The sequence below is a fragment of the Harpia harpyja genome, chromosome 12 (assembly GCF_026419915.1).
Source record: "Harpia harpyja isolate bHarHar1 chromosome 12, bHarHar1 primary haplotype, whole genome shotgun sequence".
Lineage (NCBI taxonomy): Eukaryota > Metazoa > Chordata > Aves > Accipitriformes > Accipitridae > Harpia > Harpia harpyja.
The window spans coordinates 21778478-21922656 of record NC_068951.1 but is presented as its reverse complement, the minus strand read 5'-3'; the positions used below and the strand labels follow the sequence as shown (position 1 = coordinate 21922656).

The window sequence follows — 144179 nt, the reverse complement described above, 5'->3', positions numbered from 1 at the left end:
GTGATTTAAAACAATAATTGTTTCCAAACTCTCATTTACTCCTTTTTCAGCAGACTGACACCTGTTGCCACGGAAACAGATGGAGACCAGAGTAGCAGGGAAGTTGGATTCCCCCACTTGCTCGCTACAGCTCTGTACAAGAGATAGACCATGAAAGTCCAGCCTCCAATGGTGTATATTCCTTTCCAGCTGGTTCCTTTTGCAATTCCATTCTCTTCAAAAACCAGCCACCCAAGCAATAAGACAAGATATAATTTGACCCAGAGGTTCTAGGATCCTTCCAGTTCCCATCACATTAACAATTTTTAAGAAGTGTCCTCTCTATTTATTGCACCTTTAATAAGAATTAGCAATGTTATTTACTCATGCAGTCATAAAATTGAGCTAAACTGCCTGCTTCATATCTTTTAGCTTCCAGTTCCAATTTGCATTAGTGAATTTCACAGGGCATACAATAACTTAAGCAGTCGAACATCTTCAATACAGCCACCATCTTCTCACAAGGTTGGAAGAGTATCTGCCTCAGCTGGGAACGTCCCCTTGCACAGCTTACTCTGACTCTGCTTGAAACTCTACATGCAATCAGCTGCTGCTTTTCATTATGCCCATTTTGTATCATTAAGATCTGAACAAGTCAGCAACTGAGTTGAGCAAACAGAACCAAGCAGTTTACAGGACAGCAAAAAGGATGAGAGCTGTCATGATCACCAGGGAATGAAACAGATGCAGTTATCCAGAGTGCAAATTAAGAGTCTGGAGTCAGACTGACCTGAAATTCAGATACCAGCCCTAGAATAGTTTCTGCTAAGCACAACCACTTCAATATCAAAGGCTTTAATATATTTAAATATTCATTAAGTAAATCTTAAATATTTTAAATTCTATATGACAGCAATTATTCTGGTCTTTTGATCACAACCTTTTATTTTTGTCACTGTATTTCCATAAAGCCTCAAGAGATTTGTACCTACATTTGCAGTGCTCAGTTACCACAGTGTTGATTTAGAACAGTGATACCAAAGGCAAAATCCACAAGGCTCATGGATGATGGTTATTTTCCTTAATGGCTGTTACTTGTTGGTGAACTAACACTGGGAAGTGATTGGATTGCAAACATACTACAGGCAATTAAAAATACAATACAATGCCTGATAGATTTAAAATTATATTTGAGGCACCAGCTGCAACTTGAACAACAGATTGCCTATACATCAACATCATGCTTGCATTCTGCACTGGTAATAAGGGCAGGCAAGTACTGAAACACAGAGCCCCTGCAGTATGATACCCAAACATGACTCAGTCCTTACTCAGTACTCATTAAGCATGTCAGTGGGAATACAGTAAATGATTCAAAGTCAACAAGTTACTATGACTTAATAGGTTATTATCCATCAGCTTCATGACCGAATGCTTGTTGTTAGCTTCCCCCAGTTATGAAACTGTATGGATTAGCTTATACCACCCTCATAACCGAGAGGACTAAGAGCACACCTGTGGTGAGCATGTCACCATACAGGCTCAGTGGGCAGACAACTAGTTGTTATGCCATGGGAACTCATTTGCTTTTGATTGTACATCCATACCCTATACAGCACATTGACCTCACTGGAACAAACAGGTGGATCACAGAGACACTGCTGTGCGCACTTCGGACAAGACACCAAGAAACTTATTAGTCGGGGAGAGATGTTTGATACCTGGACTATTTCCATTCTGATTTAAATCAGTGAGAGCTGCATTAGGTCTACAGTAAGTACCTGGGAAAGCACACCCTGAGTTTCTTTTTGGGATGCCCAGCAGAGGAGTAGGCTTTTTTTTTTTTAATGTATTTTTTTCCCCTCGATATTCAAGATTTGAAAAGGTATCTATAAAACCTCCCTGTGTTTTCAACATGGATTACATCATACACTTCACAGACTTTTGCTGTGACACTTTCATGCAGCTTGACAAATGCTTTAAAAGGTCTCTGAGTTTGTGAACTCAGGTTCAACTAATTAAAGCAATAGAGAATTCCGAAGTCATGAAAACCATAGGACATCAATAAAACATAAAGCCTAGTAGGTCAGCCCAGAAGACAGCAAGTCCATTTGCCAGCCACTGAATAATGACGAGTATGAGGAATGCCAAATAGCAATGGGAGCTTGTGGCAATAACAAGAAGGCAGGCCCGCTCACCCCCACATTTGTTGCAGGACAGAGAGAGGTATTCGGCTTGTCCTTTGTCACTGAACCATAAAGACTAAGACTGTCCCCTAAATGGGCACTTCTGATATGTCATCTTATTTTCTGTGCCATTCTGCACCTATCAACCAAGGTTTGGCCCAGTAAACGGAGCACTGGGATGGTATACAGGAGACTGGAGTTCTATTCTTTGCTCCAGCCCTTTAGTTGAGTAACACTTGGAAAAGCCACTGTCTTTCTCCAAGACCCTACAAATTATATTGATCTTTGCAGAGTAAGATTAACTGATGGAAACAAAAACTCTAGGTGTTATTTTCTCAGTATGCAACAAAATATATTCATCATCTCAATGATGAGAAAAATTATCCTCTCACAGTTTGTTGTGGTATCCAACTGTCTCCAAATCTAAGCTATTTTAACTGCAAATTTTGAAGGGCAGGAACTTTTCTGAAGCTCACAATCTGAACACAACAAATCATAGAATGGTCGGGGTTGGAAGGTACCTTAAACATCATCCAGTTCCAACCCCCAACTCCAACAAATAACAATTAGAAGCAGAATAGGCTATATTATCACCTAATTCTTCAGCTCAGCTACTGAATAGAAAGAGGAGGGGAACTGTTCTTATTTGCTTTGTAATAAGCGCTCTCCAACTCTGCCTGAACAAACACACAGTCTGCGTGTAGGTGTGCATGTAAGTACATCTGTCTGTCATACGGAGGCACTATAGTCTTACACAGTCTTGCTAGTAAGTATGCTAGTGGATGCTACTAGCACGGACAACTGCACCTGGCTTCCTTTTCTAGTTTTTTATTGGCTATACAAGTTGCTTGCCTTTCTCCTCATATGAGCTTTTCTACACTGTGAAGCATTTTCAATTGCTATTTATATCCTGGTAGTTTCTACAGGTTCTAATAGAGGATGGGTCTTGTACTAGATAGAGTACAGACATAGCAAAGGCAGTCTCTGGCCTTAAGGAGCTCCTGATCAAAACAGACAACACATAAACGGGAAGGAAAAAAAACTTCTTATTTAGAATTGCTACTTAAATTTGCTGTCTTTGCATTCCCAAAATCCCTTGTTCACTCAGGTGTCTAGTTTGTATGACCTTGGGCAGGATTATGTCAAACAAAACCACTTGAGTTAGTGCCAGTACATCCACACAGCAAAACGCAGCACCTGCATGGCGATACCTGCTTAGGACCTGCTGCTGTATAGTTATGCTATAGCGAAGGCTAAGGAACACACGTGGTCTGTCAGCACAGGTCAATGCTTTCCTCTTTCAGCGCTGTCATGTTTAGCAGCAGCTCAGAGCTCTCTGCCTTGTGCATTGGTTTTAGTACGAACATGGCCAAGGGCAGGAGGAATTCACCCACATACCAACCAGTAGCTGCGCTGAATTACCAGTCACCAAAGCAAGTTCAAACTCTGGGTACTGGAAAGATCTAGGAAATAATTGCTTACAGTTAATCTATGAAAGAAAAGAAAAGGAGATGAAGAGAGAGAACAACAATTTAAAAAAATGTTAATTCCTTAAAGCTATCTAGATGAGACTTTGATAAAAATCACAATGTAATTGGATATTACCAGATTAAAAAGAGGCCATGTTTGTCAAGAAAATACTGTGTAGTTAATTCATAAGTTTGGCTTTATTTAGCAGCCTGTGAGGCAGTTATTTGTTCTTTTTTTCTGGTAGGTTATGAGGTAATTTATCAGGACAGATTACTACCTGTTAGGAAAAGGTCATAGATTATGAGGAGGGAGAAATAAAAGGTAATCTACATACACATCATGTTTCTTAAGAATATATCTTCTTGGGGCCAAGACCATGTATGTGCACTTTAGTTAGCACCCATAATGACAGGTATGAGCCGTTTATATGCTGCCATAACATGTCACATTTATTTATTGTAAGGAATTCAGTAGAAATGGATCATTAAAAGAACACATGCAAGGAAACCCAGAGAGATCAAAGCTTGCATGGAAAGCTGACAGAAAACAACACAGACAAAATTATGCAAGGAGCCAGCAAATGGGCAAGAACTCTGATGGAGCAGGGGGAGGCTATTCTGTTCAGCCACACTTCTATGCTTTGCATTGACATTGCACCAAGGTGAAAAATGGCTTTAATCATAGCTTCGGGGTCTATGCTTGGCTCTGCTATCAGCCTGTTCTGTTAATGGTGAGCAAGTCATTTCAGCTTGGTGGGAAATCAACGTGTGGGGTGGAACTGGCAAGATGTGCACCTTGAAACCAGAATTATAGGGACACTGCAGGAGACTCTTGGCCAGTGTAGTCAACAAAGTCTGTATCTCAGTTCTCTCCTATAAAACAATGAACCACTTTGCAAAGCGATAACACCCTGCAACACTACTTTTTGAAAAGTGTTGCAGAAACACCAATGAAAAATGTCTTTAATATCTTAACTAATAAAATCTAGAAACATCAGTGTACATTTGCTAAAAAGGCAGTTAAAACTGATGCTGTTTTATTGGAAACAAATTATGACTTAGCTGTTGCTTTCTCCCACTAATAGGCACAGCAGAGTAATTACCACCTTTTTCCATTAACTTCATCCTGTCAAAATAGAATGCAAAACCACATAAAGCCTTCTTCTGTAAGAGCCATTCCATAATGGGAAATGGGGCATTTCTTGTAAGTTCCCAGATTGCAGGTGGCCTGCTTGTCTGAAGGAACACTTCTCCAAAAAAGCTCTTACACTTAGTAAGCTGGGGGGTTTTCCTCACATCATTAGTTGCTAAAAACGTAATTCTGTTTTGTTGCTTTGCAATGGAAACAAAGCAACACAGTGCCAGATACAGGAGAGCCAGATGACACAGGAGAATGGATAGCCTCAAACCATGGCATCCAGCCAGCCTGCCTGAAGTACCCAGAGCCAGTCTGGCAGCTTGAAGTATCCATCCTGGATTAGGCCGTTATTCTGGCAAGTCTAAATGTTTACCCTTAGTAGCCAGAAGCACCAAATATTTCAGTACGAGATAAATCCTTCCTTCCTCCTTGAAACAGCTAGCAAATTGTCCTTCCTTACATTAAAAATCCCACTCCTGACTTCAGCCCAAGATCACTAGGGCTTGATTTTTGGATTCTTAAATCCTTTCAAAATCCTACTACACTATTTGCTTGAAAGTGAAAAGTTCCACACTGAACACCCACCTCATTTATTCTGGCAACCAAAAAGATACCCATAGCTTGGTACACAGAAGAAAAAGTATCTCCAATTATTCCTTTAATATTGGCCATGTCTCAGATTTCAAGGCCCTAGTGACCATGGAATATAAGTTTCCAGTGAGGTGTCTACAGCTTGTCCTGTAAGGAAATTACTGTACAGAACGGCATCTCCCCATGTGCACAGTGATGATGCAAAGTAAGCACAGGCAATTCACTTCCCCTTTAAAGAAAGCAAAACTATCTGGTACCAGGCATTTCTAGTCCTGCTAAGATTAAGGGAATGTCCAGGCTGGAAGGTGGTATAGGGTAGCTAATGCAGTCCAAATTTACAGCCTATTGTACTGAGCACAACTTTCCAGATGGAGACAAAACTCCAGATGTTATAGTAATTCACATGTATGAGACCACATATAAAATCAAAAGCAAGGAGAATAGTGAGCAATTTTCACCATATCTCCTAGTACAAGAATTAAGGAATATCAATTGGAACAGTTTTAAAACAAAGGAGGTGGTTTTTCAGCCAACATCGTTATATTATGGAACTCCTCGCTGCATGACAGTGTCGATGTCAACAGTTTACATGATTCAAGAAAGATTTAGATAAATTACTGGCAGAAATAACTAAAGATTATTAAACAACACCAGCTGCAAAAGCATACCAGTGAAGAATTACTGTATCTTTGTTGTTACACTTTTTTGCATGGATCCACTGGCTGCATAGTGTTACTCATAGCTTTGACCTGGCTTCATACAGGTTCTTAGGGATATCTACTGTGCCTTACAGAAGTAATTCTTAGGCTATGGTTTGTGAAGCTGTAATATGGGATCCCTGGCTCATTCACAGGTCCTGCATTTAAAGCTATCCTTCCTACTAAGGTATTTCCTCTGTATTTTATGCAGAACTGGGACTTCTCCCTTCATGAGTGACCCAATAAACCAGGTCTGACCCCAGTAAATAAAAAATCCTGCACCAAGCTCTACTGCTATATAGTGATTCACACACAAAAACAAAAAAATACTTGCAAACAGAAGTTTAAGGTGTTGTAACTGTCCTCAACTATTTCACGCTTTTTTTTTTTTTTAGTCACCAGCTAGGTGCATCTCTGATGTCAGCACAGTTGTAATGAAGATTAGTTTTGCTCAAAACCCATACAATCTTTACAAGCAGATGAAACAGCACTAGAACAGCAGCTCACAGTAGTTGAAGAACTATTTTGACAGCAGTTAATTCTTCAAGCTAATGGGAAATATAAGTCAGCATATATCTAACTTGCAAGACCTATTCTCTGTGTCATAGCTGAGAACGAGGACCTGCAAGTTCAGAATTTCCACCAGCCTGTTAAGGTCTGATTTTATCCTGGATAACCCCTAAACAGCTTGTATAAAACAAGATCAATCAGCATTTGAAGTCTAATTCCTCATTTTCAACTAGTGGTGCAATCTTCTAGCTTGGGTGCCTTAAATTCCTCACCAAGGTACTGCCTGGTACTGGATCACCTACAGCGATAAATTATGGTTTATGATTTTCATCTGGTTGTGAAGCCTTTCATTACTATACTGCAACTAGTATGTAAACATCATGAAGGTCTTTCGAAACCCGTCCCAGCCAGTGAGTGACAACCTGGGACTTGAGTTCTTGTCATCATTAAGCAGGATGGTCCCAAAGAACTGAATCTGCAGATTTTGCACGCAGAACGATCACAATTGTTTATACTATATAATGAAACTTGGTGAATCTAATTATATTTACATGTACATGCACACATATACACACACAGGTGCACTGCCATCTCTTCCCGTTATGAAATATTCATATGAAAGTTGAGGTCTTTTTAATTTTTAGGGCACCAGTATCAGATTGTTTTTCAATTAAATTCTGCAAAAACACATATTCCTATTTTAAATTTCCTCTGCCAGGCCAATTTTTTTTCAAGGGTTTTCTTTGTCTTTTTTTGTTTGCTTAACAGCCAGGCTTTTTTTTTCTTCTCCTTTTTTTCCAGTTTGAATCACAGGACAATGAGCTTAAGTCCTCATGACTTTATTGGTTAGAACTTGCAGTCTGCATGCTCAAAAATGTTTGAGACTCTCCCATTGCTTGCCTAGTGTGTATCTAGCTTCAAAAACTAACTGCAGGTGGGAGATGGTCCCAAAATGGAGATTTTTGTCCTTCCAGGCACCAGAGATTTGGCAGCCTTTGCTAGTTCAGAACTAAATGAATGTTGTCAGTAATATGCTCAAGTGCCCTACTTCAAAGCTATAATTTCCTTAGCATATGATGTCCTCTCTTGCATCACCCCATGATGTGATTCCATTTATGTAAACCACTACATGTTTAAAGCAGTTTCTTGAGATGGCACTGCTTACCTTTGTTTCAAATTATGTATCTGCAGCAACTTCTAGTCAGTATTAAAAATAAAAGTGGAAGGAGTACATGTGAAAATAAGCATTATCTTTGTCTTGGCCAGTAGATAATAATTGCTACTAAATATTTTATTCTGTTTTAATGAAAGAGCGAATCCAACAAATTTTAGGCCAACATTCTCAAAATCAAAGTTACTCAGAAGACGTGTTTAAGCCAGTTATAGGTCTCCAAATATAAGAATTAATTTTCAGAAATGCTGGATACTTGTGACTGTTAGTGACAACACTGGCCACTAAAAACATGCAAGAGTATAGAATTCAATTCTAATGAACATTCAACTAAATTTAGATGCCTAATTTTGGCCAACAGGCTTTTTATTACCCTATATCCTGTAAGAATAAGATTAATTTGTGTATTTCTCATGTACTAAGGTTTTCATAGGCTTGTTCTCCACCAGCTCATTTTTAACTATCCATGTCATTCTTTGGTCCTCCTACTATCCCTTGCATTACAAATGCCTAGAGCTCATAAAGCTGCCAAAACACACTTCAAATTTATTGACAGTCAAAGCCAGTTTTCTTCAGGTATTTACAGATATAATCTAGGGTAGCATTGCAGCCAAATCTTTTCGAAATTCTGATTCAACCAAGCAATAAGCTTTCTTAATTAGCCTTCCTCTCTTCTCTCAGATTATAATTTATATCCTTTCTTCTGATAATTTTTCTGTTTTCAAAGCCAAATAAGCTTTTTGTAATGAAGTGTAGAAGGGTTCCCTTTGATAGTGAATTGCCTTAAGCAAATTAGCTGACCTAGCCAAAATTGCTACTGGGCTAGCAGTGCCTTGACTGCAATTTAAACTAGTCAGTGCTACAATATAATCAATATGCTCTCAATTTCTCTCTTCCTGCAAGCAGAAAGCCTAAGCATCAGCTTGCTAAAGCAGTAAAAACACTTGGGAGGGTTAAAAGATTACAGATGTCTTGCCATTCTCCTCTCAGTCTTTTGCCATGTTCCCCACCTGATGGGTCAGCATGCAGTTCTTACAGCTCATTCAAGATGCAGACACACTGAGTGTTTTCACAGGAAATGCAGAGGAAGATCCAGGCTGACCATTTTTCAGTGTAATCTCCTCCTCAGACTCAAGGACAGGCTCAATTAACAAAAATGTTCCTTTCAGTTCCACAAATTCATTGGTTATGTCTGTACTGATTGTCGGGTTGTGGGCCACAAGCAAGCTAAAGCACAAATTGCTACACAACCCATGCCCACATATCCATGTTTTTAAGATGCTGTTGCTTAAGTGTGGTGCGTTCACAGTAGCCTAAGGCCAAACTTGAGTACTGATATCACATCAACCCTTGCTGCATGAGAATTTAGACTCCAGGAGGAAGAATTGTCAGCCTTGTCTGCCTGATATTAGTGATGTTGCTGTTAGTTTTATATGGCACACACAGAACTAGCATAGTCATCTCACCTACACTGTAATTTGGTGTATTGGGTGTGCCCTTGAAAAAGGATGGGACCGACATCAGTTTTCTCCCTTAAAGTGTTCCAGGACTTAGTCATATCCAGGGAGCTATGTGGAGTGCAGTTAAGCAGTCTGGATGCAGGGCAGGCAGAAACTTGTGCATAGAGTTGGAGTTATACTTAAAAGACAGATTAGATCCTACTGAAAACTGTACTTAAATCTTGCTGGCAGGAAGACCAACGGAATATTGATTGTGTTGAATTTTCCAACAGACAAGATTTAGGTTTACTTTAGAAGAGAAGTAATTATGAAAAAAGAATGAGATCAGAGTTCATGAAAAGCACCAAATTAGCTAGCAGTGGAAACTCTCTGATGTTTAGATTTATCCCCATGTTATACACTATGAATCTGTACATATGGCAGTGAAAGACCTGTGCCTGTCAAACAAATTTTTTTTAAATTAAGTACCACCATGTCCGACTTGGGAAAAAAAACCCCACATATTTGACTTTTAGAGAAGACCAATATTTTGATGAAAGAAAAAGCTAAAAAAAATTAAAAAATAAAAAAATTTACCTTTCTGTTAAAGAAGCAAATAAGACAAGCTCAAGGACCCAGTTTGCTAGCCTATGAAACTACTATTCACATTGCATACTAAATTATCTATAATAGCACGCAAGTACTAAAAAAGCTGAAGGCTGCCTTATTATTACTTGAGATGTGACCACAAATAATATTCTGCTGATGTCTAGCCATCTAACTAAATTTTTGTTTATACCAATAAGTGTGACTGAGGGAATGCTTTACAGAATTCACTGATATGACTTCGAATTAAAGCAAGAATTTTCTTCTTCTTCTTCTAAAGATTGTCATTGGAACCAACTGGCACCAAAAAATGTTCATATTTTGTGGAATCATTTCAGTTTCAGGAGGATTCATCACTGAGACAGCTGACAAATTCCTAAGGTTCCTAGAAATGTGCCTTTATTAACAACTTTGCCTTGTTCTTTCTAAGCTACAGGGAAGTAGAATCAGAAATACCTCCATATGGCTTGATTATTTTTAATTAAAGAAAATCTGGAGTTGTGAGGCCTTTGGGGTTTTTTGTTGTTGTTTTTCCATGTACACAAATTTCAAATCATTCAAGGCTGAAGAATTTCTTTGCCAAATTTCAGTAAGAACAGACTATTTTGTGTCCAACTTACAAAACCTCACAAATTCAAACTTATAAATACTGACAGGAAGTGTTATAATAATGGAAATGCAAATGTTAGGACTGTAATAAAATAACACTAGCTATCTTTTCACATCATCAATGGTCATCAAATAAAGAAAAAGCTTCAAATATAACCTTTTACTAGATTTATCAACACATGACAAAGACATGAATTCTCCATTTACACACTGTAATGTTTCAAAGGGGACATAGCTCCTTACCATGCTAAAATGAACTGACAGGAAGGGAAAGTCATGTGTTTACTATACAAAACTGAAATTCAAGAGATCCGAGTACACTGTTCACTGACACAGTGTAATATATAATAAATAACACATTTACTGCCTTAGCTGTCCTTTTTGTTAGAAGCATTTGGTTCCTCCTGCTGGTCAACTTGCCCATTTAATTTCAGTCTGGCATAATAAAGACTTTTCCTAATAGGTGCTCCTATTTTGTAAATCATAACAACAAGCATGAATGGGAAGGAACCACATTTTCCATTCTTCATTTCATTTTGAAGTGCAGATGGAAACAGAGGAAACCCAGATAATCCATCCTACATTCCTCTTAAACTTTTGAGGCTTGAATTTCCTATTGGCCAGGCATCTCTGAAGACTCAGAACAAGACTGTGAGAACAGACATTCATAGGGAGTTAGCTGGAATTTAGGCTGAGAAAAATCTGAGCTCAGATCAACAAAGTGCTGGTAATTAGGACATGATACCCTCAGTCTCCTGTTCAGTACTCATATAGTCAAGGCAAGTTTGGTGAGAACCCCAGCCTGCATGGAAAGCTGTGCAGAGATATTGCTGTGACCATATCATGCAATTCAAGAATCCACACAATGCAGACCAGTGCTAACAAGGAGGCTACCCTTGCTTTGTGTATTAGGTCAAGATATGCCCTAGCTAAACTGTTTAGCGAGATGCTTCTGACATCTGGGCTTTGCCCCAATCTGTCCATTTTCTATCTCCCATGATTTCTCTCCCTTCCACTGCCTTAAACATACAATGTGTTCCCTATTTCCACAAAAAATGCAGCCTTTCTCTCTAAAGCAGACTTCAGCTGTGAAGACCATGAGGTGGGCATACACTATTTTTCATGTGATTTGACATCCCATTGGAGGCAAATTTTTCCAAGCAGGTATCTACAGACACTAGAGAGAAGGACTAATATATAATCAATGTGGCCAAACACAAATGTCATACTTTCGCCCCAAGAACACCACATTCCCATCACAGCAACTCAAATACATGTTTTTTAAAAGACCAATAAAGCTTCATGCTAACTACCAAACAAGATGAGAAGATAAGAAATAGCCTATGAGTATAAACTGGGAGATTTAATGTTGCAGCCAATAGCACTTTGGTAGTTGTTTAATCATTTTAAATGGAGTAGCTTTGGAAATGAAGCAGGTCATCTCTTAGGGTTTTTTTTTTTAATTCGCCATCTTAGGTTCTCCCCACCTAGAATATAACGTCTATGAAATTTAATCTGTCAGGAAAAAATGCTTCAAGTTTGCTGATTTTTAATTCACTTCCATTTCCTTTTAGCCAGTTTAACTACACTTTTGAAGTTGAGATGAAATATTGTTGGAAAAACTACACCAGGCCCACTTTTCAAACTGACTACAATGTATACAGCATACCCACAGTTGCAGCTTTGTAAAATTTTGATAAATGAGAAAATATAGGCAAACGTCCCTGTAACAATACAAGGAACAACATTCCAAAGATCATTTTAAATAATAAAATATACTTGTGACTGTATTTGAAAGGAAAAAGCTAACTAACAGCAAATACAGAGAGGAACTGGATCTAGTGCTGTCCAAACTCTAACAGTGCTCAACCTTGCATTTCATTTAAAAGACATATTCTTGCTGGTTTAGGGATTATTCTTCTTCTACCTAATCCTCTTTTAAGTACCACAAAGCCAGCATTTGAATGTGAAGCCAGCAGTATCCCCTGCAGAGGCTGCAGCTGTCACTTCCAAAATAGCATTTCTTTGGAAATCAGTAAACAGCCTCACCTTTAACAATCTGTTAGAGATCATATTCCCAGGATGCTATCTATCCTGTTTTATGTGTGATCATTGCCCATTTGTTCTTATTATGTTATTAGTGCTGAAAGATGTTTTCCATTAGATGGTGCAAGCTTTCAATTTCTTGCTGGCTAAAAGATGAACTTAAAGGCTTTCAGCTCTTAAGGGAGAGACATATTTGCAAATGTTTAGTTTTTATGGAACAGAATTGTTTCACACAATAGCTTTACTATTTGGATTTTGAGGTGTCATACATGAAATGAAACTCCCAGTCTGTCCAGGATTTTTCTCCAACAGCTCCAATAACATCTTAATACTTAACAAGAAAAAGAAGTCTGATCAATGTATTTGAAATCATAGCTTCAAAAAAATTGCCAGAATACAATATTCAGCAACAGCAGCAACAGGTACAGAAAAAGCATGATGCACAGGAGGAGTGGCTAGTGCCATTTATTTCAGTAAAATAATATCCGTTACCAATTCGAAGGAGGTCTAGGTGGTAGTAACAGATAGCTGTTGACTCCTGTTTGATTGCTACTCAATGGTCAATGTGATTGGAGTTTGTGCAAAGCACAATTCAAAATAGACAGGTGTCCATATTACAAAAGTACTTGTCACAGTTAACACCTGGATTGCCAGGCACATTCAGAAAGTCAGACATTTAATAGCCATGGAAACAATGTCTTTTTATATTTTAGTGCAGCTCTTCTGTTTTGAGATAAAAAAACTAACTGGGTGCTGTCTGCTACCTGTGATATTTTTCACAGAACTGCAAGGGCCTTCAGCTTCTAGACTTAATCTAGCATTTACTGTGGAATTCAAATGAATAAAATAGAGTTAAAATGAATGTGCTTAACTTGCTGAGGAATTCCTTATTCATACATTGAGATGTCATTTTATTTTATTCAATAAGGAAATAAAACCTAGATCACAATGCCAATGCCCTTTAATTTGTCAATAAAAATAGCTTGTACTTTCAAAGCACATATATCTGAAAGTCCTTTACAAAGACGTACAATCTTTCCTATTTTACAGGTGACAGTGAAAGTGAGGTGACTGCCCGGTACCATACTGACACTATAGAAGACACAGAACTAGAACCCAGTTCTCTTAATTCCTTGTTTTTCCTGCTACATTCACGGTGGACAGCCAATTTGGTCTTCCTACAAAAATGCTACATCTCCCACCAATTGTTAGTAACTGTAAAACATAAAATTCTTACTTGTGCAATTTTATGCCTATATTGAGCTATACCTTTGTGAAACAAAACTCAGTAGTTTTTCCATTTCTAGTGACAAGAATTAATTCCCTTTTTAACATTAGGACCTTTGCTCTCAGAAAACTGAGTTCAATAACACTGAACTTGAGCAAAACACAGTGCACAGATGTGGGCACTTCACTACATATGCCCTGCACTTTGTAAGAGAGATGTAGTTTCTCTGTTACCCCAATCAAAAATTGACAACTATGTCAACTTCTACACGACAAACACAAATGTCACCTAGGCATTTCAGATTACACCAAAGCAATTCTATGTGTGAAACCATCCAGTTATGAACCACTATTTCCAAAAGTACAAAGCTGTTCATGTATCCATTAAAGCCCCAGAGTGCCTTCGCACTCCCTCCTGAAAAATATGCTGAATTGAAAGGAGCTATGACAGTAGTAATAGGAACAACCTCATCTAACTCTAGTTCTCAGGCACATGTGCTCCTGTAGTTATATATAGGGAAATTAGATTTTCTTTTTTTTTTTTTTATATTGTTCAAGGGAAACACCTTTTTCTTTCGCTGGCTGATACAGCACATTTTTCCCCAATGTTTGTACAAAAGGATTGTGGTGGATCAAAGTTAATCAGCATAAAGCTATAATTTTGGATTAATAGCTAGAGGGAAAAATGCCAGAGAAATTAATTTTATGCATTGTTTTGAAGTTGCCAATCATATGTATGATTTTGACAGTTCGTAGGTAATGGGCATCATCCTCAGTACAGTTTCAGATGAGTAACTACAAGCTTTATTATATGTGATACACTTATAAAGTAAATTGAGAACACAAATACCTTTTTTTTTTTCTTTTTTTTTTTTCCTAAATTTACTACAAATGTTATTAGTTTTTCCAGGCTTCGTGAGACAAACTTTGTTTATTCTCATGCAGAAGTTCTGGAATGACCCATACTAATAAAAAAATATTCTGTCAGAGTTACATGATTAAACAAGTAGGACACCATTCTCAGGACTTCAATGCAGAAACACAGAAACTTATTTTAAAATCATCTTTACAGTATATACAATACAATGCAGACGTGCAAGTCCATGGTGTCTCCAGTAAATATTTCAAGCTATTTGAGTTGCATGCACCCTCACATTAGCAACTGAAGGGGAGAAGGACTTGAAAAGGTAATGCATTGTTCATAAGGTGAAGCCCTAAACAGACTCCAAAAAGATCCATTTAAAATAAATAAATAGCTCAACTGGCTTAAAACAATGAATATATAATCATGCAAAATTGTATTTTTAACTTTTAAAGATAAAAAGTCACAGTCCACCAATCCTATTCCTGCCTTAAACAACAACAGCTGCTGCCAAAACCTAGGGAAAGAATACTTCATTTTGGTGTCCCTCCCTACTGTATCATTATTTGGCTCTGGTAATTAGATTGGATGGTTCAGAACCTCTACTTCAACACATAAATGATTAACTGACTTGATTAACCCCAGTTATGAAGTCTAACTAAATTTAGGCAACTCACAAGACTGTCCTGGGGACAAATCTGTAACACTTGTTACTGTTGTTAGACGCTATGGGAATGAAACTCTACAAACACATGAGCCAAATACAGTCTCATCCTGCTTCAGCTGTGGTCAGTTGAGGTAAGGCTCTTCTTGCCTTCCATGGCAGTTCCACCAAGTACACGTGTTATGAATATCTGTTGAGATGTGTGTTATCATGTCTTTACAGCACTGTATACAGTGATACAATGAGCCTACTTCGTGGTAGGAGAGTAATGCAAGCACTGTTTCTTCAAGGCTAGCTAGAATGGCCAAGTTATGAATTACATTGACAGCACTAAATTTATCAACTCAATTACAATATTTTTTCATAAAATACATTTATATATAAGCAAAGAGATCCACACTCTGTTGTGTTCCTAAAGGGACTAGTAACTACCAGCAGTTCTGGAATCGGGTAATGTATTTTTCCTTGGCTACATCTGCCTTTCTAAAAAGGGGAAGGTACATAAATATTCCAAGAACAGTGATATTTAAATGTTCTAAAATTTAAAGGATGCTTAAACAATGCCCAATAGTATATGTTCCACCTGAAATAAATTTGGAAAAGGCACTTAAGTCATTGTCCAGTATGACAGCAGATACCTAATCCTAATTTCAATAAAAGGCTCTTATATTTTTAAGTCTGAGGGCACTGGATTGGTCCCCATGGGTAGAGGGATAGGATCTGTGAAAATCAAAATTCATCACTGTAGTGATGATAACTAGAAGGCTATTGTAAATCAAGGAGTTAGTGATCCACTTAGCAGTTTAACCCAAGGAGGCACAGGCTGTGCTGTGCTATGCTGCACGTATAGCTTGACCTTCAGGTTTGTGTTGTGCTGCACATATACCTTGGCTGCAGAATAAACTTAGCCAGCTAATTGTAACCGAGGTGGCTGCAGGCAGCTCCCGCTCAGTACCACTGATTACACTACCTGTGTGCCTTCGCCTTTATCTAAAAGTGCCACAACAAGTTCTCATGTGACCATCCTTTTTGACAGTAGAAATAATTAATAGACTTGTTTTCTTTTAAGAAAATCTCAAAAAAGATCTCAAAAACCCCCAAATTGATGGGCAAATTTTCCACAGATGGGATCTACCTGGTGTGCTACACCCTGGTTGGAAGCCCATCTGATCTCACACAATCTGAGGTTCCCACTATCTGAAGGGAAGCAAGAGTTTATATACTAGTCTGTTTTTCTATATATAGCATTCTAAGCGATACTTTAGAGAGTCCAAGTGCCTTTTTTACTGGGATCATAATAAACCACCACCTCCTGGTGCAAAACAATGACATGGAAAAAAAATAAATCCTTTAAGGTTTTCTTTCAGAATTTCCAATATCAAAGTTTTCACTTTGGCTCTAAGCCTAGCTACATAAAGTGTGCTGACTACTGCTTGAGCAGTTTGAAACAATGGCCACAACCACTAATCATCTTTCCAGAAAGGCATGTTTAAATGCTTTGCATCTTACATAAGTAAAAAAAAGTTAACCATTTCATTGCTGATACTTAAATCTGAAATATTCAGTAAGGAGGTTGAATTTAATTATGCCAAGGGAAATATTCTATTTTCATATTCAGAACTGAAACAAAGATTCCTCTCCAACACTTGTTACTTAATTTAAATACTTAAACATGAGACGTTATTGAGACTGTAGAGTCTGTGAGTGTAACATTCAAAATTCTTGAACCTGAGAGAGGAAGTACTGCATGCTGAGAGCCTGCAAGGATGGCTATATGGTGGATAAACTCAAAGACTGGAGAACAGCTTTAGTTCTATATAAAAATCAGGCTGACATGGTCACTGACTAAAGAGTATGAGGTAGGAGGTATTTACTGGAGGAAAATTGTTAATGCCAAGATTTTAATTTGGCAATACCTGTGATTGTCTCAAAAAAGAGAGCTACCTCAGTAGACCATGCACCTATCTTCACATTCTAAATACAGAGCCTCGTTCCTATGGAATAACGTTTTCACCTTAATAGCATATTAGATTGTATTAGCCACACTCAGAAGATAAGTAGGTTGTATTCATTTTAGCCCCAAACTCTGATCAGATCACTGTATTACTGTTATTTATGATCCAGAAGGAATTAAATAATAAAAGTTAAAGAAAATGAATTGTTATATATACCTAAATGTTCCCATATTTTGACAGATTAATCCAATAACACAGTATTTTTATTTTATCTCCTAGAGAGATACAGAAATAGAATATAGAAACAAAGAAATAAAGGAACACAGAATAATAGGTCAGAAAATAAAAATACAGTAATAGATCTTTCAGACCCAAACTATAAGTGGTTTTAATGTGTGCAACACAACTGGAGATTAAAATCCAATTGATTTTTCTTGGGTATGAATGTTGTGCCACCTAAAATTTTAAGTCCTGTACTCTAAACAAGTTCAGTACTTAGACAGATGAATATTGGGAAAAGGCCCACAAATTTCCCTTGCCAGGCACAAAAAAAAAAAAAATGTTTTGGCACTCACACAAAGATTTTGACAGTCCCTAAAGCCTGAGACTGACTCAGCATCTGCAGCAGGGAATGGGAACTCTAACAAAGCAGGAAGGGGCTTGTTTCTAGTGCCAAGTTTTCTTTGAGGCATCCCTACCTTCAGAAGTCAGTTCCCCTTCTGGCTGGAATATCCCTCAATAGGTTACAGTGCATTTTGTTCCATAACTTAAGAGCTACATTTCAGCTTCTCAAAGCCTCAGAAATTCCTTGGCTGTGGTCTAACACAATTGTTCAAAGCCACCAATATTCCATAATAACTTCTAGAAGGTATCAATACAAAACCCTACTTTCTCTGTTCTTCAGATGAAAGAGATTAAATACAAATCCAAAATGTATTTCACTACTGCATAATTCTGTTATATTTGCTATTAAAATTTGCATTTCTAATCTTAATTAACTAGCCTAGCAATATCAAAATCCTTGTAATTTATGAGCTATACTGTGATCACAATATTGACCCTAATGAGCAGTTTCTCATTGAAATAACTCTGTTCAGGTCAGTGCAATAGCTTGTGTGAATGATTTACCAGACTATAATCTGACTAAGTATCTCAAAAAGCTTTGCAAAACCTTACATTTATTAATAGAATGCATGAAGATGTGACAGATAAAAATTTATGGTGTAGAAATGCAATATACCTATCGAATACCTACTCCTTAATATGTACATTCAGATAATGGTCTAATTTAGAACCTTATAAAAACCTTTTTATAACCAGTTAGCATTTATAGTAGTGCCCAACACAATGCTTACAGCAGTGGTAATGGCCTATATTATACCATTATAGACATTTGAGATAACTTTGTCAGAGATTACTTAGTCCTTTTGATTATCATATTCTGATTTCCAGTGTATTCTGAAAGGTTAAGCATGCAGAGTGAAGTTTTCCATATCTGAATTTTTCTTTAGGTTTTGGGAGGTTTTGCTTTGAAGGACAAATAAAATATGGTCTTGCCATTTGTATGAACATGTTCTGGAAAATTTATGGTATTTTTATTTGCTTGTAATAATTCTTTTGGAGGATCCTGAGCAGTGCTAGTATTTGCAGCACAGAATGAAATTCAGCAAGGCAGCATTTCTGGTACCAAGTCTGAGCCTGTTCCCATCAAAAACTGTGTATACTTGATCAAATTTTTACTTTTAGAAACACCTCAGTTCATATACGCTCAGATTTCACTTAGGTGTGGCATTTTCTAATTCCTTGGTGTTCAACTTTCTAGCTTTATCAGGGCTCTTGGTCATTAATTTTTAATGTTTGGCAGTAAATTTAGAAGTGAGTGAGAATTTTGTGAGGATTATATAGGCAATGGTTTCCTAGCTATATACTGTGTACTGTCAAAATAGTTCAATAGTATATGCTGGTGTTTGTTAGGTAGACCATTTCCTGGCAGACTTCATTGCAATTTGACCTTTTCTAGGCTCAAGCCTTTCTAGAATACAAGTTGGTCAACGTCTGCCTGTGGCATTACTGTAAGCACAAAAACTTCACAATACCAAATACTGAACAATAAACATCAGCAGAAAATTTTTAGTAAGATATAAATAATGGGCTTTTAGACACCTATGAAAATACAGCAGACAGGCAAAAAATCATAGCAATAGCAGTTTTTAAACTATTCCAAGCAGTATTATGAATTTTATGAGCTGAGAAACAACGGATTCATGACTGATTCACCATGTGCTTTTTTTAAAAAAATTCATTCCACATCATTTCAAGTACTCTCAAATCAATGGATTTCATACCTTCCATGAGCTATCAGAATTAGGTTAAGTACAAGAGATCATGGGTTCCCGTGTCTTGGGTAAACATGAGTTTCCAGTCATGAAAGTTATCATTCTGGAAGACTGAAAAACCTTATTAAAAAATTAGCAAAGTTGTCATCAATATCTGTATGCTTGGGTCTGCCTCAAAATAACCAGCCTCACATTATTATATCTCCCTCACTCAAATACCATGTTTTAGCATGACTGAAAGGGAATGCGAGATGTATTTGCTAACATTAATTCTTAGCAATATACAGGCTTTTCTAGCAATATAATGTAATCTTCACACTGGCACTTGTTTAGGAAAAATTAACCAGCTACAAATAACACCATGAAATCATTACTGAAAAGAAATTCTACTTTTTAAAAGCAGTCTTCTCTTTAACAGTCTTATGAAATAAGACCTCAAAACTGAACTCCGGATTTAGCTGCATTTTTCCCTAAGGAGTGAAAACAAAGACAGCTCACCTATTGAGGCCAGCAACTATGACAAACCACTGTTGACATGAATCTTCCTCTTTAAAAAAAGCATTAACTTTCATTCCCCAACAAAATCTTCTGTTAACTTCATGACTGTGAGAGTAACCTCTCAGCCACCAACTGGCTCTTAAGTACAAAAAAAAATTGTAGAATCATAGAATCATTTAGGTTGGAAAAGACCTTTAAGATCGAGTCCAGCTGTAAACCTAACACTGCACTACTAAACTGTGCACCACTAAACCATGTCCCTAAGCACCACATCTACATGTCTTTTAAATACCTCCAGGGATGGTGACTCCACCACTTCCCTGGGCAGCCTGTTGCAATGCCTGACAACCCTTTCAGTAAAGAAATTTTTCCTAATATCCAATCTAAACAGCCCCTGCCGCAACTTGAGGCCATTTCCTCTCGTCGTATCTCCAGCCACCTGACAGAAGAGACCAGCACCCACCTCACCACAACCCCCTTTCAGGTAGTTGTAGAGAGCTATAAGGTCTCCCCTCAGCCTCCTTTTCTCCAGACTAAACAACCCCAGTTCCCTCAGCTGCTTCTCACAAGACTTGTGCTCCAGGCCCCTCACCAGCTTTGTTGCCCTTCTTTGGACACGCTCCAGCACCTCAATGTCTTTCCTGTAGTGTGGGGCCCAAAATGGATACATATATCGTAAAAGACCCTAACAACATCAGCCATGGAAAGTTGATGTGATTTATGATGTTACAGTTATTATGAGTCTGAGTAACGCTGCATCTTATTTGTGCTTCCCAATTAGAATGCTCAGAATAAGGTACTCTTTGAACTAACCATCTCCAGTTACAGTCCTGCTAAAGAAAAATTAGATGTAGCCATCGTCCACCAGAGAACAGACTTTTTAGTCAATTTTTTCTTGATAGTCTCTCACCTATGTTGGTGTATAGGATTAGATGGAAGTTCAGTTCATCAATTCTAGACCCCTAGCACCATACATGTAACCACACATATACTCTCATCATCCATCTCCAGCATATCACAACCTATGAAATAGCCAACTTCAAATTATAAGGCTCCATCTCATAGCAAAAGTTATTGTAATTAGTCTCTACGTGTTTGACTTTGTACAATTAAGCTTCATTCCATTTCCATCAGTCAAGTCTACAAGTTCGTATAAAATTTTTGGATGACAAAATGAGAAAGTGTTGTCAGTATTGGAAGAAGACTGGATCATAATTCAGAAATAATTATTCCCTTAAATCCATTTAATTCTTCCTAAATTATGACCCAGTCCTCCTCCAAAATTGGTAACACTTTCTGACTTTGTGTCAGCCACAAATTTTATAATTGCACCCACCTTGTTCTTATAACAAGGTCACTAATTGAAATATTAGACAGGATTGCTCTCCAGACCAAACCTTGAGAAACAGCACTGGTAACTTCTCTTCAGTCTGGTAACTTTCCCTTCAATATAATTCACTGAAGCTTCTACTTCAGCAAGCTTTGTATCCGCCTCACAGTTTTTGAATTAATCCCCATTTTCTCTTTCCTTAATAATAATTTCCCTTGGGGAACTATATCAAATGCTTTGCTTAAATTTAGACAGATTAGGTTCATTGCATTACCCTTGTTTAAGAAGTCAGCTATCTTATCAAGATATTAAATTAGTCTGATAAAACCTGCACTTGATGAAACTATATTGCATGTTATTCCATTTCCATTTACCTTTGAAACCTTGATTACTCTTTCATTCAAAACCTAGAGTCTTCACATATCACTGAGGTCAAACTCGTAAGTTTATGCGTTGCTTAGAAAATTTTTACTTTTGTGAATATATCATGTTTGTTATTCTCCACATTATAATATTGGTATAGGCAGTGGGCCACTGCAGAAGACATTTTAACAAGGAGATAGGGATTTCAGGCAGAATCTAGGCAGAGATTTAACTACAGTCCTTGATTGTACAGATGTGTACATTAACATGAGTGACTGCTATATAACCTAAGCACATACCGTGACATTAGTATGCACTGCCTTTAACAATACCACCGGCATGTACTGCTTGTAAAAACTTGTTCCTATGGAGATGTGTAAGACCCTAATGCTCTCACTGAACCTCAGTGTACCAGAAAGTTCAGTATTGTAAAGGTAAAAGATTGATAGCTTTGTACATTTGGAAGAATTGTCTTAAGATGTGAAGAACAGTGAGGCTGGTGAACCTCACCACAGAGAGTATCCGTGCAGCATGCCATGATCAACGTAAAGGGTCTCGTCCAATGCTGCATACACCAGGGTTTCTAGTATCAGAAGGGGGTGTACAATTGCAATCGCCTTTCCTACTACTTTCATTGCTTACACAGTGAACAAGTTAACCATCCATGAATGACCATGCCTTTCTCACTGAGATGCCGAAAGAATCAGGACCACCCTTACTACAAAACAGTACATTAAGCTTCCCTGTACTTTGAAAACAGTAGTGCTACAGTAGCATAAATCTGGAGTAACTGTATGGTGAATAGACCTTCACACTTTTACAAAAATCATCCTACAGCTTCTATGCACCCTCACAAGATTTGCCTGCAGAGACTCTGGAAACTGTAGAAAGACCAAGGAAATATTTGTAAGATCACTCAAATAAGCTTTGTTGTGATTTATTTTTAGATAATCATACATGTTGCAGTTAAGTTTTACTATCCAAATTCTTTTCTAATGAACAACAGGGCCCCACTTATTTTGAGTTTTTGAATAACATTAAATGTTTTTCCTTCAGTAAATCTTTTTGCCTTTCTTCCAGCATATTTAACTGACACTACACATAGCTAGACATAACAGTTTTCTCAACAATGGAAATATAATTTTGCTGTAGGAAGTGCTCTGTGTTAAACTGACTTGAAAGGAACTACCACCACCTTTCCTCTTCTAAACTTAAAATGCAATCACTTTCTGTAGGCACTATAATATCCAGAGCTACATGGGAAAATCTAACCACTATAAAACATATAATGAGTAGTTTCTATCTGGGAAAAATTCTACAGGCTCAGGCCAGAGCTTCTTTATGAACTACAGATTGTCAAGAACAAGTCACCAAGAATAAAACTGATTTTGTCATAGCCTGCATGAGCTCAAGAGCTCAACAGGTTATTTGGTATTGATTTGGCATTCAAAAGAACACTACCCTCACTCTTTCAAGAGAGCCTAACTCAGCAAGAAACACAGTAGCACCATTTAAGTCAGGGTTGGAACAGTATAATAATGGCAGAGCTCGAGTTATTTCAATTCCTGCTTAATGCTTCAAGCTGACAATGGCATACACATAGATGACTGAGGAGGAAGAGAGATTTTTGAAAGATGAGAAGACTAGAGTTACTTCTTGACTTCAGCCTATTCAATATTAATTGGTCTTTGCTACGCTTAAAAAGGAAAATTGAACCAATGACCAATTCAAAGCCAATGTGTATTGATAATGGTAGTATCCTGGCCCAAAATAATTTGAGAAAAGATTAGAAGACACAAAGTGGGCCAAAGAGAATGAATTAATCCTAATGATGACATGCTTAATTCATCTATATTCCCACATGTAGCAAGGGTAATCAGAGATACCTTAATAAGGCCAAGCTTCCTTTCTATCTATATTTTCTTTTAGTTTTTCATCACTTACATTTTTAAAAGCATGCATCAGAATTGCCCTGACAAAACAAAAACCAACATGCTTTCTGCAAAGTTATTCAGAATGCCTTGCCTCAGTTACTTACATGATTATAATTTATGCATGTACAACAATGACTTTGTGCTCAGAAGATAAGCAATAGCCCACCCTTGACAATTAGAAATGTCTTTTTTTTTCTCCTTTGTCCTTAAATAGATGTTGTAAATAATGTACAAAACCAGGAATAACACAGATCTCCTCCTCTTTCCTGATGCTTGACAAGAGTAGAAAGCAACATGCATACAACACCAACTGTAGAAGACAAAAATATATTTTTTTATATAAAGGAAACTTTAACTTTCAATTATTGTATATTATGAAAATAGAAGAGAATATTCTTTAGGAATAGAATTTACTCACTGTCAGACAGACATCAAAATGCTTAGGGCCACAGGTGGTGATATATGCCATAATGAAGTAAAAGGGAGAACAAAGACATCTGTTACAACAGGAAAAGGCACATATTTCTCTGATTCTTGAGCCTCAAAACAGTGCTATGGGGTCCATGAAGGCCAAAGAAACTTCAATTGAGCAACCAGTGTGCGTGAACTAGCGAAGTCAGCATAGGATCTGTTCACCATAGTATAGCCAGAGCTGCCTAAAGCCCCTGCCATAGGCATGTAGAAAGGAAGGGGTATCAAGTACTATTCCAGTCTCACCCAAAAACATATTCTTTTTTTAATTTTCTTTCAAGTCCATTCAGGCACAAATATCTCCTTTGTCTCCTTGATACACCTTCCAATACCACATCAACCTCAGTACTGTCTAGTTCTCCCCATCTATCCAAATTTATCTCTGCCTAAAAATTTCAAGAGTGACATGATTTGTGTTTGCTGTATAGTATGACTCAAGTCAAAGATGGGCTGAGAGAACAATCATTGAGACATAGCCAAGAGCATGTCACAAATTCGCTTTGAGTATCTGAAGTTTAGAGTACTTTGGGTCTACAAAATAAGGTGGTAAAATCCTCTCAGTAGTCTAGTGACAGTTTTTTATATCCTTGCACAGATATGCAAGATGGACCACTAAGAAACTGCAACGATATTCCTTTCTTTGTGCCTGGTATATCCTTGTCCCTGTACTTCTACCTGAATTTACCCCCAAAAGAGGGAAGGGAGGAGCTATAGATTGACGCAGCAGTACTTTATTATTGCCACAGACAGATGGGTATAGCAATGAAAAACTCTAAGACAGACAGACAGCTAATATAGTATCTGCCCTCCCTCTATCGTATGCCAGTCTGCACAGCGAGCTGAAGGTCTGATAAGGTACGGGACAGTGTCACAGGTCTGATTAATCTTCCTTCTCCTGACCCTGCAAAACATTGATGTTCTGAGGATTACAAGTTAAGAATTCTCAACTGTTAGGTTTACTTGGATTGGATCGACTACAGCATTGGTTCTTTTCTTAGCCTCTCCAACATTTTCTTGGCATGGGCTTTTTACCAGTAACACCTTCACAGCAATAGGGCTTATAGGCTAGTTGGTCAAGGAGCCTACAGGCATTCCCATTCCTGAAGCTTACACTTACCAATGCACACTTGATAAGCATTCTTTACATTCACGCTTTTGAGACACAAAATAGGGGAAACGGACTTTTTTTTTAAAGTCTAGAGCCGATCCCTTCTTCATTAAAGAAAGGCACGCACATGCATGAAAGAAACAACTACATGCATTTCTTAACCTCAGTTTCCTCAATGCTCTTGAGAATTCTTTGGGTTTAGACCTAAAGGCCAAATACGCTTGTGCTCTAGACGTAGAAACTGGGCAACTGCAGCTGCATTATGTGACTGGAAAGGTCTCAGTCATCTAGGTAGAGCAAATACGGGAGCTACAGACTGATTATCACTTCTTCCATTCAAGTCCTATCTTCTAGAAATCTTTTCGCCTACTGCTCTATATACAGATTCTGCCAAAAAAAAGTGTCCCTGTATTTTCTCCATCTCTCTTCGCCAACCATTTTTTCTCCTTTATTTGAATTCAGAGTGAAAGAACCCAAAATCCTACCGCTTCATTTCCTTCGAGACTCCCTCCACTGAAGGCATAATTTCACATTGTGAGCCAATTGCCAAAACAGCTGTCCATTTCCATCCCTGCATCCTTCCATGCACATATTGCCATTGGCAGCTTCCCATTTCCTTCCTTGCAATTCCCATTTATGAGACCAGTCAGGGTTCAGTGAATCACATCATTTCATTGATCTGATGGAAATCACTTCACTTCCCCACCCCACCCCTACTTTTCCTTAGGAGCAACTAAGTGATCAACCTCACCAAGTGATCACACAATCACTAGACCTGAAGGGGAACAGAGCTACACCCTTTCAATAACCACTTTACACATAATGTGAAACTGTACATGGTGACCTTCTCATTTTCAATTCCCTGTATTAACATCCAGTGTTGTTTTGTTCTGCCTCCAAAGAAATTACATTCCTTTGTTGTCTGAAAGGAAGTTAAAAAAATAGATCTATCTAGTTTGCATTTATTCTATTGTTCTCTGCATACAAAAATTTACTTGGATGCTGACAGATTTAACAAACAACCTAGTCTTACACAAACATTTGTGCGACACTCTTCTGTCCCCTTACTGCACATAGTATGAGGCAACACAAAACACCTATACAACACAACACAAAGACAGATAAAAGGCACAAGAATACCAGGTCCTTTTAAATAAACATTCACTTAAAGAGTAAATAGATTCTTTCCTCAAGGAATTAACGTTAAATATGCTGCATCATTTGAAGGATTTAACAGCACTTTTATTTCCACCATCACTTCCACTCATTTTTCATGTGCCTAAATAACAAGACTTAATCTATAATGATAATCTATTCAGGCTGTTGATATTATAACAAAAAGCTTCTTGCATGGCTGTATCTGAACCCAACAGAAGCTATACATCTCATAGGCTCAAAGGCAAGAAACTTTAAAGCAAGGCTTTTAGAGACTTAATTTGTAGTGCAGGTTCTGGTTACTTTTTATTTTATTTCTCTGGAAGTTATAATGTAAGTCTACTAGTAATTTGAGAGCATACATTATAAGACCTGTCATGCTGCTGTGCCATAAAACCCCCAACTTCTACTAAATTAAATAAATAGCAATATTAAAAAAAGCTTTTAAATGTTTTATCAGCATATCTAGCATTTTCCATATTGGTTTGGAAAAGTTGTTCTAGTACCAACTTGGCAAAGATACACGGCAAAATTTGAGATTTGAGAGCACATCCAGATTAAAACTTAATTGATTGCACTTCAGATTGGGGTGGTGGTGAAGCTAGTATTCCTACCAAGAAGCATACCTATACCCATTAGTTGCAAGGAGGACTGCTCCAGAAGCACCTGAAACAAGCAGACCTTTCCAGTAAAATAATGAGTTTTGAACAGTTATCTCCTCTCTAATGAGAACAATTTGACCTTTATGAACACACCAGTCACAGATCCTTTAGTCCTGCCAGACATATTTTGAGTTAGAAAGTCATGCCATATGTGTACCCTGTGAGGTGGTGACTTGATCAAAACAATGAAACATGATTGTGCCAGGGGAAGGCATACAAATCCATGTAGAAAGCACTCTTTTCCTGTAAAGCCTCTGCAGGGTTAAAACAGATTACCTTTTTATTAACTGCTGTCTCAGGTCTCCATGGGAAGTCAACATCTGAAATAAGAAAATTATCCTTTCTGATCAGGTCACTAACATAAACTCATCTAGAACATAAAAAAATAAACATTTTGCTACCTGTTTCGTGCTGTAAATGCTCTGAAACGGACAGAAAATAGAATTTTTAACTCTGTAGTCCTCTGTATGATGTTGAGAGACAGGTTAACTTTGGCTCTACTTGCTGGGCTCCCTCTCCTGGTGTATACAAGGTAGTTTCAACAGTTCAATAAGGAGGGGGTTGGTTGACCTGAACTTCAAGCTGCTTTTCTGATATTCTTTCATTCACTCCCTCGCATGAAATACAAATTCCCTCATTCTGAAACTCCCTTATATAAAAAACTAAACAAATTTAAGCAGTTAGTCATGAAATAAATTCCCTGCTTTTCTAATTAATACACAAAAGGCAGTGTTTGTGGAAGAGTTTCTTCTACACATTTTTATTGTCATGGATGGAGTACTGCATCCAACCCTGGAGCCCTCAGCACAGGAAAGACATGGACCTGTCGGAGCAAGTCCAGAGGACAGACACAAAAATGACCAGAAGGCTGGAAGACTTTCCCTATGACAAAAGGCTGAGAGAGTTGGGGTTGTTCAGCCTGGAGAAGAGAAGGCTCTGGGGACACCTTATTGTGGCCTTTCAGTACTTAAAGGAGGCTTATAAGAAAGATGGGGGCAGATTTTTTAGCAGGGCCTGTTACAATAGGAAAAGGGGTAATGGTTTTAAACTAAAAATGGGTAGATTTAGACTAGATATAAGGAAGAAATTTTTTACAATGAGGGGGGAGAAACACTGGAACAGGTTGCCCAGAGAGGTGGTAAATGCCCCATCCCTGGAAACATTCAAGTTCAGGTTGGACAGAGCTCTGAGCAACCTGATCGAGTTGAAGATGTCCCTGCTCATTGCAGGGCGGTTGGACTAGATGACCCGTGAAGGTCCCTTTCAACCCAAACTGTTCTATGATTCTATGTCTAGCTCTGCCTCATTTGTACCTTTTTTTTTTTTTTTTTTTAGATTTCTTCAAATGGGAAACAAGTGGGGCTTTTCTTGAGGTATGGGGAAAGGCCAGCATGGTGAAAAGAAGATTAAATCCTATACCTTTGGGGGAGAACTCCAAGCCAGGCTAGCATAAGAAGTTGAAATATATACTGCTGGACAGTGGAAGAGACCGCTTAGGATCCTTATAGCCACCCAAGATTTGGGGCCAGACTCATCCTGCTGTATCCCACACTCAGAGAAGAGAGATGACAACAGTAATCAGAACAGTGATTCAAAGTCTCTTACTCAGCCTTATTAAATCCAGCTATATGAAATTCAGTCATCTGTCCTGCCAGCTTTTCATATTATTTTCCTCCACTTTCATATTAAAACAAAACAAAACAATCTAGGGTGCAAACAGATTAATTTTTAAGTGTTATCTAGCAAAGATAGGTATTGTGTCAACTGGAAAACAGTGATTTCACAAACCACCTATTTATGGGTTATCACTATTTAGCTCCTATTGCTGAATTATACTGTGTGATTTGGAGGATGGCATCTATCAGTCCCATCTGGTCTTCAACTTTTTTCTGTCAGAGGAACCAGGAGCTACAGAAATCCTCGACAATTATCAAAAGGAACATGAGGCATGTGTTACTTAGTGATATAAAAATAAAGGCATCTATTTCTGGGTTTGTTATAGCTCCAGAGACTATTTCATGGCTAAGGACCTTCATTTTGATTTCTAACCTGAGTACGTTTTCTGCATCAAACTTTACTTGCATTGTCTCAGAGCATAAGAATTTTTCTGGCCCACTTCTAAAAGAAGGGAAATTTCCATTGTGTTCTGTAGGTGTTTGTGTTCCGGTAGGACTAGCAACAGGGATCCATTTCCCTGCCTTAAAGAATGAGAATTTCATAGTCAGCTCCAATGTAGTCCCTCAGATCTGGTGGGGACTAGGACCCTTACGGATGACTTTAGCCTCTTCAGGCTGTGCAATTTAAGCTCTCAAATACTCCACCATTCTACCCAGACCTAGATTTAGTATATGAGTAGCTGTTAGAGCTCAGCATTCCCATCTCTCTGGTAACACATTTCTTATCATTATGTAAAAGCATTAAATAATGAATAACATTATATAAAAATCAAGTTTTAACGTTATAAATAAAGAAAATCATACTAGTGAAAGACCAGCAGGAATAAGGATTTAAAGGAAAGGCAGAGCGCCATGTAGGATTTCATAGTGAGTGAAACAAGGGATGCAAAAATAATTCCTAACATAACCTAAAAGCAGATCTGAATCCGAGACACCAATCATCCATCACAGCAAAATAAATGTTCTTCCATTCCACCTGCCAGACATCATACAGCTCATATTTCTGCTTGTAGCATGCCCCTCTTCCTCTAGTGTTTAGCTAACCAGAAGGCCTAAGGAAATACCCTATTCCTAGGGACCCATTTCATTCAAAGTATTTTGACACAACACAGTGAAAAGCAGCAAATGAATGCCTGATCTCACATTAAGTGGAACTCTGTTCTCTACCACCAGCCGTTCAGAGAGAAAAATTCTTCCTGGCATAGCACAGGTGGCACATACAAAGTGCAAATAAAAGCCAGGGCTTCTACACAGTAAGGGTGGAAGTCACAGCAGTTGTGCTGGCCTAGTGACCTGTGTCCCTGACCTGTGCCCAAGAAAGTGATGAGATAGGATGGAAGGACAGGCAAGAACAGGGCCACAGAGCAAGTGTGAGCAGCAGGGTGTACTGCAGTGGCTACACAGGCTGTAAACAGCACCCAGGCTCTAATTTGGAAGCGAGTTTCCCTTCTGAACACATAACCTGTTTGAGTGAAATTCAGTTAACCTTTTAAAAACTAAATGCTATAGTTTGATTTAGCAGTATTTTACTACCTGTAAGAGACGTGTACATTAAACTACACAGCTTATTGTTAATATTTATTATTACCCTAAAAAAGCAGAAGCTGTACAGATAGCTCTGTGCAGTCAATACTAATGAAAACCAATAACATCCAAACAAATAACAGCTTCTGGTTTCAGTTGTACCAGGACAACTTCATACAGGTGAGATTACACGAGATTCATTCTGACATCAGAAACATGAAAGATCAGATTTGCTGACATATTCCAATGGCCCGAGCCACTCTGGCAATGCAAATCAGCCATAAACCCCAATTAGCTCAGTGAATAGCAAGGGCACCGGCTCCTCCGTATCAGAGGAGCAAAGCTGCAACAATATACTGGTGCCACTGAGAGAACATGAACTTCCTCCACTGTATTATGGAACTGAAAACAACATGCAGCGAATGTGACATTTGCCACATTTTTTGTTTCATTTTTTGGAGTATAACTGGAACATTTCTTGTATTTTCCAGTGTGGGCTGCTCGCTTTTGTAGGCCATCTCATTATGTATTTGTGAGACTGTCTTGTTTGCTTCTTTATCTCTTCTGTATCAGACGGAATTTAGTCTCAGAGCACAACTCTCAGGGAGACAGAGGTAGGCATACTGATGTGTAAGAGAAATCAAGAAAAATACATATTTTCAAAAATATGAGCATGGCAAATATCTTAACAAAGGTCCCAAAAGACAAGCTGAATCTTAAACTCCTATGTGCAGAAGACAAAAATATTTTACAGATGTGAAGTCCGTCCTCCTTATGTGCAATGAGCAGTAATATTAGTTCCCATGGGTCAGAGTAGACCAAAGAGTATTACTTTCCACTTTAGAGAAAGAACTGGTTCTAATAATACCTACAAAATTTAGAATGGAGAAATGTAACTAAACATGGTAATTTTCTTAGAATTAAAATAGGTAATTTTTACATCTATCTTTGTAGGAATCTATTATCTTTAAATATTCCTGGTATTTTAATTTCACATATATTATTAAAAAGCACAGGCCAGCATATGACAGTCTTTCATACATTTGGGGTCATTTCTCAGGATAATCTGAATGTTTTCAGTGAGAAATAACTTGAACAAAACATTACATTGTGAAGAAATTCTGACTTAAAAATCCTGCAATAGACCTCAAGCATAATTAGACTTTGCCCCTTCATCTCTTGTAGTAGTTATTCTACATAGGTCCTCAGCTGTGTTTATCACAGCTGCTACAGCAGATTGCTGAGGGATGGCCTTTGAAATACCTTGCAAAAGCTTTAAGACTAAAGCACAAGATCTTCAGTTGCATCTAAGATCGGACAAAATGCCAGTACAGCACTAGGAACTCTGCTGTGTGCATTTTCCTTAATTCAGCAGCTGATCCCAGCTTGTTGAGCTAATTGTTTTCATGCAGGTTTCGTAACAGCCAAACATTCAGCAAGATGCAACAGTAAAACACAAATGGTAAAAATGGGGTATTTCCAACTGAAAATGACTGGATGCACAGGAAAGAGGTGGAAACAATTTCCCTAAGTGATGCAGCTTGTTAAAATGTTTTGGATACCTGTATTTGTAAATGTCAGTGAGAATCTGGATGAATAAAGCAGGAAAATGAGCATATTCCAGCTCTCCAGATTCAGAGAGGAAAATTACATTAATCAGCTCAAGAAGGGAAGAGACAACTATATCTACATCCCTTACGGCAGGACTGTGCCACTTATGACAACTCTTTGTTATGGGAACAGGATCTTTTCAGTGTCAACTGTATATGAAGTTGTTAGCAGAATGGTCATGCACATTTATTAGAAGCACAACATATTATTTGTTTGTTGAAATTTATGATATGGGGAGAAGTACATTTGTAACTTGTGCAAGAAAACTGCTGGCGATAGCAGATTGAGGGAGAAATGGTAGAAGACCACACATCAAATAAAAAACACAGTATCTATAAGTATGGTGGTATCTAAAGAGCTTTCTCTATTTTCAGGGCAGATTAAACTTGTCCTCTCACTTTACCACCCTTTTCCATATTGTTACCATTGTATATACAATAAGACCAGCTCTGGCACTTACACTGAACTGCACGAGTATCTATGTGAAATGCAAATCTATGACAAAAAAATGGGATCATTATGTTTGTCCTGCTTGCTCAGGGAACAGTAGTTTTACCTAACTTGAATATCACATAATTCCACATGCAAACACTAGAACTGGATCAAGGAACAGCACATAAATGACCCATATGGGACTTCATTTTGGAGTACCAAAGGGCATCCATAATGGGCAAAGCCCCACAGAAGCTAACACAGCAACCCACAACAGGAAGGTTAGCTGTGTGTTTTTCTATTTTGTGTTGAATTGGAGGCCAAACACCATATACAACAATCACCTCCTTACAAAGTAAATGCATTTTTTCACCTGTGTTTCTCATTAATTCAGTCTTCTCTCTGAAGCAGCTTATTATTGTTCTGTTCTCCAGTGCGTGAAATCTAGCTTTTCCCCACTTCATATTTTCTTTAGTTATGGGCTTTTTGTAACAATTGTATGGATTTATTAGTGGTGCCAATGTTTCATTTAAAATATTGCTAAAGAGAATTCTATTCTAAGTGTATCAAAATCAAACTATACAGTACTTTCCATGCTAATCCAGTAAGTGTATCTGAGGAGCAAATGATCACTCACTAGACCTTCTGTATAAGCTGCACTACTGGCACAATTTCAATGCTAACAAGGATTTTACTGATGCATAATTTTAACAAAGTTAGACATATATTACATTACAGACTCTACAAAGAGGCATTCATAATATTTGATTTTTTTTGGTGGGTTTCCTTTCATTCTCACTTGCAGATACATGAACCAAATTACATTTTTTAGACAATTCAGTCTGGTAGCCAGTATATAAAGTTGCAGAAGGGTACATTTGTAGAAAGTAGCTACCAATAAACTTCGTCTTACAAACATTTAGTACGATTTCCTACTTTTTTTTTTATCAGTTGCTTTAACTTTTCATAGCTTATCTCCTTTTTCAGTATTAATTTTAGGTATTGCACACTGCACAGCTTAGGGATTAATATTAAATGATATAGACCAAGATTTCATTGCCTGTTATTACTGCTAAAAGGAATGACATGACTCGGTTATTCTTTAATGCGTTACATATTTTGCTTCTGTATCTGTTAGTCAAAAACTATTTTAACCATTCCTTTGGCAAGATGGGAGCATGTTTTAAAATAGCAGCATTATATTTTCTTAGATTCCCTCTTGCTTCTAAGCCCATACTGACATAGACTTTTTTACAGATGGGATTAAAAAAAAAAATCTTTCTTCTCGATTACTGTAAGAAATTCTCATTAGGTTGTTCAAAAATATTTATATTGTTTACTAAATAAATACCTCAGAGGAAAGTGTGAAAAAAATATATTTTTTACTGACACTGGTGGCCTCAGAATGTCATCTTCACACAAAGAACTGTTACTCGATAGCTATAGGAGTTCGGCAGGATAAGATAGTCCATTGCCCAGAGAGTTGGCCTGAGACTCAAATTTGGATTTCTATTATTTCACAGATTTCCTATTTTACCTTGGCCAAATCATACAAACCCAAGCCTTCAAAAGTTATCCAGACGCTATAGATTATTTTAGGGTTACCTACCTAGACAGTTTTAAGAATCTGTATCCATTTTTTCCTCTCTAAAACGTAGACCGTAGCCAATACGGATGTTAAGCTAATAAATATTTTAAAGATCATCAGTTCCTCTGTAACAAGTGCCAATGACTGATAGGAGGAAAGGTTACCTAAGCTTTTTGAAGCATCTCTTTTGAAAATTTCTTATTCTAACTTAAGGGCAAATTAATTTCTTGAATAAAGCACTACCACTGTCACTACCCTTACTGAATTGCAAGTCTTGGCAAAAGAAAATACCTTTCCTACTACTGCTTTGATTCAAATTATTCATGTTTAAAGGAAGCCAAATTAGTAGGAAATGCGAATTCAGTTCCATAAAGCAATTTCAGAGATAACAAGCACCTGCATCCTCACTGCAGAAAACTTTACAAGAGGAGCCCTTTATTGCCTAGCTTGCAATTCAGCATTACTATGTATGGACTCAGGAAACTCTGGAGGAGAATAAATGTTAATTATGTTTCCTTTAACCTAACCTTCCTTTAATATACCTCTTTCTAGGAATATCATATCCATAGATGGTTGAACCATTCTTGGGTTAAGCAGCTTTATTTTAGATGTGAAAAGATTTAAATCAGCTATTACATATTCTTTCTTCTTCAATCCTGTTCACCTCACTGTGCCATTTCTAGCAAATTGCAGAGAAATAGAGTATTCTAAATATGGCACTATTGAACTCACTCCATTTCTATGTCGACATATATTAAAGTTTTGGGGTTTCTTTTCCCTCCTCTTTACTGCAGTTTTACTCTGATTTTCTTTCCTTTCTGAAAGAGGCTGGCCATTTCTGTAGTTGTTTGACTGTCTGTATTGTATATATAAACAAAAATCAGAGGTTCAAAACACAAATGTTTCAATGTTTTTGCATATGCAAGTAATATTTCCTCCAAAGAGACACTGCTCCTCTCATGTATAATTGCAATTTTTATTTTTAACTAGTCCTTTATTCAATGCCATGCTTTACCTTGAAGGTTCATAACTTTTATCTTGCAAAGAAATGTCATTGTTTCCACTGGGGTTTGCAGTATTAGATTCCAAAACACTGGTAGTCCTGCAGCTGGCACTGAAGTTGTTCACTTATGCAACTCTAAGGGCTCTGTGCTGATGTCCGCTACCCCACTACTCCACTACCAACAAATACTACTACTGGGAGGAACACAGAGAAACTGAAAATAAGAAGGAATGAAATGCCAAATTTCAGCAGTACCTAAGGGATGCAGACTTACTGTATCTTCAACAAAAATCAAAACCTATTTTTTATACTCATGAGTCTCAAACGAAAATTTGCAGAAGAGTCTGGATAGGACAGAAGACAGAGATGAAGAACTGTTTCAGTACATTCTTTTCTTCTCTTTTTTCTATAACATTAGCAGCATGAAGAAACGACACTACAGTAATGTTACATGACTACATTATGCAATCTTTGACCATGCAGGCACCAGGATCCAGAGAGGCAGACGTGGCCCTCATGTAAAAGGGTTAGTCATGTAGAACCAACAACAGGATTGAAGCTCTGCTAAGGTAAAGATACTGCATCCTGGAAAAGCGTAAGGAATGCTGGGACAAATGGAATTGCTGGTTTGGGTTTTTGTTTATTTGTATTACAAATGCCTAAGGGGGAAAAAAAGCAAGCTAACTAGTCTCCTCTGCACATTATGAGTATTTTCAGCAGAGTTGTTGCTTCCTTTTCCTTCTCTCCTTTTCTAGTTCAAGCAGCACTTAGGAAATACCTTTTAAAATGGGCTGAATTTCCTTCTGCTGCTGAAACAGCTACTAGTTTACACAAGCCTTAGCTTATAATTTTGACAAACTAAGTATGCAAATCCTGATTTTTGTGTCTGTCTTGCTACATTAAAAAACCCACATGTCATTGTGTTTGCATGTTTGGAGGCGTTTTCTTATTATGAACATTTCACAGATTAGCATAAGCAGTTTTTAGAGGAAATAGTAAAATTGCACAGTAGAGCAGGAAGAAAGTGAACCTGAAAAGAACAATACAGGTAATGCAGATAGGTGAAAACATAAAGATAAGTGAAAAGACTTGGGCAAGTTGCAAGCAAAATGAGAGTTGAACTAAGGAGGAGGAATAGTAGCCCCTAGTCATTGGAGCCACTATGTTAGAATATTGCACTGTTTAATCAGGGGACACTGAGATATCTTTTCAGACTCTCTGGGTCTCCTGGAAACAAAGTTTTGTTCAGGGGCAGAACTCAGACAACCACCTTCCCCAAGACCCAAACAGGTAATAAAAAATCAGGCAGATTTCACATTAAGGTGGAGAGTAGTAACTGGTCACATCTTCCTCTCCCCTCTAAATAGAGGTACCAAAGCTAGGGCCAACATGAGGACACGCTGCTCCCAAACATCTGAGCTACCTCAGGACTTCCTCCAGGACTTAATGAATTTGTAAGTGGAACTGCATCTTTTCTTTCACAGGACACAAGAGAATATCCACGAGAAAGATTTTTGAACAATATCTCCCTCCTGAATGGCTTTTAATATAAGAGACAATCATTGCCTGAAGTACAACTAGGCAGATATGGATTTATTCTGAGGTTTATACCTGCAGCTACAAAAATATGAGAAAAAAAATCATTGATGTAAAGGAGCCCTCCTTTATACCAAGACAGTTTCATATTCCAGACAGTTCTCACCATACTCTGATCACATCATTAATCATAAAGGCCCCATAGCTAACAAAATACCCTCTTCTTTGGGAAGAGCAAAACAATACCGAAAGGTCAATAGAAGTAACAGCATGAATCATAATAGCAGGCAATTACATCTGCTGAGGTATCAACAAGGTACTCAAAAAATGGCATCAGAAGTTGCTTGATCAATGACTGGAGCAGAAGGATAAATGAGCTCATCAGTGAAAGCCTAGCTGACTGACAGTTATAGCAAATGCCTTGACTACAGGTGCTTGAAGTTCATTACTATTAATGGTGAGTTCCCACTTGGAGGCCTCAGTTACAGAATCCCCAGTGGAACGAATGGTTAGCAACAAAGATATTTCTTCTCAGAGCTTTGATAGAACATTGATGCGTTTGGGGTTAGGATTTAATGGTGCGTTATATGTTGAGGATTTGGACTGGTAGTTTTAACTACAGTCATTTGCTAAGTTTTTGTTAAAGTCTTTTGTTAAAGTCTATTCCATTTGAGTTAACTTCAAGAAGTTATCACAAGATACCATGCTATTTCAGATAGCTATTTTAAACAGCTAAGCATGACTTAAGTATTTCATATCATGAAGAGAAACATGATACACCAGCTTTTACACACTCATGGCATGTTCTCTTTGTGTGTTTTACTGCAGTAAAAGTTCCCACCTACGTTATCAGCTTGGAGATGCATTTAAACATCTTATGCAGAAATGGAGAAATATTATCCCACCTCTTTCGCAAATTGTCCTTCTGTTCTTACATGTCAAGTAACTCTGCTAAGAATTTTTTGCACATAACCATCTTCAGCGTCTTGCACAAAACAACAATCATGCAGTGAGGGTTAGCATGTTTACAAGAATACCCTAATGAACTACAGATTGCAGAATAAAGAACTAATTTTTGCATTCAAATTCTAGCAGATATTTCTAGAAGAAAAAGTATCTCAGAAAGCAATGTATGGACAGTCTCCACTTCTGAACTTCTGCTTCTAAATTCCTCTACTTTCATACAGATAAATTAACTTGCACTTGTAGTCTCATTAGCCAAGAAATTCTTGCAATATCTTACAGTTACACAGTTTCTGCTTTTTTCTTTTTGCTGGATATACCAACTTATACATATAAAGCCCTCCATCACCCATATTTCCTGTTTAATATACATAAAATGTCAGTAACAACTGAGTATCATCTCACATACTGTCCAGGTCTTTTTGCAAAATAAACTAACAGCAACCTGTTGAATCTCACTAAGGAGAGATTTTGCAATTTTTATTTAGGCATGCAAGTAACTATGATTACTTATGCTGCAAAAAAATGTCAGTAAGAAGTATTTTTGCAAGTCACAGATCAGGAAATATATTTTTTTTATAAACAATGAAAGTATATATAGTAATATGTCAATTAACTATACCCATAATTACATTTAATGCAGCTGAGAATAGTTCTACTAAAACCCACTTGAAGTGATAAAGCCAGCCTGACACACCTCTTTGTTGATTTAAATGGTGCCTTTAAACATAGTGCAATAAATCTGCAGCTTGCCTAATGTTAATCAAAAATATGCACTAGACCAATGACCTAATGCATTAATCACGGTATATAATTGCAGTAAAAAAATAAACAGCCACAGTCTGAATAATGTTTATAGTTCATTGACAATGTCAACTGTCAACAGTCAATTGTCAAAGGCTTTTTTTTTTTCCTAAATAAAATCTTTACTATAGATTTAGGAGAATGAACAATTCTTAAAGCCTCACACAGGTGACATTCATGAGATTTTCCTCATCATTCAGCAATAACTTATTCACTATTTTCTTCATTTTATTCAACTGAATTGCTACAAGAACAGTTACCGGGACATTTACGTTGTAACATTTACCTTCATGTGTAGTTCTCAAAAACATTGTTTTGCCACAAAATGGAACACTGAAAATTGCATAGATTATTTCTTGAGGGCAATGAAAATAATGTTGTTTACTGCTTTTTTTCTAGGTTTGTACATATAATAAGACTCTGAAATTCACTCCTTGGGAGGGTAAATGAAGTAAAGTAAGCCCATTCATTGTACAGCAGAAGCAATAACTCATTTCAATCCCATGTTAATGTAATTTTGCCTGGATTTTTTAGAAATAGACTGGTTCTGTTCTATTCTGGGGCAAATCATGCACATTCTGAGCATGCCTTGATAACCACAGATTCCATTATATGTTTAATAATTGACTATTCAATAGAGCACTGATGCATTTTTGTCTGGAACTAATTCACCTTTGTGTATCAGCATGAATGTACAGTGAATTACAAATATGGTCTTGAAACATAAAGGCCATACAATTTCTTCATCTCAGGTTTTTTAAACTACATATTCATAACAGGCACTGTGTGGAAATTAATAACATAACTTGTATATGCTAGTATATTTACAAAGCTAGTCATTAGAGCAATAATTCTTTGAAAAGCATCTTGAACCTTTACCTGGAAAACAGCACCTTCTGTAACAGCTCTGACCTCAAAAACAGAATTACTCATTGCTATATTCGCAGAGATGTGTGTGACATGGCATATTAACAAATAAAAACAGTGGTTAGAGGATTTAAAACATCAAGTTAAAAAAAAAAAGCCGCAGAGACTATTGCTATTACTCATATATACGAATATCTCTGTGGCAGAAAAGCAAGCAGAAGTCCCCACTGTTCCATGCAGACCTGTTACCCCACCATTGCCAACTCAGAGAGGGAAAAAAAGGAAAAAAAAAAAAGGTTTGTAACAAAGTGCTTATTCACAAACATAGGATGTTCCGTCTCACCAAAAAAAAAAAAAAGGCATCTCCATCACCTCTGTTCTCGCCCAACAATCCTAACCAAGGTCAATCACCCTGGTAGTTTCGAGCACAAACTTACTGATTTAGGCCACACAACCCCACTGAATTCAGTCAGTATTAGCTGAGAATTAAAAATCAGACTGACGAAAACAATCTTTAAAATTTTCAACAAATGACATTTAATCTCAAGGAGAAAGAGCAGTAATTTTTCTCTATTGGGAATAATTATCTTTTAGCTGTACAGTAACCGAACTACTTTTTCATGTTTGGAAGCTGTATGTCTAAAAGTGAAGTTGGTCTATATTATGTCAGTCAAGCCAGCACCTTTAAGAGCAATAAATTCACATAAAAACTATTCATGTCACTTTGCCATAACCGCACTATTAGCCCAGTGGTGCCTTTGAATTTCCTCCAACTATAACCAATGCCTAATGCTTCAGAAGTAAAACAGCAATGCCCTGAAGCAAGGTATCAATTACTTTTATTCTGATTTGTGAAATCACAAATGTTAGATTTATTAGCCAGTTATCCAGTTCTTGTAAGACACCTCCCTTCACCCAAACAGAGCGACAGGTCAGTGATATCCTACTGATGATTAGGGACTATAGGAAGTCTTACTGATTTCACTTACTTATTCCAAATTTGTCTTCATTTGCACCCCGGGTTGCTTCTGGTCACCGGGGTAGAGAAAGATTAAGAAGTAATTAGTAAACACTTCACAGTTTTGATTCCATTAGTAAAATCTGGTGAAAGCTTGCTTCTATCTAATAATTTTATCTCTTACACTATCTTATTACATATACAGGCTGACATAAATCATGTTATAATACACAGTAAACAAATTATAATATTCAATTCAGCATTTTAAGAGATTTCAGTTACAGAATGTGCTATTACTTTATCATTATTATTATTATTAGCAAATGTTTATTTGCAGGTAACTCCATAGTATGCTACCATTTCAAACATCTCATGGCAAGCTTACCTTAATTCTTGCTGTCTTCCCAGCCATCCATCCCAATTCTTTGTTTTTAACCTCTTAATATGTTCACTTCAAACCATAACAAATTTTCTTCCCTTACTTTGTGGCTACTTACTCTTCCTCAGAGGGTTTAAAGAATGCTTTAGACTGCCTTAGTTTGCAAAATGACAAAGGGTACTGCAAACATTTTTATCCACAATACGCAGCCATATCTTGAGAGGCATTTAATTAAACCAGATCACAATTTTGCCAAAGCTATGATAGAAACCACTACGATGATTACTCTCCAAAGTTCCTAAGCAAGTGCACTGTTTCAAAAGCCCCATTCAAAGGGACATACCATCACAGCAATAACTCACACTTACAAGTTCAAGGTATACCCAACCTGCTACACTTGTTAAATTCTATTTTAGCAATACCTACAGGTACCCTGTTTGTTCAGTTGGAGAAACTACCTTTCACTGTTGTTATCAAACCAGCAAAATAGAGCTGCTGGGTTCTGTTAAATAAGTGCTGTTTGTCATCCACCTGTGGCTGCTGATGAGCAAGGTAATTCCTTCACATACATAGAAAGGATTTAAAGTCTTGTCAGCTGCAAGCTATTGGCTCAGCTGTATCAGTGGGGCCACTGCAAGTATCCCATTATCTTTCAGGCCTGGATCCCGTGTAGAGAGAAAAAAAAAAAAATAAGACAAAACACTGAAAAGACCTGACCCAGAATTTTTAGGAATCTACATTCATTGACTTCTAACACATTTGTGATGTCTAAATTTCATTTCCCTGAGGACTGATGGTTTGACTATGCAGCTCTCCAAGTGTAAAACAGCTTCATTCTTGATTGGATGCTTGTCTGTGATTGTGTCTCATCTGTTACTGGTGAACCCCTTAACAGGAAAAGTCAATTTAGCAATTTTCTGAAGCAAACAGTAACTTACAAGATGTGGACTCAATACACAATCCAGTTAAAGTGTCGGGAATATCCTCAATGATTTTTCTAGATGTTTAATGTGGTCCTGTGGTACTTAAGAATATTTCTACTCTTTCACACAAAGGTTGAGAATACCTTTGAGAAGTACCATTGATTCCCAGTGATTTATTTTACTTCCTGTTTATTTAACAAGATATGTTCTTTACCTATTTATATGGTGTTACATTCCTGATACGTTCCACTTTCACACCTGTATTTCTGTTTTTGTTGGGACTGTGATTACAGATGCATGGGCAACAAAGACACTGAACATTAAGGTCTTAACTACATAGTCTGTTTTTCCTTGATTTTTCTTCAGGGCAATTAATATTCATTTATAACACAGAAAACTGGGGGGGGGGTGTTTGCACATAACTCTGTTAAGTTGCTACTGCATTTAGCAAAATGTAACTAGGAAAAACGATAAAAGGGAAAATGCTTTCAAGTGAAGACTTTGGGAGATAATGCAGGTTCTGCATTAGCTGGAAAATTACTGACATTTCATTGCATAAGGGATGCTGTTTTCTAAGTGGATACTTCACCTTTTAAAGGGCTTATTACAATGTTGGCTATGCTCTGTACCGTTACACAGAGATTCTGTCTTTCATCAACAACAGTGGCAAGCAACAACACTGTTCTAAGACCCTAGAGACATTTCAGCTGCTGATGGCTTTTAAGTAGTGAAAATAAACCAGCAGTTTCTCATTCATGAGTTATTTTATGCTCTTCATAGTTGGCTCTCTTGGTTCTCTGCATGCAGTCTAAATAAGTTGTCAAATGCCCCACCCAGGACTAAAATGAAAATGCACTCAAAAATATGTGGGAAATGAAGATAGCTATTAAAACATTCATGTCTTTAATGAAAAATAGACCAAGCTCTACTTATCATAGTTTTCTGTCTCTTTTTAATATGCATATATTGTCAATTGTTAGCTCATCATAGTCAGCTACTCTATTTTGCAGTAATAACTAACAATGACAGTTACACAAGATTTTATGGCTCTCCTGAAGGAAAAAATCTTGACACAGCAGTAATGAAAAGAAAAAAAACCCCTTCGGTCTGCTTTTCACAGAGCGTCATATAAAATATTCTTCTCTGCAAGGGTTTATTTCACCAGTGATCTCTGCAGGAAGAACAGAGCTACAGATGAAGTTAGGCACTGCCGTCAGACTCTGAATTGCCTGTGTACGACAAGCCAATTAGCGACTAGCTATAAGTCATCAGGTGCAATTGAAAGGAATATGCAATCTGGCTTTTCCTTTCTCAAGAGGCACTTATCTTCTCATCTATTGCAGCTATAACTTGAAACTCCTCTGCAGTTGCCATCTGGCATGTTAAGTGTGGATCTGGGCCTAAACGAGAAACAATAAAGATGGATGAAAGCCTCGATGCTTTGCGCTGCACAATACTGCTTTGTAAAAGATCCTTTATATCAAATTATACTGAAATCAAGATTTTGAGCATTGTATTTATGCCTCATCATATAATTTTAAAGTTTATATAAAACAGATTAAATAATCTTCTAGCCAAGTCATTAAAAACTAGACTGGTGAGGGCTGAGAGAGGGAGAGAAATACCCTACCTGACAAAGATAACAGAAACCAAGAAAGAGAACTATGTTTAAAAATGGGTAAAATGTGGTATCTACATCACATTTAATTTTGATGCTTTAAAGTACAATATTGCATGTTTTTTAAAAGTGTACAAATATGAGCAAAAATTTAATTTTCTTTTTTTTTTAATTAAAACCATGTTGTGCATCAATAGCCCTTGAGAAGGTTGGCAATATTAGCTACACAGGAAAGGCAGGCATCTGAGTGACATTAAGGGGCTGCAGCTGACCATCGCCTGAGTAATGCTTTCCACTGCGTGGTGAAATTGTACAGCTTTCTAAGAGCATGAGTACCATCACCACGTGTGCACAGAGGGAATTCTCTTGTGGGAAGAATGACACTGCAATGCCTCCTCAAAACACAAAAACCACACTACTGACCACTTTGTCCACAAAAATCCTGGTGTACTAACCGTTAGATCGGTTATGAGCGAGCACAAACTCCCTCAATTTCCTCCTGACATCAGTGGGAGAGGAGAAGAAAAGGTGGTCACGTGGGGAAAAAACCCTGTAACTGTAGTTTGCTCCCAGACGACAGCAATAAACTTCAGCATTTCAGCAAACCAATGTGGCTATGGCAGCAGGAATCGAAGCCTGGATTACCTCCATTACTTAGAGTGGGGAAATGATGAGCCTTTACAGCAATTCCTCTCAGATAAGCAATAATGAAATCCACGTATTATACCCATTTTTCTGTGTTACACAACTCTGTGTTATGGAGAAGCTATTCTAAAAATTGCAGAGTTCCCCAAAAGATGACAGCTCTGTTTCACAACAAACCTTCAAGGTTTTGAAATTAGTCTTTGTTCTGTGTTCAAAGAACACAAAATCCTCTTGGTATCTTTGTAGAACGGAATTGTGTCAGACACCCAATTTTATGAAAACCCATATGCTTTCCAGTATTAGACTTGTTTTCTTTTCTCTCTGCCCTATCTGTGCAAGAGATCAGCAAGTACTATGCAGTAAAAACTTTATCAGAACAAATATGCCACCATGATACATTTCAATTTTTGCTAGTGCTATACTGTAACTATAAGTAATTTATTAAAATTATTCCAGTCATTAGAGGACTGTTCCCTGCACTTTAAACAGAATCTTAATGGCCAATGCTTTGTTGTTGCTCTCACGTATACCAGTGTAAAGTTAGAAAGGTTCTGTTCAGGCTAAGAAGGCAAAGAAGTAAGTTACTGTCATCTATGAGTATAGAAGCAAAGGTTTCTTTTCAATCCAATTTCATTCTTGGTAAACAGATGCAAAGTTTATACTGTATTCTCACTACAACCATTTTTACTCCTGGAGTTTCTGCTCTAGAGAGTCTGCTGACTTGGCCCTCCCCATGTACTGCTCTGCTCACAGCAGTGCTCCTGCTGCCTCCTTCTCTTGCGAGGCCACTGCCCCACGCAGCACAGAGACGTCTGTCCAGCTGCATCAACACGTGGAGGTCCAGCACGTGCCAATATTGGATCGCGTCACTGAGAGAAGTTTTAGTTCTGCTGGTCTACCCGTGTACCACAGTGGGCACATTACAGCACCTTTGCTGTACAGCAACTTTGCTGCACAGAAACATATTAAAGTACCAGTATTTTTTGTCTCGGTCCTTTCTGAATTAGAGCAGAGCCATACCAGGAAAACAGGAATGGTTTCCTTTTGATAACAGTATTACTCCCACTTTCAGCTCAGCAGAACTATTAAACATCAAACTTCCAATGATGTAGAGGCTTTAGGTATAGGAAAGCCGACATTTGACAGAAATGATGCTGTGGTTTCCAGCACAATTATTAAAAATACCCTCGGGTAAAATTCTGTACGTTACAGAGGAAGAATACAGTAGCATGCTAACATCCATCAACAGATATCCCAAAGAGTTTAAGAATGAAAAGCAAGGTGCCAAATACTTTTCTAAAATCCACTTGAAAAAAACACTGCCAAGTTTCTTATATTAAAAAACTGATTTTTAAATGATCTTACAAAAATTCTCTCAGACTGCATGTATGTTGGTTTTGTTACTTCAAGATACAACCCTGCACAATTTTTTTAAGAGTCATTAAATTACCAAACATAACCCTAATGCTGAGATTTTATCAACCAATAATACCACTCACTATGCTGGAAAGATAATACGGAATGTTATCCAAAACATTATGCAAACAAAACGAGCTATTTTTTCTTCACTAACATTCAAAATACAAGCAAGTAAAATCAGTGACCAAAAGGAAAAGACAAAACAAATGGAAGACAATGCCTACCAAGATACAATTGATATATATTGAAAGAATTTTACAAACAGTGGAGGATTAAGGAGAGAGAGAGGGGAAAAACCTAAAACAATTAAAAATGCATGCGTGACAGACTCTCTAATAAAAGAGAGAAAGAAAGAAATGAACAAAACATTCCATTCTGTTCACTTGTGACAAAAAACTGCTTTGATCATCATGGAGTCTAAAACAAGCGAGAAAATTTTATTTATCTGCCTTTCAGTGTTTGTATTTTACCTTCTAGATAAGTCTTCCTTGCAGCCAAGTTAAAAAGTTTTATGATTGTTATTTGAGCCCTTTTAAGTTGGGGGTTTTTTTCTTAGCTTTCAAATAAAGCTTTGTATTCTGCCCTGTCTCTACCTCTGCTCATTTATCTTCTGCAGCTTCAGAGGAATATAGCACACTGGAGCCTGCTTTGCTTTGTTTCCATACTGCATTTTAGCATTTTGATTTCTACTGCTCACCTCAGTAATAACTGATTTGCTAATGTTTGCCTTTAATTCTAATAGCAATCAAGCAACTGAATGATTTTCGTTTGCAGGAAGTTAACATTTTCTTGTCCACCCATATTTGTAATATTTGATTTAATGTTCAAACTAACCGTAACTGCAGCATTTAAGTAATTTAAAAATAAAAGCTTCTGCATTTGCTTCATAGATTAAGCGGAGTGAATGATCACCTCATTGTCCAAGCCAAGACTTCAAGCTAATGCTTTCCAATTCTGTTATGGAGGGTCAAGGTTAATGAACACTTCTCTCACGTTTCCCTTCTCCATCTCCTCCCAACGGAATTTTTTTCAGATCTTAACTACGCATCAGTAAAGGCCAGATGCCAAGAACTAAAAGATTATGCTGACTTGCCGTGCTGCTGTTTTGGCAGATTTTACAATTACAAGGCCTAAATCTACAGCCTTGATATGCATAACTTATATAAGGCCCTGGGAGCTTTGTGTCTCAAGAACTGCAGCAAATGCCAAATTTCTGTACAACTACCGATCCATAGCATCTGGAACAACTTTGGCTTGGAATTTCATACTCATAGTTTTACAACTTGACATGGGTATTCTAATTTACGTTTTACTTAATAGTAATAGAAGAGTAATAGAATAGTATTGTTGCTCCAAACTCCCGCTGGAACCAGCCCAGAATCGGAACCCATGAAAATAAGACTACTTATGATAAAGAGCAGAAGCTGGTCCAGTGATTGCCATTATCTTTAGGTAATTGTCAGAACGTTACATGATTTTGTAGTGGTAACTTTGTCTAAATTTAATTGCTAGAAGACAGGTTTTAATTAGTTCATCTTTCATAGAATCATAGAATCATTTCGGTTGGAAAAGACCTTCAAGATCGTCAAGTCCAACCATTAACCATGCCCCCTAAACCATGCCCTGGAGTACCCTATCCACTTGCTTTTTTAATACCTCCAGGGATGGTGACTCAACCGCTTCCCTGGGCAGCCCATTCCAATGTTTGACAACCCTCTCAGTAAAAAAATTTTTCCTAATATCTAACCTAAATGTCCCTTGCCTCAACTTGAGGCCATTTCCTCTTGTCCTATCTCCAGCCACCTGACAGAAGAGACCAGCACCCACCTCACTACAACCCCCTTTCAGGGAGTTGTAGAGAGCGATAAGGTCTCCCCTCAGCCTCCTCTTTTCTAGACTGAACAACCCCAGATCCCTCAGCCACTCCTCATAAGACTTGTGCTCAAGGCCCCTCACCAACTTGGTTGCCCTTCTCTGGACACGCTCAAGCAGCTCAATGTCTTTCCTGTAGTGAGGGGCCCAAAACTGAACACAGGACTTGAGGTGCGGCCTCACCAGTGCCGAGTACAGGGGAACAACCACCTCCCTGTTCCTGCTGGCCACACTGTTCCTGATACAGGCTAGGATGCGATTGGCCTTCTTGGCCACCTGGGCACACTGCTGGCTCATATCCAGCCGGCCGTCAACCAGCACGCCCAGGTCTTTCTCTGCCGGGCAGCTTTCCAGCCACTCTTCCCCAAGCCTGTAGCGCTGCATGGGGTTGCCGTGACCGAAGTGCAGGACCCGACACTTGGCCGTGTTAAACTTCATACAATTGGCCTCAGCCCATCGATCCAGCCTGTCCAGATCTCTTTGTAGAGCCTCCCTACCCTCAAGCAGATCGACCCTGCCTCCCAACTTGGTGTCGTCTGCAAACTTGCTGAGGGTGCACTCAATCCCCTCATCCAAATCATCAATAAAGATATTAAACAGAACAGGGCCCAACACCGAGCCCTGGGGAACACCACTCGTGACCCGCCGCCAACTGGATTTCACCCCATTCACCACTACCCTCTGGGCTCGGCCATCCAGCCAGTTTTTCACCCAGTGAATAGTGCACTTATCCAGGCCACAAGACGCCAGCTTCTCAAGGAGTATGCCATGAGAGACAGTGTCAAAGGCCTTGCTGAAGTCTAGGAAAATAACATCGACAGCCTTTCCCTCATCCACTAGGCGGGTCACCTGGTCATAGAAGGAGATCAGGTTGGTCAAGCAGGACCTGCCTTTCGTAAACCCATGCTGACTGGGCCTGATCCCCCTCTTATCCTGGAGCTGCCGTGTGAGTGCTCTCAAGACAAACCGTTCCATAATCTTTCCCGGTACCGAGGTCAGGCTGACAGGCCTGTAGTTCCTCGGATCCTCCCTCCGACCCTTCTTATAAATGGGAGTCACATTGGCAAGCCTCCAGTCCTCTGGGACCTCTCCTGTTGACCAGGAACGCTGATAGATGATAGAGAGTGGCTTGGCAAGGACCTCAGCCAGTTCCCTCAGTACTCTTGGATGGATCCCATCAGGTCCCATAGATTTGTGAGTGTCCAGATGGCGTAACAGGTCCCTAACTAATTCCTCCTGGATTAAGGGGGGTATGTTCTGCTCTTCATCCTTACCTTCCAGCTCATGAGGTGGAGTACCCTGAGGATGACTGGACTCACTATTAAAGACTGAGGCAAAAAAGGCATTAAGTACCTCGGCCTTTTCCTCATCACTGGTTGCTACGTTCCCTTCTGTATCCATTAAAGGATAGATATTCTTCCTGGGATTCTTTTTACTGTTAACATATTTGTAAAAACATTTTTTGTTGTCCCTTACACTAGTGGCCAGATTTAGTTCTAGCTGAGCTTTCACCTTTCTAATTTTCTCTCTGTATGATCTAACAAGATCCCTGTACTCCTCCCAAGTTGCCTGCCCTTTTCTCCAGAGATGATAAACTCTCCTTTTTTTCTTAAGTCCTAGCAAAAGCTCCCCATTCAGCCAGGCCGGTCGTTTTCCTCGGCAGTTTGACTTGCGGCACATGGGAATAGCCTGGTCCTGAGGCTTCATAATCATCTTGGAACTTTCTGTGGTCATTTGTTCTTCCCTTGCAGTGTGGCACCTCAGTGCTTCATCTCTTGCACACTCTCTTGTCTGATACTCACCTCTTCTCATATCATCTCTTTTACATCACTGTACTTCAGGCACAATTTGCAATTTCATCCACTTCAAGCGGGCTCAATGGAGAACACAGTTTAGGATCAGACCTACTGCTCCGTTTGTTTACCATTAGCAAATTATTCTAGATACAACTCAGTTCAAAAACCATTTTATTTATTAAACAGTTTCTTAAAAACTCTAATGTGAAATGGAAAGCTTACGCTTAAAGGCAAGAAGCAAGAAATGCTTATTACTACAACTATGATTCCGTTTACAACAAAAACGGTGAAGAACAGAACCTCAGCTAGCATAGAACAGTTCCCACTGAGATCAGTGGAACCACATTAATTTGTGTCAACTCAGATGCTCACTCTCAGTTTTCAAGCTTGATGCACAAGATTTAATCTTTGGTTTTCTTTTTTGTAAATGAAGCACAATGTTTCCTTTTATAGGGAATCTTATTTATTCCCCAAACACATAACAGTAATTCAAAAGTCTACAAAAAGGAGATTTGAATTCTAGTTAACTCCTTTTCAGAATAAGCTTTATATGTCTAGTAAGCCTGGTCAGCAAAAATAAATGAGCCATTATGCACTAGGATGTCAGCTTCATAAAGTTTTCTAAAACGGACTTCTCTCTTTCAGAGGGGGTTGGGGGAGTCATTGTCCCCTGATAAGAAAGATTATTTATACATACATGTTAGTTAATTTCAAAACTGCCTATCTGGCTTTTCATCATTATATAATCCCATAGGATTTTAAAGCCCGAGCACCTATAGTCTGGGCTGCTTACATGTAAGAAATTGTTTGTGTAGTCTTTTTGTCCAACATTTTTCCTGGATTAAATGTTGAAAACAATCACTCCACCACTAACAATAGTATTTCCCTAACATCTTAAATTCTAAGTTGTATTCTAAAATAAACTTCATGGGAACAGGGTAGGACCAGAGAAGAGCAAGGAAATGTCATGGAGAAATACATAGCCACACGCAGGCAAACAATTTCAGCACTGCCCACACTGTCACTTTATCATTCTGAAGTATCAGCTCCAGGGATCATCTGCTTGTGCGAGAAATTCAGCATTAGGGAGAAAGACCCAAAACCACATTTATATATGCTTAAAAGCAGAAGACGTGATACCTTATATACTTAACTGGATCTTTTTTATTTTTAAGGTTGTGGCTTGTCTTGGAAGTCTAATTTATGATTTCAGACTTTCTAAAGTTATGCCTAAAAAGTATATACCCTGCGCCCAGTCACAAGCCAGACCCAAATGCTGAAACCATCCCTTGGCCAGTCTTTGGCAAGGCCAACCAAAGGTCTGAAGTACAGCTCACAGCCTCCACGCAGCAGTGAAGTTTTTATCGTTTGCATGCGCATTTCACACAATAAGGCTTAAAAATACAATCCATGATCCTATTTATTTTTTACCACAATGTCAGACAAGAATAGTTGTGCTTCCCTTTAACATTACAAAAAATAGGGAGGTTTTGGGTAGATTCTAAAACTAACTGGTGACATTCTGATATCCCAAGAAACTGCCTAAGAATTAAAGAGAATAAGCAAATGACTTAAAACTCTCTGGACTTCACTTTTTGCTAGACTCTATTTAACACACATTTTATGACATTTGTGTATTTTGCAATACAACAGCTGATGGAGAAGAGGGTGACTCTGTGAGGCTATTCATCAAACAGAGAAAGCTGAGCTTCATTACTCCAAGCCTCCGAGAAAGCCACCAGAACACACAAACTCTTTTCGGTTGCAAATCGACCTCGCCAACCTGCAAGCACAACCCTGGAGCCGCAGAGCCCATCCGTAAAAACAGCTACACCAGCAGGAAGCCAAAAGTTTGGAACGTCACCTTCAGGTGAACGGAGGAGTTAAGCCATCACGTTTCCCCGCTCTCTAACAAGAGGAGGACGCCTAAGAGTGCCTGGTAAAGGACAAATCGCGATGTCCCAGGCGCAGCGCTGGCGGGAGCAGGTGGCAGTACGGAGCCAGCCCCGAGGGCGAGCGGCGCTGGGGCGGGGTGGAGGAGGGCGGGGGGAAGGCAGCCGCCGCAACGGCAGCGCCACCCCGGCTTGTCCCGCACGGCCGCAGCGGGCCGGGCAGAGGCTGGCCCGGCCCCGGCGTCCCGCCAGCCGCAGTAAGGAAGGAAGGAAGGGAGGGAGGAGGCGGCGGCGGCTCGGGGGCTGGGGGCGGCGGGAAGGAGCCGGCGGGGTGGCTGCTTGCCCGAGCGGCGCCCGCCGTCCGCGCCGCGGCCCTTCCCTCGGCGTCCAGGCGCGGAGCCGTGCCCCGCGGGGCCGCCCGTCCACGCGGCGAGGCCGGGTGAGGCCCTCGGGCAGCCGCCGCGCCGCTAGCGCTCCGGCCTCGTCCCTCCGAAGGCCGCTGGGGGCTGGCGGGGAGCCCGGAGCCCGGCGGCGCCTCCCCGCAGGGCCCTGAGCCCGGCAGCGCCCTGCAGGGCGAGGGCCCGACCCGGGGCTTCGCGGGCGCGGCCGCCCCGTGTCCCCGGCGGAGGGGGAAGGGGGATCCGAGCGCAGGGCGGGGCGTTTGGTGGAGGAGCGGGGGCGTGCCGCCTCACCGGCGGGAGCGGACGGAAACGAGCGGGGCTGGGGCGGGCAGAGTCCGCTTTGACAGCAGCGCCGGCTTGTCCCTACGGCACTGCGGAAAAACAGCCAGGCCTTTACAGCCAGGGGCTGAAGTCTGCCGTACTCTCCACGCCAAATACACCGTCAGCGTATAGCCAGGACCAGATATACGTCTATTTAAAACAGCAAATTAAAGCTTTTTATTATTTTTTTTCTTTTTTCCCCAGAACACCTACTCTAGTTCCAGTGGGAGTGAAAGAAGGCAAGAGGATATATGGTTTGGGTTTTGCTTTTATTTTTTTAATCTTTCTGGCTTTCACTGTGTAACTTGCTCATCTTTCTCCTCGACTTCACTTGAAGAGGTTGTTTCCTCCCTTGTGCAACAGCTGTTGTTTGGTTTTATGCATGATCCCTGATGTTTGTTTTCTTTAAGCTTTGTAGCAATACAGTATGTGCGGTAGTTCATTTTTCAGGCATTATTATTTGCTACTTAAGTCTAGTTACATTGTGTGATTCTAGCAGTAAATTAGCCTCATGCCTTTAACTTTGGAAATGCAAATTTTAGAATTTAGTGTAGCTATGATAAGCTAATTAGCATGAGGCTGATCCAAATGACCTTCGAGAAGCCCAGAGGAGTCGGGGGGGGAGGGGGCACTGAGGACACAATAGGTGACAGTCCTGTCAAAGGGGAGTTTGAGCTCCTTGAGGTTCTGCCTTTTAAAATAATGTAATGAGACAAGTCAGATTTCATTGCAGTGATGATTTCTAAGGTCTTAATTCATAAAATGTTTAAGTAGCTACTGCTGCACCTGGTGTAGCAGATTAAATCGGCTGGGTGAAGCTGTTAACCCCCAGCTGTTTGCCCTGCCCGTAGCAGAGAGCGGTTGCCCACAAGGAGTGCTGCCTGAACATCAAGAGCCAACTTCACAACTATATTTTTTTCCCCCCATAGTGTTCATTTAGTGCAAAAAATGCTGTAGAAGGCCCTCTGCCCACCAAGCATTGTGTATTTTTCTTAACAATAACAAGAAGAAACTAAGAAATTAGCCATATAGGCTTACAAAGTATAACGAAGATCTTCGTAAACACAAGAAATGCCATACTGTGTCAGACTAACAGCCGAGCGATCTGTCTCGGGCAATAGGAGAGAGGAGATGCAATTTAGGAAAACGAACCTGGCCACTTGCTTCCCCTTGTATTCCCTGCCACCAGCCACAGCTGCTTCATTAGGGACACCGTACATGCGTGTGTCCTCCCTGCGTACACTTTTGCCTGTTGTAAAATGTTTTGTTGCTTTCACTGACTGCCCCCTAGATCTAGTATTGCAGGGAGAAGTTTTGCATTCAGTTTATGTCGTGCCGTCATCATTTTATAAAACTCAGCTGTAGCCTCCCCTAAGCTCCTCCTCTCCAAACCAAACAGTCCCAGACACTTTTTTGCCTCTCTTGAATAGTGGTAGCCTATTCACTTGACCATTTGAACTGTCCTTCCTGAGCTGACACCAGAACCGCTCATAGTAGTCAAAACACAAGCCCATCCAGGTTTTCTGTAGTGCTAAAACAGTACTCTGTGTGATGGTCTCCGTAATTTTCTTCATGATGCCCAGCCAGCATTTTGTTGGCTGCCACCAAAAAACAGAGGAGGTGCAGTCAAAGTTTTGAGGATGGTATAACTGTATGGTTATGAATGTTTATTTCAATTATCATAAGAACTTATAAACGTTTAGGGTGATAGTTGCAATGTGATTGCAGTTGTAATTAGGTACCTAATTTCATTGTAGTTGTTTCAGAATCTCACTTCCTTTTTCTTTGGATAGATAGAAGTCCCTGTACAGGTGAGATATTCTTAAAGAGCAAGCAAAACATCTTGGACAATAGGCAGGGCACGTACATGTTTGTATAATTTCCTTGAATTCTTTGGTTGTACAAGATGAAGCAAGTAGAATTCTAAATTGATCATTTAATTAAAATAGAAAGATAACGAGCAATATGAACTCTTCAGCCCAGGAGCCATTTACTTAAACTGCCTCATTACTATGCAAAATCCTCAGTGTTAGTAGGCAAATTCATATATTAGTGTAAGAAATGCACATAATGCTTTTCATTTTGATGGCTTAAAAATTTAATTGCAAATAGCCTCACTGTCAAGTATGCTACACTTAGGGAAACCTGCATGCTACTGAATTGGTGCAGGAGGACGTGTTGTTTCAAACAGCAGCTTTATATATTCATTGTTAACCTCAGCTGTTGAGTTGGGTTTCTTGCCTCTGGCAGTAACTAAAAGATGAAGTTTCAGAGGAAAATGAGACCTATCATGCAGTTAACAGACTGAGCAGTTCTATATATTGCAGAAGAATTCCTTCCTGGTTCCTGGAGGTGGTCAGGTAAACCTTGACGCATAGAAAGATAGCCTTCTTAGTCAAGTTTTTAATTTTATTTTCTTTACTTTGCTGGAAGACCTCTTCCATGTAACTGTAGAGCCAGTGAGATGTTCTTTCCTAACTACAGAAACAGTGTCAGGAATTAGTTGCTCCTAACACAGTAGACAGCAAATAGTTACCCCTTTTTTGAAACAGAAAAGTAAGCAGTGGGATTATGGATGTTGATGTTTGTCCTGATTAAACCAGGACAATGTTCTAACTTTGGTCTTGCTGGATGTTCTGGAAATCCTGCATTACCCTGTGGTTGCTATATGTGCAATATTTTGTATCTGAGTGTTCTGCAGTAGTACTTTTAGGAGTTTCATTAGTTTGCTACCTTTTAAAGCCAGCTTTGTAAGAACAGATTTCAGTGATTGAAGATGCATTCTTTACCACTTAAATATCTACCATTTGTGCGCAAGCTGTATTTCTATTACGAGATTTGCCTTAGGTTCTGCTAAATGTATTTTGCTAATTGTAAGAAAATTGCAAAGATGTTGATAGACGAAAAATCACTTTGAATGGCTTCTCAAAAGGAACTCTTGAAGTTTTGGTAAGAGTTTGTTTTGACAGACAATTTGGTGCTTTCACTAAATCAGCAGTTTGTTTGCTTAAAAACAGCCACCCTAGGTTGCAGTTCTGCATGTATCCTCTTTTTCTAGAAATCAATATATTGTTTTTTGTGAATGACTGGCTCATACATGCAAATAGAAGGATGACTACTGGTTACTTAGAATAGTTTATACAACTGTAGAAGAAGAAAAAGCTTATTCATTAGTGTGGTAAGGGCATAAGGAATAGGAGTTGAGTGTTAGATGTTGAGAGATCACTAGAGATTATTGGATAAGTAATTATAAAGATCATACTGCAGTGAATACAAGAAGATGCCAGGAGCTGATTGTATTCTCCTGACCTTGTTGAAATGCTACAAAAAGGTGCAGGGACTGCTGTTGTGTAATGCATGCTGAGATCCTGCATTACCCAGCAAACACTGAATGTGTGTAGTTTGCTAAGCTGGTCTTTTTTTACTTATTTTCTGCATAGTTCTGCATTAGTGTGGTATCATTGGCTTTGTAACCACATGAAACTGCTACAGAGCTCTGTGTCTAAGTGTTGCTGTATGTTTTATGGGCAGTTAGAATGAAATGCCTTTTTTACAATATGGGGATTATTCCATGATTTTCCCATGATTTTCCCAGAGAATACAGAGAAAGAACATAAGAGCGTTATGCTGTGGTTTGTCTTTACATTTTTACTGTTTAAGGACAACAGATAAATCTGACAACCTCAAAATATTTAGTAAACACACGTATATGTAGGCATGTTAACAATATGGGAGTTTACTGTTGATGTGCATGAGTGGTGGTTTCTGAATTCCATGTTGCCAAGTTGTTGAGTTCCATATTGCTGTTCAGGCAATAGGCAGCCTGTAAGCATGATTATTTTGCAGGATGAGGGTCCAGATTAAGAATATTAAGAAAAATATATCCTGCAGAATACTATCATGGGAGTATCTCTGTGGACATCTTATCGGCTAGACGCTGGAGACCGGACACTTTTGTGTCCCGCTGTGTAATTCTAGTTATAAACCTGCAACAACTCACAGGCTTAAAAAATTATGTTGTAGTTGACTTGAATTCACTGGCACTGTTTTGTGTGTGTTGAGAATACCATTGTTTTTTAAGGTTGTGCTAAGGAATTACTCTGCTCAAATTTTTTGCACTTGAAAATCAGTTAAGGCAATACCATGTTCATTATTATCTGGAGATTCAATTTTAGCATGTGTTTCAGACTGTATGAGTCCTGTGGCCATTTTATTAAGTAATTTTTCATGCTTTGTCCCTATGAAGTTTTTATGGTGAATTTTCTTGTTTAGTGCCTTTCAGCTGTAGTTTCTTTTTAGCAATGGAGCAGAAATGGTTGGGAATGGAAATTAAAAGCAGAGAACTAGTTTTTATTTGGAAGAAAAAAAATCGTTAAAAGGACAAAACAAGTGTAAATCATGTTTTAAGTTGATTCCAGAGATGTAACTGATGACGAGGTCTTTTTGGCCCTTCTGGGAAAGGGAATCTCCCCACTGATATAGCCTGAAATAAAGAAACTGCAAGAGTGAAGTATCATACTGTGATTTGAAGGATTCTAATCTCAGGAGAGGAAGAAACAATTCTGCTGAGGCTACTTTCTCTGTTAGCTGCCAAGGCACTTGGAATTTGGGCCACAGACATACTGCAGTTTTCTGCGAGGTAACTTTTCTGTGGGTAGCTTTTTGGTCACTACCATTTGCTGGGAAAATTGCTGCCTGGACAAAGCTGGAGGAAAAAATGGTGAGTACCCCAAAATTAAGCCAATCTTCTACCTTAAGCAAAAGAATGCTATGCATTACTAAAGACAGTATTTGTTGTGCTTTGGGCCATTTTCACAGATACCTGTAAAAAAGCCTGGATGATTTTTATAAGGTTGTATAAGCTGCTGCTCTGGTGAAGACTGCAGTGAGCTTGGAGGTGATTAGATTTGGGGGTTTCTTTGAAGCTGATTTAGAAACTGTGATGGGACTTGCATTTTCTGACTGAAAGTCTGGCGTGGGAATTGGAAGGGGCAACTTCATACTTCTGATACGCTGAATCTGATAGAAAATCATGTATCGTATCATACACTTTGTTAATGGCTTTCCAATGAAAGTCAAAGAAATGAAGTGCACCTGAGTCACTGGAATTTAACAATAATATGATCCATCATGTGGCCCTGAAAAAGCTATTTTAGAGGATTAGAGTGTCATATTAGGCTATGTGTAATATTTATGTGCACCTTGTAAAATTCTTCTTGGCTGGGGTGAGTAACTTTTTGATGAACAAATAAAATACCACCCTAGATTATACATTTTTCATTTTTTCTCTCACCCAGATACTTATGTTATGTTCATTATTAAAGTGAAAGGTGGGGTTATACAGTCACTGTTGCGGAGGATTGATTTCAGTGACAGCACATGCTGGGAACTTACTGACTGGAGTAACTTTTGTTATGGCAGTGACTCTCATTAGTAACAGCATGAGAAAATCTGATACCCTGTCATATTTTTAAGGGATATTTGTGTGCTGTGGTTTGCTATGATTTGGGTCAGCTACTAAAATGCACATTTTATTTTCTGACTTTGAAAATGTGTCTTGTAAGCGTAACATCCTTAATGTCACCTGGTATAACTCAGCTGGGCTCAGTGCAGCTACATGAATTTATATGAGGTAATGATGTGGCCCAGTAAAAGAAGGGATGTGGGCAGCTTCGAAATTGTTCATATCTAAATTTTATCTAAATTAGTCTAGATTCACCCTCACAGGAGGAGATAACACTTTTATCCTGTGCTAGGATTCAGTCTACTTCTGCTCTTTGCAGAAATTTTACCTCAAGGGTGTGTCTGCCTCATACCATGCACGTATCAGTGTCTTGTCCTCCAGTTTACTAATTTAACAGCTCATAAATCAGACTACACTGCTCAGCACTCCATTGTGCTTCTGATAATTAATCAGATATGGCTCTAATTACTGACTTTCAGCAGAACTTAACTGTGGTCATCTGTAATGTCATCTGTTATTGATGTATTGTAGGAATATAGGCAACAGAAAAAGAACTTGCAGGAATTTTCTAATGAAAATTATAATGATTTTTCCATCATAAAACCTTTTTTATATAGCTTAAGTGTGGTCTCTTCATTTGACGGTATCTGCCCTTTTATGTATAGCCACTTGATGTACCATATTGTTGAAAGCTTTCTAAACTGCAGACACTCACATAAGGTAACTGACATTTACAAAAAGACACCTGCTTGGCCAAGGCTGTTGATACACATGCCCAGGGCAGAGCACACAGAAGCACTCACCAGAAGGAGCCGTACATAGTTATTGCATGAAATGGGAACATTCTGTAACTTGTCTCCTTCAAACCTTATTCTTTAAGTCATCTCTTTCATCATTAAAAACAATACCTACAATGTTCCAAAGCAGCAAACCTTCACAGTCTCTGGTCAGAGCTGTGCTTTCTCTTGCTTCCATTATTTATGAATTTTGAAGACAGACAACAAAGATGACAAAAGATGTGTTATCTTTTACTGATTAGAAGTACAACAGAAGGCAGTGTCTGTCATGTCAGGAGAAAAGCTGAACTAACGGGAGATGTGTTTACGGAGCTTACTGACTTGTCCTGCAAAAATCAAACATGGTTGTTTCTTTTTAAAACCATAATTACATTTAAAAAAATAAGTCAATTATACTCTTAAAATAAGCATACAAATCTTACTAATACTGCTTGATGATAGTGATGTTAACTGACTTGTTCCTAAGGTTTCTGTTAAATGCTTTTAAACTAGTTGAAAGTAGAAGGTGCAATCTTGCTGTAGAAATATCACAGGCAATTATTAAAAATATTAATCACATCAATCAAAAAATGCTTTCATAGCTCAATCTGCATCTGTGTCTCTTGCTTTACCAAACTTTTTTCACTAACTCACTGTAAGTATTTTCTTTAGAATTCTGAAATACAGTTGTTTTTTTCTTCTAGTGGGATTTCAGATGCTTTGAATTTAATTTGATCCTTTGAGGTGCACACATAGACATGGTACTGATGCAGCAAACACTTGAATAGCAGAGCGGACTCTGCTAAAATCTTGCCGTTTTTAAGCAAGGCAGCAGCAAATCACTTAAGTCATATGAAGATAGTTCAGAGGTACAGTAGTTGGGGGCAGAGGGGGATGGGTAGGAGAGTATAGATGCAACTTTTCAATGATTTTCTGCCCCTTCTCTCAAGAAACTGAGGATTTGAAACTGGTTTGCCAGGTAGTGAATACCTAATCAACATAAAATGTTACCATACAATTTACTATTTCTGCTTCTTGAGTAAGAGTTTCGCAGTTGCAGTAAATGCAGAGTTGTGGGGCTTTGTCTCTTTTAGCACTAACATCTGAAATTACTGATTAGTACTAATGAGAGAGACTGTAAAAAAAAAAAGGTTGGCTTTTTTCCTATAACAAATTTGATTTGTTAACAATACCACTTTATAAACTCAATAAGAGAATGCTGAGAAAATGATGTGAAACAAAGTGCCTGTTCTTGGATGTTTTGGTTGCATTCCTTCTCTGGAACCTGTGCTTAATCAATGTCTAAATACATTGGGAAGGTACACAGTGCTGTTGGGTAGGACAGAAAAGGTCCTAAAATCACACATGCGTAACAATGCATTGTTCCTTGTAATGCCTATAGTAAGTTTATTAAAATAGGGGTGATACCAGTATTGGAATTTCTTCAAAATAAATACTGCCTGTTTATATCTAGCTTTTTCTCTTCCTTTCACTTCCTGGGTAGGTAGAATATTTTGATGCAAGAGTGATCGTAAGTACAAAAGTGATTGCTTTGTAGAATTAATCACCCTCAGAGGATTCTTGAGATGACCATTGAATGATTATGGAGCACTTGCATGTATGTAGCTTATACATAAAAGCAGTAGTTTGTCACAGATGTAATAGGGAGAATTAGGGAGAAGACAACATGAAGAAGGTATCTACAGGTGTGGTCACTTCAATTAAGGTATGTGTGAAGCCAGGTGCAGTCTCTGAAATAGTTGAACATTAGTTGTGATTTCACAGTTGTGGAAGTGGAAATGCAGAGATTCAGGACCTGAATTCTAGAAGTGCTGAATAATTGCTGTTTCTGCTGATTGATAACATCATTACATTGCAACACTCCTAAAAGTTGGGTACTGAGGAAAACCCAGAGAGAAAATTTGCTTTCTTGGTTGCAACCCTCTTTTAGATGTCAAACTCTGGCCTTTCTTCCCATCCCAGTCTATGTGCGTTGTCCATTTTTAATTCTCCTTTCCTGTTGGAGATCAAGATACATGTTTGACTTAATTGGAATTTCTTTTTACAGCCTTGCAACAAGACTGGATTAACAGTTGAATTATCCATGCACAACTTCTTCAAAAGTACTTCATATTTTAGCTAGACTTGGGAGCAGCAATAGGAGGAAACACTTCTGTTTTATGGGGTGCCATTAATGGAATATGCATTGTATAGGGACAATTGCAAGGGGACAAATTAATCACAGATTATTTATTTAACAAAGTACATTATTGATGTTACACTTGTGTGACTTTTTGCAAACATATAGCAACTAATAGGTGCAAATTGGTATTAGCATATTTAAACTGATGCAGAAACTACTGCTTTCTTGGTCTGTAGGCCATTTAGCAAGAAAGACAATTTATTAAGTATTCAGGACTGGCTTATTGGCTTATTTTTATGGAAAACATGAAATAGAAATGTATTCCCCTGGCACAATGTGCACACTCAGTAAATGCCTGATAACAGCATGGTCACCTTCTTGTTTGTAATTTGCATTCAGTTGGTGAAACTAGTTAAGGACAGTCTGCTTCATGTGTGTAGGTAAAATGTGTATGACTTTGAACTGAATGTTTGTAGAAGCCTGTAATTGTAGGAACGCTGGGATGCTGTAGCACTTAAAGGAAGTGTGACTACCACTGCGTCACATAAGATGAACAGGTCAAGAAGCTTTCTCCCCTGTTTAAAGTTCTGTGTTTAAAGTTTTCTCTCTGATTTCTCAAGAGAGCTTAGCTGAAAAAATCAGTCAACTCGTTTTTTTCTGTTATTCTGGGTGGTGTTCTAATGACTTTAAACAGTTACTTAATACCAGCCAAGATAGCAGCTGATCAGAAAGTTTTGTTTAAAATCTTAAAAGTTGTATTATACCCATTGAATAAGTTTAGGATACACTATATCGGGGAAAATAGGAATAAAAATGCTACTGTTTTGATTTTTATTTACATATATAGATATTTCTTATATATGGTGGGGGGTGTATATATGTATAAAAACATCTTTTGAAATGCTTCTTTACTACATGTTTACTATTAGTACATTCTTGGTTTGAATTTTTTTTTCTTTTTGTCTTTTTTGTTGTTGTTGGTTTGGTTTGGTTTTAGAGTTTCCATTAGCAGTACTGTCTGGTTATCATTAAGAACCACAGGTTGAAGTGTTTCCCTAGAATCTCCGAGGTATAAATGAATAAGAGCTGCAATCAAACCATCCAACACATCTGTTTCAGGTGAGAAATAAGAGACATCTATAGAATTAAAAGCTTTTTTAAAAACCAAAAGAAAACATTCAGTTTATAACTTTCAAGATGGCAAAGAAAAGAATAGCAAAGGAAATTTAAACTACACTTCATCAGAACAGAAGAGAGCATATCAGAGCCATCAACTAGCAGATGTAAGAGCTAGAGATGCTATTGATAACATGTAATAGGGAGGAATGAGTATGTGTTTTTCCCCCTGAACACATACTTGTTTTAGTGAGGTGCTGACTGATACTGCTTGGCGGTTGGGTAAGGTTATATGACTGTGTCATTGGGTTTAGGTTGTCATATAAGATTGTATAAGCCTGTTTGCAGGGCTGAATGCTGAGCAACATCATTGTAGTTATGACTGTAAAAAGTTTCTGTTTCTAGAAAATTCTTAGTCTGGAAGTAACTGATTTGTCATTGAGAGTTCAGCATTGACTAATCTGTGGCAACAGAATTTATCTACAAAAAGTTGGGACTATAGGAGAACACTTAGATGGTCTTGCAATGATTTCTTTTTCAGTTAATTACAGGTACTACTGTTTTGCTACCTGTTTCAAGGCAAAAAGACCTCTCCCCATGCAATGAAGATACATTTACAAAATTGCTGATATTGAACAAAAGAACACTTGGAGTTTGATTTCTCTGAATAAAGAACCTGTGAAGTTTGCACACAGTTTTCACATATGAGTTTGTTAGTGTCTGTACAGGGATAGTAAATCAGAGGAGAGAGAGAGAGTGCTGTGAAATGTGCTTTCTACGACTGTGTCGTGGTTTAACCCCAGCCAGCAACTAAACACCACGCAGCCGCTCACTCACTCCCCCCCCACCCAGTGGGATGGGGGAGAAAATCGGGAAAAGAAGCAAAACCCGTGGGTTGAGATAAGAACGGTTTAATAGAACAGAAAAGAAGAAACTAATAATGATAATGATAACACTAATAAAATGACAACAGCAATAATGAAAGGATTGGAATGTACAAATGATGCGCAGTGCAATTGCTCACCACCCGCCGACCGACACCCAGCCAGTCCCCCGAGCGGCGAATCCCTGCCCCCCCACTTCCCCATTCCTATACTAGATGGGACGTCCCATGGTATGGAATACCCCGTTGGCCAGTTTGGATCAGGTGCCCTGGCTGTGTCCTATGCCAACTTCTTGTGCCCCTCCAGCTTTCTCGCTGGCTGGGCATGAGAAGCTGAAAAATCCTTGACATTAGTCTAAACACTACTGAGCAACAACTGAAAACATCAGTGTTATCAACATTCTTTGCATACTGAACTCAAAGCATAGCACTGTACCAGCTACTAGGAAGACAGTTAACTCTATCCCAGCTGAAACCAGGACAGACTGCTATAATTGTAGACCATAAAATTGTCGCTAACTTTCAATGGTTCTACAGCCAGTGAGTCTTTTCTCCCCCAGTATAGCTCCCTTAGTATGGTGGGAGGTACGAGAAATCAGTAAAGTAAAATGAAAACATTATAAAAGAATCTTTATCTGTATATTCAGTACTAGATGGTCAAGGTACAGGTAGCACATATGCTTCAAAGAATTTTCTTTATAAAATATTTGCCAGCTGCCAACGTGTCACAAGTGGAAATATTAAAACTTGTTGCTAGGTGCACTCAATGCTGTTAAATGGTACAGTCGTAACATTATAAATCCTCTGTAAATGAACTGATAAAGTTGGCAGCTATAAAACATCAACTTGACATTGATTTAACTATTATTGTTAAATTTTTCTAAGTAAGAAATGGGAAAAAAAATAAGGGAATATAAGGACTGGAAACAGCAAGAGGTAGGCTCTGAGCTACAGTGCTTTGGTACACTGCAGATGGAGAATAGGATTTGGCTAAACAGAGCACAGAATCCGTACTGGATTTGGTCTGTTAACCCAAGACTGACTTCTGAAGTTTGGGATGCAAGTGTCTTCTGCAGGAAGACTGTTGCACTTGATGGAGAGGGCTGGAGGCCAGGGGAAGGGAAGAGAATGATGTATGTATGATTATATGGGTGTGAGCATTGTAGGGATTTCAAATCCTAGGAAAAGAAGAGAGGCCCATCTAAAAATCAGATTCACAGATAAGTATGTGGGACACAACTGTTTTTATCATGCCCCATATATTCTGGATCACTTGTAAAAAGAGCTATGCAAATAAGTAGCTCCAAGCACAGTGACTAACTTAAACTGATTTCTGCTGCGTTTTTATTGAGATGATTGACATTTTAACTAAATTACGTAAGGGTTGTTTGTAAATGCACCTGCAAGGTTCCTAACAGCATTGCTCCCCACCCATTCACACTATTCATAGCTTTTTAATGTCCCCAGTGTTTTCCTGTAACATCTATAGTTTCTCCTCCCTGCTGTTCCCTGTTGTTGATCCACCATCACTTGCTCTGCCATCCAACAAAAAAACGGTACAGGCAGTTGCTGATAATCTGGCTAGAAGTGTTTGCTGGCTGGCTTCCTCTAAGGAAGTAAGTCAGACTTGTAGGTGTGGGTGTTGCATGTGGGGTTTTGTCATATGTTGTAAAGGTCCATTGTAAGAACTTACCTAAAAAAAAAAAAATCTGCTTTTGTAGCAGGCCTACAGGTAACAAAGTTATTAATAGAGGGTTGACAGACAGAATGAAACCTTGTTTTCTGACAAAAGCGGGTTAAAAATAAAAAACCTGTAAAAAATCTGACAGTTTTTAGTAATAGCAACAATATGAATTTCTAGAAATACTTTTTAGCCCTCTCTGTATGTGGGGAAACAGAATTTGCTGATGCTCTTCTAATTAATATCAAAGAACACGTATGTTTCTGAGCTAGTACTTCCTGTATGCTGTGATGATACAGAGGACTGATCTTCTGATACTTTACTAGCATTCCAGGAACAGACAGTTCTGAAAACAGTGCTCCTTTTAGTTTGAGGAACAAGGGGCAGAATGCTCTTTGTCAAGTTTGTCTTTTCTTTTAATAAATTTTTTTTTTTTTTTAGGGTGGTGTTTTAATATTTTGATGTCAGAATGATGAGCAGGACACCTCTCATTCTTCTAGCTTGTGGCTCCTTTAACCCCATCACAAACATGCATATGCGTTTATTTGAGCTGGCTAGAGATCACCTGCAAAAAACAGGTCAGTAAGGTGTTGTTAGGACCACACACACACGGTGTTTTACTGTGAAAAGGAAGAAAGATTTTTAACACTCACTATAGATATGCTGTCACTTTACATCTGGCTTTATTTTAATATTGTTTATTTATCATTCAATATGAGGCTTTCATGGCATATTCAATATAGAAATTCTAGCATTACCTTTTCCTTTGACTCAGTACGTAAACAAGTATCATAATGAGCATTCATGCAAATAAACGGAAAGTTTTATAAGCAGTTTTAGGATCATATTCATGGAACAGGCTGAGTCTTGTGAAAGAGTATGCTTAACAATTTTGGAACCGAGAGGAAACATTTATGTTCAAATTTCATGCTTTTATGATACATTGTGTTTTAATATGAAGAAGTGTTACAGCTAGCAGTTTTGACAGCAGGGTGAAACTGGAGAAAAGATGAAACGTTAATTATTCATTATCCGTCTTCACTAAGAGGTACAACTTATCTCCCCTAGCAAAATAATTTCCTCATAAAGGAGATCAGAAAAGCTAGATGTCAGCAGGCTAGAAAGTTTTGACAACAAAGGAGAAAGGTGGGTAACATCAGGAACTTAAGCAAGGATCAGAAAAGCTACTTCTCAGTAGCTTGTAAGCATTGAACTTCTCAGCTTGACAGCACTTCTCAGCATTGAATTCTAAGCTTGATCAACTACTTAGTTGCTGAGGCTTTTTCTTTTTTTTTTTTTTTGCATCTGGCAGCTAAAATATACACAAATGTTTCTGGAAGAGGTTGGAAGGGAATCATAGTTTACTGGAACTTGACAGAGAAGTTCCTAGGGATGTGGTTCAGTAGGAACCTGAACAGAAAATAATAGTAAAAGGAATTTGGCTGTCAAATTGGGAGCAAGGGAGGCGGAGAGAATCTGGTAACCCACTGATACCATTGTGCAGTAAAAGAAGCAACTACATACTGAGCATATACTGTGAGAATACTTTGACTTTAATGAGGAAGAATTACACAACCGGCTCTGAGGGCTGTCTCTATTGTAACTGTAAAATTATTTTGTTGCTCCCACAGGACTAGAAATAAAGGGTTAAAAAGGGATTTGAATTGGCTTTTCTCACTGTAATTTTATAACTGCTTCTGCTGCCCAGCTGTGCAAGGAGTAGAAAGGTAATGTGAGATCAATTGGTACTTCTGTTTAAGTCGTATGTTATAGTCCGGTAACTTATTTCTTTACCTTGCAAGAAGGATTGAACTGAGAAATGAATTCTGATACTGTCTGAATCACAATTCATTGTCTGGTCTGTGTAACAAGACTCCACCCCTTACTCAGAGCAGTTTACTTAAGTCTAGTGAAAATCATATTATAAATGACATTTTGAAAGGCTGAAATGAAAGTTGTGCATTACATTGCACCTCTTTAACATCAGTGCTTAGTTCTGAATAGGATGTGACTTGCCTTTTGACTTTAGTTTAATGTGTGGAGTCTTACTAGTGTAAGTACTTCATGCATTAAAGAAGGAGACTTCATTTGTGTCTGGGTTGCCTACAGTGTTGTCATTGTACTTTCTGAACACGTAACCTAGGATGTCTGCAAACCAAGAATCCTCAATTAGCTTGTGGAAGCTTTACCCATCACACCTAGAGGTGGCTTTATTTGAAGTAACTATGAATGCATATATATGTGTTTGTATGGATGGATACTTACAGATCTGGTATATGGTCTTTCTTGCTATGGTGAAGACAGTTTCTCAAACAGAAGGGGTTGGCAACATGCTATAAAAATGATTGACTCTGGATGCCTGTTTTATGGCAGAACCATTCCTACCCAGGAAATTAATTGGTCATTCTCTCATGTTTTTAGTTCTGCTTCTGCAGTTACCCAGGGAAGGAGAGGAGAAATTGGAGCTTATTTGCTGAGAAGCACTAGTTGCAGACTGGGAGCTGATAGTGGGGCTGGAGAACAATTGTTATACATGACTAAAGCTTGTTTGAAGTGAGGTAGTGGTCTGCCATATTCACATTGATTCCCTTCTCAGTGAGAGCAACGCACTTCTGAGCTAATATACACACTGAATGCCTGAAAAAGTAACTAGCATGAGAGAACAATTAACTAGCACGAAGGACTATGTTTCCTAGGCTGTGAGAATGACTTCTGGTGCTGCTTCAGTATTTCTGCTCAATCACAAACCGGGCAGAAACAATGAGTTGTGCAACAGCTTGGCTGGAGTTGACTTCACAGTCAGGTTTTACTGTTACGAATGACATAACTATCCCTCATGTGCATCCTGACTGACATCTCCAGTAATTCTGTCTGCTAGCTTTTTGCACATCACTTCAGTTTCAAATGCTGTCTAATCTTATTTTTCATACATCCCTATTTTAAGTAGGGAATTTTATTGACTTTCTGATACTTTAAGCAGTATCTGCAGTTTCATTACCACATGTCAAGTAATTCATCCTTTTTTTGTTAATGTCAACAAATCTTGTCATGCCGCTTTTTAAATACAACAGACGTAGTTACATGTGACTGAATAACTCTAATGATTCTCTTTATCTGGATTTTTGTCTCTACTCATGTGAATTTGACTCTTTACACATCCTCAGACATAGCTAGAATCCTCTCAGATTCAATCTCTGTTTTAAAATTATTTCTTGAAACTTGCACTGACTGTGGCAAATGCCTTTCAGTCTGTTAGTATCTAATGCCAAATGCTTTTATTTCTCTTTGACTGTATTTTTCATTTGACCATAAAGTCCAAAGAAATAGTACTAGAATCAACCTATGTAAGATGTTTAAAATGTTTCCTAAGTATTGCCAGTGGAGGATACTTACATCACCAAGTTTCCAGAGAAGACCAAAACGGATAGAGGGCAAAGTAGGGGGGTGTGAAAGGCAAGATGTTTCTATCTGTGACAAGACACATGCAAGGGGAGGTGAAGGAAAATGAGTTACTGTCTTATGAAAACTTGGGAAAATGTGACACAATCAATGGGTTGTGTCAGATGCAGCACTGGGCAGCAGAGCTGAGAAGTCCAATGAGTAATTAGTCACTAACCAGCCTTGGGAATTTAGAAGTTTATGTTGTTCAAGGGCTGCATGTGATTAAAATGGACTGGTATTTTCAAGAAAGGGATAGGAGCAGATTGTAACAGCAGCAAGTCAAGTCAAGCAGGTCCTGCTTGACTAACCTGATCTCCTTTTAGTACAAGGCGACCTGCTTAGTGAATGAGGGAAAGGCTGTGGACGTTGTCTACCTAGACTTTAGTAAGGCCTTTGACACTGTTTCCCACAGCATTCTCCTGCAGAAACTGGCTGCTCATGGCTTGGATGGGTGTATTCTTTGCTGGGTAAAAAATTGGCTGGATGACCAGGCCTGAAGAGTTCTGGTGAATGGAGTTAAATCCAGTTGATGGCCGGTCACAAGTGGTGTTCCCCAGGGCTCAGTACTGGGGCCAGTTCTCTTTAATATCTTTATCAGTGATGTGGACAAGGGGATCGAGTGCACCCTCAGTAAGTTTGCAGATGATACCAAGTTGGGAGGGAGGGTTGATCTGCTCGAGGGTAGGAAGGCACTACAGAGGGATCTGGACAGGCTGGATCAATGGGCCGAGGCCAATTGTATGAGGTTCAACAAGGCCAAGTGCCGGGTCCTGCACTTGGGTCACAACAACCCCATGCAATGCTCCAGGCTTGGGGAAGAGTGGCTGGGAAGTGCCTGGTGGAAAAGGACCTGTGGGTGTTGGTCAACAGATGGCTGAATATGAGCCAGCAGTGTGCCCAGGTGGCCAAGAAGGCCAACGGCATTCTGACTTGTATCAGTGTGGCCAGCAGGAACAGGGAAGTGATTGCCCCCCGGTGCTTGGCACTGGTCAGGCTGCACCTCAAACACTGTGTTCAGTTTTGGACCCCTCACTACAAGAAAGACATTGAGGTGTCAAGCGTATCCAAAGAAGGGCAGCAAAGCTGGTGAAGGGACTAGAGCACAAGTCTTGTGAGGAGTAGCTGAGGGAACTGGGGTTGTTTAGCCTGGAGAAAACGAGGTTGAGGGGAGACCTTATCTCTCTCTACAACTCCCTGAAAGGAGGTTGTAGTGAGGTGGGTATCAGTCTTTTCTGCCAAGTAACAAGCAACAGGACAAGAGGAGATGGCCTCAAGTTGTGCCAGGGGAGGTTTAGATTGGATATTAGGAAAAATTTCTTCATCGAAAGGGTTGTCAAGCATTGGAACAGGCTGCCCAGGGAAGTGGTTGAGTCACCATCCGTGGAGGTATTTAAAAGAGGTGTAGATGTGGTGCTTAGGGACATGGTTTAGTGGTGGACTTGGCAGCGTTAGGTTTACGGTTGGACTTGATGATCTTAAAGGTCTTTTCCAACCTACACAATTCTATGATTCTAAGTCAGCATAAATGCACAGGCTTCAATTTGTCTTCCTGCAACAATTCTGATAACCAGAATTTGAAAACAACACAAAATAACCCTGGTTTGATCCTACTGTTTTGGTAGTGTGTATAGCAATACAGATATATAATTGGAATAGGATCAGATCAGCAGTAGTTACTCACTACATACACAAAAAATACTGACAGACATTAGTTAAAATTAACTGACTTAAAAAATGAAAAGGAAACAAATCTTGGATTTTTTTTTTATTACAAGATTTACAGCAGTGCTTGCTTAAATAGAGCAGTACCTGGTTAATTGTATTAGGCTCTACCCTTGAAACATGCATGAAGAGGGATGCATGTGTAGCTTAACATTCAGAAAGAGTTAAAGTTACAGAGTGCACTTTGCTGGGGTGCAAATCTAAGCAGCAAAAGCATAAATCTTAAGACATCTCAAGATATGCCACATCCCTAAAGAAGACACTTCTGTTACGTAAAACTCATTTTTCTCGATACTGTTATCAGTGCATACAGTTTAGGTCCTAACCTTTTTCTGAATTTAAGGAATGCTTTTCAAAATGGAAAAATTGTAGGCATCTTTCTGTTCCACAAGTTTTGTTGCCTTACCGTAAAACCCAGCAGAATAAGGGGTGGGTGTCCCCTGCTTGCAGTGGTATTTGGGTTATGCCCTGTATTTGTCTTTGGAATCCTAGTCATCTGTTTTGTAGCATCTCTGAAAGGAACCATTGCTTCCCAGTCATGTTAATGGCAAAAGTCAGCTTGGATTAGAGCATTTCAGAATAAGGTGTCCTGTGAGTAAAGCTATGATACTTTATTATTCATATTGTTACTCTCAAGATGGTGGGTTTAGCCTTCTTTCTGAAGGAAATAATCATTTTCATAGCTGTCAAGAAACTCCCTTTCCTTCTTTTTGTCCAAATCCAATGAACTCTATAGAAGTGAAGTTGTATTTTGAGGTCTTGATATGAAATGTTTATTATAGATGTTATGTGTGGAGATCATTCAGCATTTATTTGAGGACTGATTATTGTGCATGCTTAGTTACTCAGCTGTTGGAGGAGGGTTCCTGAAGTCTCAATGTATTTGCGTGGCTGTCTGACTACAGAGGTAAGTCTACATCTTCAGGCCCTGTAGTTCACTCAACAAGGTGGATATGATTTATGTTTGTCTAGGTACTCATATGGCATCTGTCACTACAATTTTTGCACACCTCATCTAATTCAGTGAATGCATCTTTCAGGCACTCTGAAGTGGTGAAGGTAAAGTCATTCATCCTGTGGAGAGCTATCCTATAAGATTGTCCATTACTGCTCTAATGTATTTGTTCGTTATGTTGACTTTCACTGCAATGATTGCTGAATTTTTTGCCCCTTTGATTTTCCTTCTGTTGAATTACCCTCACAAAAGGTGACCAAACATGAAGTAAAAACAGTCTTGCCTATTTTCTTTTCCTTTTTTCATGCTTAGCAATCTCTACATACATGTCATGGGAAGGTAAGTATAGGAAGGTATCTTTTTGATATTTAGGCTGTAAATCATTTTGAACAACTCAAATATTTGGGATTACTTGTATCTAGTCATTACATGGTGGTTTTATTTTAATTTTCTCCCCTACATGGCATCTGAACAAAGATGTTAGCTGTCCCTCCCTCCACCCCAGTTAATTATAACCTATAAAAAAATTAACGTTTTGTTTTAAATGGAACAATGAAAAATCCTTGTATTTGTTTTCCTAGCATTAGTAGGTTGAGAGTTCTGCAAGGGTAACTGTTGATTTCTTGTGGGTTCAAGGGAAAACATTACTGTTACTTCAATACACAATTTTATTGTGTGATTTTAATGTATGTGTAGTCACACATAGAAGTTTGATAAAAGAAATTAAATAATCCAGTTAATTAAACATATTTGTAAAATCAAGTGTGCTAGTGGTTGTTTCAGTGAAGAAATGAAAACTTACATTAATGTAAGCTCTTGTTGCATCTTAGCTGGTTAGAACATGAGATTGTATTGTAACTATTTTCCAACATTGTTCACTTCTGATAACAAGTTTTACATTATTTTATGTTTTGAAATAGCTATTACTTTCATCACGAGAAAGGACTGACTCCTCGGCAGTCAAAGTGATTTTTGTTATTTATGTATTTGATGTTGTATACATACTATGCAGTAAAACTTAAGCTGTTCATCAGCCTCATTTTGTTAAATCTTAGATGTGTAGATAACTTTATGCCCTTAGAACAGGCTTAATGACACAGAGAAAATGCTTATTCCTGGACAAACCTTCCACAACTCAAACCAAAAATTTGTAGTCTTGAGTCCTGCAATTGTTCACATTAATACACTAATATATAGAAGTTAGTCTCTTGCCCAGTGCTGAAAAGGAAATTGGGGCAGTCTCCAGAAAAAAAAAAACAAAAAAACAAAAAAAACCACCAGGGAATTTTCTTTCGCTTGTGCTTTCAGACTTTGGATACATAGGACAGAAACCTTAGATAGGCGATGAGTTAAAAACTGTCATCTTGATTAAGGTATGTGGGGTTTGCAGGGAGGGTTCTTGGTGTTTGGTTTTCAGTGGAGGGGGGGGTGTTTGGGTTGGTGGGGTTTTTTTGGTGTTTGGGCTTTGGGCTAGTTTTGGGGTTGGCTTTTTTGGTGTTTCAAGTTTTTTGGTTTGGTGATTTTAGAGGGTTTTTTGGTGTTTGGGTGTGGTTTTGGGAGGGGGTGTTGTTTTTTTGTTTGTTTCTTTTTCCCTGTGGATGAGAGCTATATGGTCTTTAAACTAATGTCCATAACTGCAGGAAGGGAAAATTTGCATATATGAGTTGGTGTCACATTTAATTGATGTCATAGAAGCTACCAGTGAGTCTAACTCTGTTTTTTTTCTATTATAAAGTATAAGTTGGGAGAGCTGAATACTGAATGATAAGGAGTTTCATTGTAACGTAGAGATAAGACTAGCATTCGTCTGTAGTATTTTTATGTAAGCCTACATCAGTGAAACTTTTAAAGCTTTGGAGTTTTAACAGGAAGGTACCAAACTACATTAAAATAAGTGTGTTGGCTCATCAGCTGTTTTCAGTCATATGAAACCATAAAATCTTCCACATAGTAAACTTAGCATGAAACATGCATCTTTTGATACTGTCATTGCTTATGACTAATGTACGTTAGTACTGCCTGTTATTAGTGATGTGCTGTAAATCTAAACTTTTATCTAGAAGATCCTACTTGGGGTAGTTACTTTGGTATAAAGAATCAGGCTGGATAAATGCATGTGTCTGTTTCTCAGTTGTCATAGAAATGCAAAAGAGGCTAACATTTTGTAGGCACTGTTCAGCAGGGAGTGAAGTTTCTAGAAACTTTTGTCAACTCACAGTGACCTTTTGTTGTGGCTTAACCCCAGCCAGCAACTAAGCACCACTCAGCCGCTCATTCACTCCTTCCCCCTCCCAGTGGGATGGGGAGGAGAATCGGAAGAAAAAAGTAAAACTCGTGGGTTGAGGTAAGAACAGTTTAATAACTAAAATAAAATAAAATATAATAATAACAGTAATAATAATAAAAAATAATAATTGTAATGAAAAGGAATATAACAAAAAGAGAGAGAAATAAAACCCATGAAAAGACAAGTGATGCACAATGCAATTGCTTACTACCTGCTGACTGATGCCCAAGCAGTGACCTGCCCCTCCTGGCCAACCACCCCCCCCCAGTTTATATACTGGGCGTGACATCACATAGTATGGAATACCCCTTTGGCCAGTTTGGGTCAGCTGCCCTGGCTGTGTCCCCTCCCAACTTCTTGTGCCCCTCCAGCCTTCTTGCTGGCTGGGCATGAGAAGCTGAAAAATCCTTGACTTAGTCTAAACACTACTTAGCAACAACTGAACACATCAGTGTGTTATCAACATTATTCTCATACTAAATCCAGAACATAGCACTATGCCAGCTACTAGAAAGAAAATTAACTCTATCCCAGCCAAAACCAGGACACCTTTATAACGAAATACTAAATACCAGTTTTCCTTAATAATAGTACTTTAACTTGTTTGAGGGACATTTTTTGTTTCACTACTTTTGTTATATTTAGTTTTCTAACCAGTTATCCTAAGTAGTTCTTAGAGAATATAAGTTCATAGCAAGAGGAAGTTTTTTGCTGCTTTTGATAGGTACGTTTTGAAAAACAAAGCCACTTAAGGGCCTGGAGGATTTTTACACATACTTAGGACAAGCAATAATAACATATTTCATGACGAAAACAAACAGCATTCCAAAGAAATACAATTTGAAGATAATTGTGGACCAAGGAAGGCTTGAAACTACCTGTAATAATTTATGGGATAGAGAAGAGAATTGCAGTGGAAATTAAAAAAAAATCAAGATGGCAGAATTTAATTATTTTCTCTTTGCATGCCTGCCAAAATTGAGGGACATATTTGAATAGGTGAACTTTTAAATTACTGTAGAGGACACAAGTTATTTAGAGCCAGTAATAAAATATTCTCCTATATTTTGAGTGGTAAAGCTTGTATTTTTAGGTGGAAGGTTCTCATGTGCATCATGATTGCATAGTGCTGGGTTACTCAGTTGTTGTGAATCATCTTAAATAGTTACTGTATTTGACTTTTGGTACCTTAAGTATTAGCAACCTTGATTTTTCTCTTCCATTTGGTTTCATTTCTGCTTTGGAACAAGCTGACAATGGCATCAGAAGCTCTTATCTTATCCAATTTGTGCAGTTATAGGCCAGACTAGAGACTGAAATCTTAACAGCTTACAAGGATATGGCAGAGTTGCAGTCATTCTTGGCTAGCATGATCTCACACAATTTTCATTTTTACATTTAATATATTCATTTAAAATATAAGGGAACAATTTATATCTGTAGAAACTGAAAAGAAAGGAACCAAAATGTGGAAAATTATTGTGTAAGAAAAACCTTTTAATAAGGGTAACATTAATGAATTCAAACTGTAATTTCTTTCCCTTTAAATGAGAATTTGTTACAGCATTGTATATTATCAAAGTATCAGAGAATAATTGTTGTCCATACGTCAAGTGAAAATATTCCCAATTTCAGATCAAGAGATAGACTTAATTATATACACATCTTTGCATGTTTCTGGAGAATTTTATCTTGCTCTATTGACCATTTTGCCTATAATGAGAATGTTTTAAAACAGAGGATAGTTTGGACGAATATTTTAACAGGAGACATTGCCTGTAAATCTCATTGAATTTTAATGCTGTTTTTTAAGTCCAACTTGCTCAAGTTCTTTTGAAAATTTTACCCTATTACATCAAAATAATTGTGGAGTTACTAAATTGTCATTTTAGAATATTGAATTGTCACGTGCCAGTACGAGAAATTATGAGTCCAGGGGTACCATTTTCATTACAAAGCAATAGAGGGAACTTGCTGCATTCTTTAAGTTTCTTTGTTGAAACAACTGAATTAGACAAAAGGAAGGGGATTTTTTTCACCCTTCAGTATCATATTTACCATAGTTATTTAAAATGCATGTGTTATGTTAGAAATCATTTTGTTGTATTTCTGTTTGTTTGAAACACCCTTTCTCTCCTCTCTGTTTCTTGAGGGGTGCAGCTCGTATCAGAGCTTTATTTCCCTGTTGATTTATTAAAATGAGAGCTACATTAACTGGGTTTGTTTAGTCTGGAGAAAAGGAGGCTGGGGGGAGACCTTATCACTCTCTACAACTACCTGAAAGGAGGTTGTAGTGAGGTGGGGGTCGGTCTCTTCTATCAGGTGGCTGGAGATAGGACGAGAGGAGATGGCCTCAAGTTGTGCCAGGGGAGGTTTAGATTGGATATTAGGAAGAATTTCTTTACTGAAAGGGTTGTCAGGCATTGGAACAGGCTGCCCAGGGAAGTGGTTGAGTCACCATCCCTGGAGGTATTCAAAAAGCGCATAGACAAGGCACTTCAGGAGATGGTTTAGTGGGCATGATTGACGGTTGGACTTGATGATCTTGAAGGTCTTTTCCAACCTAAATGATTCTATGATTCTATGATTTTTGTTTCCTGATTTGAGGCCGGAACTGCAAAGTCTACCAAAAACAGCTTGTTGTGTTAATGATGACATTATGTTACAGGAGTAGAAAAATATGGGCATATTTTCAAATTTAATTAGCATGATCAGCCAGATAGAAAGGTTCTTTAATGGCTGCTAAGCTGATGTTTGGAGCATAGTACTATAAGTCTCATTTTAGACTCCATTAGCCCCATCTTTGTTCTTGAATCTTCTGATTTGTCTGAATCGCATTAATCATAGCTGCAGTAATATGCTATAATTCTTGTTTTAACACAATGAAAAGGCACAATGATTTTGATAAATAACAAGCATCAGATGCTTAAGAACAAAGCAGTGGTCAGTTAAGTCGTCCATTGCTCTGGCTTTATAAAAGCTGTACTTACTGGAATATAAAACTTAATTATATCTAGCAATTTTGATAGTTTGCATCATAAATTGTAAACATCTACGTGCTTGAAAATTGTATGTTCATCCAGCTTTCCTTTTTGAATCATCTCATAGGATTAACATATTGATAGTAATTGTTAGCAGTTCACAGAGGAACAAGAAGGCTGCTTTTTAATTTTTTAAATTGCTGTTTCTGTATTAAAAATAATACCTAGATCAGGTTGTTCATAGCCTCTCAGAACTTTGAAGTTAACCATGCTTTGAAGAGGTTGGACTAGATGAGCTCCCAAGGTCCTGACCACCCTAAATTTTCAAGATTCTGTGACAATGACTTATTTTTCTTTTTTTCTTTTCTTTGTTTTTCAAAAGGAAGGTATCAGGTGATTGAAGGCATAATGTCTCCTGTTAACGATGACTACAGAAAGAAAGGCTTGGTTTCAGCAAGGCACCGGATAGCAATGGCTAAACTAGCACTGGAGACATCTGACTGGATTCGAGTTGATCCATGGGAGAGTGAGCAGGAGACATGGACAGAGACAGTAAAAGTATTAAGGTAATTACTTTTTTTTCTCCTTTCTTTATGAAGTTACTGATTGCCAAAAATCTGTCAGGCTACCAGATCGATGCACAGAACTCACTCATGTAAAACACCCAAGCAAAGCAGAACATGTCTGTTTATGGCATTATCTGCTATGAGATAAAGTATTAGATCTGCAAGCAATGAAAATTCACATCACTTTCCTTCAGAAAGGCCGCATAGTAAGTATTCCCCATCTGGAGTCTTTCCTAGTGCAAAGCAGATAGGCTTTCCCCAGACCTGTGCAATACAACACAGTACTGCACTTATGCCATTTAGAGTAGTTAGATGCATGTGGAAAGCCTCTGCCCAGAAAAGGTCTTGCAAAATTGTAGTCACTGGAAGAGTTCTGCAGCAAAGGTCTTGGCTCTCATGTTATTTCTCTTGGTTTTAGGTCTCTAAGCAGGTAATACAGAGATCTTAATCAGAAAGTAAGAGAGTTTACAAATAAACCTATTCTTGAGGAGCATCCCTATTCCAGATTAGCTATGTTGGCATTATTATGCCTGCAGGTTTATGCTATTCACACATCCTTGAAAAGTTTTCTTGAAAAGTTATCGTATTAACTCTAATGGCAAGTTAAGCCCAAGCCCATAACTGCTGATGTTTTCTTCAAAATCACTGAGTTTTCCGTGGTTTTGTGCTGGAAGGAAAAACAAAACAATTTGTCCAAAACCAGTTAACTTGATGTAAGGATCTTGAAACGTGCCTTTTTCCCATATGGTTGGTCTTGGTGTTCTGATTTCGGCTGGGATAGAGTTAATTTTCTTCCTAGTAGCTGGTATAGTGTGTTTGGGATTTAGTGTGAGAATAATGTTGATAACACACTGATGTTTTTGTTGTTGCTAAGTAGTATTTATCCCAAGTTAAGGATTTTTCAGTTTCCCATGCTCTGCCAGCAAGCAGGTGCACAAGAAGCTGGGAGGGAGCATAGCCAGGACAGCTGACATGAACTAGCCAAAGGGATATTCCATACCATAGGATGTCATGCTCAGTATATAAACTGGGGGGACTTGGCCAGGAGGGGCAGGTCACTGCTTGGGCATTGTTCAGTGGGTGGTGAGCAATTGTATTGTGTACCACTTGTCTTTTCTTGGGTCTCATTTCTCTCTTTTTGTTATATTCTTTTTCATTACTATTATTATTATTGTTATTATATTTGTATTATTATTATATTTTATTTTATTTTAGTTATTAAACTGTTCTTATCTCAACCCACGAGTTTTACTTTTTTTCCCGATTCTCGTCCCCATCCCACTGGGAGCGGGGAGGAGTGAGTGAGCAGCTGCATGGTGCTTAGTTGCTGGCTGGGATTAAACCACGACACTTGGTAATAAATGCATTATGGGGCAAGGTATGAAAACACAAACTTCTTGTGCTAGCCACTTTTGGGAAACACAGATGCTACAGAAGTCAACAGAAATTGTTAAAGTGAAAGACTTCATGGGTGTCTTTCAAGAAAGCAAGTGTGCTGTAAGAACTATCAATGATTTCTATCCACTTTTTCTAGCTTACTTTCTGACTGGAAACAGTTGGTTGTATAGCTTAAGGCTCTAAAATGTGCCTTCCAATGACTGCTGAGAAAGCTCTTACGGCTCTATGTGAAAGCAATTAAAAAACAGACCTGTTACTTTACAAAAGCATATGTAAGAATACCCTATGTACTTACAAAAAAACCTGGTAGAGCCTTTTAGTTCTGCTTTTATTTGCTTTACTGAGTGAACATAGACATCCAGTTGCTTCTTTTGACCCTTGCCTCCAGTCAGCAGAATAGGATCGGGGTGGGAGGAAGACTAGGCAGTGCTACCCTGTCTTTGCAGAAAATTTCTCTGTTCTTTTCTGTAATCACACTTGTATATTTCAGTGTGAGAAATCACCAAAAGGTCTGTCCTGCAGTATTGGTTGGGTATGGGATTTTTCTCCTAAACTCCAGTTTTGTACAATTGTTTTTCTCCAGAGGAGCAGCCACAAATCTCAGATCAGGTGATCCTACTTATAAAGGCTTTGATCTTGCACAGCTCCAGCTGAAGTGAGTACTACTTGCAAGATTGGGTTTGTAAATTGTAAATCCACTTCAGAGTTCTTTAGTACAAGAGGTACCATAAATAAAACCTGTATGTATAATTTTCTGCTCAGGGAAAGTAGTATTAATATGGTATGAACAGCCCAACTTCTTGCCGCTCTAGAAAGTGAACCTCTATTTTTATAAATAAATTCACAAAATGTTAAAATGGATGCCAGTTAGGGAGAGAAATGAGCTTAAAGCATTTTTTCCCAAATGGTGACCTATATTAATGAGCTGAACCAGTGCCATAATCTAATGCTGAACCCTGTCCCTTTAATGGGGAAGCAGCATCCTGATGAAATAGCACATGTAGGTATCTTGGCTTTATATTGTATTCTAATTGTCACACATGAATATTAAAAAAAGAGGTGGCTCTAGGGCTAGATCCTTACTAAGTATAGATAGGCAGTGGTTTATTGTGGAGTTGTGCTTCTTCACAAATGTTGAAGGTTAATCTATAGATTCTTCCCTTGTCAAAGAACCAATTGCTGCCTTCACTATAAGCTCCTTCAGGTAGGAAACTTTAGGACCAATAGAAAGAGATTTTGCTATTGCAAGGCAAAGGCAAAAAATATTACTGTACCTAAATGTCTCTTCTTATCAGTATTTTGAATTGTACACTTAACTGCAGTAGAACATTGTGTCCTGAGACACATGAATGGCCTTTTCCTACAGTGCTTGTTTTACCTGAGTGCAATGAAATTGTCATATTTCATCAAAATCTGTGGATTTTGCAGAGGCTCCCAAATAGTTATAAAAGAATTTTAAGCAGCAAAGCTCATATCCCACTTTTGGCGGTGCTATTAGTTGCCTGTTAAGTGAGTATGGAAATTTTGGAGACTATCTCAAGGCTTTTTTTAGAGAGGAGAAGGGAACATGACGGAGCTATTTCCCACTTATCTGCTGTTTCTGAATATTCTTCCTAGACAAGAAAACAGTATTGTCAGTAACCAAAGAACTACATTCATTCCTCTTGTGATGTAGATTTGATTGTGGTGCAGATATATTATGAATTAATTTAGAATTGGCAAAGATCTATCTTACCCAACTTTCATTGAATTGTGCTTGAGATTTAATGATACAGTTATTCAAAGCTTCATACACAGTTCAGAAAATGCTTGATAAACTGACAGATTGATTTGTCCTTTTTGGTGTATCTTTAAAATAACATAACCTTCCCTGCCCCAGCACTCAAAACGCCTGCTGAACAGACCTTTTGGCAGTTAAGATTTTGCAGTACTTACAATGTTAGTCCTGCAGTGAGTTCTTTGCCAAGAGTTCTTATTTTTGATCATGGCCCAAGAATGTCAGTCCATGATACGAAGTTAGTGTACTTGACTATACATAGCATCAGCCTGTTTACAACAAGGCAGGATTAAAAATAGAAATGTAGGAAGGCACAGGCCAAGCTACTGCTACCTACTCTCTACTACCATATGTCCCTCACCCCTTGTCTATGCAGTCTCTTTAGCAAATGGCTGAGCATCAAAAATTACTAGAGATTGTTATGCAGGCTGTCTAGGTCTAGGTTCTTGACACTTGTGCAACTTATTCCTGTGGCTAAAAGTATCTGCATGGTTTGAAGAGTGTACATGTAAATCACTAAACTATAAATTCATTCCTTAGGCCAGACATTCAAAGGGTTATCTATGGCTTTGTACACATACTGAATTCAGACTGTACCTTGTAACTCATAATCTTTGCTTTGATACAGTTATATAAGACCTGATGGTCACTTTGGCTATATATGTACTAGACAGAGATGGGACACTGGCTTGAGTCTGTGTCTGCCCGTCCTGTTTAACCATGAGCTTGTTTCCTGAAACGATTTTCACTGGTGCCAATATGAGCAATGCCTAAGCATCGCTCAGGATGGTGCAAGTCAGGGACTATTCTAAACAAGCAAGGCCATGTGGGTTTGGAATGCCTAAAGTGTTTGGATCTAAGATTGGCACTTGCCCTCATGATCAAAGAAAGGGCCACTAACATGAGATAATAGTACCAGTATTGCACTGGGGCACCAGCAATCAGGAGCAGCAAAAGAATAAAGTAATAGAAACCTGGAAAAACTGACAAAAGGATCCTTGCCTGCCTTCATGCATCTGAACTCAGTAAAATTAGAAGCATAGCAGATGTCAAAAGTCTTATAAGAATTGTATATTTTGAGTTTCTCAGGACTGTGATTCTTTTAATTAAAATGAAAGGGAAAACCACAAGGTGAAGACTCAGGGAACATGATTCTGTGGAGAAGAGTATGAGAGAGAACAAGAATGTCTCCTCCTGAAAACTGAGCACACATTACAGAAACATCATCATGAGGGGTTGTATTTAATCAAGAAATTAAATCTAGTGATTGAAGTGTGATTTAATCCTGTTTCAAGCAAAAACCTCCACTGTGTTTTAAATGTAATGTTACTACCAAAATTGCCATAATGGTAGAATTTCAAAAAGGAACTGAAAACCAGAATGCCATTTTGGAGATTGCTTGTGAATTCTGCAAAATGTTAACTACATTGATACTAATCTCGTGGTAGAATGAATATGCTAAATTCTTAACAAATTGTATTCAAATCCAAAGTGCATAAAAGCAGACTGTGTTCTTGAATCTGAAAGTGCCAGGTAATCGCTTTGTGCATCTCTGAGAGGATTACCTCACACAGAAGCCTTTATTTTAAATGCAGGCACCATTACAATGAATCACTCAGATTGCTCCAGTCCAAGAAGGAATTCATGAAAAACAAATGGCCCATAGAAAGATCTACAGAGGATCCCCTTTCTTACCAGCACTCAGGTTGGTTCATAAATGTAAACACGACTCTTTGTTTAGCATTAAAAACAATACAGCTTTACCAGACTAGACTTAATTGATGAAAAAGTTGAACATATTAGCTGGTAGGTTTTGAGGGTTGGAGCTGCCTGCCAAAAACAAGCCATGCCAAATGCCAGCATGACTGCTGGTGCAGTTATTTTGTAGTAATTCCCACGTAGACAGGAGACTTATTTTGGAATTGTATTAATTCTTGGTTTTATGAGCACTTCTTTAGCTATGTCAGAGACGTATGTTGTGGCCCTGCTGGTTTTGCAAAGCATAGAATCTATGAATAAAAAACATCAAAAACTATAGGGATTACTAGACAATGGATTAAGTATATGGATACCACACCAGTGATGCTGATGCATTGGTGTTTACTGCATTTCTGGACAGAAAAGCTTCTGTTGACATTAGAAGTATGGCAAGTTCTGGAAACACTGTCAGTTTTGGGTTTCCTATTTTATCATATTCCCTAGCCCTATGACTTGCTAGGATGCTGCTGGATTTTTGATACATTGCATTTTTGCTGTAGTATTGCAGCACCCCTTGGACATGAATAATACATTTAAGTTGTTCGTGGTTATACAAAAATTTCCAAAAGATGAGTTGTTGTTATCTTTATAGATGGTAGAGGAAAAAAGTCTCAAGGCATTTGGACTGCAGTGGAATCTTGTGTCTGATGGGGTTAATGATTGTTAGCAAGTGACAAGTCAGATTATTCCACATTGCCATACTAAGGAAAACTAGTGTGAAAGTAGTAAGGACTATTTTAATGTCCATGACAAAAAATTCTTTTGGCTATTATTTTCTGTAGTTATTTCAAGCTCTATAGCATTTTATGTACAAATGGTCAAGAAAACAAATGTTAAAGCTAGTCTTTCTTTCCCAATAAAGATTCTCAGTTTAGAATTCATCAGTCATCATCACAGGATTCCTCTACAGTCAACAACAAAGGCATAGCAAAAATCTGGGTGAGAAGGAGGACAGGCAAGAAATCAGTTTCTCTGTCTAGTATGTAGTGGCTGCAGATTTTTTTTTTTTTTTTTTTCACTCAATCAGGGACCTATCCACAAAGAACAATCCGTTAGTTTGAACAGAGAAAGGCTGGCATCCTATTGTACTTTTTCTGCCTTCAATGCTTTGACTGACTGGACAGTGATACAGATTTGGCTATATGAAACGTGGCCCACCAAGAAGGAACAGAATGGTTTCTTCCCACTTCCTTTGGTCACTAGCATGGTATGGCATGGGGCATGGGGAACGATCAAGAGCTACTGAGAACTACAGAGCAGAATAGAGTTCCTCCCCTTTCTCATAAATAAATGCTGGTTAGCACAAACTTTCTAATGGCAGGCAACTGTTACCCAATTCATCCTCCCTTGCCACCCACACCCCACAAAAAAAAACCTTCCCAACAATGAAATCTGTTGAATTGGGGTTTTCTGTGAAGTTTGTAGAAAGGCTCAGTCACCTAATGGAAGCTTTCAGAAAGATCAACTTGATGGCTGAATTTAGCAGTGGCAAAATTCCATAATATACTATTTTTCTACTGTATGTGTGCCTACTAAACTGTAAGACTTCTTTGCATGGTGCTGAACCTCATGATTTTGTTCCACATGAAATAATCAGGTCACTTTAATATATATTGAAAATAAAAAGGTTCACGGAGGACAGGTATAGACAATTATTGCGGTTTTAGTAAACTTAGAATAGCTTATTGGTGCTAGTCATTCAGGATGAAGATGAAAATGACAGGACTATGGAGTTCTTTGTCTCTGTTTTTCAGTATCCAGGGATTTGCCATTCCTCCTTGATTCACCAAACGTAGCTTCACATGCAATATTTCTTTTCCTACTTACAAGAGATGGCTGATTGTCTTCATTTCATTTTTAATTGAATCCCCTGCACTTCAAGTCTCTCAGTTGCCTTACATGAACAACTTTGTTGTCACATCTTGAATGCTTTTCCCTGGCATATTCCAACAGCAGTCTCCCTTAATTAGACCTTAAATCCAGCTGCTTCCTTTGTGTTAATAGTTACAACTCCTTTAGCTTACCCTCTCCTTTTTCCCTGAACAACACTTCAAAGAATTGCAATTCATTTCTGTCCACCATCGACTGAGCTACGCCAATCAAAAATAAGCAAAAATTTCCCAGGTCCATATGTAACATGGCCTGAAATAAAGGCTATTGTACTTACCAAAAAATGGAGCATTGCAGCAGCCATTTGGGTTTTATACCATTATCTGTAGTGGCAGCTGCAGATCATCATTTAGCAAAGTGCCCTTGAAAGACCAAAGACACATTTTTCTCATTGGCACAGAAGATATGGGGATATGCGGAAATGTACGTATAAAATTGACAGCCTTTTTGTAAAGCCTACAGTCTGTTAATTTAGCTTCTAGTAACCTAGAACTGCAATGCATGTACATTCAGAGAAAACCCATCAACACTATAAAAGCTCTGCTGTGATATTAGCTCTAATACAGCTTGGGACAGAGTACTGTTTTATTGTGGAAGTTGCTGTTAAGTAAAAAGCAAGCTGTGACATAAAACCCAAGTAAGGCTCTGGAAAGCAGAGGACTGGAAACAGTCTAAACATGGAACTGAGAACAGGGAACTGTAAGGGAAGAGTAGAATCTGTGAGTGGAAAGACCAGAAGATTGGAACTGGCATGAGGAAATACATGGGCAGAGCACAGCTTGGAAGGGATGAAGCAGAAGAGATCAGCTCTATTATGATAGAGCTTCCAGGGTTGTGTGAATCCTAAGGTTCTTGGTGTCTCATCGTTCATCAGCTGTCAGAAGTACCTGGGACATTGTTTCATACTTCTGTAGCCCTTTTGCAGGTATTTCTGCACTAGCTCAAGTGTCAAGAGATGAGAGCATTGAATCTAAAGGTTCCAACCTTGCAGATGTGGGTATTAAAATAAATTTACTGGGTGATTTGGGGGGGAGGTGGCTGTTACAAAAATTTCACATTCCTCCCAAATACACTAATTATAAACTCTAAAAAAACCAGAATTATATTTTTAAGAATGTGGACAGTGTATGGTGATTCTGTCAGGCATGAATGTTTCAAGATAGCCTTGTCCCATACAGTCCTCCTTTTGTAGTAATGCTGCATTCAGACCACAGGAGGGTGCAGTGCAGTACTCCTGCCACCTTTGTTGTAGGGATCAGAAGGTATGTAGTGGGGGGGTGTAAGAAGAGAAGAAATGCTTGCTGTAGTTAACTCAATGGTATGTACTAAACCTCTGCAAAATTGAGTGTATCTTAAGGCACATGCTTTTCATGCATCATGACTGGTATGTTTCTTATTTTTCAAATTGCTGATTTAAGGTGTTTGTATAAGACTTGCTAACTGTCTATAACCACAAGTAAATGTAAAATGGAGACAATACCTCCATCCTTCCCCTTCATTTCACATGAATGCAAGGCTGTGAAAATACCTAGTCAATGTCTGTAAAATACTCAGATGGTATAATGATGAGTGCTGTAGAACAGACTTTGAGGAAAGAGATGGTCTGTACTGGGGCTTAGGCAGTGGGCAGCAAATAAGAAATTGAAAGAAAACAGAAAAAATTGTACTAGTGAAGTATCATTCTTGGTCATTTTTCAAGGTACAGCAAATTTGACTTTAGATGTCTTCGTACTAGAACAAAAGCGCCATGGCCACATGACACAAAATACTATCTGTACAATATTCTGCTGGTTCAAATTTCTCTAAAAGTAAAACAAAACTTAGTAGGTCAACTAACTAGCTTATTGTACCAGTAAGGGTAGTTAGATTAGATACGGTCCATCACGTTTTAGATGATTTAAGTGCACAAACCCAGGCAAAATTCTAGGTTGCTCTCTGGCTAACGTGACAGTATGCAAACATTGTGTCTGTGTGCCAGAGTGCAGTAAGGAAGGCAGCTGCTTCCTAAGGGATGGGGAGCCATATGGCCACAGTGGCAGGCAAGGGCCTCGCTGGCTGGGGTTGGTCCCACAGTACCTGAGCAAAGTGAGTAGGGCAGGCTGGGGTGTAGTAGCCAGGTTCAACCAAGTCTAGTCTTTGTGCTAAAATAATTCTCTTCTTTATTTGCTTCTTCCCCTTTTTGGCTTGCCTGAGTGGAGGAATAATTCTCCTTTAATATTGTACAGGTAATATTTGATATACTGTGAGTGATGATGAAGTAGGTGATAAAGTAATTGTGACCAGGCACATAAAATCCAAGCTGATTTTTTTCTTGCAACCTTTTGAAAGAAAAACCGGAGTAAAAGTAAACTATTTAAAAACAAAAAAAAGTGATTGGGTTAAAAGCAATTTTAAGTATAAACTTTCTAGAAAACCGAGCAAGTATTGAACTCTGTCATTTCCTTTTGTCTTTCCAGTTCTACCAGAATTAAAGCTGCTCTGTGGGGCTGATTTTCTACAGACGTTTAAGACCCCTAATCTCTGGAAGGAAGAACACATCAAAGAAATAGTGGAAAAGTTTGGTTTGGTCTGTATTAGCCGTGCTGGCTCTGATCCAGCTCAGTATATCAGTGAATCAGACCTTTTAACTCAATTTCAGCACAATATCTTTCTGGTGAAAGAATGGATTCAGAATGAAATCAGTGCGACACAGATACGCTATGCCTTGTGCAGAGGATTAAGTGTAAAATATCTCATACCAGATTCTGTTATATCCTACATTGCACACCATAATATCTACACAGAAGAGAGTGAGCGGAAGAATGAAGGTGACTTGCTTCAGCCTCTTAAGTTGCATAACACAACAGTAAACCCACTAAATGACTGACGTCTGTAGTGTGTGAAGTGGACAGACCTGGCCTTTTTTCATGTAAAGTTCTTGAGAAAATTGTTTCTTGCTAATGAGGGGAAAGTACATCAGTCCAAAATTTCTTGAATTCATGTGGTGTTTTAATTTCATGGTTTTGTGTGTGCTAGTGCACAAGCAAATTGGGATGCTCAGCTGCATAGCTTAAAATACATAAACAGCTTCCTTGTGAAAATAAAAGAAATAAGATCCTAACAATAAATATTAATCTCCAGTAATACTTAAGGGTCAAACATAGTACTTTTCTGAATTGTAATTCTGTAATCCTACAGACAATTTTAGTATGAAGATGCCTTACTCTTCTGAAGCAGCAAAAAAAAATGAACCATAACACTTCTTTTTTTTTTTATATATATATATATATATATTTAAATATGTATTACTGCTAAACTTTGACTTTTTAGGACCCTGAATAACTTTTTGTGTTTTGGCAGTTTGGACAAGAGATGGGAATAAATCTTTCTTTCATGCAAGCACTTAAAAATGCATGCACCATTCACATCACTTTTAAGCCTCCAGATTCACAAATGACAGATAGTCCTCATCCCCAGATTTAAAGTGGGTTTCTTTGCTTCTCTGGTCCAGGGTCTTGTCTAAGAGTAAGTGAGTGCCAAAGCCCTGGAGTAGATAACATAGCCAGGAGGAACTTAAGCTGTACCATTTGAAAATACACAGTGGAAAATAAATGAAAATAGCTAAGACAGTGTGTCAGTATTTGAGCCCTAATGTTAGCCAGAAAAATCCATTCTTTTGTATGTTGGTTGCCTATTCTGCTAATGCAGTCTATCTCATTTTTGACAGAAGACACCTTCAAAAAATATGGGATCTTTATAAAGGGCTACTTCTGTGTTTCAGCATTCCTTAAATTAACTGAAAGCATGCAGTCAGTAGTGAGGTAGCATTTATCAATATACAGAATTAACCATTGCTTCTTAATACAAATTTCCACCTAACTGGCCCTTTTTGAGCCCTCAGTTGGCCAAACAGCTTCCACTGGTAGTTCTTTAGAATTAAGGAGCTTGTGGAACAAGTTAAAGTAATGCCAGACAGAAATTGCTTTCACTGGAAGAGTCTGTATGATCATTTTCTGAAAAGAAGGCATAAAGTAGCTGGAACATATTCAAGGAAGGATTCACCTCAGAAAAACACATATATAAGCACTTGTATAGCTTTGGCTAATATCCTAAACTAAAGCTATTTAAAAGGGTTTTTTCTGAGTGGCATGAAAAATGAAAAGTAATATGGTTAAAATGGATCTCTAGATTATCAGTGCCCTTACAGAAGTTATATGGAAGGTGAATGTTTCATTCTGTTTAAATCAAGTTATCCTGCTGTCATTAGAAATCTCTGAGGTTCAGCCTTGTGGAAGGATTTAAAGGCAACACTTCAACAATAATCGGATTAGAAGGTCTTGCATAGCTACATGGTCTGAAAAAGAGATAAAAGAAACAGGAGTTCAAACTTGCCACAAAGCAAGGCAGTGAGCTGTGTGGTGCAGAATCAACACATTGTTCTGAGACTTTGATTTTGACAGTTACCTGAAGTAGGGATGCCTGCAGATTTCAATGGTTACTGGAAAATGGTCAGCAATGACAATTTTGAAGAGTATCTGAAAGCACTGGGTAAGGTTCCCTTTGTGTTTCTTTAATAAATAATCAATAAATGCAACCTGTCTTAGTCTCTACATGAATCTATTTTTTCTTGTACAGTCACAAATCATTTTTGTGAGAAATAGTTTTTTCAGGAATGCACTTTAAGAATTGCCTTATGCAAAATTGCTTTGTCTTAAGCAGCCTCTACTTTTTACCATCTTGAAGATTACATTAACAGAGATTAAACTACATAGCTTGAAGAGGTTAAGTGGCAGATTTCAAACTTTAAAAAAAGAGTAAAATTTTTATGTATAATAAAGAGACAATAATGTACTTAATGCAATTTTATGTGTTTGCATTTGATGTAAAGTGCTAGTATTTCTATAGAAATATTGAAGGCCTTATTAACTGTCAAATACAAATGGGTTTTTTTAGGGTTCCACATAATCAGAAAATCAAAACATTCACTTATTTAAGTTAAAAGAATTAAGTTATAGACTTTTTCCTGATGAGAAAGCTGGCCTGAAAGATCTGGACATTTATTTATCTTTGTTTGTTTTAGTTCTCCCAAGAGCTACAAGCTCCGTTCTGTGGTAGACTTTTCTGGTTTAAAATAATTCTTTTTCTTTTTCAGATGTAAATGTTGCTGTAAGAAAAATAGCAAACTTGCTAAAACCTGACAAAGAAATCCTTCAGAATGGGGATCATATGATCATTAAAACGCTAAGCACTTTTAGAAACTACATCATGGAATTTGATGTTGGAAAGGAGTTTGAGGAGGATTTAGCTGGGGTGGATGATCGCAAATGCATGGTAAGAATTAGAACTGTAACAATGGACAAAAAAAAAGAATATTAATAATCTGAGGCCTTTCACGGACCACATCTGTTAGCCATTTTATGTGGCTATTCCTAAAATTATTTCTGTACTCAGTTTGCCGAGATGTGCACACAGTTTTTAGCGTGCCTTTACGTTAAAGGAATGCTAATTTTAATCAGGAGCACAAAAGAACTTTATCAATGAATGAATAGTAACGTCAATGAAACGTTACTCAATTATACTGGGACATTTGTTAGTCAAAAAGACATTTAGGTTCAGACTTTCAGAATCGCTTCACTGAGTAATGTTTTACAGTAAAGGAAATCCACTGATTGCCGGGTCAGGCAGTATTCCCCATGTGTAAGAATGGCCAAGTGCTTAGAAATGGCAGCTTTTCTTTCTTGTTCTTCTTCCTGTTGCTGTGCTCCTTCCTTCCTGGGTGCATGTAGTAGAGCAGACGTGTTAATTAGCCTACTGGAACAAATCTTATTGCAATCAATAAGAAAACACTGAGGACTATGCCTTACGAGCTCTTTTTGCTTGCCAGAGAGACAATATTTTCTAACTTAGGACTGATGAATACCAATTAACTGGGGAAAAACTTGAGAATACCAAGTTCTTTCCTGTTAGTTTGAAAGTATGACATCTGCAATATCCTACAGGGAAGAAGTTGATAAGCAAAAGAAAGTTATCTCAGGAGAGACTATAGAGGAGAAATCACATAAAAGAGAATTAATAGGTTTCCATTCTTAGAAAGATAGTGCCATTTAAAACTGGTACTATTCTGTAACACTGGGATATGCAGATTTGCTTTTGCTCTGGTGATGGCAGGAAAGGGAAAGATCGTGAAGATCAGAAAAAAAGAATGGCTAGCTAGCAAGTGCCTCAACTAATCCTTCTGTACTCCTCGTTACAGAGGGTTGAAGCATGATAGAGTGCAGAATATAAAATTCACAGAAGGGAGAAGCAATGTGTAATTTGTGTATAGGAAAGTGCCCCAATGTCATAATGCATTTTTGACTGCTGGAAGGCTCTTAATCAGGTTAATGAGGTCCAGATCCACTGAACAATTATGAGCCCAAAGACAGACTTAGGTGGCTACATTACTATCAAAGATAGCAATGTTCAAAACATATGGTCAAGCGCTAAAAATGTCTGAAGTCCTCAGTGTCTGAGTCAGAACTGTCTCCATCTAAGCATTATCTGTACTTAAATGACCATTAAACTCCATCTAAAGGAGGACTAAAACATCCTCTACATGGCAGAAAGAAGTAATTGTGCTCTGAGCCGTCTAGCATGTACCTGCAATGAGTTCTTAGAAAATGCATCAGATAACCACTGTGCTGAAAAATCAGATTCAGAAGACATGGAAATGTGGCCCTTGCCTAGTCCTGCTTTTGAAATGCTAAATAGATTTAACACACAACTCTTAATTTCCTGACAAATACCCTAAATATTTCATTATTTGTAACAGGCCAAAATTCTTTACCCTATTTTGCTAAATTGAGTGATGGGGAAGAATTCAAAATTTTGAACCAGAAAGAAGGAATTAGAGAAAGATTATTCTAGTCATTACAACAGCTGTTTGATTTGGAGCAGAACCTAGTTCAACCTACATACAAGGGTTGCTTAAACGTTTTATCTATTGGCTGTTTAGTGCAAAATGCTTACCTAGCCTTGGAAACAGAAGGTACCAGCATCTTCTTGCCTTTACCAAAAAAAACCCAAGGGGTAGTCACTAACCCTGACTGTTTTGTTAAGAATGACTTAGGCATGTAACTCCACAAAAACTTTCAGAAATCCTCTATGTCCCTTTGTGGCCTCCAACAACAGATACCAACTGCAGCTGTACAGTTAAGGTCACTGATCACTGGTTCTCTAGCAATGTATCATACTTTATAGTTCAATTTTCTTACTAAAGATTTCTTTTTTATGGTTTTCTCAAAGGCAAAACAGTACAAGAAGCTGTCTTTCTGAAACCACTTCAGCCCAAATCTGATAATCATAATGTCAGGCAAAACAAAAGAGTCTTGTGAGAGAAGGGTCAAGGAGGAGATATAAGAGATACTAGACCACTCCCTTAGTGGTAGTATGAAGAAAACGACCATAAAAGCAAAGGTTGAGTATCATTCTTGGTGTTTCCTTTTCTCATCTATAGCTTATGAAACTGCATGCCATAAATGGCTTAATCATTAATAGTCAACCTGTGTAACGGGAGAGATTGTGAATCAAGTATTGTTATGTATATTGTGGACTGAGCAGACCACTGGGCAAGTTTTATCCAAACAGCTCGATGTATAAGAAGTACAAAGTAGCACAGATAAGATAAATTACACATTAATCTATATAGCAGAGCAATCATCAGGAGACTAGCAAAAATAACCTTAGAAGTAATTCATCCGATAGGTATAGATAATTTTTTCTTTTAATGAAGAATGTGTCATCTAACTAAGAGTTAATATATCAGTAAAAATAATATTAGCACAGTGAACAGGTTAGATCTTGTGTATAATTCACTGAAATTGTATTCACCTTCCAGTTGTAAAACACATCTTTGAGTCAGCCTACCGGGTAGAGTGTAACTACAATAATTCCAAATCGATACTATCTGTGATGTGTAAAGGCTAAAAAGTTTTGCTGATACTTATTTTAGAAGTAAGTCAAAGGTTTGACAGTAGGAATTTATACTCCTGTGATAGTATAGGCCTCCTCCTTCATTTCAGGTAGGATTTTTTCATTTTTATAGTTGGTCATGCCTGGAAGCCTGTCTGAACTTTCTGGAACAGAGAGTTAATTGAGCTGGATAAACCTTGGCAGTTTGTTTGTCCTTTTTTGACCTTTAACCGTTGCTTTCTTGTATGCAACATGTTTTTAGGTGATTCTGTTTTCTTAAGCAGTATAGGTAGCAGTTGGTGACATCAGTTCCTTTAAGATTTTGTTTCTGTTGGGAAGTGAAAATTTGCTACTTTGGAATCTCGAGAAACTCAAAAGCCCTGCTGGCTTAGTTAAAGATACAATTTCTGTGTTCTGTAAAACCAAAGATTAGGATAGCAGATCACACAGATGTGTGGACACAGGAGAGATCACTAACCACAGTGCAAGGTACTTCCAAGAAGACAGTTGATACTCAGTGCATTCTAAGCATTACTGAAACCGTGTATGGAGCAAGCTGCAGCACAGCCTGGTCTCTCAAGAAATGCAGACAAGACATCTGCATTCACTTAGCTGCATAATGCTATCCTGCTTCTCCTGGAGCTTTTCCCCAGAGATTTTATCTCCTAGACAAAAGTTAAATAAGAGTTTCTCTATTTGTTTGGCAGTTTCATTGAAGATGTGTTTCTGCAAGTTTAATCATGCTTAATATTTAGGGTTGTTAAAAACTCAGCAGTTTGAACTACGAAGGTAAAATGAAAGTTTACGTATTCAGGAGCATCTTTTATTCTTTGCAAATGTTACAAGGTGCACGTTAGATGGTGTAGAAAGAAGTTTAGAACATTAATATTGTATTACGTTATTTCTCGTATGATGTGAAGTTTGAATCGGACCATATGATAAAGTTTCTACTATTTGAAGAGTTTGTTCATGGTTTTAATTGGTAATATATATAAGATGTATAGTGTACAAAGACAGAAATTTAAAGTTAAATGGATAACTATGGCTTTGGTATTTTCTAAACTGAGTATTTGATCCTGCTATCTTCATTTTCACCGAAGCTCCAGTCTCATCATGAAATTTCCTCAATTTTAAAGATAAATTCTATAATCTCTAGTTGTGATTAATTTAGTGAGTGTCTCAGGTATTGCACTAAGTATAAAACCTTGTTTCATGCACATAAACTTTACTGTGGAAAAAATTTACTGTGCATAAAAGAGGCAAGACGTTACTGAAACAACAATTAATTGAAAACCATCTGCGAAAGTATGTCTCATTCATCAGCAGATAATTTTGCCTCCCTTTTTCACCATCAGTAATAAACAGTGAAGTGGAGGAAACATCTGCAATGTGAAATATGTGCCAGTAAACATAAGAACGGGGCAGATCTGACACTAAGCAGAAAAGTTGGCCTTATGTACCTTCACAGTGTATTTGCTTAGTATATCAGTCAAAAGTTTATAGAATAATTAACTGGAAAAACTTAAAGGTTGAAACAAAGGCTGAAGTTTCATGTTCCAAGTCTTTGCACCCAATGAATCAAAGCAGATTGAGAATGGGATAGCTCAGATGCAAAAATTACTTCCCTGAAGTTTTTAATTTTCTAATCATTTTGCTGCTAAAGTCAGAGAAATTTTTTGCTTTATAATTTTTCCCGGCTGTTCAAGCATTTGAATGAGCCTAAATTGCTTTAGCTCACACTATCCAGAATGAATCTTATCTTTTGACAGAGACTAAGGGCAAGTAAGCTGTTTAAAAAATCAAGGAAGATTCTATGTTCTAAATATGGAACAGCAGAATTTCTTGGATAACTGAAAACAGTGTTAGTTCCATTAGAACTGAATATTTGGCTAAGCAAGTGAAGGCTGCTTCAGTAATTCTGAGCCTTGTGCTCTTTGGCATAGTAATTTTCTGCTTACATTGAAGCAGGAAAGGAAATGACAATGACTGGGGACAGGTGAACAGATAAAACAGCAAGAATTTGAAACTGAAGGTGGGAAATTGCACATATTAACCGTTTAGTTAACCAAAACAGAATACAAGTGAATATAACCATGGATAAGTTATCAAATGGGTGTTTAGGGTTCTATTACTGGAACTAATACAACTTTTAGTCATAGTTAAGACTTGCTGGGGTGGGGTAGGGTGAGGGGGATTTGGGAGTTGTAGAACTCACTCATGAGATCTATCATACATCTTACCATATGAAGTATGTCCCTGAAAAAATACAGTCATTTAACATTTAAGACAGCCACATAAGGATTGTTCATAGGCACCTGACCAATCCTTCTGTCACACGAACCAGTGCTAGTTACGTGTGCCATATCCTGGTGAAAGGAGGTAAGCTGTTTAAAACTGGTCATGGCTCTGTTTTAAATAACAAACATGCCGAATGTGAAACTGATTCCTCTCTAGTTTGTATTCAGGACAAATACAATGAAGTTTGGTTGTTCTGGACATAATTTGATTTATACTGCTGCAAGGTCAGAGTAAAGCCCTGTTATAAAATCACATGGCTCATGAAGCTTATTTAACTATTTAGGCTGGGTTCCTCTCTTCCACAAATGGAATTCACAGCTGTTAATCTAGTTTAGAGTAGGTATTGGAGTGAAGACTTTGCTGCCAAAAAAACAACAACCAACAAACAACATTCCAATACTTGGAATTTCGGTAAGGATCCCACACAGGGTGAGAAGACTCAAAATAAATTGTGCCTGTCTAGTAAGATGCAAGATCAGCAATGTGTCTTTACTTGATCCCTCTGATTCAACTATTTTGCTTCTTTACCTCTTCAAATGCTGTCCTTTTCTTTTTGGCTTGTAAGTATTTTCTCATATACTTTGTTGGAACAAGCGTTGTTCTAGAATAACTGTTGCTGGGAGGTGTTTTTGTGTCATTGCCTGTGTGTCTATACTAGTTTTTCCTCAAATCTAGTGCCCTCTCTCTCTGCAGTACTGTAAATTCCCCAGATCCTCATTGAAATAATCTCTGACTTTTGCGGGAGTTTAATTCAAAGGAGGTAGTCTTCATGTAGTTTTCTGTTGATACTTCTGACCTTTTACAAACTGCTGTCCACAAGTGAGGAAGAACAGTCCTCCAGTCAACCCCTCTGAGGCTCCAGAGAACAGAGGTCCACTCTTGGATCTGTCTCAGGCTCTCTAACTCTGGTTCATTCAGTCTCTGTGCCTCGGTAAAGAGGAGCTGTTTCCCTTTTTTGGCATTGTTTCACACTGTTTCACACACTCTTCTGGCATTGCTGTTTATTACCTGTAAGTGATATGCTCAGCACATATCAAATGAGATCTCTATAATCTTTTGCCGTATAATTTAAGAGGTCATTAACTTCAAATTTTGCAGTGCTGGATTTATGTTCAAAACCAGAGACTGATCAGAAGCTTTGAGCTAGTTATTCACAAAACCACTGCTAGCATACTGAAGCTTTGTAGGGGAGGTGGTTTCGGATGGGCTTAGCACTTCAGCTTTTTGTAAATCCTAAAAAGCTCGAGAGAGTTATGAATGCAGAAAGTGCAATCCCGAGAACCAGACTTACCAAATCCAATTTTGAATGACAAACCATTAGCGTTACGTACAATTGCATCTTGCTAAACTTACACAGAGGATAAATGAATTATATACATTAATTTAAAGAATAAGTGTCTTAGAATCGATTCTGATCCTTGCACAAAGTGAATTTGATATGCTGTTTTGTACTTTTTTTTTCTGGCATAGGAAATATACAAGTCTTCCCATTTTTGTATTATTTGTATACAATTTTATTTCAGTAAGAAAAAAAAAATCCACTATTCCTAAGAAATAAAGCATTATGCATTGTCCAAAATATTGATTCTACTCCTCTTCCCACATATTGTCACCTACATAGCCAGGAGCTTTGGCACATTTACTTTCCTACTCCCTGAAACATGTCTCTAGTCCTTGCCTTCCTTCACTGCTCTTATAAGCAAGGACTGAAAATAAGGAATTTGAACATTTAAGATCTGATCCTATCTGACAGCAGCTTACCCTTTGATCTAAAATTTGTCAATCCAATCCTAAGCCTCTTTGCTAGAAATGGAGATGCTGACAATCACAGGAGCAAATTACTGCTTCTAGAAGTGTCTCATCTTTTGACTACAGTGAACTTCAGTAAGCTTATCAATCAGGTACAGAAAGCCCACATTATAACCAGCTTGTCCTTCAATAACAATCTGAGCAAGTTTGTAAGGGCACAAACACATTTCAGAGTCCTGTAGCTATAGATACCTATTATGAGACATCACATCTGCCAGCCCCACAAGCAGCTGAGAAATGAACTGTATTGTACTACCAACCATTTCCTATGAGTTAACTTTGGGAGTTCTGTTGGTGCATGGCTAAAAACAGGAATGATGAAATGGGAGGTTAGATTTATAAGTGCTTCTACAGGGTTGAACAGAAGTTAGTAAGAGAATGAAAGGTTGGTATGGACTTTATCATTTGACCTAGCTACAGGATGGCTAAATATGTATGGCCTTTGTTGAGCAACAGTATCTTGAGATAAAGTCCAGGAATCCCACCACTAATTTTTCTGTTGGGTTTGTTGTTTTCTCAGTAGTTTGTCTGTCACCAACCTGCCAGATGCAGATTTGATGAGATAAAAGGAGTTACAGGATGGAGAGATGACAAACCCTGAAAGTGGTTGTAGCCCTCCTGTTAGCAGTGTGCAGCATGCCTCCTACACAGAAGGTTATAGGTAGTGACTACAACATTATAGAATGCCCCTTCACAGTTACATTAGATTTTGTCTGTGATATCAGCGTTAGTTTATTCCATTAGCACTTCATTTGATGAAAATTTCTCCTGCAGACTGCTTACCAGAGGTTTTTATATCACTTTGATACTTAGTACAGATGAAAATGCTTTATCTTGAGAAGCTATTAAATATCTTGTTGGATATATTGCCATGTTTGACCAAAAGTTCTAGGATATTTTCTCCAGTGTTATTTGTAAACACAATACAGGACACAGCTCAACTTGGATTTTCCTGTTATCTGACCTAAACAATTACTTTCCATTGTTTAATCCTTCTTAAATCATAATTACAGTTGTAAAATGACTGGTAATTCTCATAAGCAGAGAATTACTGGATTGAGATGGCGCACGGAGTGTGTCGTGCAGTTTTAGAGCATTGTAGTCATTTGCTGCACCATAATATAGAGACAACACTCTGAAGGGAAGTAAAAGAAAAATAGAACTGGTACTGCTGTGTTTCTCCTACAGATGGGAAATCAATAACATATTTTTGATGAAAGGTGGTAGCTGCAATTCATATTTGTAAATGCAATGTGTCAAAAATCTATGTAGCATTAACAAAAAATGTTCATGGACTACTTTAAAAAAAAATGTTATTTTCTTTCATTCACCTGTAAAATACATTACATATCTTCAACTGCAGAGCACTTGACACAAGAAAGCATATTAGGAATAGCCAACATGGGAATGAGAAGCATTTTGCAGAGCCAGTGTCAAATGTTTTTGCACTTAGACCTCACTGGGAAATGCAAAATTCTCTGATAAAATAGTTTGATGACTATTGCAGTAAATTACAAAAGTCAGTATCTCTGGCTGCGGGTCAATATGACCTGCCACTAGAAGCTGGAAATAATAGCTATTGTAATTCTGCAAGACTTGACTACTGTTACTGCTACTAGAGAAAATGCAAATACATAGTCAATAGATTTGCTTTGGTTTTACTAAATATTTATTAAATCTACCTTGTCTCATAACTGAAAACTGTAACGAGACTAATTATCATTTCTTCTAGCTTTAATTTTCAGGAAGATGGTGTTGCTATGCACAGGTGTTTAAATCTTCATAACACAAAGAGATTAAATCACTAACAAAAGTATGTGAATGGCCAAGTAATAAAAGGAAAATATCTAAGTACACAAAAAAAGTGTAAGACTACAGAAATCATATTATAAAACTAAACAAAATTTGAATATTTTTTGTGTTCTCAGACTTCAAAGGCTTCTTCACCTCCCAGAGGAGCTCCATTCTCTATTACCCCTCAAGAACAAAGAATATATAATCCAAAATATGTGCAATATTGGTGGTTAGAATTTTTGAGAAAAGTTAAATTGAGGCAAGACTCATTCTTATTTATCTCGCTCTATTAACTTTTCTTGTGCTTCTTCAGTATTTTTAATCACACTGTTGACTAATTGCATTAATCACTGTTTTCTATTGAAGTTTCCTACAGAATTATATGCATTTAACCTAAGAAGTATTCATCTTAGGTTTAAGCATGATCAGGTAGTAAGTATGCAAAACTTAAGCTTGCTTATGATGAACTAGATGATGTGCTACCTAGTTGAAAGGAGTAAGTGAAGTCTTCCATTTATCCTACAAGTAGTACGAGATGCTCAAAAAGGCAGGAGCCTTCAGTTTTAGAGAAATACTACATTTTCATCTAGTTGGTTCTGTTACCATCAGGAAACTGCAGCTCTCCAGTGTCTCAAAGTTTGTCTACTTCTCCTCTTACTTGTGGTGGAAGATGAAGAATAGGAACAGTCTGCCCAGGGATGCTGCGCTCACCAAACCCTGGCAAAGATTTTCAGTCATTCCAGATAGGAAACAGTAGCTCAGTCTCTGTAATCAGGCAAACCTTAGGTAATGCTATTATCAAAATGGTGAAAAACAAGGTTAATTATAAAAGCCTACTTTTCTAAGAAAAGTTGCTTTACATAAAAAGTAAAGCATTTATCTTGATAAAGTGTGTGCTGGGAGAAGAAAACAGCAGCAACTAAAGGTTCATACAGAACTGCCTTACTAGTCTGTTCAAGTGCTTGACTCCCAATTATACAACAGCAATATCCTGATCCAATCTTTAAAAATAAATCTTTGCTCTTATATACAACAGAGATCATATTTACCAACATTTGCCCTACAGTGGTATTTTTGGAATATTATTATTATGTTCTGACTCAAATATTGGGAAATGTTCTAAGGCAAGCATTGCTGTATCTTAGCTATTTGAAAAGAGTGGACTATTAGCAGCAACCAGTGCATATATAACAGCCATATCAACTCCAACCTCAACTAATACTCAACACGTGTCTCAACAGAGATATTTGGAATGGAAGAACTTATTTCAATTTAAGTTAAAAGAGAAGTTTCTATCTTCTGTATTAGTTGTGTCTTTTATTATATGAGACATTACAGTTTGACCTAAAGAAAGAAAACATAAAAATGCTAGTGATTAATCTTACTGTCATAAAGTGGTTGTTCCTGCTAACAAAGAGGAGGACATTATGTTCTCCTGCAATATATTCTGTCCTTTATAACCTTCATAGCAAATACAAAAATCAGAAAGTGTCTGGTTTACTCATATCCCTTCAGTATTTATATTTCTGAAAAGGAAGGCAGAGGATTATAACTGAGAATATTGGCTGATAAAACAGCTTGGTTAATGGTCTGTGGTATTATACACCTTGTGGTTATCACCAAATTGCCAAAAGCAGTATCTAATCTTGACTGAAAAAACAAGAAAGCCAGAGAAAAAAGTGTGCTGTTTTCTGAGATGAAACAATTTCAATCACCCTTGGAGGCTGAAAAAGTTAGCATTTCCTTGTGCTGCTGCAAACATTTCTCAGTTGCTGCCAAGTGTACTAAGCTGGTGAATATTATCAAGACTAATAACTTCCACAACTGACTTTGAACATTAGCAGTACGAATAAAGTTGGATCTTATTTTATCATGGTATATTGCCTTTGCATTCACATATAAACCCACAAAATTTAACTATTAAGCTAGTCTAATGATTAAACTATGCTGAGCTAATACTCAATGGATAAAAATAAGTGTGGTTACTAAGCAAAGTTGCATATGCAAGTGCTTCATTCCACAGTATCCATTCTCCCAGGGATGGAGACTGCTGGCTGTACTCATTTAAAGATAGTGGCTATCATGGTTATCATTTAAGAATTAATTGTTTGTGACATACACAAATTAAATAAATAGGGCTGCATAGTTCTTGAATGTTGAACTGGTTTTAGTTCCCAGAATGACAAATGTAGGCTGACTTCTTTTCTTAGAAACTACACAGAATGAATGCAGTAAGTTTTCCTTTAATGATAGATCAGAATTCATCTTTTCTCCATATTTGACTACTCATACAGGCATTGGCTGAAGACTTTCACAAGGTAGACAGTAATGCCATATTTAGTCCTCAGATTCACTTCCAACAAGCTGGTTTAAAAGCCATGTGCTAATATTGATGTTAAACTATCCTTACAGAGCACAAATTGTCACTGCTCTTCCCCTTCCCTCTTTAAATATTTTACAGAGTATTGCTTCTCTTTATCTTTGGAAGATATGGAAGGCAAATTGTCAGTAAAGACTGACCAGAGTAACAAGCTGTAGGATGCACCCTCTACCTTTAAGTAGTTTTATGAATCAAGTTCTACTGAACTACTCAGGACAGCACCAATATTCACAAAAGTGCTATGTTGCATCCTGCAAACACCTCCTACTCTTATTCTGCCAGTCCTGGTTCAAGTAGTTCCCCAGCTACAGTTATACAAAGCAGGATGCTGGCAAAACTACCAATTTGCTGATATTTCAAAACCACTCTGCTCAGTGACGGAAGGCGGGTTAAGACATGGGGAAAAAAACAGCTCAGGATTTAAAAGCCTTGTTCGTCCATAGGTGCCAGTAGGTGGGTACTTTTTTCAGGTAGAGCAGCTGGGGAATCCTTCTTATGGTGGAAAAAACAAATTGAATCTCAAGTTTTCAACTCCTTTTGCAAATACAGTGTTAAGCTGCACATCCCTTCTGCTGCTGTATTTGTCAGCAGGTAGAGGAATGCGCTCTTACACAATGATTTTCGTAATTTTTTTTCTTGCATTTAAACAGGTTTATCTCACCCTTCCAGGTTTTGACAGGCAGTTGGGCAGCAACTTTCTATTTAAGCTCATTTCTTTTCTAATTATCCTAAGTGTTACAACACTCTACAATTATTCTTCTTATGAGATACATTAATCATTTATTATATTAGAGAGAAGTTTTGCTTTAAGGAAACTAATTATAATATCAGAGAATACTACAGTGACACTGAACATGTCTGCTTTGTTAGACCACTGTATCTTGGGATGGAGATAAGCTTCTTTGTGTACAGAATGGAGAAAAAGAAGGTCGTGGTTGGACCCAGTGGATTGAAGGAGATGAAATGCACCTGGTAAGATCATGTAACAGGTTTTAAATGCCACTCTATTAAAATGGTTAGATGTAATGCAGCAGGCTGTGTGCTATGTTATCTTGGCTTACTTTGACATAATTATGCATTGGTGCAGCATTTGACTTGTTTCTAAAGCAACAATTTCATTTGGAGCCATTATGCTTTTATGTCCCTTACAAAGGCTGCCTGATTTCAAAGCAGTACTCTTTCTATGTTAACTTTCTGTGCAGACATACCAGTTTGAAATGTTTACACTGAGGAAGACATTTAACAATGTCCTTCATGCAGTCTGTGAAATACGCAGTATGGGAGCTGGTGAAATTATGCATCCAACAATAAGCCATAAGGTGAAAATACACCATTGTTCTTTTAAAATAATTACAGGCCAGACTGCATTATAGCCTAGAGAACTAAAACAGCAATTAAGTTTTTGAAATGTCATGTTCTTTCAGATCATCATTTTTATCTTTCTAAGTTAACAGGACCTGAAAGAAGATGCCTATTCTTTTCTCACATAGCTCTTCATAGCATCCTCACTGTCTCATCAATGTGGGTAAAAGGCAGTCTTCCTGCTGAGATAATAAAATCCAACCTCCATTTCTGTTCACTGTTCAGTACTATTAGCATTCAGCAGTCTAAATGGATGTTCTCTAAATATTGAAATCAGTAGCAGAGTTATGAAATCTTTGCAAAAGTACCCCGAACCCCTTATTACTAAACACAATTTTCAGGAAGTACTGGAAGTCCCAGAAACCAGTTCGGGAAAGGAATGTATATGACAGATCTTACCATCTGGACTACATACTTGATATAATGCAGGTAGGGAGAAAGTTACTGTGTAAGTAATCACTTTATAGCTGAGGTCATGGGCTCACTGAAAGTAGCGGGGGAGCAATAAAAAGGAGACTCCAGAATTTCCTGTGTGTACATATTCCTTCTGTCTATACACAAACACACTAAAGTATTTCCGCACTACCTCCCAGCTTCACAACAGTTCGTGCCATGACACCAAGCATCAGCCCTTTCAGGTTCTCAGCTGGCAAACAGGTTGCAATTAGCCATACAATGTCAGGCCTAGAAGTTCAACTTACACCTTGCTGCACTCAATCATACATACACGTGCACTCATCTGCACACATATGAAGCGATAGCACTAGTTGCTGTTGGATTTCTCTGTATTGGCATCCTGGTTTCTGTCCCTTGCCAGCTCTGGAGTCATTATCTCTTCCCATTTCCTGTCTCCAACACCAATTTCTTGAGCCCTGATTTCTGCTATCCTTACTCTGATTCATGCTCTAGCCATACAACCTCCAGGATGGACCTCCAGGCCAGACCACTTCCTATACTTGACCCTGTCAAGAGTTTGATTTTAGAAGTCATAAATTCAGATTCAGTTGCTCAAACATATGTGTCTAGTACCACTTTAGGTACCCCAAGGTAACCTGACTGATCTGAGCCTGCTTTTTCAGAAGGTTGAGAAGAGTTCTTTATCATACCTGCCAGCTCATGCAGGCATCCGTGCACTCATTGGCACTTGTACAATTTATCACAATCTGTCTCTCATGTACACAACAATCAGTACAAAATTATTTCATGCCAAGGAAGTAACCAAGTATTTTAGAGCACAGTCCCCAATATTTCAATTTTATCACTTTTTATATTTCATGAACTTCAAAAGGTGTCCACTTTATTTCTCTGAATCCTTGTTAATGTAACTCTCTCTATTAAACATACAGTAAAAGAGTCCCATTTAGCATCTTTTTTTGACCAGCTGAGATTACTAGGTCCTGTACTCCTGAGAGTCCTTTGATACAATGGGCAGTTACCTCTAAAAAATTGATACTTTGATAGCTTTATGATCCTATTGAACTTTACACAATGAGCCAAGTGTTAATTTAATTCTTTCCACAGTTCTGTAGAGAGTAGTACCACATCCTTTAGTAGTTTATTGCCTGCTATTTTCTCCATTTCATTCTATGGTCTGTACTTTGTATTTCTTTTTCCTCCTTAGATTCTATTTTATGTGAGTGACTTATTTGAACATTCTCCATTTCCTTTTGAGTTTTATTGCCCTTTTCTATTGTATTGATTGCTTCTGCTCTGTAGGTTTTTGTCACTGTCAGCAGATATCTTAGCCCTTATTGCACACTCCTTCTTCCAGGTTACCTATATAGAAGTAAACAAAACAGGTCCTAACTAAAATCACTGTATCAGTCTGCTTGTTTCACCAATTCATCATGAAGCACTTTCTCTTACTAGGGATAGCAACATACACCAATAAGGTTATTGACTCAGTGTAAGGTTTTTTTAATATGTCATTTTGTCAAAGTCCCCCATAAGAAAATGTGCATAACTTCCGAGGAAACTCTGCCTCCTGTTTCCCCAAAATATTCTGACAGCTTTATGAAAAGTCTTATCTTGAAATAGAAAGCACATCCCTTCTGCTAGATCATACATAACCTTTGTCTTTATGTCCCTTAAGAAGTTCTATCCCTTTTTCTTATTCCACTAAAACTAGTCAACACCTCCACACATCCCCACACATAATGTGTGCACTTGTCAGGTCTAACTTAAATAGTTTCAGTAATGGACAAAATTAAACTGCATCTTCAGCGAGATTAGGTAAACAACAGTTGGCCTCACAAATTGGTGCCCAAGACATAAACATCATTGTACCTGCTTATGCACAGTTCACGATGATCCAGTGACTAGCAAGTAGGGATTTTTGAAAAGCTCTTATGGAACACAAAGGAACAGTAGACAGCATTAGGCATCCAGTATGGTCAAGTTCAGTCAAAACTCACTGCTGTGCTGTGATTTGTAGACCTAGATCAAATCTGTATGCAACTACCTGTCCTTTTCTAGCCATGACCATTGTGTTGCTAGAGTGGGCTTTCAGCTGATTTCTGGTTTTGTAGGTTTGAACTACCAGTCATCAACACACAGATTCAGAACTGGTTATTCAGCTCCATCCCCAGATAACTTATTTATGTGTCCAACATAGAGAATGCCCATTTAAAAGACCTAAGCAGTTGCATACACTGCAAATAGAGAATAATGCACCAGGAACACATTTGGCCCTTTAAGATCTGAGATCCCAAAATAACTTCTCTTACTCCACCTTTCACCAGAAAACAAATCCAAACCAGCTGGTTTCTTTAAGGATTAAAAATAGGCTAAAACATGTACAAGCTACCCAATCTAATTTGATGGAAAATTGTGGATTCAAATTAAGCACACATGAATGTATAATGCATGTATCCTATGTAAAAGTTGTATTTTTAAATTATTTTCTCTTCCTAGGAAATAAGAGTGTGTGGAGTCAAGTGTAAGCAGGTCTTTAAGAAGGTACAGTGAGCCTACTGCTGATACAGAAGTGAAGAACAGTAGAATTTACAAACTTACCAGCAAATGTCCAAATGCAGTAATGAACATCATCAGTGACAAGAGCAAACACAGAAATGAAGATTACACTAGAACTGTATAGTTAGAATAAAATATTTTTAACAAATCATTTTAAAGAAATAACTGCAAATAAAACTATTTTTAGAAATGCCAATTAAAGATAATAAACACTATAAATGTGTGCATACCATAATTCTTGACTATACCAGAATAGGACTGTTTAGTATGAAACAAGATACTGGCATTTAAGACTTTGTAAGCTAATTTTTTACTTAAAATGGAAATCACCCTTCCATAGCCTTAGCAAGGGGCCTTCAGGTAATCTTGTTTTCAAATGTTGAATTGTAATTGTAAGGAAGTGAATGAGAGCTGTAGTATATGGCTTACACTTAAATCCTGATTTCACTGAAGCCAGTGAGAGTTTTACCATCAGCTCCAATGGAGCACTACTTCACTGAAAGCATTCCACCAAGAAAAAAAATCTGGTTTCTCAAAATAAGTAAAGTATGCATCAATAGTCTGGAAAGAAGCACGGCCAAGGGGCAATTCTTTTCCAAACCCTTTAGCCAATATCTGCCCATTCATTTTTTTGTCTTATTCTGGAGAAACTAGTAGTAAGATCACTGCTAGAAACTGTATATAATTGTACACACAGCACATGAAAGATTCGACTAGCATTGCTTTGTACTATATCATTAGCAGATTTTTTTACAACCCATCATAGTCCTCATGTTCTCATGCAGACTGAGTGCATAACGAAGCATTGCCCTAGCAGTTTCCAACACTGGTTTAATCACTAATTATAGTAATAGTAATCTGCAAACCAAATTGTCATACTTTCAGTCTATCAACACACTGGATATACAATTAGAGCTATCACTTCACATCAAGTTCAAAAAGACACAAGGACACAGGGTGCCTGGTTGGATCAGACCTTTAGCACATGACACAGTATTATACCTATCTCCTCTAACAACTGTTATTAACCATTTTCAGGGACTTAATCAGTGGGGAAGTTGCTATAGCAGAGTCCGAGGTGTTCTAAAGTGGGAACATACCTTCCCCTACTCTGCTGCAACTCCTGTGCATAGCATTGCTTTTGCCTTCTTTGGAAACCCAGTGCTGAGACTGAGAGAAATATTAGACATGTAAATGGGAACAAATGCCACCATTCTCTACTAACCAGAGACAGTTTTAAAATATGCGCTATTGTTAACCTTGTTTAGAAAAGCTAGCAGCCTGATCTAACATGAAGAAATGGAAATTCAGAAACAGTCATTGTAACCTATAAAGTTAGTAGAGCAGGGATGATAAACTTTCTGAACTATGGTATTTCAACCGTACTATATATATTGTGAGTGTAACACTAGATGTGCTGTAATGGACATCTAAATTCAATTTTGTAATGTTTTGGGTTTTACTTTACATCAGAAAGTACACAGAAAATATTATCCATGAAGATTTAAGCATCCCCACATGATAAACAGGTGAAAAATACTCCCTCTCCATGTACATTCTTGTGTTACTATTGCAACAGCTGTGGCTCATACTAGTTAGAATTACAGACATATGTAATGCAATTGTTTAAGTTCCCTTGTAATTTTTTTCTTGGCAATACATAATACTCATGCCTAAAGAAGACTGGGAATTATACTTGAGCAGTCAACCAGATACATGCAGAAGCTGTTTTTCTCTCATGGAAGAGTGTATTAGCCATCTAGCTATGTTTCCATAGCTAAATGGATATCCCTCCTGACCAGTATACAGACCAGCAGTTAATGGTGATTAAGTTTTCTTGTACTTGGAGTGGGACAGGTCAAAACGAGTTACATTTAAATAAGAGCGAAAAGTTGTGGGGGAGGGAAAAGGGTCAGAAACCTATGTATCTTGGGTTAAAAATACTGATCTGCTTTAGGGAAGGTTGGGGATATCCCAGTTGCCAAAACTCAGTGCATCAGTCATTTGTTTTTCTTGAAAGATTATTGGACACAGAAACTTCTTTCCTTCAAATTTCCAAATTATTGATTTCATAAACATGCACACCCTCCAGATATCTCTCCACTCTTCAGCCCCAAGGAAAGCAAGAGAACAATGGAAAATAAGGAATGAACTCCAACTTCTCATTTATAACGGATCTTAATTTTTTCAAACTACCTATATTTTCCTTCTCATGTGAAAATTGAAACTCCACAATAAAGAGATGGTTCACACCACTATCCATAATTAAACTTTGCATAATTCTTTTTAATGTTGAGCACTGACTGAGATCTTTTTTGAAATGCAGTTTTCCTTCAATAGAACTTGGCAGTTCATAACCCTTAATTTACAAGATGTCTTCTAATTTTTGCCTGCAGCTCCCTGCAGTCTTGTGTAACATTCACAAACTCTTTTTGCAGAAGGTTGTAAGTGGATCAATTAACATCTAGCTAAGTAAATCCAAATGTTAAAAGCTATTATTATTGTAATCAAACAGACAGGTTTTCCCCTTTGGGTCATTCAGTACAAGGGCAAATTTAACACCATAGTAATAACTAGTGGCTTATCAACCAGAAGCAATGTAACCTGCTTCTAATTATGGATAAAAGGCAAGCTCAGGAAGTAATTCCACAGTTCACATACATAAAATACAGAAACTTCAGAAATATTTAACTTTGAATATATTCTTTTCAAATCATCTCAATTGCTTGTCATTATAATTGTAACCTCTTCTCTCTGCTGGAGCAATCACTTCCCTTGCAAAAGGAAATTATGTTCGTTCATTGCTTCCATGATGATGCTCTCCAAATAATGTGTATAAAATTAGCCATGCTGTTTCCATAAACCTTTAACAACTTGTTATCATAAAATGTAATTTAAAACTTCCTCCACAAAATAGCTGCTTACTGAATGCATAACATTCAACAATTACTTGACAAACATCAGCCTCCCTGACTACTTTCAAACCTACTTCGTAGCCAAGACCTTCACAGTGAATTCATATCCAGATTTGCATACTACTCAGGAATCAAACTTCATATTAATTTTATTGATCTTCCACAGAATTTCAGCTACAGTTTGCCAATACCAACCCTGTATTTCTGCACAACTGCATTACTTTCAGATAATGGACATTTTTAATTTTCTAAGGAAAGACCAGTGCTTACAGCAGCAGTGTAAATCGAAAGGCAAAAAGGTGCAATTCAGCATTTCTAAAAGTTAAATCCAGTCTCGATATTACACTCAATCCAGAAAACTCTAGGTGAGGTGACAAAAGCTGAAGAGTAAATTAGGGCCAATGTGTTCCATAAGCATGATTGTTCTACTTCAGTTCCCACAATTCAGGCTTTTGTGTTCATTTTCTAGGTGGGTATGATCTGAAGATGATTGAGGAACTCACTGCCATGTTTTATAGTTGTGTGGCTTTTCAATGAAGGGCACACACAGAAAGAATACATACTTGCTGTCTTTATAACACATGAAGGCATGTTGTGCATATGAAGTTTCACCTTTATGGAAGAAGTAGAGATATATCCATGTTTTTAGCAAGCATGGTGCAACAGAACAAAATTCAGAGCCTGAAAGTTCAGGATGGCCAAACTTACTGTGAAAACAGAAGCAGCAATGTGTAATACAGTTATGAGCAACCTGCTTAGCTTTGCTGGAAACAGGGAATGAAACAAACATTAGGGGTAAACCAAACTTAAACTACCAGAGGTGCATAACAGTACTATAGCTATAAGATCATCCAAAATTTCTCAGATATTCACCTGATTTTTCCAGGAAAAAAAATAATTTTGCATTGGTAATGTCGACTTCAACCTTCTGCAACATTGTTGAAATATTTGGTGCAGATCTTTTCATTATAAGTCCCCTATACTTAAGATATGTCTAGTTCTGAACTGCATGCATAAGTTTGGATTTGTATCTCTTATCCTGCTACTTTATTCCTTCCCCATAAATTCAGTCCTTTCTTTGCAGATTAGAGTGACTACAGCTTAGATGTTGAAACTTGTTCCAGTCCTGGGTATTCAACCCACCGTTAACTTAATGCTCCCCTAACTTCCTCCTGTTCCTCTTCCCTCTTTCCCTTCAACTCACTCACTATCCAACTATGTTGCATAGTCTGAGTAAGAAGGTCTGGAATGCAGCTAGTTTTCTGCTGGCTTTCTTATAATTCCTTCCTTCTCCCCTTCCCCCCACCCAAATTTCTCGATTGTTCCATACATTCTATAACTGTTTTCCCTGGAAACTGCCTTACTGTACACAAGGCTTACTTTTTCCCAGGGAATGCTCCCAGTAATTAGATCGTATCCTTTCCTGCTCTGCCCTGTCCAGCAGAGGGCATTCTGCTCATTTAGACAATACACAAATGTGGGGCTTATCCCCACCATGAATTCCCACACAACTTCTAAGAGAAGCAGAGCGTGCCGCATTAGTGGCACTCTCCATAGCACCAAGTTCCAGTGCCAGAACTGGGCCAAGTACCCTAACAGCTCTACCAAAAGCCTACAACTCCAGGCTGCAGGCCACTTGGACCTTGGAAAGGTTTGGGCTTCAGAAAGCCCCCAAACAGGGAGTTCCATGGAAGTACTTGCTTAGAAGCAGTAACCTCATTGTTTCTACAAACGTCTTTCCTATAGAGTTGAAGCAAGGTGCATGGAGGTGTTCAAAAATAAAACCAAGTTTTTGGTATAAATTTGCAAAAAGGAATTTCCTGGCTTATGGCCAGTGCAGTAGCTATTAAGCACAAGTTTTATACATTCAGTTGTAGTTAAAGGCAACATCAATGCAAAAGACTGCTTGCTTGATCTCAGATCCTTTGTTATACACATTTAAAATTGGCCACTGGGCAGAACAGAGGAACACAAACCAGTCATGAAGTTTTTTATAACAGTTGGAAATTAAAATTAAATAACTCAAGCACTGATCTCTCAAGAATTATATTTGCTAAAGTTTCACTTTTGTGAGTGTAGTTGCAGTATTACATTACTTATCTCCACCTTTTGCTGCAAGACCTTGTTTGTTTAGCTAAAACTCCATTTTCAGTGTTCAAACCACAGATAAGTTGGGTGACAATTTTCTACTATCCAATTCTTAGGATGGCTCCACTGATACAAATAGTAGGAGTCCTTAATCTGCATGCCTCTTAGCAAGTATTCACATTATATTGTGAATTCACCGGAGCACAAACATATACCCAGGATAGTTTTCATCAAAGCAGAGATCAAGTTTGGAAAAAAAACCTGGCAGTACAATCATAAAGGTACTGAATTTGTGGCTTAGTTTAATCTGCTATTCATTAGAAACATTCTTAAAGCAAGAGGCATAGGAAAGGGCTAGTTTCCACTCTGAACATAACACTTCATGTAAAATATAGTAAGCACCAAGCCTAATTACTGATTTACTATTAATTGTTATTTTACAGTTCTCCAAGTTACTTACAGTTCTAAGATCCCAGTCAATTTAGAAGTTAATGTGTTACTGTTCCAGAATAGTGGTGGAAAAGTGCAGTCCATCACTGTGCATATGTTACTATCTCTGTGCAAATCAGGTGTAAAATGTAAGATTAGAGGAACTGCCTAACCTTGAAGTCAATAATCTTAATGCATGGCAACACATTGCCCTCTGTTCTAGTACTTGAGGTAGCAGATGATAGCCAACATCATCCAACAAGATATTTAAAGCCTAATGAGGACAAGTCCAAAGAGAAACCAACAAAAACAACTGGAATATACTGGACGACCTAGGAAATTAACTGAGTTCACGAAAATCTTTGTTATCATTGCAGGTGGGACAAGATAATGCTGAGTCTACTGAGATCCACTTCACATTTTTTAGATTATTCATCTGTCTCCCCTACTTCACAGATAAAAGTGAAAGATATTTCATTCACATATTGCGAAGACAATTCTTACCTTTCTAGAGATAAGAAAACTACTAAGACCCTTTTTATAGCATGAAAGTTAGGAAATATCAAATTCTCTACTTGCCAGAAATATACAGACATTTATTTTACACTTCATTGTGCTAATTCAAGGTTCCAATCACTCTAGTAAGTTCTAAAAATACTTTATTAGTAGTACTAAACATTCTTACAGGTTTAAGTAGTAAAATGTCCACTGTCTCACAGTGGACAGCAGATTAGGCAGATGAATAGCAGTTTAAGAGGCTCCTCACAGAAAGGACACTTCTATATTTCCTCTTCTCTTCACCTGTATTTCAACTTATTTTAGCAATAAGGATTAAGCATTTAGTGTGACCCTCAGCTGCCTTCCTTATGGTATTTGTGATTGTTCACCATCCGATCTACCCATGTCATTACATATAACAAAAACAGGAAAAGGATGAATTCAGGTTGTGTGCTTAGACCATGCAATGATTAAGAAATAAGGTTTTCAGAGAGTAGAACATGAAAGAAGTTTCAGTAGGATTTGAAAAGCATAAAGTATCTGCAAATGCAAAGGTTCAGATATAAAACTGAAACCCATTGTAGTGGCATGATCTGTAAAGAAAACAGGATAGTCTTCTAAGCGTAGAAGGAGAGGGAAGGGTGAGAAAGAGAGAAGAAGAATTAGCAGCAGTAATATTTTTTAACAAGTTGATTATGTATGATCTAATAGCATAATCGGTACAGATGATATTTTCATTTGGAAAATTATTTGTTTTCTGTTTTATATGAATAATTCAAAACATATATTAATTTTAGTGGGGCAAATAAGGGTATAAAACATTTATCTCAGTACTTGAAGACTGGATATTTGATATGAGTGCAAATCTAATCTATACAAAATACATGTATGTCTAAGAACTGTTAATTTGTTGTTTCTGTATTCTAGAAATCCAGGATTTTTTAATAAGTAACCGAAATATTTTGCTGAGACAAAAGAACACATATTAAACCAGATTCCATTACCTAAAGAGGTATTTTAATATTAATTAATATTATTAAATTAATGGTATTAATCTTGTGAAATGCCTTTAATATTGCAAGAGCATTTCATCTTCAGATATACTCTGTAGTGCCATGTATGCAGAACACCACCCTTTGTGATTTCCACATAATATGACTAATATTATACCACAATGTTCTTCCAGCCTTTACTGATCTGTAGCTCAAGCCAGAAGATGTTATCTCTGTATTTAATAGCCTTCACCGTATTTTTCTTTCATAAAGTTCTCCAGTCACTTTGGGGATCAATGTAAACTTTTAACAAACACAACAGCCTCAGCTGTTGAGAAAACACCTATTTTTGTTTGCTTGAACCTGCTACCTGCTATTATAATGTAATGCCTCCTAATTTTTGTACTGCAAGAGATATACCAAAGAGCCATTCCCTATTTTGTCCATGCCACTCAGACTTTCTTTACCCCTAGTGTCTCGGCAAGATAAGTGTTCTAACAAAATCAGTCACTAGGCTGATTCCATTGTATAAACAACTTGACTGTTTTCATTGCTAGAGGCTTTTGTTTAAAACACCAGAAGATCTCAGTGTTCCCGTTTCAGTCCACACCACTGAAATACTCCATGGAAACACATGGACTAAGAGCAACTCTTACAATCTAATCCATGGAAACCAGAATTGAAATAAGAGTTAGGGTTGCAGTCTACATTTATGCAACAGTCTAACTATGAAAGATGGGAAATAATTGCTTAGTGTGATCTATGTAACAGTTTTATTGTAAAATAAGCATGAGCGGGCTGAATGGCAAATACCTTATAACACAAAAGTGCATTAGATTCCTAAAGAGTCTGTTAGGGGACTGAGCAGTAGAGGGTAATAGACTACTGGCATGGCGTGAATGATATGCTCCACTAGATACATCCACTTTCATCAATGTCTATTATTTGATTGACTCTACTATATTAAATGTAAGTGGACAGTAAAAAGGAAGAGTTCTCCAGTACAACATTAATAAATCATCCTAGTATGTATCATATTGTATTGTATTCTTTTTTGGACAGTCTCATCTGTAATCACATAACAGCTTCGTGGCTATTCATCCTTTCATCCTCTATTAGTAACACATTTGTCTTGGAATACTACCTATGTGGTACTGCTATTTCTATTTTAAGGAGTTTTTTTAACCTCAAACCAAATGTTTATTTAAGTAATTTACTCGTGTCTAGCAAAAGTGCACACAAACGTAGAGTCCCTTCAGTCCCGTGTGTCTTATTACCAAGGCAAGCACTTTCTCTATATTAATAGCTAATACTAAGTATCCACACTGAACACTTAAGCAGAATGGCATTTCAGTTCTTCACCAATCCCTTCAATAGGACTGCCTGAAGATTAAGTTTCTACACCATGGAGGCACAATAAAATTCCTTCTTTCAAGGGCCACATTCTTATTAAAAGAGGGGAGGAAAGGATGGGAAACAGTCTGTGGTTATTGACTCTACAGTTATTTACATAACAAGAGACCATTTATCTCATGGTACAACACTGTTCTGATGCTGAGCAAGTTAATAGCTAAATATTGTACAAGAGCATTTCAAATTTAAAATATTTTATTTAAATGATCAGCTATTTGACAGTTCAAGATTCGAGCAGAAGCATGAGCAGTTATGGGTGCATAAGCATTGTAGAGTAGGTAACGTTTAGAACTTGTTTGTGCATGTGCAGAAATATACAGACCATGATTATCAGCAGTAAACTGCAAAGATGTGCAGTTCTTAAAAATGCTTTTATTAACACTGTGGAATCACTTTAAGAGCTTTCCTGTAACTATTTGGTTGGCCTTTCTTTCCCCTTCCCTTTCAGCTACACAAAGCAACAGTACAGAAGTGCAGAGTTGAAATACAAGAAAAGGTGAAGAAAGAGCTAATGCAAAATTGTACTGGAATTTGAAGTTAGACTTAAACTGAAAGGTCCTTCTCCATCCTGATGTTCCCACCAAATTTTTCTCAAGTGCTAGTCAGTGCACTTACTACAAAAAGGAGGTATTTATAATGCAATGCAGTCACCATTATAATTTTTTAGGGCTTAGAACCATAGCATATAGGACGAGCTCACTGAAATTTAACATTCAATCAAGTGCAACAAGACTCACAGCAGTTCATTGCCCTCCTTCTCTAATTCTAAATCAGCATGATTCAATTTATCTTTTCTTACCGAGACACTGATGCTTATTATCCATAACCATTACAATTTCCAACACCTCTCCAGCTGGGCATGTTAAGGGCATGCAGAAGAAGTTAACACATTTCAGTAGTACTTCTGTGAAATGACTGTGTGATCTTTCACTCATCCTGTCAAGAAACATGCTGCCATTCTTGATGCTGACATTTCCAAGTTTATTTTTGGAGAGAAAAGGGGGAGAAAAGCGCCGTTTTATATCTGTTACAGCAACACAGCAAAGAACTTGCTCAAATACACCACCAAGCAGCTCCTCCAAACACCCATTTTTAGGTACAACAATGTAGTTCACTGTAATGCAGTCAGTCCTCTCCACTGTATCACTGATACCAGTGTTCATCAGAGACACTTAATTACTCAGGACAATCCTTAAGGGCAACATATGGCCTAAAATACCACTAGCTAGAAAGCTAGTCATCACTACTCCTTTATTCCAACACATATGTTCCATTATTTCAGATATAAACACAGATACTTTCTCAGTGCCTAAGAGCTGCTCACATATTACTCTGAAAGAATTCTGAAAGAATTACTTGTGAGTTTTAGACCTATTATATTTAGACCTATTATACCTAAGAAACCGCAGAAAGTACAGAACAGACTTTCACAACACTGCAGCAGTAACACATCATACCAGCTTTGTCTGAGATCAGCTTCAACCAATCTCAGACACGGGGGCTGACTTAGGAGCTAGACAAACAAAAACTGCAAACTAGATTTCACACTGTCCTAAATGATGCAGAAACAGATGACTCATTCCTTATCAAGCAAAACAGAAAATAAGTAGAACGTCAGAATTCCATTCCACTGGTTCCGGCTCCTTACGGACCAAAAAAACCCAAATTTCCATCAGAAACTTACCCTGTCATCTTTTGTGCAATGGAACACAAGGCAAATGTCTCCCCAAAACATATGCAGGATTATTTCAGAGACTGTTTTTTGCAACATATGTACAATCCTTTATAATGTATTTTTCTCACACAGCAAGTCTGCCTTGTAGACATTTGAAGTATCACATCACACAAAATGCCATTTCTGTTTCCAACTCCCAGCATGATGGCGTATATTTTTTACTATATTTCCAAATGTATTCTGGTGGCCAAAGAAACAGATAGGCACTTGAACTGCTGAAGGTCACTCAAAAACCTTACCAGGTGCTTAACTATTAGTAAAAATTAACAGGTAATAAGCACCTAATTTGCTTGAACATCATGTGGATTTTTTTTAGGAGAGCCTTTTTCCCTCTTCAGCCACATAAATGCTTTGAAAAGCTGGCCCAGTGTCATGCAGCACTTCCCACTCCAGCTTGTATAACTTCAGGAACATCTAGTTGCCTTCCCAGTTACATATTCCCCTAAAGTGAATGGTTTTCAGTACAAAAAAAACAGATCAGTTCAGAATAATCAGATTCTCTCATCAGACAGTAGATTTGAAGCAGGAATGCCTAAATCTTAGTGGAGGCAAATGTAGAGTACATTCCCAATTAAAACAAATAACATTGTTCTTCTTTTAAGTCCCCCCTGCACAATGAAAATTAAAAAAGCCCCACCATAACAAAATCATGAATAGCAAAATAAATACAGCTTTCAATAACAGAGCTGACCAAAGGTTCACTACAGTTCATCTCTGAAACATAAAACCACAAGACACTGGATCATGTGCCTAAAGACAGGATGGCAGACTTCTTATCTTGCCTGGTAATTCCTCCTCCTAAAAATGTCTGTATAAGCCAAGAGAAAAAATAAAGGTAATAGGTATACACAGAAAAGGGCACTTATCATAAGAGAGATTTCTTTGTGAAGTAAAGCTCCTCCTGGACTTCCTACAACTTTTTTGGAGCACATTACGTGCTGTTGTGTAACATGTGCCTTCCATAAAACAAAAAAACAAGTGTTCATGATACAGCTTGGGTAAAGCAAGATGATTTCCCTTTCTTCATATTCCTTTCCTTTCTCAAGCAAGTGCTCCTTATTTTTAGAAGATTCAGTCTTGTAAAGCTGTATCATGGGTCATTTTGGTGCTTATTTGCTGATAATTTGATCTCTTCGCAATGAAAGTATTTGCTGAAATAACAGTTTTTTCATTCTCTTTTTTCCTTGAAAGGATAGCAAAACTACCTGTAATTCCACCAAGGATTTCAAAAGTAGGTATCTCCATGTTTAAGATTAATGCAAATATTTTTACTTGTTGTAATTAGATATCTAAATTCAGTCTACTGTCTGCATTGCAAATGTGCTTGAATGGGATTCTGCAAGGTACTGAGATCTCTACCTTGATACAAAAACTATTAAAACACAATACTATCCACTAACAGAAAGCAAAAAGTTATGTTGATATGCTGGCTAGATAAAAGGCAGATTACTCTGCAGCCTGCATGGTCAGACACTAATAAAAAATGTATTAATGGGGGGAAGAGGAACAGTTTTGGGCTGCTTTTGATAATTCTGAACTTCCAAAGCATCCCATTAGAGACTCAGTCTAATGAGTGTTCATTTAATTTAATAGACATTATATAAAAGGTTATAATAATCTTATGATGTCTTCTTTGAAACATCAGATATCTCTGATTGCCACGCAGTAATATAACCTTTACTCACAAGTGAAGGATACGTTGTTGAACAGAGATAGCAAATCAGCCCACAAAAGCAATGAGCATGTTCCAATGAATGGCAAGCATAAAGCAGTTTCACAACTGTCCATTAGCAGGGCTCATATACCTTCCAACCACGTTGTACTTTGCCACTGTCGGTGTTACAACATGGTGCTATTTGAATCCTTAGGACTGCTGGCTGAAGATGGAGCTATATTAGACACATTAGACTTTCTTTTCAACCTTTAAATGCCTGTTAGTTGCAATCTCTTGATAACAGAGCTAACTCAGGCAGCAGTCCTCTCCCCAAAAAGTTCATCTTTCAACTGGGAAGCAATGGAGCACAATACCCTGATAACCAATACACTTCCTTTTCCCTGACAGGGTTGTCTTTTACTAGCAACAAAGGCAATGATAAACATCATTCTAACAGATACATAGCTTACTACAAAGACTTCTGTTTATGTTTGGCAAGTTAGAAAAAACTACCCAGATATCTATATTTTTGAAACTAACACATTTCATTTCTCCACAGGACTTTGTTTTGCCACTGTCATGAAGGGACAGTCCTCACAGGGAGTCTAATCATACTGAAGAAATACTTCCCAGCTCAAGCTCTTTTTTCATTGTTGCTATCACAGGGGCCAAAGCTGACACTTTACTTGCACTGCTTTTCCACACCTGACAGTCTGTGTCAATGTTCATGAAAAGGAGATACTTGTTTCCATATTGGTTCTTCCTCTGCTCAAATCTCAGATCATTTGGAAATTCCCATACAACTAAGATGAAGCCAAGCAACTAATAACTATAACTTCAAATACAGTCTGAAAGGGGCAAGTGAGAAAAATCTCTAGAGACCAGAGTGGATACTTTCATTTTGCACTAAGTACCAAATAGTTTTAGCAAGACAGAGGTAAACATGGCTGGTTTGCCTTATTCATCCAGCTTCCCTAAGTTCTTCTTGGCAACATTCTAGGCAAGTGGTTATACTAATTATATAGTGGATTACAGATAAAAATATACTTTTACGTCCATCATTAAGGATTCTTTTATTTTCCTTCCTTCCTTCCTTCCTTCCTTCCTTCCTTCCTTCCTTCCTTCCTTCCTTCCTTCCAGATTAAACCCAGTTAGTATATGAAAAAACTCACTGGTATAGTTCTCACCATTTCTAGGAAGCTTTTAATGGAAATTTGGAAAAGTAACTTTCAAATGCTCTCTTAAAAGTAACTCTCCTAATCAATTGGTTAGCTTGCTTTTCTCATATAAACTAGAGAAACATATCATCGTGATCATGACTCTGAATTTCTGGGGAATTCTTTCCTGATCTGAGATTATATTTAGGCCTGTTTTTCAGTTTGGATTTCTCTTCCAGAGAGGGACTTTTTACAAGGGCATGTAGTGACAGGACAAGGGGTAATGGCTTTAAACTGAAAGAGGGTAGATTTAGATTAGATGTAAGGAAGAAGTTCTTTACTGTGAGGGTGGTGAGGCACTGGAACGGGTTGCCCAGAGAGGCTGTGGATGTCCCATTCCTGGAAGTGTTCAAGGTCAGGTTGGATGGGGCTTTGAGCAACCTCGTCCAGTGGAAGCTGTCCCTGCCTATGGCAGGGGGGTTGGAAGTAGATGATCTTTAAGGTCCCTTCCAACCCAAACCATTCTATGATTCTATGATCACCTAGTTCAATTCTTTTTCTCTTTTCTTTTACTCTTCTAGTGAAAGACAGTCTGCCATTCTGTTATATTTCATATATATATATGTACATGTATACCTATGCCTATACCTTTATCTATATCTAGCTACATCTATAAATTTTCTTATAAAATACACATTTTAAGAAATTTTCTTTTCTTTTGTATCTTCTATATGAAATGTACTTGGTACTTTTTATCGAAAACTGAAATTTCCATATTTATCAATTGCCTATTTCAATTCAGACATCCAGTGGCAACATCAATAAATCAGATATAAAAGATCCTTTCCCCTGCTTTGCATGCATGTGCATCCAGTTCCTGAAACCACATGGTATCACGGCTATTAAGAACATATCCTGTCAGATGTCTGGGAGAAATCTGAACTTCAGCAGTGTGTCCTGAGATGTATTGCTTGGCCCACCACCAATGATTCTTAAATTGACTGATTATATATGTGCTTAAAGAGCCATCTTGCAGTGTCAAGTATGTTGCATTTGCATTTTAGTAACACAGAGTATACCAATTCATTTAACTACATCAGACAATATTTGGATTTTTCAAATTACATTTTTTTAAAGATGACTATAAATTTCCATCTTAAATGCTATTTCTATCAAATAACTGCCAACTTAAAGCCAGAAATTCACCACAAAGACAGACAGATATCTAAACCCCATGGTTACTACCACAAATTATTTTCTAATAAGTTGCAGGATGCATTGGAGAATTAAACACTGTCTTCGTTTCTTGAACAGAATATGGTAGAATGAAGCCAGAGCCTTTCCCACAGCAGGAGTGCTTTTGTGGAGCTGGAGATGCAGGCAGAGAAGAATAACCGTACAACACTGTGAGAGGAATAAATTTGTGGGATTTACAACACAGAGCATCCCTTAATCAACAGCAAATAGAGACTTATGCCTATGTTCTAAGAGATATGCAACAACACATGATGATAGCATTCAGTTACCTAGAAGATTTTGCTTCTGGGTTACTGAGCTAGTAATTTTTTCTAGCTGAAGTAGTAAAACTGGGCAAAAAGAAAGCATTCAGGAAACAGATACACTCACCTATCTAGGAATTTTCCCAGGACTAGGATAACAATTCTGTAACTGCTCTACACTGGTAGCAACATAGTGAAAGAAAACAAACAGACAGAATATTATTGTGGGTTTCTATCAATATATCTGGTCCTAATTTACAGTCCTTCTGTGACAGTGGCTTTAGGTCCTTAAGGTTATCAAAAGAATGGTTTTAATCTTTTTCTAAATGGCTACAGTGAATTCAAAATTGTGCACTAATTGCAACAACTGATATGACTTTTTCTGTTAATCTGGATTCTAGAACTTTAAGCAAAATCTTTCTATCATGAAATTATACCACTTATGAGTTATGTGAAAACTTGAGATCTAAGATATTTGAAAGTAACCTTATAAAGTGTTCTCCAGATGAGGTAAAAGGACTATTTCTGTTTGACAAAATTCATTCTTTAAAATGTTATTCTAATGGATGAGGCCCCACACTAAAATGACATTTCAGCTTTTATGGTCAGGCATGAACAAGCTAAAGGAGATACACATTGTCTTACCTAAATTGTGCTTGTCATAGAAGCATCAAAGAAAAAAACTCACACTGCTTTCTACAGATTCTTTTAATTCAAAAACCATCAATCAGTATTCCAGTTCAATGTCTGAGTAATGCAACATTTATCTGATGAAGATAAGAAGTGGCAGTTGCAATTACAAAACTTAGCCACAGAACAAATACAATTAAGTTATAGATTACAGTTACAGATATTAATGCATAGCTCATGCAGGGAATTCAGATCCTGAAAAAATCTTTGAAGGGAAAACTTAGGCAGCCTTAATGGCAATGACAAAGCACGTAAACTGGGTTCAGATTTTCAATGTACATTAAAGTTAGCCCAGGAGGAAGCATGCTTTAGTGGATAACATAAAGGGTTATACTCACCAATTTGCTCTGACTAGTGGCTTATTTCATTACCTTGGCCAAACCATGTTGCTCCCTAAGTTTTTCTGATTTTACAAAGGCTCATGATTTTTACCTGCTTCCTTGAAGCCTGCGGATAAAGAGCTCAGGAGAATTAAGGAATAAATAAATCCAGTATTCCTCATTTATTTTGAAAATCAAGGTCAACTTTATCCATTGGCTATTATTTTTCTACAGCATAATTTTTCATAATGCAAACCACTTTAATAAAAATGAGTTCTCAAGTCAGTAGGATCCACTGGATGTTTTTTTATTATTGTCAGTCTCAGTAACAGGATCACTGGTGACATTATGAAGTCTCTAAGAGCTAAGCCAAAGTCCTTAGTTAGAGAGGAAGAAGGCTTCTAATTAATAAAGTAACACCTGCATCCAACTCCATCAGCAAAAGCAGATGGAGTAAGAGAGATAAGAATGACTGAAGACAGACAGTCATTAATACAAAAAAAAAAAAAAGAAAAATATCCAGTGGCAGAAAGCCAATTATTTTATTTCTAAAAGAGTGATTAAAAACATATTTTTGCACATCTTTGTTCAAATTGAAGGTAAACACAAAATGTGCCAAACTGGCATAATTGTGAGCTATGTGTACGTCCTCACTCTACCACAGTATTTGCAATCTGTCCCTACTCTTCTGTCAATAAGATGTCAGACATGTTCCTCTACTGAGATGCGAATGAAGGAATTCTCCCTTCTCTTAGATATCAACAAAAAGGTTGTTCCTGCATGTTTTGGCATGATCAGCTAAGAACTGACATTAAATAATAAGTGTTTAGCCAACAACCAGATGTACAACTGGTCAAACTTCCATTCCTTCTCTGTAGGGTCCAGAACTGAACAAGCAAGCAAGCTTAAGAGTCAGAAGTCAAAACTCTAATTAACTCCAAGACACTGAGGTAGGCTTAGTTATACTTAGTTGTATCTGAACTGGCAAGAAAGCTTATAAGCTAGGGATATCCAAGGTAGTTTAGTGCCATTTGATATTGGGGGAGAGCAACCATTAACAACTGGGCAATCAAATACTATTTGCTGAGCCCATTTTGCAAATAATGCCTTTAGATTCTGTCCTCTTCTGCTGTCCACGTCTCTCCTACTGCTCCTGTCACTTCTTAGGAAATTCTCTGCCCAGTAGCTGACGACTGTCTTCACCCAGCTGAATCCCCAAGGCCTGCAAGCCATCTTACACACTGACAAGAAGCGGATTGCCTCCCTCCAACTTACTTTTAGTTGTCATAATGTGACTACTTGTGTTTGCACTGAACAGAGCCCCGAGCCTGGTGAGATAGCACCTCTGACAGTTTTTGCAGTAGCAGCCATCACTGAATACATTTCAAGTGATTAATTTTCTTAAAAATAAAAATAAACCTAGTGAGTGCATATGTCCTAACAAGTTTAAAATAATAATAGGTGTCTGTGACCATGCTGCTTCTGTCTGAATCCTTCGGGGGAATTCAGTTGCTAAGATGACCTTACGCAGCTTGCCATATTTCTATGTGTTAAACAACAACCAAATAACTATAGGCAAAAGTCCCAGCTGTCAAGTATGAGGAGTGTAGGGGCTGATCGGGGGAGTACAAGGCGTTTTTCTCCTGTGTTATATATGAGTATTAGATAATTTAAAAGGAAAATGAAATGAGGCAAGGACAGAGTGGGAAGCATGCTGCCGTCTCTTCAAAATACCACGCCGAAAGATTTAAAGAAAAAATTCTGTTTGACCAGTAGGTCTGTTCTTCATATAGTGTTCCTGACAGTGCTTTACAGCATAATCTTTCCCAAGGGGAGTGCACCACCAGCTCTTTCAGATAGCAAGAATGCTGAACTTTGTTCAGCTTCCCATATAGGATTTCTCTTCTGGGCAGGTCTCTGATACAGTGAGAGGAATTGAAGGCAAGTGTTAGAAGTAGCATCCATGACTGCTGACTCACTCCACAGAAACAGCATTTGGGCCTCACTTTTCTATCTTGTCAGTCTAGGCTCTTTTTATGAGATGTTTTGTTTCAAACTGGCACTAATCAATATTAATTTGTAGGACAGAGACAAGAAAAGCCATCTTTGTTTCTTCACACACAAGTAAAGACTGAAAAAGTTACTTGGGCTTTTAACAAAAGTCTTCTGATTTTTCATGACTTTGCTTTATTTCCAAGGTCTTACTACTCAGCCATAAAACTTATCCCTGGGTTGAAACCTGACACACAAGCTATGAGCTGAGAGCTTTGGTTTTTAACATACATATTGGAAAACCTGAGGAAGACACCTCCCTTCCCCCATTCCCAGGTTTCAATACATGCTATACATGGCACCCCTAGTGATTTTACTGGTGGTCTTGCAAGGAAAGGATGCTGAGAACAAAATAATCATGACCATTAGGAGAGGGCACCTTATCTTCATTTCCCCAAACTTACACTCATGGCATAGGAAGGAAATATTATTTTGCCATTTTGAGAGTTTGTCTTTATGTATGTAGTATATAAACAATAAACACAGAGCAAATAGAATAATTTCTAAGATTTGAAGTGGATAGTAAGTCAAAATTTTAAAGCCGAAATGTGACAAGAGGCAGGTCAGTATACTAGCAAGGCACAGACCCAAGAGAACACTGAGGATACAGTGGGTCAGTGATCTGCAGACTTAAAATTATCCAGATAGGGCTTTAAAAAAAAATGTGTTAACAGCATCTATACTGTCTCTTGGCTTCATATGATTTAGGCAGGCATTTGAATGTGGTAGAGGCTTTACAGCCTATAAAGATACTGATTTGAAAACCGAAAATTCTCTTTGTGGACCTTAACATAGCATTCTTTAAAAGCTCATGAAGCATCACAGAACTCTGTCAATTCAATATTTCACGTTTTATTAATTCCCTACTTAATCAGTTCTTTGATTGGTTAATCTTAGTGTCTGTAAACCTCCTAGTTGCATATTTACCTGAAAAGGCTCAAAAGAGCTATTTCAGGCTGATGGATAAACACGTGCTAAGAGAATTCCTAATATGGAGTTTAAATAAAGCACACACTGAAAAAAAAGCTATTTAAACAAATAATAAGGGATGAGCATAAACAAAGCATCATTGTGAAAACCTATACAATTGTATGTGTATGCTGTTAATTAATTATGGTCTTATATGTAAAGGATGTTCTCATCTCATAATTAATTTTCTCTGAATGTGCCTAGCTCTGCATATCTACAGCAATAGAACCGTCTATTTATTAGTTCTTAATGGACGTTAATCATTGATCATCACATGATACAGTTTCAGTCACTTCTGCATCTTACCAAAATGACTGTTATATAGGAAGCAAACTACTTCAGAACTAAAATCAGTGAGCATATAAAATCTCTCACCATGAGCTTCTAGCAAATGCTCTGATTTTAGAAGGTGATTGTAGACATTCAGTCTGATTCATTCCTCATAAATCCACCACTAGGCATTTGGAGATATATGGTAAAACACTGACTACTTGCTCATAATTTGGACATCAACCCTTTAGTATACTGAAGGAGAGAATAAATTCCAGTTGGAAAAACAGTGTGATAATGTACTTAAAGATTATTATGCATGTGCACAAGGGAACTGATGTTGCTTACACAGCTGATTTTGACTGGTTGTGAGTGGTTGACTTGGGAATTATAACCTTTTATTTTTCTTGTTTTTATAGAATCTTTTAGTATATACATAAAATGTATAAATAATAATAATAATGGTGTCGTGGTTTAACCCCAGCCAGCAACTAAGCACCACGCAGCCGCTCACTCACTCCCCCCCCACCCAGTGGGATGGGGGAAAAAATCGGGAAAAGAAGTAAAACTCGTGGGTTGAGATAAGAACGGTTTAATAGAACAGAAAAGAAGAAACTAAAAATGATAATGATAACACTAATAAAATGACAACAGCAATAATAAAAGGATTGGAATGTACAAATGATGCGCAGTGCAATTGCTCACCACCCGCCGACCGACACCCAGCTAGTCCCCGAGCGGTGATTCCCCGCCCCTACTCCCCAGTTTCTATACTAGATGTGACGTCCCATGGTATGGAATACCCTGTTGGCCACTTTGGGTCAGGTGCCCTGGCTCTGTCCTGTGCCAACTTCTTGCACCCCTCCAGCTTTCTCGCTGGCTGGGCATGAGAAGCTGAAAAATCCTTGACATTAGTCTAAACGCTATCAACATTCTTCGCATACTGAACTCAAAACATAGCACTGTACCAGCTACTAGGAAGACAGTTAACTCTATCCCAGCTGAAACCAAGACAAATGTATTTATTAATGTTGATGCAATGTGGAGGCTAAGAAAGAAAGTACTCAAAGATATGTAAAATCAAACATATTGCCTAAATATTACATAATATCACTACAGAACAATGTTTTAAGCACAAAGATTTTCAAATTTCACTTTCAACATAACATCACTCATAGTGTTTCATCTAGAAATTCTTATAGTGAAAGCAAAAACAAGTAGAAGTGTTCAGGCCAATAAATTATGCTTGAAATGAGGCATATGTTTTAGAAAGGCACCCTCCGCCTATTTAAGGATTTCAAACAGTGATTACCAATTTCCATGGGAAAACTGGTCTATAGACAAACTATACTCTACAGTTAAGAATGCAGATATCTTCCTATGTGCATTCATACAGGAATTCACCTAACTTCAACTTTCAGTCACTGCAGTTCCTTGAGCCTTTCTCCGATGCCTGATTGAAAACCCTCTTCGTATCTCCTGTAAGTATAGATCAAGATATTTCTTTTCCTTCTCTTAAATTAGCTCCTTAATTATCACACAAAGGCATTTTAAGAACTTAGCTCCCAGAAACTCTCAAGTTTTTTTAGTTTTTTCTTTTTTAATCCCTGTATAATTTTTCAGCATTTGTGGAATTTTACATTAAATTTTAACAAAGTGAAAGCATACAGAAAACATCGGAAGGTCAGTAACACTTCAATTTACTTATTTCTGAGTTGGAGTTCTAGACCTTAATACTTTGCTAGTAGAATTTTTAGTAATATTCCTATTTTAAAAAAGAGAGAGAGAGAGAGAAAGAAAAGGAAGGAGTTTTGGAATCCTGATCACTTCAATTATTCTATCTGTATACAGATGTATTCTATCTAATCTACAGATTAGAGCTATCTGTAATTTATCTTGACTAATTAAAGCCAAAGAATTTAAAACCTTAACTTATATTAATTTGCTTTTAGTGCTTACTTTAAATTCTGATAATACACATCCAAATTCTCCATTCAGACACAGTCTGAACTTATTTGCACAACTGAAATCTGTGCTTTTCCCCACAACAATGGATGAAAAATATCTTTCTAACACAAACTGCTATGTTTCAGAGTAATTAAAAAATCATTTTTAGGGTAGGATTGTACTAATTATGATTGATTTTGATTTACTTTACATTTGCTAAACTTGCTGTTAAATTAAAACAAAAATATGGAAGTACAGTTGGTATAAGTGCAGCTATTGGTATATAGATATTTTGAAAATCAAAGGAAAACAAAAACATTTTCAACAGAAATATTCCTTTTTCTGCCCTGCTTTGCATTTGTTGCACTTTCAAGACTTCCATCAATTTTAAATGGGAGTTCTGGATGTGTCAGCTCTGTAAGACTTGTTCTTCATAGGGAAATGTGACACATAGAAAGGAACTGAAAAAGAAAATTCACCTTGGAAACTTTAACTGGGTTGTACAATTTGCCACTGTGTTCAATATATTTCAAAGGTATCACATAATAGCTAGTAGTTCTTTACAAAGGTCACTGTAAAATCATATCCTGTGTTACCACATATTTCAGAAAGTGTTCCTTGTCTGCCAGCTGTTAACTGAACTTTGTTAATGAAGGCAAAGTTTTCTAGGGTTATCACTCTGACCCTTAAACTGTATTATCTAGAAATCCATAAACCTTATAAAAAAAGATATGACAAGGTGTATAAAACATTCTCTTAGCAGATCCTGTTTCCAGCCTCACCTTTTGATCTGAAGTTGGTTTTAAGCTCTTGCCACCATGCCTGCTGATTACAATGGGACGTGGGAAATGGAAACTAATGAAAACTTTGAAGGCTACATGGTTGCTTTAGGTAAATGAAAAAAATACTAACTGTATAGAGATAAAATGTTTCAATTATAAGTAAAATCCTTCTAAAAATTAATAAGACTACTCCTGTAATGTGCATTGTGGCATAAGGGTTTCTGCCAATCACATTAAAAATCAAGTAATTGTAATGTACTTATAATTACAATGATCTAAGTATATAAGCAAAAGAAGACTTGTAGCCAAAGATATTAGTCTTTATTTAGATAAATGAAAAAACAGATACAGATGAGGGGAAAAAAAAAACAAACAACAGGCTTTCAGATACAGAAGCTCTTTTTTATTCCTGGTATATACGTACTGTAACAGTCAAGCCACAACTTCGTTGGCTCTGTTAAAGAGGAATAGGATCTTCTATATCACTAAAGCAACAACAGTATTTAGTACTTAATTAGTACTTTGAACTAGTAGACATTATATGTACCAGTTGCATGGTAAAAGTGATAAAAGCCTTTAAAAACATTTAAAGATAAATGGGCAGATATTTCTGACAATTTTTGTGGGAATCATCCTTACACAGCAAGGCGATTTAGGCCACAGGATTTCTTGAACATATGTTTACATGGTTAACTAAGCTTAATTTCACTTTGCTACGACCATCGTTGACGACAACAGTATATGTGTACATGCAAAAGAGATGTTCTGCTCTTTAGGCAACTTTCACTTACTGCTTTGTTAGCTTCTTTATCATTAGAAGCCTGATAGCTACAGTTTTTGTATCCATTGTATAGGATATTAGGCATACTCTTTGTAGATGCTAGAATACCAAAACACTGTTATCTGAATGTCAGCAATATCCTTGTCAGTTCATATTAAGATCAAGTTTATGTTGTTTGTAGATTTATTTTTCTCCACACTGACAGACTCAATTTTTGTAATGACTGGAGATAATTTTATGAGAGAAATGTCTTCTTTTGCTGCACCTATTATTTTCAATATAAATTGCCTTTCAAGCATTTTTATTCTCAAAAAGGCACAAACTTTTCTCCAGGTCATTATGATTATGCAAGTAGTGTGCAGGAAAGCCTTCCTCTACTTAGGTTAGCAAAGATGTAGATCTTTAATTGGCTGAAAAGAAGAAATAATAGAAGACATCAACATTCCTCGAGAATTTCTTCAGTACACTCTGGATTGGCATTGAAACAACAGTTATCACCTTTCCACCACTGCACTAACATAGCTGCATTACAAAAACAACAAAAAATATGGGAGTTAAATTTATACATGCATGAGAAGTGTATTCTTTAGAATCGGGAATCTTCTCCCAGATCTACTACATCAGAGATGAAGAGCATAAAGGACCGTTGTTTCCTTACGACACATGATGTCTATAAAACTTACACAAGAAAAGTAGTCATTAGAGTTGGCTAATATGACCTAGATTGGAGAAGTCTGTCTGGCGCTGAATCATAAATTAGTATGTGGCAAAAATCAAACCTGTATTTTATTTTTATGCTTACAATGCATAGCCCTCAGGAGCCTAACTGGGTCTCTATGCACTTCTCATTCCCAGATGTCTCATTGTTTTCTATCTAGTGGTCATTGATTTCTATCTCCTGTTCAGCATTTGCTCTTCTTATTTCTCTGCCTTTCTACAGTAGCTGACACCACTGTAACAGTGATGATGATAAACAGTGATGCTGATGCTTTTTCAGGTCAAAGTACCTTGCACTTTTCATCAGAAGTCAAGATCAGACTTGTGGCTTCTTGTGCTTTGTTCAAAAGGTGTTGTGTCAAGTTAATGGAGATCTAAAGAACTTGTTTGCTCAGATTCCAAAATATTGACTTGTAAAGATGTAGATAATAAAAACAATTCAGTGGTTCAAAATCAATGAGTACACTGTATAGCCATCTTCCACAAGCTAAGAAAATGTATTTGTTAAGAAGAAGAGTCTAACACATGGAAGGTAATCAGGTAATTAAATCTAAAAATGTCCAAGTAATTCTCAATATCTACACTAGTGAGTGACTTAGGGATAACTACCACAAAATCCTTAACTGAGATGAAAAATTTGATGCTTTAACTGATTTTCTACTAGTTTTACTCTCATCAAAGAATCTTAACCCTAATTTGTTTAGCTGTTCAGATTGAAATAGAAGAAATATGCAAAATCACATAAACTCTCATCATTATTCAACAACAATTGAAAATAGCTATAATTTCCTCAAAGCTTCAACTCTCTTAAGAGAAAAAGGCAAGTTTCACTATTCATAGTTTTTAGCCTTTGCATTTATGGAGAAAAGCTCAATAACGTTAGGAAAGTCTGTAAATACTATACACATACATCTGCGAGGTACAAAAAGAAATCATTTTTAAAAAATAAGAATGGTTAAGCCAATATGAATTTCAGGAGAAACATACACACTAACTGAAGTGATTTGAGTGCTAGGGTTTGACAGTTATGCATAGAGAATAATTACTACTTTATATGCAACTGAAATGTGATTTCAGCATTAAATATGCCAACTGCAAGTGAGCCATGGGGCCTGTTGGTCTGGATGATACTTAAGTCAACTCCTAGCTGTCACAAATTGACTATTCCAGGCCATCTGCGTCAACCTCAGGCTTCTCTCACTGCCTGCCTCAGCTTCTGATCTTACCTACAATTCTTGCCTCTAGCCCAATTCTCTCTGCTTTGGCTGTGCTTCAGTCCTGTCTCAGCAATTTGCTCCAAGGCCTGACCTACTTTCGTGGGGTGTTACTCTGACCACCAGTCAATGATGGTCATCCTGCTCTAGTTCTGCCTTGCTTTGTAGTGATAAATTTCATCATATTTAATAACTCTCTTTTGATAATTATCTTGATAAAGATCTCTTTACTTTTTAGGTTAATTCCTTCCTTGTTTTTTAGGATGCAAATTAAACACTTGTGGTGCACTTACTTCCTTTCCAAAAGGATTTGTAATCATGGTGATATCTTGGTTGTAGTGACCATCTCGTTATTGTTCCTTTCTTCCCTTCCAGGGTATCAGTGGATGAGATTCTTGTATTGTTTATTTCAGTTCATCTATAACATTTCACTTGTGCTTGTCTTAAATTCAGGAAAAATGTCAGGGAAAAGGATACCAGTTGTTAATAACATGCATTTCTTTGAATTTTAATTTATCCACTGTAGAATTTAAACTGTGATTTTCACTCAAATTGAATAAGAATTTAGTGTCTAACTGTCATAATACAAATATTAATTTTATCAGCTTTGAAATAAACTTTAATTATTATCATCCTTATATTCTGATCCTTTTATAATAAGTAATACATTTTCCAATTTTATAATTCTTTTTGTACCATAAATGCTAGCATGAACTGGTCTACAGCAGTTCCTCATTGCATATCAGTGGCATCCTTAGAACCATTTCAGTCAGTGGATAAATTATGACTTTGTTATTATTAAATCAAGTGGATTTTTGATCCTTTTCTGATCTTATGTATCCCCATGGAAATTGGGAGAAAAATGGATGGATTCAGTCTACAGTGGGGTCTGGACTACAGGCATCCAATACTGGGAAGCCTGCTTAAAAAAAGGTAGTAACAGTTCATGTAAAGAACAATAGAAGAACTTGACCCACTTAATAGCCTGAAACAAAGCAAGAGGAAGAATGTATTAGAATAAGGAATGCAATATAGATGTATTTTTCCTGGCAAATACTTCGATTCATTGCCTACCCTGGACAGACTGTACTAGATAGGTACTCACTTAACTTTCTGATAAAATTTTCAAACAACTACTTTCCCAATAGGAATACCAGCAACTGGTTGGGGCGAAGGAGCTATTTGCACCAGTTGTCTGGATCTGGCCTTCATAAGCACATCATGGGTTTTTGTGTATACATCCTATATATACTGTAAGTTATACTAATTAAAAACTGCCAATGTATTAGCAAAAAAAAACAACACCAAAAACAATGCAAAGGTACATATGGCTATAGGTGATTCTCAGAATGGAAAGAAATTACATGGAAAGGGTGAGAAGATATTCTTCTGCTCGGTTCCTCACAATTTTACATGTGGTCGACATTTGAAGTATTAAAGTGCTCAGGTTCAAAGCACACTGAGATTTTGTTTTTTTTAAATTCATCCATCCTTTTAATTAATGTATATGCATTTCTATACTTTAATTAAAGAATAGTTTTGCCCTTTAAGCCAGAAACTTTGATTTTATCATAAACATGTTACAAAGTATTTTAATCTACTGTAATAGAACAATATATCATTTTTATTGCTTGTATTGTTCAAAATGCTGTTATGAAAAACATGCTTTAATAAAACCTCCCCTGATTTTTCTCCATGAGCTACAAGACTAATATATTTGACAGAAATAGCATTTCTTTAGAAGTCTAGACACTTTTTTTCCTCAGAGAGAACTAAATTTTATGTTACTTGGCTATAAATCAGACCCAGAGATACCTTTAATCTACCACAGCAGATAAAATATACCCAAGAAGTCTTGAATATAAATACTGAACAAGAACATTATTCCCCATGTTAAAAAGTCACAATTTTTTTCAAGCCAATCCTCTTACTCAACTCGATTAGTACTTCACAAGTAGTATAATGAATCTACCAAAAGAAAAAGGGCTCCATTAGTATGTGGCATTGCTGAGCTGACAATGATTAACTCACATGCAAAACCACTAAAGGACAGCTAACAAATCAAAACCATTTTTCAATCTCTTGCAGAAACATGTGAGATTATTTCATTTGCATATAGCATCATAATAAGATTCACTGCCAGCTGGTCAGAAATATTTATTGCAGATGGTAATGCAGCTGGCATTAGGTGGATTGTCTGGGGCAAACTGTCATCATAGTAATATATATTCTCCTTTTGGTAACTTTCAATGCATTCAGTTGCAAGCAGTTGTTTACATTATAATGTTAGTCTTCATCATGAACAAAATAAGGATGTTAAGGAGATCAGCATTGCATAAAATGTTGGCAGAATATTAAACAGGAACTGTCAAATGCTGTAGTTTGATACTTTCTTGACTTTTGACTTTGAATTTGTCTCCCTTTCCCATCTAAACTATGATTTATTTCTGTGTCTGCTGTCTAACAATAATGGATGTCAGGCTTTTATTTGTTTCTTTTTTATTCATTAGTATAATTTTCATTATTTTTAAATTAATTAATTAACCTCTTGTATACTCCCACAGACTACAGGTTCATCATGAAAGTAACATGCCAAAATCCCCTTGATTACATACTCATTCTAACATGCTTTTTTTCTGAAAGGGAATATTATTCTGAGATGCTTCTTTTGGGGATGGCCAACATTTGTAACCCTGCAGGACACATACCAGTACCCTCATATGCCTAAGAGCTACATGATTTACACTGCATGCTTAGAAAAGGGAAGGGCTCCCAAGCATAAGGTGATAATAGCGCTCCTGATATCCCACTGCTTTGTGTGTGAGTGAGGCCAAAAAGGCAATGGTCAGTCTTCACAGCTCCTGTTGTTTCACATTCTCCCAAAACAATGGAGATTCGGGTGATTTAACATGCCAGCATCTATTCACTACTGGTTGTATGTTGTAGCTCTGCTCACAACATTCCCACAGATATCCTGTTAATAAATAAATTTATAATCAGTGGAAGATCCTCAAATTGAAAGTCTACTTGCAAACACGAGATTATTTTTATTTGAAATTATCTTTTTCTCTGCAAAATGTTGCAGGTAAAAGCATCATTTGTGGAACTATGATTTTTACTCTGTGTAGGTTTTTATTTTTGGTAACAAATATTGGAATTTTCATTGTGATACTCTCTTCTGGTTTTTGGCAGATATTGATTTTGCGACTCGTAAGATTGCAAAACACTTGAAACAAACAAAGGAGATTATTCAAGATGGAAATAATTTTAAAACAAAAACAATCAGTACTTTCAGAAACTATGAACTGGATTACACTGTGGGAGTGGAGTTTGAAGAACATACCAAGGGACTGGATAACCGAGTGGTAAAGGTAAAAATTTGCTACCTGATACCTGTTCACACCACAGTCAGCACCAGAAGTGAGCAGTTCCAAAAATCAGCTGAATACATGAAAAAAAACCCCTCATATTTTACAGACAGGAGAGGATTTTTAAAAAGCAGAAATAATTTGCATCTTGATACAGTTTTCTTTCCTGCTACAAGCATTTATTATAAATGCAAATCAGGATGGTTATTCAGATATGTGAGGACAGACATTAATTACATGTTTTTCTAGTAGGGGATTTTTCCAGCTTTTCTATGATACACCTTTATGTATTTAGAAAGTAGCAAAACTGTATTTTTACCAGTGTTATCTTCCTTAATGAAACTGTAAATTCATCCCTTTGAATTTAGGACTTCCTCTATGTCAATGTAAACTTTCAGTTCTGAATGGCTAGGTTCACATAGTATTTTTAATCTGAGTCTGCTCAACTTCAGTTGGACAGTTTAACAGTTGGACACCGTTAAAAATAAACCCGCACTCAGCTATTAACCTTAAAGGAGCTTCAAGAAGGGACAAGAAAAAAATGTGAGCCAAAGCTATCACTGATTCGGGTGGCAGGCCTATTGGCAGTGGTAGACAGGCAAGGAGGCCCAGCAGTGCATGCTTTAATATCCTTAGGATTATAGGAGTAACTTCAGCTCAAAATACCCCTAGGAAACTGTGGGCATAGGTTCAGACACCTTTCAGTGATGTATGTGGACAAGTAACATTTGAATCAAGGACCATATTGTGTGTTAGCCCATGCCCTACCTCCTGTGACAGACAGAGTCAACTAGTAAGTCTGTTCCTGTGAGGCATTCAAACAAGACTGTATCAGGGAAGTCAGTGAGTAAAAGAATATATATGAGCACTAATTAAATTCACTTACTGAATTCAGCTTCATGTTTCTGTATCAATACTGCTTCTGTTTTACTCTCTTCTTACCCCTAAAATACTTAAGCAATATTTTCAAAGGTAGAAAAGCCAGTAGATCTTAAATTTCCATTGACTGTCCCCTTCAGAGTCTTGCTACTCTTGCATCACCTGTGTCGTTGTCATCATTCACTGAATCTACCCATTAACTCTTCTGCCAATTACCACAGTTTTGTTCTTTCACTCAGCTCTCAGTTCTCTTGCTCTTCTCCAAATACATGCTGTCTTTTCCATCAGTATCCTCTCAATAAAGAAGGTTTCAGAAGTTGTCGCCAAACTCTGAGAAGCTGAGATCAAAGCTCACTGTCAACAAGACCTGTTTTGTTTTGGCAATTGCCACAGGAAATTGGCAGCATAAAGGACATGTTTACATTTGAACTCACATCATCCTTCACTGGAGTGGCACAAATTTAACAGAAGACATTGTTAATGCACTGTGGATCATTTTTCATTCTCAAGCTAACTTCTTTGTGCAGTGTAATTCCTATGATTTCTTCCAAATTATTTCTCAATCACAGTACTGCAAGCCATCAAATAATATGACCCTTTTTTTTCCCCAGTATCTTGAATATACCTATCTCTAAATTTTCTTCCTATCACTTCCTCCAGTGAGCACTGGGTGGGACATATTCCTGTGACAGAGTTTATGCTTTAAAAACATTGCTCCCACATCTCTTTAGATCACTTGAAGGCATTACTAACGATCTAAGGACTCATTAGTTGCATCACTCCTGAAATCCATAGACTAATGCTCCTCCAGTGCTCTTCAGCACTATCAAAGCCATTGCCTTTCTGTGAAAAATCATTTCACCTGCAGGCTCTCCTCTTCATTATCAATTATTTGGATGGAAGGAAGGAAGGAAACACAGCTTGTACAACTATAACCCTACGTGGTTTAATCATTTTTGCCTAATATTCTTTTCTAAACAAATTATATCATTTGTTTCTAACAAGAGGAGAAGGAAAAAGGAAGCATGTCATTCCATTATTCTCTGGACTGCTCTAAAAGAATTTTCTGGTCACTTTATTAACGAAACAATGCCTCAAACACATTGAAGTTAGATGAAGGTAATAAAACTGCTAGGCAACATTTAAATGTAAAGAGGGCATGGATAATTTAAAGAGCATGTAGCTTAAAAATTCTGTAAATAAGAAAAGTTAAATGAAATGGAATGAGTTTTGTCTCGTTATTAATGGAAAGCTCCCTCATAAGAGAAATATATCATCCAGTGCTAAACTAGAAAATGAATTAAGCTCCCAATACTCTTGGAGCTTTTTAAAAACTGAACTTCCAGTGACTGTAACTGGTCTCTGATGAGGATTTGCCTATGATAAATGGTTAAATGTCTCCCCAAAGTACAATGGTTCAAATCTAGAACAATTCAAAGTTGCTTTGAATGTACTGTAGCACATCTGAGTAGAGAATTTAGCCTGTAAAGAGAACTCTTCCTTACAGAAATGGTCCTGCTCCTGGAAAAGAATCAGCATACCCAATACCCTGTTTATTAGTGATAGACTCTGAATCACACCAACTCATGAAATGGTTGAGGATGGAAGGGACCTCTTGAGATCACCTAGTCCAACCCCTCTGCTCAAGCAGGTCAGCTAGAGCACGTTGTCCAGCTTATGATCATATTTCTTTAAAGGTCTTTTGTGAAAGTGCATGAAAATATATAAATAAATTTATCGCATGAGATGATATTAATATATACCTCCTCTTGTTATTTTATGCAGAGCTAGAAAACGTGTTAGCACGGCATTAGTTGGTATAAGCCCCCAGGCCTTCACTCATGAAACCTTATAATCTTTTTATTAATGGCTGTAGACAGCAAGAAAGGAAAAATACAATTTGCATACATTGCACAAGACTCTATTAATTCACTTGGCAATTCACTAGTTAGTATGAACACTTTATATTCGTGTATGTGAAGAAATACGTGGAAATGACAACAAAGCACTGTAAAAGCTTCACATCAAAACACTCTTGTCATCTTGAACACTTTCAGGTTTTGGTTGAATGGTTGTTTTGGGGTTTTTTAGGAGGAAGATGGGAAATGGTAGGAAGCAACTGTAGTTGTGTCTTCTCATTGATTGAGATTGTTTTCATGTATTTATAAACTTCTCATTAAAATATCTGAGTTAATTATCTGATTCATGCAGACACTAGTGACGTGGGATGGTGACAAACTGGTATGTGTTCAGAAAGGTGAAAAGAAAAACAGGGGCTGGAAGCACTGGATTGAAGGAGACCTACTGCATCTGGTAAGGGCTGCTATACAGATACATAGCATGCTACTGAGACTGCAACAAGTACAGTTTTTCCATTTCAAAGGGTTTGTTACTTGTTCTAGTTAGAATCGTCTTTATTTAGACAGCTCTGATCTCTGAACTCTAAGGAAATCCCCCCTCTGCTACAACTCAGGAATGCTCAATTTCTTTCCACCTGCTCCCAATTAAGTCATAACCCTGCAGTGGTTTTTTTGCTCCAGTCCACTGCCCTCCAGCTATTAACCCTTCTTGTTACATTGCACCTCTAACATCATCTTGTTCTTATATAATCACTGCTAGAAAAAAAAATCCCAAACAAACAAAAAACAAAAAACAAACAAGCATGGGACAGATTGCAAGAAAAATATTAATTTTTGTTCTGAAAAAGGCACTATGAAATTTTAGCATACAATGCTGTAATACAAATCAGAAACCTCTGGATACTCAAGAGGATCCTGCAAATGACCTACACTGCAATTATTTTGTGCTAGTACAGTTAAAAAGTCAGAACATTCAAACATCTGAGTTAGTAAGCTGGAGCCCAAAGATAAATGAGGTGAGTCCAAGAGGGGCCAGAAGAGTCTGTGCAGGAAATAAGCAGTCAGTGAAGTCCAGAAATATTTCAAAATAATAGATACATAATGATAATGATTCCAGAGTTTCTTGGGAGAGCAATCAAGAAATGGGCGTGATAATGTTGGATGGTGCAATAGGTGGGTGCAGAAAGATTATGGAGGAGAGCTCATTGTTCTATCTCATGATTTGCATCCAGATATCTACTCCTTCACAAGTTTACCCTACAGATAGTTGGTATAGTCAGCCACATTGCCTCAAGTCTGTATGCTTGAAAGGTCAAAGTAATGAATTAAAAAACACTCCCTGCCACCTAACTAAAATCCAACTGTCCAGTACACTTTTTCAACCCTATTTTAACACATATTCAAAAACTGACCTAACAAAGGTTCTACATGCTGGCACCAGGATTCAGGCTGACTGGTGGAACAGAGAGACCAAGTAGATTCCTAGAACAGTCTTCAGAAACTCTGTTGTGGGTTTGGCCAATTGCTGGCCAAAAAGCCAGTTTCAGCTCACTTCAAAGTCTTATTTGGCACAGGAAGGCTGGCTTATCAGAAGACTAACCAAACCGACTGCATTGCAATGTGCAGGTGTGACAACCTTTAAGAGGTCAGCTGCAACACTGGGCAAAAATGGTGTATTGTTCTGGCCCTTGAAAAATGGCAGGGCACATCTCTGAAGCACATGTCCTCATCTTTTTAAAGCATCCTCCATTTTTTTTTTTTATTTCCTTGTTTCATTGCTTCTCATGAATTATGAGGTAACGTGTGAATTATAAACTATAACAGTATATTGTTTCAATAACAGAGCATGAAAAAGCCCTGCATTAAAGAGCAATTTTTATGCATTTTTCATATTTATTCTTCTTAGAGCTCAATTCAAGTGTCAAAATCTAATTACTGCAACATGTGATGTGTGCCTGCTGATTGATTACATAAAATACAATATTCTTTCTGTTCTCTTTTTCATAAGTGTATCTTTTTAATGCCGTGGCTCAGCTGCAGTAATTTCTGGTGGGATCTGCTGTGTATGCAAAATAAACTTTTACCACTATATACTTACTAATTGTTTTACTACTGTAGGAACTGACATGTGAAGACCAGGTGTGCCATCAGATATTTAAGAAGAAAAACTAAAATTGACCAGGAAGCTACCCAGATCATCATCACACTATTATGCTGTTATGTTTTGTCTAAAAAGAAGAACCAAGCCAGATTTGCAATAATTCTTTGACACTGCTATGTGAATGTATTTTGTTCCTGTTTATGGAAGGAAACGCATTTTATAGAAATAACATCAAACAGTTACAAACATCATAAATTACTTTGACTTTCAGTCTGGAGTTAAATAAAAGTAATTGTCTTTCAAATAATGCTTTCCTACATCTTAGTAATCATTTCCACAGGAATGTTCTTTAGCAACAAGGCTGAAAATTAACAGTCACAATTATCTCAACCACAGTATATCTCTCCACAGTGCTGTAATATCTTAATATATTTGGATGACTGAGTAAAATTGGACATTCATTGGACTGTTTCTGTTTAATTTAGTCCTGAATCACTAAGTCCACAGTTTCAGGCAGGAGAATGGCCCACTGAACATGATACATGGCCTTTCACATGTAGGTTATTCATTTGAATTTGGCCCAGATCTATAGCTGCTAGTAGTTATCACCTGATGAATGTCTCATGGCCAATGTGATATGCTGTAGCTCCTTAATACAGTCCTAACTTGGATCACTGAGAATGCTGCTAACCTCCAGTTAGAACTGGCATCCACTAATAATCCCAGTGAAGAAATCCACTGTTTGAAGCAAACTCTACATTCAAGAGTTGCTCCATGATGTGAAAACTTAAGGCATACTTATGGCTACAAGAGGAAAACTGCAGAGTATACACAGATTGTATGTACCCTGTGCATGTACCCTAAAGAATACCCAGCATGCTGCAATCTTCAACTTGTACCTACCTTTCAGAGACTTTAAAAAGAAAAGTAATTTCCATACAACGTTTCTCAGTTTTATTTAGGGTTTTTCAAAAGAATTCATGTTCTTTGCTAAAGGCAAGTTTAAGTTAACCATGGATAGTGAGCACTACTTCAGTAGATGGAAACTGAAATTATTCAGCAAAATGTGTGCACATGTTCCACAGAACTGAAGAAGGGCTTGTATGCCCAAAAGCTCATCTGTTTTTTTCCCAACTGTATGAATTATTCTAATAAAATATACTGTCTTTCCTACAACCTTGCCTTGTAGATATATAAACTTTCACATAAGCTTTATCACCATTTCAATTCCCTCCATAGGGGTCCAGAGGCCACTCCATGGGAGGAGTGGAAATTCACTAAAGAGATCAGTGGTAGGGAATTAGAGAAAAGATGTGGAAAAAAACTTTGCAGAAATGGAGGAACATATGCTTTCTCCCCATTCCCATTCCTGCTGCTTAGCCTACTCACTGTCAATAGCTCAGGATAGGAGTGAGACAGTCTGCTACCTGAAAACAAAGTTACATCTGCAAAAACCCAAATCTGATTAATATGTCACTAATACTTAGATGGCCATGGGCATATAAGTGCGTGTGTAGGGATACTTTTATGAATTGGACTTAGCTTCTTCTGATAAAAGCTGACCTGGTATAAAACTTCCTGTGTACTTCAACTGAGCAATGCTCTAATGTTAGTTCTCATAGAAGAAACTGCACCTGGAGTTGATAAACTCCTTATTTTTTCTTATTCAGCCCTGACCTGGACTTTCCAGTAGAAACATATTTAATTCCTATTTCTAAGTCGCTACTTATTACTAGGCTAAGAAGTACCACAGTTCATTAAGCTTTCAAAATGTTATCAGAACAAAGTAATCACTAGGAAACAAAATACGCATGTTTTAATCAGTGACATTTCTCATAGTTGGTTCTTGCCAGGAGTAAGCCTGCACAATGCAGGGTTTCATAACTTCACACCAAATCATAAAACAAAGGAAAAGCTTTCATATATCACAGAGAACTATCATTAATTCAGAAATTATGAGTTCGAAGATGGAAAGCAAGCATTCTTCAATCGATTTCTTATTATGCTCACTGGTTTTATCTAATGGATATGGTTGAGAAGTAAAATGAAGTAGGCAGTTGGGCACTTGAGTAGACTTTGATTAGGAGAAAAATGGATCTGACCCTATTTTTTTGCCAAATTTGGAAATGAAAATTCCAGAATTTTCGACAGGGAGTGAGAAAACATGCAAGATTTTTTACACTCCAAACCAACATTTTCTTCCTGCACATATTGATATGCAAGAACTTGCAGCAACCTTTACAATAGTATGCACAGAACTGGAGACAGAGGAGGTATTAATTATGCTGCATTATAATTACTTCCAAAGGTATACTTGTTTCTATCATATTTGTGATGTTAGGTTGGTCTCTAAGCTGTACAAAGTCCCTTATCTCCTTGTCAGCAGATTAAATACTTGCACTGGAGGAACAGACCTCGCTGGTAAATCAGAGAATGTTCATTCACATTTTTTCAGCCCTCTGGCATGCAGTGCTGTCTCAGCTGTTTTGAAGGATTACCATTTGCATTGATTCTTTTCCTTATAGAGAATATTACTCAAATACAGCTAACAGGAAGGGAATTTACCAACAACTTTCTGATCCAGAAAACAGAAAAGCCTGTACTATAACAAAAGCACTTCCTAGTGAGGACAGTACTGGCCAAAGAGTCAGTACCATTACCTGTCACTGGACTCTTCAAATGACAATGACAAAGCTGTGTGTAAGAAAAGTTTATGGTGGAATTTCTAAAAATGCTCTGCATTGAGCCAATTTTTCTCCCTAAAAGTCAACTAGCATTTTCTTATCAACTCTTAAAAGAAGAAAGCAACACTGCAGGCAAACGCTGTGGAATAATGTTGTAAATGCTCCTACCAATAATGTTCTGTGGCTAGTTCCTAAGATGCTATCTTTCTATTAAGCTCTGAAGGGTCACCTAGGTACTGTGTGCGCAGAATTGCTTTCAAATTTTCCAGGAGTATCCTATGTGCTCTGTTGATTTGCTGCTTGTGAAAGATGTCTACTCCACTGCCATCTGGCAAAAAGTCTGAGGTTTCTAAATCAGCATTTACTTCAAGATCTGATGAAGACAAATAAAATTTCATCAAAAAAAGTTGTTTAATTACATTCTATGACCAGGTGACCTGCCTAGTGGATGAGGGAAAGGCTGTCGATGTTATTTTCCTAGACTTCAGCAAGGCCTTTGACACTGTCTCTCATGGCATACTCCTTGAGAAGCTGGCGTCTTGTGGCCTGGATAAGTGCACTATTCACTGAGTGAAAAACTGGCTGGATGGCCGAGCCCAGAGGGTAGTGGTGAATGGGGTGAAATCCAGTTGGCAGCGGGTCACGAGTGGTGTTCCCCAGGGCTCGGTGTTGGGCCCTGTTCTGTTTAATATCTTTATTGATGATTTGGATGAGGGGATTGAGTGCACCCTCAGCAAGTTTGCAGACGACACCAAGTTGGGAGGCAGGGTCGATCTGCTTGAGGGTAGGGAGGCTCTACAAAGAGATCTGGACAGGCTGGATCGATGGGCTGAGGCCAATTGTATGAAGTTTAACATGGCCAAGTGTCGGGTCCTGCACTTCGGTCACGGCAACCCCATGCAGTGCTACAGGCTTGGGGAAGAGTGGCTGGAAAGCTGCCTGGCAGAGAAAGACCTGGGCGTGCTGATTGACAGCCAGCTGAATATGAGCCAGCAGTGTGCCCAGGTGGCCAAGAAGGCCAATCGCATCCTAGCCTGTATCAGGAACAGTGTGGCCAGCAGGAACAGGGAGGTGGTTGTTCCCCTGTACTCGGCACTGGTGAGGCCGCACCTCGAGTCCTGTGTTCAGTTTTGGGCCCCTCACTACAGGAAAGACATTGAGCTGCTTGAGCGTGTCCAGAGAAGGGCAACCAAGTTGGTGAGGGGCCTTGAGCACAAGTCTTATGAGGAGTGGCTGAGGGATCTGGGGTTGTTCAGTCTAGAAAAGAGGAGGCTGAGGGGAGACCTTATCGCTCTCTACAACTCCCTGAAAGGGGGTTGTAGTGAGGTGGGTGTTGGTCTCTTCTGTCAGGTGGCTGGAGATAGGACAAGAGGAAATGGCCTCAAGTTGAGGCAAGGGACATTTAGGTTAGATATTAGGAAAAATTTTTTTACTGAGAGGGTTGTCAAACATTGGAATGGGCTGCCCAGGGAAGTGGTTGAGTCACCATCCCTGGAGGTATTCAAAAAGCAAGTGGACAGGGTACTCCAGGGCATGGTTTAGGGGGCATGGTTAATGGTTGGACTTGATGATCTTGAAGGTCTTTTCCAACCGAAATGATTCTATGATTCTATGATTCTATGATTTATTAGTATTCTTTTTAAGCACGGGTACATAATTTGCCTTAGTGGGGAGAGATTAATAGAAAGGATTTCTTTAGAAGGTTTTTTTTTCCCACTAGAACACTTTCTTTTCAGGTTTAATTTGTGATTGATTTGAAGGGCAGAGTTTGCAGATATTTTAATTTCAGCTTGCTGATTATACTTCTTATGCAGATGGTGAAGATTAGAAGAAATCATTTTGTGAAAATGAGATTTAAAATAAAATTACCCAGACAAGCTTTTCAATAGCTGCAAAAATTTTGTCAGTTATTCTCTAAATATCACACTTGCTTTAATTATAACTCACACTGCAGTGCTTCAGTCATCATTAAATAGAAATGGGAATGCAATAAATGACAGTACATATTCCAGAGTTCTCAGAGGTGGAGGAATCCATGGGTAGATTAGGAGCTTTGCCTTGTGACAGCAAAGACTCCACTTAGCATAGGAACACAAACATGAAAGGCTGCTGCTAAAGGAATGAGGGCACACTATCATCCATACCCAAAGACAGGAAAAGAAAGATAGGACAAGAAGTAACAGACTTAAATTGCAGCATGGAAACTTCAGGTGGACATCAGGCAACACCTCTGCACTTGAAAGATAATGAAGGACTGGAAGAAGCTGGCAGATGAGCTTGTGGAGTCTCTATGGTCCAACCATAGTATCCATGTTCTTCCATCAGCAAATGAAGCTGTCTTTCATTGTACCTGTAGTAATAGTTGACAAAAAGACTGTCAAGAAGATCTCAAAGATATTATATTCTTACCATTTTTATGAAAAAAGGGCCAGATAGATTACCTGCAGTAAGAGAAAGGCTACAGCATAAACTCATGTTTACCAAGACCCGGAAACAAGCCTTAAGAAGCATTGGAAATTCTCTTTACCTGTTTTCATGTTGCTGTACTTTGGATTCCTGCTGGTTTTAGTTTAGGTAACAGTCTGTCATAGAAAGGCTTTCTGAAAATCTGATAAACCCTTCACAAAGGCTTTTCCTGTAAACTTAGTTATGACTTCAGAATTAAACCATGGCATGAAAGTTAAATAGGATATCTCCTTATGAAAGCTGCAAAGGGCATTCCTTTGAACTCCTTTTAATACATAGTGCCCTTTGCTCCCTTTTGTCACTGCACCCAAAGTCAAGCATTTTCCTTTAGTTTCTTAATTGTTTTTTCCTGTCGCCTCTACTTCATTCACTTTTGGATTTATACATATGTACTTTTACACACACATGTATTTACATTCAGGGGCGAGAGGGGTTCAGTAGCCTCATTTGTTAAGAAAATGAGGCATAGGTGTCCACAATATTTGTTTGCCCACACCCCCATAGCTTTTGAACCAGTTGCCCAGTGTAGGTTGGCCAACCAAATCTGGCAAAGGATAAAGACTCTCTAAGATATGAGAGTTCCATGATTTTATATGAAAATTAATGGCCAGGTAGAATGCCTTCAGTAAAAGACAGGCTACAGGGTGAACTCATGTTTATCAAGTCCCAGAAAAATCGCTTAGGATAAAAACACAATAAATGCCTGTAACCATGGAAAACCTTTGGCTGGAGATCATATCCTGATACCAATGAACTAAACTATGAGACAAAATCCATAGGGAACCAAGCTTCAGTAGTTCTGCTGCTCACAGTAGTACTTGTTTTATTGACTACCTTATAATATCTAATATTTTTGCTACTTAATTCTCTGGTTTGTTTTTTTCTGGCTATCTATCTCTAGTACCTGATCACTTGTATTTTTGAAATTTGCTCACCTCTTCCTACATGTGTGTAGGGAAAAAGAGCTTTAATAACTAAGAATAAGTATGTTTTTCCTGGAGGTGCCCTAAAGGCAAAGATTGCTTAAATTTTCTGGTGGCCAGACTAAAGCAATGCTCTTTCAACATGCCATCAAATGAAGTAGTCCTAAAACCCAACTGAATACTTTGGTATGTCTTTTTAACACATTGATTCATTGATTGAAAAATACCATACTCCATGGTCATACATTCTAGCTTGATCAGAGAAAGGCTATCAAGCCTTTGTCACAAAAGCGAGAAAAGTCTTAATAAAATTCAGTTGGCATGACAAGTGAGCCAACAGTATATTCTCAAAATATATAATTTTATCTTTTCTTCACACCTTTTTAATTAAATGTCAGCTTTTGAAATAATTAAAAGGGCCTCTAAGTGTAGATTGGAGCTGGATTTGCAAGTAGTTCTACTTAAGTCACAGCACTTCTGTGGAGTCATTTATTCCGTTCAGCCAGATCAGATCCTGAGTCAGGTCATACACATCTACTGATAACACAGACTATAGATTCTGAAGCTGCAGAATTTAATGCATTCAAAGTATCAGTGTCAGAAAAACATCTATTACTATTCACTGTTATTGATATCTGCTTCAAAGATTCAACAATGAAAGAATGCAATAAACTTCCTGAATGTTTAGGAACAAGGTTTTTAAGTTAAATGTTTGGGTTTTTTTCACTTAGATGTTCAAAACATGCAACTAAAAACAAAAGCATGTCACATATGGCAATTTTTTCTGTTACTTCAAAAAATATTTGAGAATTTACATTTATTTATATAGATATATCACATTGTATTTTCTTAAATAAATCACCAACGACTTAATCTATATTAGACTCTTATTTTCTAAATATTTTTGAGAAGTCAACATCCGTAAAATAGGAATAACACCTGGAAGATGAGCTTTACTGGTTAGAGGATTAAGGCAAAGCTGAATGGCTCCCTTTGTGAAATAACAGCCTTGGTTCTCTAAAAACACAGATTGCTGTTTGCTACTAATGGGTGCCTTGAGTAGCATTACAGCAAATTGCTTTCCTTGATGGCATAAACTGAATACACAGAAAACATGAACACTTAGTTAAAATGTTAGCACATCAAAAGTCACTAAAGAAAAATAACTGTTTTCCAGGAAGGGCTTTGTATGATCGTAATTGAACTATTTCTGTTTTAGTGAACTTGTGCCATTTAAAATGGGAAGCAGAACCAGATTTTCTACTGCCATGCTGATTGCACAGCCATTCTGCAGCAGAGCAAAATGAATGTTGACTGTGACTAAATCACAGTGGCAGGAATAAATTAACTGGTGGCCATCAGGCTCCAGAATCCAGTGTGGTCCCCCGTGGAAGTCCAGACACCTCCAGCCTTTGCCCTATTTGGACCTCCAGATACAATATCTGCTCACAGCAATAGGGTTATCAGACTGTTTTGGTTACACCTCTTCCTACCTGACTCACCTCACTTAGCTTGTATTGTACCTGCACTATGAGATTCTACAGGGTCAATGCAGTACTACAAGAGGGTAATATTTGTCAGGAGATGATCTCATACCAACTGGCTGAACTCTTTCCATGGAACAAGTTAACTCAAAGGAACTGCAGAACATATTTTAGTATAGTAGTTTAAACCTCTGTAATGTTCCATTGACGCAGCATGAAGAGCAAGGCAATGAAGATTCTGGCCCTTGAGCTCAGACTTGGGTTTACAGGTTTTCATAACCTGTTTTTTCACAAGGATAAATCTCTATATTCTGTTGATACAGTTTATGTTTGTGTTTTGTTTCAAAGAAGAAAGTCAATCCTTCCCGAAGTCATAAATAAAGAAAAAAAAATCTGTTTGGCTTACTGTAGATCTCAATATAAACAAACTATAAGCAAGGCTGTGCATGAAAACACTGTAATAACTTCTCAGATATGTGTTTTTATTTATAGAGTATATGACAGAACCCTGTAGCTGTCCTAGTGCATGTAATTTAAATAAAATGAGACCTAGAACATATTAGGAATCTTCCAATGAAAATAGAATATATTTTGGCATCTTGGAATAGAGTTTAAAAAAGGCCCAAATAATCCACCTCTCACTGCAAATTTGTTTCCTAATAGAAGTAGACACAGATTAAGAATGTTTCATAGAATAAATCAGTATCGCTCTATCGGATATAACAACAGTGCAACAACTTATCTAAAAATCTGGGCCTGCAAAATATTTAAAATGTATGTAGTCCTTTGCCTAGACTACCAACAATAGTAATAACCAAGACTTCTAAATATATACACTCTGGATATAATTCTGCAGTCAGATATGCATATAGATTCACACAGAACAGTCAGTTTCACCTTAAGCAGTTTACAGTCCAAATCACTTTCTCAAACATTAGATAAATGCTAGAGCATTTGGGCTGCATGTTTCAGTTGTTTTCTGGATTCCACTTGGAATAAAGAACAATATATGGAAACATTTCAATCAAATGGTCTCAGACTGTTAAAAGATTACAATTTATCCTTCCTTCCTGACCACTCTATTAGGTTTTGGTAATGAAAACCACTACTACTCCTATCCTTTCCTGTCAGCTGCATCAGCAGTAATTAATCTCCACTGACTGAAGAGCATAAAGGTAGCCTGGTGCTTTTATCACCATTTTTTCCCCTGCATTATAATGATTATGTATCAAAAAAGATCCCAGAGAACATCTTTAGGTAGGAGAGGATTCAATCTGAGAACTTCTATATCTAGTTCAATGCCAGGTCTTATTATCTGGCAGTATCAATTAGAGAGGGAAAAAAAATAAATCTTGGTTTATGTAGCTCTCTTTAATGTGTAAGATTGTAACCACATCACTGTATGATGAAATGAGCTGCAAAGTATAGCATGCCTGTCCTATCTAATGCATGATATAGGTAAGCTTTCTTAAATACTTAATACTAATATGCTCTATGGCCCTTTATGAAGTTACTTGAAGCCACAAAAGAATTTGCAGGATCTTCTCTGAAGACAAATATTTTCATTTAGTGATTATTTTTTTAGAAGAGAATTTATATAATGACATTTTTAATAAAATGAGTAATAGAGTAAGTATATATTTTTCTATACTATCATCTTCAGCATAGAAAAAAT

At 37.7% G+C, this 144179-nt stretch overlaps 3 protein-coding genes across 9 annotated transcripts; all 3 read left to right on the top strand.

The window, feature by feature from the left end:
* The first annotated feature begins 50115 nt into the window (after positions 1–50115).
* Positions 50116–85320, top strand: NMNAT3 (nicotinamide nucleotide adenylyltransferase 3). Of its 5 annotated transcripts, none has more exons than XM_052803603.1 (8): positions 50119–50560; positions 51440–51489; positions 60616–60737; positions 63740–63876; positions 75067–75250; positions 77232–77303; positions 80021–80130; positions 84530–85320. In XM_052803603.1, exons 4-8 carry the CDS (start codon positions 63768–63770, stop codon positions 84937–84939), a joined length of 885 nt encoding a protein of 294 aa, XP_052659563.1. In that variant the 5' UTR covers positions 50119–50560; positions 51440–51489; positions 60616–60737; positions 63740–63767; the 3' UTR covers positions 84940–85320. The 5 variants fall into 5 exon arrangements, with proteins under 5 accessions (XP_052659567.1, XP_052659566.1, XP_052659563.1 ...); XM_052803604.1 differs by lacking the exon at positions 50119–50560 and adding an exon at positions 50738–50770; XM_052803606.1 differs by lacking the exon at positions 63740–63876 and having other exon boundaries at positions 50117–50560.
* A 61-nt stretch (positions 85321–85381) lies between these two features.
* RBP1 (retinol binding protein 1) lies at positions 85382–104568 on the top strand. 3 transcript variants are annotated; one of them, XM_052803610.1, is made up of 4 exons: positions 85385–86600; positions 87205–87383; positions 99154–99255; positions 99731–99931. In XM_052803610.1, the coding sequence occupies exons 1-4, from the start codon at positions 86528–86530 to the stop codon at positions 99914–99916; spliced, it is 540 nt and encodes a 179-aa protein (XP_052659570.1). In that variant the 5' UTR covers positions 85385–86527; the 3' UTR covers positions 99917–99931. The 3 variants fall into 3 exon arrangements, with proteins under 3 accessions (XP_052659568.1, XP_052659570.1, XP_052659569.1); XM_052803609.1 differs by lacking the exon at positions 99731–99931 and adding an exon at positions 102559–104568 and having other exon boundaries at positions 86511–86600; XM_052803608.1 differs by lacking the exons at positions 99154–99255; positions 99731–99931 and adding an exon at positions 96038–98051 and having other exon boundaries at positions 85382–86600.
* Positions 104569–123907: 19339 nt separating this feature from the next.
* Positions 123908–135879, top strand: RBP2 (retinol binding protein 2). Its single transcript, XM_052804010.1, has 4 exons — positions 123908–124137; positions 129933–130111; positions 133199–133300; positions 134965–135879. Exons 1-4 carry the CDS (start codon positions 124065–124067, stop codon positions 135016–135018), a joined length of 408 nt encoding a protein of 135 aa, XP_052659970.1. The 5' UTR covers positions 123908–124064; the 3' UTR covers positions 135019–135879.
* Positions 135880–144179: the final 8300 nt, after the last annotated feature.

Bases quoted from the DNA above. Each gene is read 5' to 3' on its own strand.
- NMNAT3 (XM_052803603.1), top strand. From the start codon at position 63,768: ATGATGAGCAGGACACCTCTCATTCTTCTAGCTTGTGGCTCCTTTAAC. The intron at 75,251-77,231 runs GTAATTACTTTT...GTTTTTCTCCAG, and splicing joins GAGACAGTAAAAGTATTAAG to AGGAGCAGCCACAAATCTCA. The intron at 80,131-84,529 runs GTTGGTTCATAA...TTGTCTTTCCAG, and splicing joins CCTTTCTTACCAGCACTCAG to TTCTACCAGAATTAAAGCTG.
- RBP1 (XM_052803610.1), top strand. From the start codon at position 86,528: ATGCCTGCAGATTTCAATGGTTACTGGAAAATGGTCAGCAATGACAAT. The intron at 86,601-87,204 runs GTAAGGTTCCCT...TTTCTTTTTCAG, and splicing joins AGAGTATCTGAAAGCACTGG to ATGTAAATGTTGCTGTAAGA. The intron at 87,384-99,153 runs GTAAGAATTAGA...CTGCTTTGTTAG, and splicing joins TGGATGATCGCAAATGCATG to ACCACTGTATCTTGGGATGG.
- RBP2 (XM_052804010.1), top strand. From the start codon at position 124,065: ATGCCTGCTGATTACAATGGGACGTGGGAAATGGAAACTAATGAAAAC. The intron at 124,138-129,932 runs GTAAATGAAAAA...GGTTTTTGGCAG, and splicing joins AGGCTACATGGTTGCTTTAG to ATATTGATTTTGCGACTCGT. The intron at 130,112-133,198 runs GTAAAAATTTGC...TGATTCATGCAG, and splicing joins TGGATAACCGAGTGGTAAAG to ACACTAGTGACGTGGGATGG.